Source organism: Rhineura floridana, chromosome 5, assembly GCF_030035675.1.
Source record: "Rhineura floridana isolate rRhiFlo1 chromosome 5, rRhiFlo1.hap2, whole genome shotgun sequence".
Lineage (NCBI taxonomy): Eukaryota > Metazoa > Chordata > Lepidosauria > Squamata > Rhineuridae > Rhineura > Rhineura floridana.
The window spans coordinates 183,827,509-183,962,172 of record NC_084484.1 but is presented as its reverse complement, the minus strand read 5'-3'; the positions used below and the strand labels follow the sequence as shown (position 1 = coordinate 183,962,172).

Genomic DNA, 134,664 nt, shown 5'->3' with positions numbered 1-134,664 from the left:
TCCTGCCCTTCCTCCCAGCAGGAGCCCAGGGCAGCAAACAGAAACACTAAAAACACTTTAAAACATCATAAAAACAGACCTTAAAATACATTAAAACAAAACAACGTTAAAAACATTAACAAAAGCTATTGTGTAACATTTCAGCTCCTTTGATGGTAAACCTGTCACTTTGAAAGGATCTCCATCAGACTTGAACCCAAGATTATTTTGGCAGTCTTTCTGCATTCCTTCTTCCTCAGGCAATACTTTATCTCCCTCTAATGGTTACGAATTCCAATGTGTGCCTGGCATACGTCCTGCTCCAGATTCCTGTGCCAACTGAGGGCCCATCCATACCTAATCTCAAAATCCACATTTTCCATATACGGTTAGTGGCCTCAAGATACCATGTACCTGTTTGTGGTCGGATGTATTTGTTAAAACCCACTTTTCAAGCATCCATACGTGGGGGCTTCTTTTTTTGTTGTTGTCTAATTCACTTTTGCATTTTGTCACGTCCCTAAGTCCACCCCTTTATGGTGATTAGTCCATAACGGTAGTTTGCTTTCTGCACGCTTTTCCGGAAGAGCACAAAAACATATGCCTTTTTTTTTAATTAACACGCACACACAGGTTTGTGTTTAAATGGAAATTCCTTCAACAGCAAAAGGTGCAAATTATTATTATTTATTGTTATTAACAAACTTTATTGACACTTTTTAAAAAATAAAGTAACCTTGTCTGGGCTGTTATATATAACATGGTACATACTACTTAAAATTTACTAACATAGAGGTGCAGTCTGTGTTTTCAATGAATTTTTTGTGTAATATCACAAGTTAGGTTTTAAGTGGAAATTTTGTTCATTAAACATTCAATTTTACATTTGATCGCAAAATAGAGTTTTTAAAAAAAGCTACAGAACCCAGAAGGAGGAAGTACCCTGGTTCAGTACCAGAAGCAGGAATGAACTGTAAGAAAGGAGGAGGAGGAACCCAGTTATCCTCCCATAATAAAAAAAAGGGAGGGGAGATGTCCTCACTACAGAGGTTAGATTGGGACAGAAATAATAATCATAGTTTATAGCAGGGTATGGAAGTGCGGGTTTCTCTAGAGAAAGTCCGAAGTGGTGGGGAATGTCATATGGACGCTGGCAAATTAATGGGCACACAAGGAGATTAGATCGCAGATTAAAAGGAGATATGGATGGGCCCTGTGGTGAGGCAGGTGGCCACTAAGAAGAGGCGTGTTTCACTGCTGGCATCCCAATTGTCCATTCTCCTCCTGACCAGAACGGGTCACTTGGTACTTACGCGGTGGTTTTTTTGGCTCCAGGTGAACACATTTTTACTCCCCCAACCCTTTTAGTTCTAATTAAATATTAGAATTAATATTTAGACAGGCACCATCTCTGTTATCTTTTTGGCACCTCCAGAATTCCTGCCTCTTTCAAGAAGCCTTTTAAGTAGAGACCTCATTCCAGTCTGTGTCTGTGTTGGAATTGCTTTTTAAGGTGTTTTAAAACTTTTTTTAAAAAGATGTTTTTAAATCTTTTTAAAAAATGTTTTTAAAGATGTTTTGTTTTAATATATGTTGAAGTCTATTTTTATGACGTTTTAAAGTATTTTTAGTGCTTTTGTTTGCCACCCTGGGCTCCTACTGGGAGGAAAGGCGGGATATAAATCAAATAATAAATAAATAAATCATAAGCCATTTCAAGCATGTTGGTTAGTAGGCAGCATATCAACACCCCAAATTAAAAAATTTGTTTTCCCCCTTTGTTGTTATTGCTGTGTTTTATACGGATTTTTATGCTGGTCAATTTTTATGCTGTGTGATTTGCTTTTATGCTGGGCTCTGAGTTTTTATGTAATTTGTATTGAGATTGTTTTATTTAATGGTATTTGTTCATTTTATTGTATTTTTGTTAAAAACTACCCAAGAGTCTCTGGTCAATGAAGACTCTGGAAATTTAATCAATCAATTAATGTATGATAACGGTGCCTTACACAACAAGCCAGACCAACAGGTCCATCTATCTTAGAATTGTCTACACTGACCGGCAGCAGCTCTCCAGGGTTTCAGGCCGGGGTACAAGTCTTTCTTGGACATGCCAGGATTGAACCTGGGGTCTTCTGCATGCGGTGAGTGCTCTGCCATTGAGCTATGAGCCTTGTGTATGGCGATGATAACGTGCCAAAATTTTCCAAGGCACCATGCAAAGATGAAAAAGTAACACAATCCCTGCCCATAGTCTTAAAATCCAATGGACACAACACTAAAGGAATAGGAAATACGGGAACAGAAAACAAATTCAGTCACTTTCTATAAAATGGGTTGTATTCAACTAAATCCTGCTCAGGGTAGACCCATTGAAATTCATGAACCGAAGTTAGTCATCTTTATTAACTTCAGTGGGTCTACTCCAAGTAGGATTAGCACTGAATATCTCCCAATGTAATTAGGATCAGGGCACAAGTTTAATTAGTAGATTAATCAACTAAAGTTTTAGTTGACTAACTACTAATAACCCATTTTAATTAGTGAGAGCTAATTTTAATCAGTAATGGGAAGTTTTAATCAGTCAGGGGTGATTCTAACTGATTTTTCACTTCTTTTGCTTTTCATAGAATCATAGAAGAGTTGGAAGGGGCCTATAAAGCCATCAAGTCCAACCCCCTGCTCAGTGTAGGAATCCGACTTAAAACATACCCGACAGGTGGCTGTCCAGCTGCCTCTTGAATGCCTCCAGTGTTGGAGAGCCCACCACCTCCCTAGGTCATTGGTTTCATTGTTGTACAGTTAGGAAGTCTTTCCTGATGTTCAGTCAAAATCTGGCTTCCTGTAACTTGACACTATTATTCTGTGTCCTACACTCTGGGACGATCGAGAAGAGATCCTGGCCCTCGTCTGTGTGGCAACCTTTCAAGTACTTGAAGAGTGCTATCATATCTCCCCTCAGTCTTCTCAAGGCTAAACGTGCCCATTTCTTTCAGTCTCTAATAAAAATATATAACTTCTCCCTAAGATCAGCCTCCATACGTGAGGACTGGAAACTGGCAAACATAACACCAATTTTTAAAACAGATCCAGAGGGAATCTAGGAAATTACAAGCTAGTTAACGTCTGTTCAAGGAAAACTGGTGGAAAGTATTATTATAAATACAGTTACCAAGTATATAGGAGAACAAGTCTGCTTGAAGCAGGACATCATGGCTTCTGAAAGGGTAAGTCCTGTCTCACTAACCTATTGTTGTTGTTGTTGTTGTTATGTGCCTTCAAGTCGATTACGACTTATGGCGACCCTATGAATCAGCGACCTCCAAGAGCATCTGTCCTGAACCACCCTGTTCAGATCTTGTAAGTTCGGGTCTGTGGCTTCCTTGATGGAATCAATCCATCTCTTGTTTGGTCTTCCTCTTTTTCTACTCCCTTCTGTTTTTCCCAGCATTATTATCTTTTCTAATGAATCAATGGGTCACTGTCCTCGTTGCCAACTGTAAAGTTACATAACTCTTCTGTTGTCATTACTTTAGTCTTCTTGACATTCAGCTGTAGTCCTGCTTTTGTGCTTTCCTCTTTAACTTTCATCAGCATTCGTTTCAAATCATTACTGGTACTAACCTATTAGAGTTCTACAATCAACAAGCCCATACACAGGGTGATCCAGTTCCGTTACAAATCAGTAACTAGTCAAGGAACAGGAAACAGAGAGTTGGAAAAAATGGACAGTTGTTCTAGTGAAGGGATGTAGAAAGTGGAATCCACCAAGGATTGGTATTGGGACTTGCTTTTAACTTGTTCATAAATAATCTAGACTTAAGGGTGTTAAAACAAAAAGAGATTACAAGGAATTCCAAAAGGATCTCTCCAAACTAGGTGAATGGGCAGTAAAATAGCAAACGCAATTCAATGTAAGCAAGTGGAAAGTAATGCACATTGGGGCAAAAAAATCCTAATTTCACATATATGCTAATTGGGTCTGAACTGGTGGTGACTGAGCAAGAATGAGACTTAATGGGTCTTAATGGGTAACTCAGTGAAGATGTTGACCCAGTGTGCAGCAGTTACGGATGGGGAGAAATTTGATTCAGTTCACATTTAAAGCCGAATCTATCAAATTTGCGCTTTCCAAAAGAAAAAGAGAACAGACACACAGCCGTCCTTCAAAATTCACACTTATCTGAATTTTTCAGTGCAGTTCTCCAGGCAAACAATGTTTACAAAAATGTATATGAACCCACCCGTACACTACGCTCTACATCGAAGACCCTCCTCCGGGTACCTACCCATAGGGAAGTTCGGAGGGTGACAACAAGGAAAAGGGCCTTCTCAGTGGTGGCCCCCGAATTATGGAACAATCTCCCTGATGAGGTACGCCTGGTGCCAACATTACTATCGTTTCGGCGCCAGGTTAAAACTTTCCTCTTTTCCCAGGCATTTTAGCTTTTTAGCTTTTTAGTATGTGTTGAAAAACTGTCTTGATTCTTTTGGGTATTTTATAATTTTAAAGTTTTTAAAAAGTTTTAAATTTGTTTATATATGACCTATTGTATTTTATTGTATTGTATTGACTGTTGTGCACCTCCCAGAGAGCTTCGGCTATGGGGCGGTATAGAAATGTAATAAAATAAGTAAAAATAAATAAATAAATAATAAAATAAATATACAGCAGGGGGGCCCATTACAGCCCTTCACTAATGCAGCTGTCTCGATTAGACGCAATTAGACTAAAGCTCCACTCATACTGTGCATGTTCCGCTTTTACGGCGGTTTTCAGGCGTTGCGTGCCATTTTGTTCAATGAGTTCCGCTTTTCAGCAGTTTTCACTTTTCAGCGGGGGTCCGGAACATAACCCGCCATATGAGTGGGGCGCTACTGTATGTTCAGGGACAATGCACATAAAATGCACATATTTGTGAAAGTAACATAAAAAGCGTTATATTAGCATAATTTGTTGCAAAAGTGTGTACATTAGTGAAAACTGCATAAAATGTGTTTCTTAGATGAAATCGGCACAAAAATACTGAAGAATTTTCGTTAGGATTTTTAAAAAATAGCAAATTGCAGGAGAAATAGGGATTTAAGAATAGAAGTATGAGAAACTGAGAGAACTGAAATTGACAGATGCTTCCATCAGCAGCTGTGAAAATGTGAATTCCATGTTAGAGATCAGTAGGAAACGGACTGAAAATACATCTGCCTAGGCAATAAGGCCATTGTGTAAATCTCAGAACACTGGTCACTTTGCCTCAAAAAAGATATTGTAGAGTTGGAAAAGGTTCAGAAAAGGGCAACCAGAAAGATGAAGGGGCTGCAAAGGTTACAACATTTGGGGCTTTTTAGCTTTTTAAAAAAAGGCAAATAAGGGGAGTCATGAGTGAATATGAGGTGTAAAAGATTTTGCACAGCATGGAGAAAGTGGATAGAGAGACATATTCCTCCCTCTCTCGTGGTGCATTTTTTCAAAGGTGTTTTGTTTTAATATGTTTTAAAGTCTTTTGTTTTTAAGATGTTGTAGAGTGCTTTTAGTGTTCTTGTTTGCCGCCCTGGGGTCCTTCTGGGAGGAAAGGCAGGATATAAATTTAATAAATAACATAAATAAAATAGTACTAGAACCCAGAAGGGCCATTCAATGAAGCTGAATGTCAGAAGATTCAGGACAGACAAAATAACGTGCTTCTCAAGCTGTGCATAGTTGGACTACGGGATTCGCTCTCACAAGAGGCACGTGATGGCCAACAACATGGGTGACTTTAAAAGAGGATGGCTTTAGAAGATGGCAAATTAATGGACGGTAGGACTATGAACGGCTAGAAGTGGCTATTTCCACGGTCAGCGACATTATGTCTCTGTATACTGGTTGCTGGGCATTACAAGTGGGGAGGGTGCTCTTGAGCTCAGGCCCTGCTTGTAGGCCTCCCCTTAAGGCATCTGGTTGGCCATTGTGAGAACAGGACGCTGGACTAGAAGGGCACCCTTTGATCTACAGTAATGCAGCCACAGGTCTCTTTTTGTGTTATTATGCAGAACATATCATACGGAAAGCGGGATTGGACCAAGGTGAAGGAGGTGTGAAAACTGGAAGGAGAAATATCAATCATTTAAGATATGCAGACGATACCATACTACTTGCAGAAACCAGTAATTATTTGAAACGAATGTTGATGAAAGTTAAAGAGGAAAGCACAAAAGCAGGATTACAGTCTGTATGTATGGATGTGAAAGTTGGACAGTGAAAAAAGCGGATAAGAGAAAAATCAACTCATTTGAAATGTGGTGCTGGAGGAGAGCTTTGCGCATACCATGGACTGTGAAAAAGACAAATAGTTGAGTGTTAGAACAAATTAAACCAGAACTGTCACTAGAAGCTAAAATGATGAAACTCGGAGCTTGGAAGATTACTTTTAAAAAGTAATAAATTACAGTTACAGTTACATGGCCCAAAAAAGTAGCAATTACCATTACAATTACAATTGCTCTGAAAGTAACTGATTACTTTATTTTTCCTCCAAAGTAATCACTACAATTACATTTCAGTTACTTTAAAAAATGCATACAAGGTGCTGGCCTTGGCTGCTGCACATCTAAGTAGCCTAAAACAACATTAAAAATAAACACACACATACAGAGGTAGTATAATAATTATTTTTATTCATAAGATAGCAATGGTGGTCTCTCCGCTGGTAAGGGTGGTGGGGAGGGAGGCTGAGGCCACCACTCAGATCTTTGCACGTCAAACCAAGTGCAACCCCCCCCCCTCAGCCAGCAAGCATAATCTCTCTCACTTAACCACCTCCCAGACCCTGCCCTGCCACCAGCTAAGGGACACTCACTCAAGCAAACATTTTCCCCTGAGATGCAAAAAAGGTAAAATACTGTAAATGCAGCACAGTAGCCAGAGAGGGTGGCGGAGGCCACTTTGTGTGCCAAGTGAAAACACAGTATTCTCTCTCTCTCACACACATACGTTGTCATCATTCACCTCCACAGTTCTTTATCTCCATTCTGCTGCTGCCTCCTTCTCCTCCTTTATCCATGTTCTTGACTTCTGGATCCTTTTTCCCTCCACTCCATTCTTCACCACCACTATCTGTTTTTTTAAATAATTGTTTTCTCCACTCCACCTCGTCTCACTCTCCACCTCCTCCCTCGTCACCTCCTGCCCACCCACAGAGCATGAGGAAAGAGCGACACTGCACAGAAGCCCAGTTTGAGGCACATGATTTTCATCCACAAATCAGAGGAGCAGACTTCCCCTGCTCCCCCCCCAAAGTAATGCCCAAAAGTAATTCTGGAAACGTTACAATTACTCCACAAAAGTAGTAAAATTACTCCTAGTTCTATTACAATCAGAATGTAAAGGAATTACCCACTCGTTACTCAAAAAAGTAATGAATTACAAGTAATTCGTTACTTGTAACTAGTTACTTCCAAGCTCTGATGAAACTGAGGTTATCATACTTTGGACACATCATGAGAAGACAGGATTCACTAGAAAAGACAATAATGCTTGGAAAAACAGAAGGGAGTAGAAAAAGAGGAAGACCAAACAAGTGATGGATTGATTCCATAAAGGAAGCCACAGACCTGAATTTACAAGATCTGAACAGGGTGGTTTATAACAGATGCTATTGGAGGTCACTGATTCATAGGGTCACCGTAAGTCATAATCGACATGAAGGCATATAACAACAAATGTTCACATTATGAAAGCCACACATTGTCAGCCAGTTAAAAGCCATATCTCATATCTCATCACCCCCATTCCCCATTGCAGTTGCACATTAAAAGTGATGTATTACTTCCCCTCTGTTTCCGCACTGGTTGGGCCTCATAATGAGTACTGTGTCCAGTTCTGGACACCACAGTTTAAGAAGGATGCAGACAGACTGGAACAGGTTCAGAGAAGGGCAACAAGGATGATCAGGGGACTAGAAACAAAGCCTTGTGAGGAGAGACTGAAAGAACTGGGCATGTTTATTTATTTTATTTATTTATTTATTTTATTACATTTTTAGACCGCCCTATAGCAATAAGCTCCCAGGGCGGTGTACAGCATAATAAAACAGGCTAAAATACAAGTGGATGTAAATACAATACACAATAAAACATAATTAAAATTTTTCAATTTTAAATTCAAATTTTAAAATTTTTAAAATGCCTGGGCGAAGAGGTAGGTCTTTACCTGGCGCCGAAAAGATAACAAAGAAGGCGCCAGGCGTATCTCATCAGGGAGGGCGTTCCATAGTTCGGGGGCCACCACTGAGAAGGCCCTAGCTCTAGTTATCGTTCTCCGTGCCTCCCTATGCGTTGGGACACGGAGAAGGGCCTTCGACGTTGAGCGCAGCGACCGGGTAGGTACATAGCGGGAGATGCCGTTAAGGGCTTTATAGGTAAGAACCAACACTTTGAATCTGGCCCGGAAACATATTGGTAGCCAGTGCAGCTGGGCCAGGACAGGTGTTATATGATCAAATTTTTTGTCCCAGTAAGAACTCTGGCCGCAGCATTCTGCACCAGCTGAAGTTTCCGAACCGTCTTCAGAGGTAACCCTATGTAGAGTGCATTACAGTAGTCCAATCTAGAGGTTACCAGAGCATGGATAACTGTGGCAAGGTTCTCCCTATCCAGATAGGGTCGTAGTTGGGCTACCAGCCGAAGCTGGTAGAACGCATTCCGTGCCACCGAGGCTACTTGAGCCTCCAGTGACAGGAGCGGATCTAATAAGACCCCCAAACTATGGACCTGCTCCTTTAGGGGGAGTGTAACCCCATCTAGGGCAGGTCGGACATCAACCATCTGGGCAGAGAGCCCCCCCACCAACAGCATCTCAGTCTTGTCAGGATTGAGTCTCAGTTTAGTCTGGAGAAGAGAAGACTGAGAGGAGATAGGATAGCACTCTTCAAGTACGTGGAAGGTTGTCACTCAGAGGAGGGCCGGGATCTCTGCCTGATCATCCCAGAGTGCAGGACACGGAATAATGGGCTCAAGATGCAGGAAGACAGATTATAGATGAACATCAGGAAAACCTTCCTAACTGTTAGAGCAGTACAAACATGGAACCCATAACCTTGGGAGGTAGTGGGCTGTCCAACCCTGGAGGCATTCAAGAGGCAGCTGCAGCCCTTGCTACATTTGAGCTACATTCATCTGGATGCAAATTTGGACATTTGTATTGATCTATATGTGTAAACTAAAATAGATGTACCACCTGTCGGATATGCTTTAAGTTGGATTCCTGTAATGAGCAGGGAGTCGGACTTGATCTTATAGGCCCTTTCCAACTCTAGTGTTCTATCATTCTATGATTCTATCAGAAGAGTAGCAATTTCACACTTGAATACTTTTAAGCTCCCTTGCATGGTTGTCATATGGACCTAGTGATTTGTCAGTTTTTAATTTGTCAGTAATGCCTAGAACTTGGTCTCTTGTCACCACTATTTGCCTCAGCTCCTCAGACTCCATTCCTGAGAAAGTTAATTCAGGCATAGGGATCTACCCTCTGAAGACACATATAAAGGAGTCACTGTATTGAGGCTCTCCCCTGAGACCAAGCACTTCTGTTTGCCCATCTTGGCTCAAAACCACTTCTGCACAAAAACACTCCTACACAGTGCGCAAAAACACTTCTACACAGCGTCTCTCTTCAAATGCCTTTGGCACATGAGTTTTACCCTAGAGTGTTTTGGCCTTTCTGAATGTGCCCCTGAACTCTCAATGCCTAGTTCTTTTTTTATTATTGTTATTGGTTTTTTAAAACTTGCCATTTAATTAAGAAAGAAAAGAAAAAAAGAGGGGGGAAATAAGGAAAAAACCCTTCCAGCTCTCATTAACAGAACATTTAAGTATCATAGAATCAAATAAATCATTGAATAGTAGAGTTGGAAGGGGCCTATAAGGCCATCGAGTCCAACCCCCTGCTCAATGCAGGAATCCCACTCAAAGCATACCCGACAGGTAGTACCTATACATCCATTTTGGTTTATACATACAGATCAATATATGTCTTCCAAATGTCCAAATATGCACCCAGACAAATGTAGCTCAAATGTAGCAAGGGCATTTAGGTCATCAAACCATTTCATAGTAGTTGGCCGGTATTTGTCCTTTGAGGCTCAAAGAATGAATGCCTAGTTCTACCCTCCCCCATTTGAATTGTCGTAAATATTTTTTCCCCTTCCCTGGGGAATGATTTGTCCCCTCCGCAATCAGTTTTAAACATTGCTCTGCCACCTTATTCATTTCAAGGGCCAACAATCTGTTTCTATTAGGGTTGCCAGGTTCAGGGCCTGAGACTGATCCTGTATCTTTAGTAGAAAAGAAAGTCAACCAAGTGCAGGTGTTCTTGCAACACTGTAATGGGAAAAACCACAAGGTGGAATTCTCCCTTCCCCCTGCACAACTTGTAAAGATACAGAAGACCTCTTGGTTGCCAGGCTCGGCCTCCAAGAGGATCTTTAAAAGTTATGCAGGGGAAGGGAGAATTCCACCTTGTGGTTTTTCCCATTATGGTGTTGCAAGAACACCTGCACTTGGCTGACTTTCTCATCTCCTAAAGATACAGGATCAGTCTCAGGCCCTGAGCCTGGCAACCCTAGTTTCTATCCTGGTTCAAGAGGAACCCGTCTCTTTTGTGCAGGTGCAGCATCTCCCAAAACATTCCCCAGGGCTTAACAAATCCAGACTTCTCCTCCCGACCCTGCAATCTGATCCAGGGACTGAGAGTATGCTGCTATGCACCTTTGCTTCTTCCCATAATTCGTTGATAGAACCTTAGACCTACACAGCACCTAACATAGCTTCTCTTGAATGTCTCATACCTCCTTCCACATTCCAGTCCTAACCCCACTTACCCCGGAATAAGCCCTATTGAATTCAGTAGAATTTACTTCTGAGTAGGTATGTTTCAGATGGCACTGTTAGTCTAGATCAGCCTTTCCCAACCAGTGTGCCTCCATATGTTGTTGGACCACAACTCCCATCAGCCTCAGCCAGCATTGCCAATGGTCAGGAAAGATGGGAGTTGTGGTCCAACAACATCTGGAGGCACACTGGTTGGGAAAGGCTGGTCTAGATCAACCTTTCCCAACCTTTCCCAACCTTTGGGTCCCGAAAAGTTGTTGGACTACAACTTCCATCAGCCCCAGCCAACATGACCAATAGTCAGGAATTATGGAAACTGTAGACCAGCAACATCTGGGGATCCAAAGGTTGAGAAAGGTTGACTCTAAATCTAACTTTCTATCTTTAAGTAAAAAAAACAAAGAACCAAAACCTACAAGTTCATATGAGGCCGTCTAGACACAACAAATTTGACTGTTTAAAATTGTAGTTTTAACTGAAGTTGAGATACCTGTTGTTTTAGGCTGCAATCCTAACACCACTTAACGGGGAGTAAGCACCATATCATTTAATAGGACTTACCTCAGAGTAGACATGGTTAGGATTATGCTGTTAATTGTTATATTGGGTGGTACTGAATCCCGTTTTACTCAGAGCAGATTCACTGAAATTAATGGATCTAACTTAATCACATTCATTAATTTTGGTGGGTCTACTTTGAAAAAAAAACCTAGTCAAATACCACCCATTCGTTCTGTGTGTAGCCTACCCTAAGACTGTATGGTGATAGGGCAGCTTATAAATATATATACAAATAATGGATAAATATTAATGTTTCATCAGGTTGCTTCATGTTTAACTCAGAACTTTCTCTTACCTCTTCGTTCTGGTTTCATATTCATCCTTTTGCTCTTCCTGCAGGTTCACCTCATTAGAGGAACAGTCTGAGGGATGGCTGTAAAGGAACAATGCTGTCAGCTGGTTCACTTAAGCATATTCTGCATCTTGTGAATTTAAGCATCAGTTAAGAGCAAAACTGCAAATCTGGTCTGATCCCCTGCTCTTGCCCTCAACAATTGCATTTACCAGTTTTGAGTAAGAGGAATTACTTGACAGTGGAGTTTATAGGGAACAGAAGGCTTATGTTCACTTGTGCTAATTGTGTTGTTTATTAATTGATGTAATAATGGCATGTTTTGAACAAAAATGAGTTTTTAAGAGAAAGTTAGAGAAAACCAAGTCCTATGAAGAAAAGTTGAAGGGACTGGTATTTTTAGACTGGAGACGACTGAAGGGGACATGGCAGAGGCACCTTTCAAATCCCTGAAGGACCGTCTCACACAGAAAAGGGCAAAGACTTGCTCTCTTTGCTCCAGAGGGCAGGACTGGATATAGGGAGCTTAAGGTACAGGAGGGGAGATTTTGGTTGAGTCAGTGGTGGCCATGGTGGCCATTGTGACCAGTAAGGTGTGAGGCAGGAGGCCAACAGTTGGTGGCGCCAGAGCTGATGACAGACACAACCACAGCCAGTGACATGCAGAACCATCTAATTCTAGCACCCGTTTCCCTGCTGAACTCTATAAGGGCAACAGTGAGAATAAGGAGGAAGAAGCTGATAGCCAGGGCTGCTCCTGTGGACTGGATGTAAGTGAGAAGGCAGGCAGGCAGGCGGGGAACGAAACTGACCTGGTGATCCATGTTTCTGCTCTGTCTGCTGTCCAGGTGCTCACTGCAGATGGACAACTTCAAAGCTCCTTCCCTCCTTTCTTATGGTTCTTTATCTTTAAATTGGACTGAGACTGGACTGCCCTTCGTTTAGAGGGCTCCTTCAAAATAGAGGACTGTCCCAGGACAGCCTTTCAAATAGAGAACTATCCTGTGTTAAGCAGAACCAAGATGGGAGAACTGGAGTGCTTGGTCTTAGAGGAGAGCATTGATATAGTGAGCATAACGGAGACCTGGTGGAATGGAGAAAACCAGTGGGATACGGTTATCCCTGGATATAAACTATATCGGAAGGACAGGGAAGGACGTATTGGTGGCGGAGTCGCTCTATACGTGAAAGAAGGCATTGAATCCAGCAAGCTCGAAACCCCAAAAGAGGCAGACTCCTCCACAGAATCGTTGTGGGTGGTGATACCATGCCCCAGGAGGGACTTAATACTGGGAACGATCTATCGTCCCCCTGATCAAAATGCTCAGGGAGACCTTGAGATGAGATATGAAATTGAGGAAGCATCCAAACTAGGAAATGTGGTAGTAATGGGTGACTTCAACTACCCAGACATAGACTGGCTGCATATGTGTTCCAGTCATGACAAAGAAGCAAAGTTTCTAGATATTCTAAATGACTATTCCCTAGACCAGTTGGTCATGGAACCGACCAGAGGGACGGCAACCCTGGACTTAATCCTCAGTGGGGACCGGGACCTGGTGCGAGATGTAAGTGTTGTTGAACCGATTGGGAGCAGTGACCACAGTGCTATTAAATTAAACATACATGTAACTGGCCAATTGCCAAGAAAATCCAACACGGTCACATTTGACTTCAAAAGAGGAAACTTCACAAAAATGAGGGGATTGGTAAAAAGAAAGCTGAAAAACAAAGTCCAGAGGGTCACATCACTCGAAAATGCTTGGAAGTTGTTTAAAAACACTATATTAGAAGCGCAACTGGAGTGCATACCGCAGATCAAAAAAGGTACCGCCAGGGCCAAGAAGATGCCACCATGGTTAACGAGCAAAGTCCAGGAAGATCTTAGAGGCAAAAAGTCTTCCTTCAGAAAATGGAAGTCTTGTCCAAATGAAGAAAATAAAAAAGAACACAAACTCTGGCAAAAGAAATGCAAGAAGACAATAAGGGATGCTAAAAAAGAATTGGAGGAGCACATTGCTAAGAACATAAAAACCAACAACAAAAAATTCTATAAATACATTCAAAGCAGGAGACCATCTAGGGAGACGATTGGACCCTTGGATGATAAGGGAGTCAAAGGTGTACTAAAGAACGATAAGGAGATTGCAGAGAAGCTAAATGAATTCTTTGCATCTGTCTTCACAGTGGCAGATATAGGGCAGATCCCTGAACCTGAACTAACATTTGCAGGAAGGGATTCTGAGGAACTGAGACAAATAGTGGTAACGAGAGAGGAAGTTCTAAGCTTAATGGACAATATAAAAACTGACAAATCACCGGGCCCAGATGGCATCCACCCGAGAGTTCTCAAAGAACTCAAAGGTGAAATTGCTGATCTGCTAACTAAAATATGTAACTTGTCCCTTGGGTCCTCCTCCGTACCTGAGGACTGGAAAGTGGCAAATGTAACGCCAATCTTCAAAAAGGGATCCAGAGGGGATCCCGGAAATTACAGGCCAGTTAGCTTAACTTCTGTCCCTGGAAAACTAGTAGAAATTATTATTAAAGCTAGATTAACTAAGCACATAGAAGAACAAGCCTTGCTGAAGCAGAGCCAGCATGGCTTCTGCAAGGGAAAGTCCTGTCTCAATAACCTATTAGAATTCTTTGAGAGTGTCAACAAGCATATAGATAGAGGTGATCCAGTGGACCTAGTGTACTTAGACTTTCAAAAAGCGTTTGACAAGGTACCTCACCAAAGGCTTCTGAGGAAGCTTAGCAGTCATGGAATAAGAGGAGAGGTCCTCTTGTGGATAAGGAATTGGTTAAGAAGCAGAAAGCAGAGAGTAGGAATAAACGGACAGTTCTCCCAATGGAGGGCTGTAGAAAGTGGAGTCCCTCAAGGATCGGTATTGGGACCTGTACTTTTCAACTTGTTCATTAATGACCTAGAATTAGGAGTGAGCAGTGAAGTGGCCAAGTTTGCTGACGACACTAAATTGTTCAGGGTTGTTAAAACAAAAAGGGATTGCGAAGAGCTCCAAAAAGACCTCTCCAAACTGAGTGAATGGGCGGAAAAATGGCAAATGCAATTCAATATAAACAAGTGTAAAATTATGCATATTGGAGCAAAAAAATCTGAATTTCACATATACGCTCATGGGGTCTGAACTGGCGGTGACCGACCAGGAGAGAGACCTCGGGGTTGTAGTGGACAGCACGATGAAAATGTCGACCCAGTGTGCGGCAGCTGTGAAAAAGGCAAATTCCATGCTAGGGATAATTAGGAAAGGTATTGAAAATAAAACAGCCGATATCATAATGCCGTTGTATAAATCTATGGTGCGGCCACATTTGGAATACTGTGTACAGTTCTGGTTGCCTCATCTCAAAAAGGATATTATAGAGTTGGAAAAGGTTCAGAAGAGGGCAACCAGAATGATCAAGGGGATGGAGTGACTCCCTTACGAGGAAAGGTTGCAGCATTTGGGGCTTTTTAGTTTAGAGAAAAGGCAGGTCAGAGGAGACATGATAGAAGTGTATAAAATTATGCATGGCATTGAGAAAGTGGATAGAGAAAAGTTCTTCTCCCTCTCTCATAATACTAGAACTCGTGGACATTCAAAGAAGCTGAATGTTGGAAGATTCAGGACAGACAAAAGGAAGTACTTCTTCACTCAGCGCATAGTCAAACTATGGAATTTGCTCCCACAAGATGCAGTAATGGCCACCAGCATGGATGGCTTTAAAAGAAGATTAGACAAATTCATGGAGGACAGGGCTATCAATGGCTACTAGCCGTGATGGCTGTGCTGTGCCACCCTAGTCAGAGGCAGCATGCTTCTGAAAACCAGTTGCCGGAAGCCTCAGGAGGGGAGAGTGTTCTTGCAGTCGGGTCCTGCTTGCGGGCTTCCCCCAGGCACCTGGTTGGCCACTGTGAGAATAGGATGCTGGACTAGATGGGCCACTGGCCTGATCCAGCAGGCTCTTCTTATGTTCTTATGTTCTTATGAACCCATGACCCCTTTCTGATTGTGAGCATACAAAGGTCCTAACAATGTAACTATTAAAGGATAAGTAATCCTTGTTATCCTGATCTCCATAAATCTATTTCTGGTTATTCAATATCAACCTACATTCCACCAGGAACAGATTATTCCTGTCCAACAGAGACATCTGCTGGGAATGATGGCGGAATGCATGTAGCTTAACGTGAATTTTTCCTTCACAGCACTGCAGCACTTCTACAAATTAAAATATGCATTTCACTATTTTAGAAGACCTTTCTGCTAGTTTATTGGTTTTGCTTGCATAAATTGGTAGCTCATTTTTTCCTCTCAAAGCAACTGGGAGTTCATGGGTGGGTGACAGCCCCAGGACCCCCGCAACCACCCATCCCCCTTTCAGGCCCTTATTTAGGAGAATGAAACTAACAATCTAAGATTTGTATTTTCTGTTTCTGTTTATACTGTTTTGGGGCTATTAAAATCATTGGTGCAAGAAAAGAAGGGATGTAATGTGGCCATCAGCATCCAAAATGGCAGCATTCATTCTGCAATGGTTTGATATTGGCATGTTGGCTCCAGTGCTGTTCACACTGCCAAATAAAATAAAAAACTGAACCACAGAACAGGAAGGCACCACCATTATGAATCCTGGATATTGTGTGCACATCAGCTTAGCTGGTAGGGTTTGTCCCAACCGAGATGCATCCGGATGAAAAAGTATGGGCAGTGAGATTTTCCAAGCAGCTGTGTCAGACTAAGGGATGGGAGAGAGATTTGATTCAGTTAGCATTTAAAGCCAAATCTATCAAATTCACACTTTCTGAAACAATATGAAACCCAAAACACAGCCTTCCTTCAAAAGTTGCACTTATCCAGATGTTGTTATGCAGTTTTCCAAGCAACCAATGTTCACAAAAAATGCACATATTAAGGGAAAGAGTGCATAAAAATGAATACATTCATGAACATAACATACAAAAATGCACTATATTAGTCAAAACTGCATACAAAAATGTTTTATTAGGAAAATTTCACACCAAAATGCTGAAGAATTTTCATGAGGATTTAAAAAAAAAAGCAAATTGTTGCAGAACTGAATTTCAGATTGGAAAAATGAGACAACCAAAACTGGCAGATCTTTCTATCCCTATAGTCAGACTGCATGCTCAAGAGAAGCAATGGTAGCCAGGCACGTGTGTGCGCGCATAAGAGACATGTTACACCCATGTACTGCAATATTTTACAAATGAAAACAGATACGAGCTTGCAACGCTCCTAGTCTCATACCAAAGTTTCTACCAAATCATCCACTCATCAGACATTGCTGAAGATGACACCACGCTGTCTGTTGTGTACGTTTACTCTGCAGTAATGTATTCTGCACTGGTTTAAAGTCACTAACATGTCTGTCCTTTTGGTTAAAGATATACTAGAAAGATATAATTGTCTTACATTTTGTTATCAAGCAGTTTAAAACATACCTCAGAAGCTGTCTGTGAAATGGCAGCTATTAGTGTTCCTGAGCATGCATGTAACTATATGTACACCACAGAAAATATGCATCCATTCACTGCTCATGAGAACATAAAAAGAGCCTTGGTATATCAGACCAAAGGGCTCTCCAGTTCAGCATCCTGTTCCCTGTAGTGCCTGACCAGATGCCTCTGGGGACTGCATAAACAAGACGTGAGGGAAATAGCCCTCCTCTGTTGTTGTCCCCAGTAAATCAGAGGTCACTGACGTCCTCCATAAATTTATTTAATCCAAGATGTTGTAAGACATCCAAGTTTGTGGCCATCACTTCATTTTGTGATATCAAATTCTATCGTTTGACTGTGCAGCAAATAGTTCCTATTTTGGGCCGTCATTCAGTGGTAGAGCATCTGCCTTGCATGCAGAAGGTTGCAGGTTCAATCCCTGGAGCCTCCAGGTAGGACTGGGAAATAAGATTCCTGCCTGAAAGCCTTGAGAGCTACTGCCAGTCACTGCAGACAATATTGAGCTACATAGACCAATGGTCTGACTTGATGCAAGACAGCTTCCTAGGTTCTATAACATTATGGCCAATATGTTTACTCAGTTTGGAGTCAAAGGAACCATCCATTGGGATATGTGTGGCAGATGAACTAACAATAGTTATGGGTCTGAGGCATCAGTTGACACGTTGGTGCACTGCTTAATGACAGCCTTTAAAAATATTTACAGAATGATTGGGTGGCAAAAGCCAACAACAACGTGATTAAGCTAAATCTGTCAATTCTAGTTTCTCTCAGTTTCTCATTTTTCCAATATTAAATTCAGTTCTCCACATTTCTACATTTCCTTCACCCACTCGGCCAGGCCCCCTCTGGCACTTTTAATAAGCCAGGAAGGGCAAGGGTCTAACAGACATGTGGTGGGCCTCACATCTCCAAGGATCCTGTCCACATCCTCGGGTTGTACAAGCTGAAAAGAATCCATTATTATTGGACAAGCAGGAGCCAAAGTTACATCCACTGAGCCTGTATCAACTATAGCATCCAAGTTGGAACGATCTGAACGATTTTGTCTGAGGGGAGGATAGGCTGAGAGATGGTGAGTAGCACATTTAAGGTCTCTTCACCTCCCCCCCTTTTTAATTTGTATTTATTTTATATTTTTCCAATATCTTCCCCTGGCTGTTTCTATGTATTTTAAATATTGTTAGATTAAATAAATAGGAAATCATAATTGTGAACCTCCCTAAAAGCAATTGACCTATCCTTATGTTTTGGCAAAGTGATGGTGTGAAGGCATGCTGGTAGAACAAGAGACCATGTTTGAGGCATGTTATAAGGTGTTTGAGGACTTTGTCACATGTTACTTTTTGAGACCTGTAGATTCATGTCGGAAAGAACATGTGCACGTATTGAATGGTGGCTTGGGTGCTGTTTTTTCAGTCTATGCTGCATGCGTAGGGAAGGTGATACATCATCTGGCAGCTAGCTTCATAACATGAGAATGAAAAACAGTTGGATCACCATTCATTTGTTTACTTTTCTCACTATTGAGACCACTTCATATATTACTTTTTCATACACAGAAATTTAATCTCTGTATAGGAAAATGTATTTTGTAAAATATGAAGGACAGTGGCTGCCCAGTCAGCATAACCACTGTACAAGATCTACTCAGCCACTGTAATTACCTTTTTGTTTTGAGTGCCCTTTTGTCTGGGTCTTGGTTCAGTTGTGTATCCAACTTTGATGTGCTTATGGAAGGGGTGTGCAAGTAGTGCCCCCCCCCAGGTGTGGAAGCTTGGTCGAACATTGTGTTATGGAAAACCAAAGTCTGTGTGAAAGTACACATTTTGGGAATGCCATCAGTGTAATCCTAAACACACTTAATAAATAATGTCATATCGAACTTGCACATCACAAAATATTTTACGGTCATGTCCATAAGCACCAGGAGGGTAGTTGCCCAGGGGGGTCTTAGTCCCTCTGCTTTTTTGGGAGCAGGGTCCCTATGTCTCCAAGCATCCTACAGTCAGCATGAAAAGGGAGTGTGTTAGTCAGTGAGAAGGGTCTTCTAATAGGCTTCCTTGCCTTTCCTGCTGATTAGAGCCAATCAGAGTGAAAGGAGGTGAGTCAGCCACTGAGAAGACTCTTCTCAGTTGCTAACGCTCTCCACTTACATGCTGATTGGCTCCTAGAGATGTTCGTTGTTGTGAGAGAATGCATTAACAAAGATCTCATTCTTAATCCAGGAGCAAAAAAGGGTGTACGTGGCTGCAACTATCATGAAGGGACTCTGCACTTCTGAATTTTCTACTAAACAACTGATAAATAGCTATGTAATTTTGTGTCTGGAGACTTATTATTAAGAATCACTTTCCATAACTGTAAGGAGGTATGTCCACATGCATGCATCCCAGGCACCTCAATGAGGGGTGAGAGCAGCATAGGGACATAAGCAGAAACGTTTCTTCTACATAGACCACTTGAAAATTGCTGAGGGTCCAAAAGTATCTGAAAATTTACTATGGGCATATGCAAGATAATTAACTCCCATTAGTGATAACAGCAAGAATTTATAATTATTATTTTAATTAAAACAAGAGGCTTATCAGTACTTTGAAGAGGTTGTTGTTGTTATGTGCCTTCAAGTCGACTATGACTTATGGCGACCCTATGAATCAGTGACCTCCAAGAGCATCTGTCATGTACCACCCTGTTCAGATCTTGTAAGTTCAGGTCTGTGGCTTCCTATATGGAATCAATCCATCTCTTGTCTGGACTTCCTCTTTTTCTACTCCCTTCAGTTTTTTCCAGCATTATTGTCTTTTCTAGTGAATCATGTCTTCTCATTATGTGTCCAAAGTATGATAACCTCAGTTTCATCATTTTAGCTTCTAGTGATAGTTCTGGTTTAATTTGTTCTAACACCCAATTATTGGTCATTTTCGCAGTATGCGCAAAGCTCTCCTCCAACACCACATTTCAAATGAGATGATTTTTCTCTTATCCGCTTTTTTCCCTGTCCAACTTTCACATCCAGGACTGAGTATTCCATGATGCCCGGGGGGGGGGGGAGCAGGAGAGTAGTCGATAAGACAGACATCCTGGCATTGGTAATCTAATTAGCAAGGTATGTATGGAGTTGTTGCACATCCAGGCCCAGTTTCATTTTGAGTAGGGAGGTGGAACCAGTGTAGATGTGGTTGACCAAAGGGAGAAGAAATTTTGAGTTAAGCAAAGCTCTGCTTTTATAAAACCTAAGAAACATACAGATACTTTGAATGTCTGAGTGCCTGCACCAGTGGAATACTGGAGGAACTTGCTGCTACAGTATTTAGAACTGAGCATGTGGTGTGAAAGACTCCTTTTTCTAACATTTTGGCTTCTTGTTTTTCTCCACCCACCAAATCTCTGAAATATATTGTATATGTAATGGTTAACTGGACTGGTGCCCTGACTTACTTTATGTTTGTTGCTATTTTGTGTTTTTATTGTGTTTTTATATTGATTGTGTATTTTTATTGTTTTTATTATATTTGTATGCTGTCCTGAGCTCTGTTTTTAACAGCAGAAGGGCAGGATATAAATCCTCTTAATCAATCAATAAATATTCGATAGTGTTGGAAACTAGAGTCTAGGCATTTAAAAAGCCATTCAAAACTTTCAAAAAGCGTTTGACAAGGTACCTCACCAAAGACTTCTGAAGAAGCTTAGCAGTCATGGAATAAGAGGAAAGGTCCAGCTGTGGATAAGGAATTGGTTAAGAAGCAGAAAGCAGAGAGTAGGAATAAACGGACAGTTCTCCCAATGGAGGGCTGTAGAAAGTGGAGTCCCTCAAGGATCGGTATTGGGACCTGTACTTTTCAACTTGTTCATTAATGACCTAGAATTAGGAGTGAGCAGTGAAGTGGCCAAGTTTGCTGACGACACTAAATTGTTCAGGGTTGTTAAAACAAAAAGAGATTGTGAAGAGCTCCAAAAAGACCTCTCCAAACTGAGTGAATGGGCGGAAAAATGGCAAATGCAATTCAATATAAACAAGTGTAAAATTATGCATATTGGAGCAAAAAATCTGAATTTCACATATACGCTCATGGGGACTGAACTGGCGGTGACCAACCAGGAGAGAGACCTCGGGGTTGTAGTGGACAGCATGATGAAAATGTCGACCCAGTGTGCGGCAGCTGTGAAAAAGGCAAATTCCATGCTAGCGATAATTAGGAAAGGTATTGAAAATAAAACAGCCGATATCATAATGCCGTCGTATAAATCTATGGTGAGGCCGCATTTGGAATACTGTGTACAGTTCTGGTCGCCTCATCTCAAAAAGGATATTCTAGAGTTGGAAAAGGTTCAGAAGAGGGCAACCAGAATGATCAAGGGGATGGAGCGACTCCCTTACGAGGAAAGGTTGCAGCATTTGGGGCTTTTTAGTTTAGAGAAAAGGCGGGTCAGAGGAGACATGATAGAAGTGTATAAAATTATGCATGGCATTGAGAAAGTGGATAGAGAAAAGTTCTTCTCCCTCTCTCATAATACTAGAACTCGGGGACATTCAAAGAAGCTGAATGTTGGAAGATTCAGGACAGACAAAAGGAAGTACTTCTTCACTCAGCGCATAGTCAAACTATGGAATTTGCTCCCACAAGATGCAGTAATGGCCACCAGCATGGATGGCTTTAAAAGAAGATTAGACAAATTCATGGAGGACAGGGCTATCAATGGCTACTAGCCGTGATGGGTGTGCTGTGCCACCCTAGTCAGTGGCAGCATGCTTCTGAAAACCAGTTGCCGGAAGCCTCAGGAGGGGAGAGTGTTCTTGCACTCGGGTCCTGCTTGCGGGCTTCCCCCAGGCACCTGGTTGGCCACTGTGAGAACAGGATGCTGGACTAGATGGGCCACTGGCCTGATCCAGCAGGCTCTTCTTATGTTCTTATGTAGAGTCTAGACATTTAAGGCTGAAAATGTAATTTTTTAAAAAAAAAATATTTCTCACATCTTTTCCCAGTTTTTGGTGGTAATTCCTAGGCACAAAAACAAAACAACTGGACAATCCAAATATTAATATGCAAATATTTGCATAATATGCAAATAATATGCAAATACTTGCATAATATGCAAATTAGCCTGCCCAGATTTGTGGAACTGGAATATGGCAACCCTAAGCTTAACTGACTATGTTGGAGCAGTCTGCACTGGTCCCAGTGCAGCTCTCATCCTGGTTGCGAGGAGAGACAAAGAGAAGATGTCTGCTCCCCTCTCGAGAGAAAGAGAACACAGAGAGAGGTGGGAAGGAACTGGGATCAACATTCCTTTGCTTATCAGTCTAGCAGGAAGGGAAGAGACGGCAGGATCAAAGGGAAAGGTATAGCCTCAACCAGCAAGAGGTCTAGCTCTCTAGCTACCCTTATTAACCCCCATGCAGCCTCAACCCACCAAGTTGGAGTTGAACCTCATACATTCCAACACAGAAGACCTCTTGGTTGCTAGGCCTAGCCTCTCTTAGGTAAAAGCTAAAATTCTGAGCCATCCTTTTACTCACCTCACTTCACCCTGGGAAGAGTGCGGAGCTGAGTCTGCATGAACCCGCTGCCAGAGACCCAGGAAATAAGACAACAAAGTACCTTTGGCAAAGGGGTCCCAAGCCTGTCCAGCACATGCCTTCCAGAAATGGGAACCCCGTTTATTGAACGGGGTCAGATTATATACCCTCACAGAGAGGTTACAGGTCAGGGGAATGAACACCATAAACATAAAGAACTACCTATCGACATATAGGTCAGGAAGGAGGGGAGGAAGAGGAGAAAGGAATTTGTTGGGGACGTGTTGCCACTTTTGCACATCAATCGTGCGTACTGTTACAGCCTTGAGATAAGGAATGGTGCCAAAGTGCTTAAAACTACTAAGAATATCAAAACAAAAGGACAGGAGACAGAGACCATACGGGGCACATTCTTGTGGAGCAAAGGCTTTCATCCTTTTGACACATTTCTGCTAAAGCTCAACCTGAGCCAGGTTCTTTCCAGGATGAGAGATCAGGTTAGGGGCAAATAAACCAACATCAACTTTATTTAATCTTTAATTCATTTTAACCCAACACCTCCAAGAGGATCTTTAAAAGTTGTGCAGGGGGAAGGGAGAATTCCACCTTGTGGTTTTTCCCATTACGGTGTTGCAAGAACACCTGCACTTGACTATCTCTTCTCCGTGGCACAGAGTGGTAAGCGGCGGTAACGCAGCCAAAGCTCTGCTCACGGCTGGAGTTCGATTCCAACGGAAGGAAGAAGTCGGATCTCCGGTAAAAGGGGTCGAGGTCCGCTCAGCCTTCCATCCATCCGTGGTCGGTAAAATGAGTACCCGGCATACGCTGGGGTCTGCCTAGTAACCCTCGCAAGATGTCACCCTAAGAGTCGGAAACGACTCGCACTACAAGTGCGGGGACACCTTTACCTTTTAAAGATACAGGATCAGTCTCAGGCCATGGACCTGACAACCCTAATACACACCCACCCACATATATATATACAAAATATTGTGTGTCTGTAACAGGATGTGGTATACAAATAAAAACACAGATATAAAGTCATTGCATACGTTTGTAAACATAGGCGTACGCTATTTACACACGCACACGTTTTCAGTCACATTTATTTATGTTTACCCACACTGTACAGAAACATATGAGGAAATCGAAACTTAAGGACTGGGCGTGGCCTCCCCCTCCTCGCGTAAAGGGGCGGGGCGCCCGAGGCGGGATGGAGAGGCTGGGGAAAGAAGCGGGCCTTTTTGTTCCGACCTAACGGCCGCGGCCCGCGCAAGCGTCCGTCAACAGCCAGAAAGGGGGTGTGCCTGCGGCGATGACGAGGATCGCCTTTATTAATAAGGATGAGGTGGGCGTGGCCGACGCTGGGCGCGGGAGGGGGGCTGTTTTCTTCCCCTCACGCCGTGACAAAATGGCGGCGGCGGCAACAGCAGCAGCTGCAGCAACGGCGACAGCGGTGGGCCTCGGCGTCCGGGCCGCGGCCTCGCCGCTGCTTCGACGCGGCCGCGGCAGGAGGAGGCGGAGGCCGCGCCAGGGCGGGCCCGAGGCCAAAGAGGCGGCGTCCGCCGGGCCCCGGTGCGCCTGCCAACCGCAGCGCTGCCCGCAGGGCCCCGGCCGCCCGCTCTGCCGCAGCCGCCTCGACACCTTCGACCCCGCCTCGCGCCACCAGCCAGCGCGACACGCTTCAGAAGGGGAGCCGCCGTCGGCCCAGGCAGAGCGAGGTGCGGCGGCGCCTGCGTGTGACGCGTGTCGTGTGAATGTGTGCGCGCGCGCGCGGCCCAACACGAGGCGCGCGCCCTCTTGAGCCCCCTTCGCTTCTTCCCCGGGCGGCGATCCTGTGTGTGTGTGTGTGGGGGGGTGCGCGCTGCTGTGCCCTGCCTGCGCGGGCCGCGTCTCGGAGCGTGTTTTTGACTGGCTCGAGCGAAGTACTTCGGGAGGCGCTCTCGTGTCGGGTAGCAGGCGTGACGTTCTACCGCGCGCGTGTAAATGTGCGGGGTGGGCGAGGGAGCATCCTCATTGGCTGCTTGGGGCCGGCGGGAGAGGGGTGTGGCGGTGGCGGCGACGACGACGAAGCACACGCGTGGATCCGCTGCGTGGACGCGTGTCTGTGTCTCAAGTGTGGAGCGTGGTTGTGCCCACACTGTTTTGTCTGGGGAGCAAACCCCGTTGAGCAAATTAATTAATTAATATTCTGCCCTTTCTCCCAGTAGGGGGAATGCGCGTAGGTTTGGGCAGGGTGTGTTTTGCAGTGCCTGAAGTGTGAGGGGGGGTAAGGTGATGTGTGTTGGCCCACCTCTGTAAGTGACCCCAAACAGGCGTGTTGGGGGCCATGTGATGAACTGTCTGTCTCTGCATGGGTTGCTGAGATTGATTGATTAAAAGATCCCCCGCAAAGGTGGCTCTCAAAAAAAAGAATCATGTTAAAAGTTACTCTTTCAACAAGCCTTTTAAGTAGAGACCTCATCCCAGCCTGTTTCTGTGCTGGAATTGCTTTTTAAGATGCTTTTCAAGATGTTTTACTTAAATATGTTTTAGTCTTGTTTTTGATACGTTTTAGAGTGCTTTTAGTGTTTTTTTTTGTCCCCCCTGGACTCCTTCTGGGAGGAAGGGCAGGATATAAATTTAATAAATAAATTTAAGAATACAAGAAAACTACTAAATACAACCTTGGTGCAAATTAGCCCTTTGTTGCACAACCATATTTCATGCACCTTTACTGCACTCTTTAAAGGGTAGCGGGAAGGTGACAAGCACAGGTATTATACAGGGGGCTGTGATGGGCTGTGACTTCTTTGTGTGTACATTCTGGTTGTATGTATTGGTCATGCTCTTCACCTGGTGGCCGTCTGCCTGAAAGGGGTGAAGGACCATATGTGTGTATGGTCTTCTCCAAAGGTCAGTCAGGGTATGTGGGTCTCATAGAAAAGTACAGTTGGAAGGGGCCAACCCCCATGGAAAGAGCTGTACACATGTACATCTGTGCCCCCTTCAGACTGATGTCTGATGGCTAGGGGTGTGGCCTGTGTGTGCATTGGCATCTAGGTGGCAAGGCTTGCTGGCATGCTCTTGTGAGACTTTTCAAGCATTTGTTAACCGTGTGTACTAAAAAATAGGGCTGCTGCCTTTGTGGGTCTCAGGTGTGGTGATGGAAGTGACCTTCATCTGACGTAAAGAGAAATGGGAGCCTGTGTTGTGTTTTGATGTGTGTGAGTTATTGAACCTGGGACCTTCTGCATGCAAACTACTACTGAGCTATGTCCCTGTGGTCAGTGTTTGGGCGGGATCATCATGTATAGGAAAGAAACGCATATATAGGATCAAAAATGGAAATGGGCTGCCTTCAAGTCAATCCTGACTTATGGCAACCCTCTGAATAGGGTTTTCATGGTAAGCGATATTCAGAGGGGGTTTGCCATTGCCTTCCTCTGAGGCTGAGAGGCAGTGACTGGCCCAGGGTCACCCAGGGAGCTTCCTGCCTGTGGGAATTTGAACCCAGGTCGTAGTCCAGCCCTTAACCACTACACCACACCGGCTCTATATATAGGATATAGGATAAACATATATATAGGAAGGAAACGCATCTGTTTCACTGTGGGAGAGTGCAGTGTGATTAGAACAGTCTGACACTTAGCTCTGAGTGGTGGTGTCCATAAGACAATAAGAGGTCCGTTGTGCAGTGACACATACACAAAATATTTTTCTAACTCTTATAACTTCCTGTTTTTAGCCACTTATGGAATGACTACTTACACCTTAAATCACTTCCGTGGATTGCAATTGTATGTAAGCATGAGGTTGATCATTTTTTAACCACCCTGCACTATGCTGAATGAGTCCCAAAATATGTTGCACGTGGTGTAAGGTGGGGCTTTGTGTATGTGACTGCATTGGAGAGTGTTGTCGCTGAGTGTAGATCTGTACCTTTTTAGGGTGCTAGGAGGTGTTTGAGCTCTTGTGAAATATGTGTGAGCAGTTCAGCTTTGCTGCTTGTGCTGGTCATGTATTTCTTGGTTTCCTTGGGCAGATGTTCTGAATGTTCTGGACAAACTCAATGTATGCTGGAAGATGTTGGATGGGGAACCTGGATCGCTCTTGAAAATCTAAAAAGCGAGGGTGTGAATGCAATTCGGAAGGGAGAAGCTTCTCATGTTTTGCTTAGGAACATAAGAAGAGCCTGCTGGATCAGGCCAGTGGCCCATCTAGTCCAGCATCCTGTTCTCAAAGTGGCCAACCAGGTGCCTGGGGGAAGCCCGCAAGCAGGACCCGAGTGCAAGAACACTCTCCCCTCCTGAGGCTTCCGGCAACTGGTTTTCAGAAGCATGCTGCCTCTGACTAGGGTGGCACAGCACAGCCATCATGGCTAGTAGCCATTGATAGCCCTGTCCTCCATGAATTTGTCTAATCTTCTTTTAAAGCCATCCAAGCTGGTGGCCATTACTGCATCTTGTGGGAGCAAATTCCATAGTTTAACTATGCGCTGAGTAAAGAAGTACTTCCTTTTGTCTGTCCTGAATCTTCCAACATTCAGCTTCTTTGAATGTCCACGAGTTCTAGTATTATGAGAGAGGGAGAAGAACTTTTCTCTATCCACTTTCTCAATGCCATGCATAATTTTATACACTTCTATCATGTCTCCTCTGACCCGCCTTTTCTCTAAACTAAAAAGCCCCAAATGCTGCAACCTTTCCTCATAAGGGAGTCGCTCCATCTCCTTGATCATTCTGGTTGCTGCCCTTCTCCTTCGCTCCCTTTTCTCAACCAGGGCTTCTAGACTTGTACATGCCATGACTGGGGAAAAGGCCGGGCCACGTGGGGGAGAAGGGTTAGAAGCAACTTTTATCCAGCTGCTGCTGCTGGCTCTCCTCTCCAGTCTTCCCCATGCCACTTCTTAGATGCATAGCAGAGACTGGCTTTCCAGACCTGCCAAATGCCTAGTTTGGCTCTTCATGCCTGGGCTGAAGCACACAGTGAGGTTAGAGCCACCGTATTTTGACTTGCTACACTTTATTTATACAGTTTGTAGGCTGGTTTGTTGCCACAGTTGTCTGGGCAGCTTAGTAAGGGTTCCGTTAGAGTCCTGGCCTTTCTCTGTGGTCACATATACAATGGCTGATTCCTGTGCTGGGAAGATGGAGAAAATTCCACCTTTTTTTGGAAGGGTGGCTGTTCTGCCTCAAATCAAGGGACTTGGTGGGTTCTAACAATCACCAGCACTTTGCAGGAGCTTTGTTGGATGTTATGAGTAAATGCTGCCTGATTTGGAGCTTAACCCTTTTTCTTATTATTGAGAGTGTTTCTTCTGCAATATGTCTAGATTCCACTGTGCCATTAAAACCTTTGCTTTATCTGCTCTGAAAAACTTTTCATCTATGAAAGCACTTTAATGCCACCTAATTTTTTGGCTTCCCCCTGTGAAATTGACAGTTTCTGGTTGTTTCAGTCTGCTGTACAACTTCAGGAAAGAATGAATACTTTTCACTTTGGATGGAAAGTCTGGGTTAGGTATAGTACCACGGGTTTTCTGGAAAAAGGCTTTTTGAAACTGACTGCACTGGGTTTCAGAGAATTCCTCAAATAAAGCTTTGGCCCACAAGTTGCATTTTTGCCAGTCCTTGACACCTGCTCAAAACTTGAACAGGCCGTGGAGTGAAGGAGGCCTGTTGCCAAAGTGGACCTTAAGAGCTCCATGTTGGCTTTCTTCATTTGAATAAAGCTGGGGTGGAAGTCATTGGCACACACACACAAAAGGTTGTGGACTGCAAGTAAAAAGTGTACCGCAACATTGTACTGGTGGTATTTTTGTTGTTGTTGCTGTACATGATAGAGGAAACCTGAATTAAAAAATAATTTCTGCTCCCACATACTTAGGTTGCATTACTTTGTAAACATTCAGCTCTTCTGACTTCTAAGTTGGATAATCAGAATTGACAAAAACTGTGTAAAACTGTCAAATGTTTTCAGTAGTGGTTTGCTCAATTGCATTTAAAGCCTACTTTTCTTCCCTTAATGATTTATTTTAGGCCCCAAATATCTCAGACTCTGCCTCTTTCCCCATAGAGACCCTCTTGGGTGTTACGATCAGCAGAGGGGGCCTCATAGCAGTTCTTCCACTCTCAGAAGTTGGGGGGTGGCCCAGGGGAGGGCATTCTCTGTGGCAGCCCCTAAGTTGTAGAATTCAATTCCCAGAGAGATATGTCTGGCACTTTAATTATGTGGGTTCTTTTGCCCATTGAAGATGCACCTCTTTACCTTGGCCTTTGACACTTTTGAGATATATAGGACCCATTTTAATTGTGACCCATTGTAACTTGTTTTAAACCGTTTTTAGTGTTGTATTTTAAAATGTTGTGAACTGCCCTAGAACCTTGCGGTAAAGTGTGGGAAATAAATCTAATAATAATGGAGAACGCATCTAGAGACTCCTACTGACTTTCTGAAAAATCTGTTGTCAAATGTTTAGTCAGGGAAGGAATTTGCATAGCTCAGCTAATCAACCTGGATTGCTCCCACTGACGGAGGGGCTTCCCCTTGCCTCAGATGCTTCTTGATTCCTATAGTGTGCGTCATGAGTGATAGAGATGTATTTTTATGGCAGTCTCTTAAGTTTCTAGTATCCCTTACAGATTCCAAGCCTTTTAGGCATATGGTGCAGAGCAGAAATGTAAAGGCCCAGGAAAAAACCTGGAAAAACTCCAGGGGAAAACATTTTTCTGTTGTTGTTTTTTCCTGAATTTTTCAGGGTTTTTTTCCCCAAAAAAATCTGGGGGAAAAACGGGAAGGTTTTAATTCTGGGCCTTCACATTTCAGAGGGTTTTGCAGATCCTGTCCTGTCATCATATTTGCCACTTGCTAAATTCTGAAGCTTTAGCAGCTATGCCCTTAATATACCCAGGTGAGTTGATAAAGGGTGTCTTTGCTGATGCCTAGAAGGGTGGGACAGTGACAGAGGCAAAGAGTACATTTTTTGCCTTTTCTTTCTTAGAGTCATGTCCACATGCTTATGTTTGAAAATAAACATGCCCACGTCATCTTGAAATGGGTCCAGTGTTTCATAACCTAAACACTATGTTGGGAAAGTTTTCTTAAAACGAGGGGGGGGGTTGCACAAATTTTGGATTGGCTATTTTGTCCCTTTTCAGCTCCTTATATGCAAGTTTTATTTATTTTGAGATTATTTTCTTTGCAAAATTGATGAGATATAGTTAGATGGCTTCTTGGACGACTTTTATCTTCAGTTCCTTTGTATGGATCCTCGGGTTCCAAAGAGTAACTTGCCCAGGCATGTGTTTTGCAGAAGTGGGTGTAGCTTTTAAAGCTGCTGTTAGGCATTTTACTAGAAATGGCACAGGAACTAAAGAGGTATCTTACTTTCCAGTAACAGGACATCTGTGTTTGCCCTATGTGCGAAGCATGCTTAGTGGTACTAAAGCCGTGCATGAAGCTGAAGGTCACCATTGTTACACTTCTGGTTTTTGTTCGGATTTGTGGTTTTTGTTTTGTTTTGAGAAGCTAAAGGGCTACTTTGTAGATCGTTGGACGCATCTCCCAGTGGTGAGTTCCAGTTTAAGAACATATATTCCTGTTAGTGTAAGAGTGGCAGTCATGCTTAACTGCATTTCTGTGAGTGTCCAAAGTGCTAAACAACTTTTCCCCACTTTTTGCCTGCAGATTTCATATTTAGAGCACCCATCACGTTAAGCAAGCCTGGAGAGCTTCACGAGGAATACAAAAGCCAGCTACGAAAGGTAATACTGTTACGTAATATGATAAATCACTACAGTCGTATCCTATAGATCTGGGTGGGCAACGTGTGGCCCTCCAGATGTGGTTGGACTCCATTTCCCATCATCCCTGACTGTTGACCATGCTGGCTGGGCTTGATGGGAGTTGGGAATCCTAACAGCATCTCAAGGGGTCCCCACAGGTTCCCCACCCGTTCTGGATTTATGGGTCTTAAAGTTTATAGCAGTTGCTACTACCAGTACTTACTATGTATTTGCCTCGAGTATGGAGCCAATGTTTGCTCTTCTTTTTTGTAGTAGTGGCTGACAGTCTTGGGAACGGATGGGATCCGTGTCCCTATTTTTAACACTCACTTTGCCTTCATAAGTGTTAAGGCATGCTATAGGCCCGTGCAATCCTGCTTTCTGTCTCCTTTTATTTCTGAAACCAGTTTGACACCAGGGTGCAAAAGCGTCCAAGCATTTAGGTCTCTAGGAATTCTTTTACTGCTTGGGGAGACTTAAAGCATGTCCATTGCTGTTCTCTTACTTGACTACGAAGGTTTGATCCGACAGCTTCTGTTGAAGAATAACAAAGAAACTTTTCTCAGCAGCGGCAGAGGACAGTGAAGAGAAAGAGGTTATGTGGAACAAAAGAGAGAACTATGCAATACTTCCCATGCCTGTGGAATTTTGAGAATGTGCCATAGCTGCACACCTTGGTGGTTCTTTTCCCCCTGCCACTCCCAGCGCACACAGACTTTGATCCAAGGCACATATATTCATGGATCTTGAATGATTTTTACGTGGGATACCAACAAAAGCAGAAGACACATCCGTGGTCACAGAGATGGCCTGTGATTTTCTTTTAGCTCTGGAGGGATCTCTTGCAAAAGTTATGCAAATTCAAGATGATCTGTTTTGATTGTACTTTTGCCAGGCCTGTGGAAAAGCAAGGCATGTCCACACATGCAGGGTGCTGTGTGTGTATGCGTTGTGTGAGTGCTTTGTCTTGGTGGCGGTGGGGGGGAGGGCACTGAGCAAACCAGGCTCAATCCCCACACTAATTCCTCTTGCCTCCTCGGGCATTCTTTCTCTCTCTTACCAGGCAGCAGGAAGAGGGTTCCTTCTCGAAACTATTTTTACTGGGTGGCTGGGCACCATTTTTGTTTTCTCCAGAAGGCCTTTAGGCCCTGTGTGCTTTGCTGGTAGGGCACCCAGTGGTCCAGAAGAAGTAGTTCTTTGTTTCTTTGTTTTTTAAAACATCTCGGAGGAAGGAGCAAAGAATGGAGACCTTGAGGACTTCAGGAGTATAGGATAGCACAGTTGCCTACTGGCCACCAGAAGGGGGCGGGAAATCAAAGTTTTGGGCATGCAGTATTGTAGATGTGAAGTAGAGAACGCCTCATACTGATCTTGTATTTTAAGGCCTGCAACAGTAAAAGCATGATGCCTTTAGGAAAGGGGAATTTGGAATTGCATTTCCTACACACCTTCTTTGTTAAAGCTGCAGTAAAATTTTCTTGATGCTGTTGAAATGTTCCTGACAGGAGTTCTAATTATTTCCTTTGCAGCAAATATGAGGAGAAAATGTTTTCTTAAGTGCTCAGTCTGGTGCTCTGACTGTGCCACGTGTACAGTTTGGAGATGGCCTTTTTTTTTTTTTTTTTGGTCCACTTCCTATTTGGCCTGCTGGCCCTTCTCTCTTCCTCTTTAAACTTGCTGGCAGTGCTTAGGCATGCTTCCTTTCAGAGTGTACACACCTCTTCTAAACTGCTGCTTTTTGGGAGTGGTGTGGGAGGGCTCCGGATAATTCCTAGCCCTATGCCCGAAGGGAGCAGATTTTAGACAGGTTTAGACCTGTCCTCAAATGGGACATAGATTGTCCACTGCCTAAATTCATGAGTTCCTGCCAAGCCTTGGGATTGAGACCTACAAAGTTACATAATGAGTTACACCTACTTTTTTCACTTTAATTTTTGCATAATAGATAACTTTAGAAAGACTTAAAGCATGGCAACACATAACAGTAAGAAATTATCTTTCCAAAATGGCTATCATGAGGCACCTCAGAGGTGCTCTTATGAGTCTCCCTTCTTCTTGAGGCAGGGTGAGTGGTGACTATGTTTGTTGTTATGTGCCTTCAAGTCAACTATGACTTATGGCGACCCTATGAATCAGCGACCTCCAAGAGCATCTGTCATGAACCACCCTGTTCAGATCTTGTAAGTTCAGGTCTGTGGCTTCCTTTATGGAATCAATCCATCTCTTGTTTGGCCTTCCTCTGTTTCTACTTCCTTCTGTTTTTCCCAACATTATTGTCTTTTCTAATGAATCATGTCTTCTCATGATGTGTCCAAAGTATGATAACCTCAGTTTCATACTTGTCCTTTGTTCTTCCCCAGTAGGTCAGTGAGTGCCTTCTGACCTGGGGGTCTCATCTTCCAGCACTATCTCGTGTTGCATTTTGGATACTCTGTTCATAGGGTTTTCATGGTAAGAGGTATTCAGAGGTGGTTTACCACTGCCTTCCTCTGAGTTCCTCTGAGTGGTGACTATAATAGGGCCTTTTTCGTTGTGGCATCCCAGCTCTGGAATGCTCTTCCCAGGGAGGCCCACCTGATGCTGAGTCTGATACCTTTTCAGTGCTAGGTGGAGACCTCTTTATTTGCCTGGACCTTTTAGTGTATTCTGTTTTTATTGATGGTTTTATCTGGCTTTTAATGTTGCTGTTCTGCTGTTTGTTCTATTTCAGTAGATTGCTTAAGTTATGTAAACTACTTTGGAGGGCTTTGCCTAAAAATCAGTATTAAAGGAATTTTTAACAAAGTCATTTCCCCCCTATATAATGAAGTAGATCATCTCCAAAGAAAATTTTGCAAAAGTGTAGTTTATGGCTTTTGGGGGTGGGTTGCAAAGGGGATTCAGAGCAGCCATCTGGGCGGGGGATGATGTGGAGGATTTTATAGTAAGCAGTTGTAGAGCACAGGTAATTCTCCAGAAAGTAACCCTAGTTTACCTCCACAGCAGTTTAACTTGCCCTCTCTTATCTCAGATTGGGATCTTATATGCAAACATTCAGGGAAACGTGCACCTGCAGTAAGGCTGGCAAGTAGCTTTCGAGTAATGTTGGCATACTGCAGTCTTTACAGGTTTTGATAAGCTAATACATTTGAACAAAATTGTTCATTGCCAGTTTTTGAGCAGTGTGTGGCTGTTTTTACCTTTTGATCTGTGTGTTCTGCATTTTATTTATTAGAAGAATTCATACCCCGCTCATCTGACAATGTGTCTCAGAGTGGCTAACATTTGAAAAAATAGAATCATAGATTTGGAAGAGACCTTGGAGGTCCCCTAGTGTGAACCCCCTGCTGAGTACAGGAGTTACGATGCAGGATGCCACTACAGCATTTTTGACAAATGGCCATCCAGCCTCTGCTTCAACATCTCCGTATTCATGGATAAGTCTATTAGAGGCTACCAGCCATGATGCCAATGCTGTTCCTCCACCGTTGGAGGCAGTATGCCTCTGAATAACCAGCTGTTGGAAGCCATGGGAGGGGGGAGTACTCCTTGCGCTCAGGTCCTGCTTGTGGGCTTCCCCTTCGGGCATCTGGTTGGCCACTGAGAACAGGATGGTGGACTAGATGGTTCCCCTTTGGCCTGATTCAGCAACAGGCTCTTTTTAGGCTCTTACATTCCCCAGCGAAGGAGAGCCCACCACCACAGTCTGTGTGGCTGTTGAAAAGGTCTTGCTGTTGGGAAGTGTCTCATAATGCTTAGCTGACATATGCTTTCCTGCCATTCAAGAGGCAGCTGGACAGCCATCTGTCAGGAATGCTTTGATCTGGATTCCTGCATTGAGCAGGGGGTTGGACTGGATGGCCTTATTAGGCCCCTTCCAGCTCTACTATTCTATGATTCTATGATCTCCACCTATTGATTCTAGTCATAAGAAAGATAAGAAGAGCCTGCTGGATCCAGCCAGTGGTCCATGTGGTCCAGTGTCCTGTTTTCACAGTGGCCAACCAGATGCCCTAGTGAGAAGCCCGCAAGCAGGACCTCAGCGCACGGGTGATCTCCTCTCCTGCGGCCCCAGCAACTGGTTTTCAGAAGCATAAGAGTCCTGCCGTCTGGAGCAGCAGAGAACGTGTCTGCTGCATCTTTTGCCTGGCAGCCTTCAGTCCTCCTCCCTGTTACTCACTTCTACAGCTAAAAACACCCAGTTCTTTCAACCATTCATCATCTGCCCGGGCCCTGAGGTCTTCAGGAGAGGCCCTTCTCTCAGTCCCAACACCTTCACAAGCTAGACTGGTGGGGACGCGAGATAGGGCCTTTTCGGTGGTGGCCCCTAGGTTGTGGAACTCCCTTCCCAGGGAGGTAAGAATGTACTCCTTTGTGCAGTCCTTCCGTCGGCAGGTAAATACTTTTCTCTTCCTACAGGCTTTGGGACCTGAAGGTCTTAAGGACAGGGCTTGAAGTGGGTGCTGTACTGTCATTGTTTTATCTGCATGGCTGTTTAAACTGAGTTTGCAGTATTTTAAATGTTGTTAAATGGTTTTAATATTTCAATAGTTTAATTATATTTTAATGCAGATTTTGGATGTTCTTAATTATGTGTACTTTTTATCTGGAAGCCGCCTTGAGTTCCAGTTTGGAAAAAGGGCGGGGTATAAATAAAGATGATAATGATAATGATAATAATAATAAGTCTGACTTGGTCTCCAGCCTCCTTGCTATCTGGGTCCCCCTCCTCGGGTGACACGCTCCAGCTGGCCAGTGTCTGTCTTGAAATATGGTGCCCAGATGTGGACACCATTCTAAAGCAGATGCATTTAAAAAAAGCAACACCAAGCAGCAGCAGCAGCAGAGAGCAAGATTCAAACAGTGCCTTAATTCTCATTTGTTTGTAGCTGAGGGGTGAAAAATTGCAGGAAGAGAGAGCCTCTGAGGATTTTATTCACAAGCTGATTGTTGAGGACGCTACTGATGCAGGCAGAAGAAAAACAGAAGATCAGAAGAAAGAGGAGTCCTTAATGGTTAAAATGACCCAAGAACACGTAAGTGGCTATTGATTGTACAGTCTGCTTTGCCAAATGTGTTTGTCCCCACCCTTCAGAATGCATACCTGCCTATAGCCATGATAACACAGGAAGCTGCTTTATACTGACACTGGCAGCAGCTCTCCAGGGTTTCAAACAAGAGTGTTTGCCAGCCTTACCTGGAGACACCTGAGGTTCAACCTGGAACCTTTTACACGTGAAGCGTGTGCTCTGCCGCTGTGCTGTGCCCCTTCCTCCTATACAAGATTTGCTTATAGCCCATATGGTGGATGTAGGATAAGAAACATTTATGGTTTTAAAGAAAAGGCTAGCGTCTTGGGTTTTCCTCCTAGAATTGCTATTGAAAATCCTAGACTGTGCGAAGTGATGATGATACTTTATCTTCTGTCTTAAGTGCCTGCCCAAGTGCTGTTCGGTGCAAAATTGTAGGGAGTCTTCTGGGGCAAGGTGGGGACCTTCTTTCCTCTGGAACAGCTTTCGCTGGAGGAAGCTACAGATGTTGTTGGTCAGCCATGTAAACAATCCAAGGACAAAGTTTCGCCTGAATTTGGACTGCAGGAATTGAAAGCACTGAACCTGGGCTTCTTCTCCTAGCTCAGACTTCATGAATGTGACTGATGGCAAAGAGCTGGGTAGGATCTGAGAGGAGGTTACAGGGGCAACGCAGCCACAACTAGCACAGCCACATTCCTTTAGTGCCTAGGAAGAACATGGCCTTCATTTATTCCTAGAAGAACTGAAGAAACAAGCTTGAGCCTAGATTAGAACCCTGATCTTAAAATACCCTTACTTGGAAGAAAGTCACGTTAATCCCTAGACTCTGAAACCAGATGTGTGCCTATTTAATGGTGTATTATTACTATTTTGCCCTGGGGCCTTGCAGTGAAGAGCATGTAAGAAATCAAACAAATGATGCTATTCTGCAAAGTTCTGTAAACTGCCTGCAGGATTAGAGACAGTTAGGTCTCTGCAAAACAGTCCCTGGGGAAGGACAACGGGAGAGGGCGTGTAGCCCTCCTGTCCTGCATGGGGGCTTCCTGTTGGGGCTTCTGATTGGCCACCACAGGAAACAGCATGCTTGACTAGGTGGGTCTTTGGTCTGATCCAGCAGCTGGGCTCTATTTTGTCCTAATATTCTTGTATCATATCTGGTTACAGCCAATAAAAACCCTACCTTGTTCCAAGTGTACCTCCAGTGTAACTGCTCTATGGCCTGGAGGCTCAGAACACTGCCGGAAGAAGTAGTGTATTGCCAGAGCGGGACTGTCTGTAAAAGGATTTTATAGTTACATAGTGTTTTGATGTTATTGTATGGTGACTTGATATTTTTTATGAGTTGATGCTTCAAAATATTCTTACAAATAAATGAAATGTCAGCTAAATTTTCCTTGATTAACTTCAGTTTCCTGAACGCCTCTCTGATTCCGAAAATGAGGAACCGTCCCAGGGCAAATCTGCACACCGGTCAGCTTTCGTTTCCAAGGGGAGCACCTACTCGATTGCATTGCTCGCAGGGTAAGTCTTCTGTCGGACTCTGGTGTGGTTGTAGAGGAAAGTGCCAGCCAAGGGAAAAGAGCTAGGTGGGGCAGGGCACAGGAGGAGAGTCATAAGCAGATGACTCTAGAATGTGCTAAAATGGCCCGGAATTTCTTCTTGGAATGAACTGCAGATTAGAAACATCTACAAATGGAGTGTGTGAATAGATGCAAGGGTGTTACATAGCTTGAGGCACAAGCTGTGGGGAGGAAGTCGCGACTCCCAGTCCATGTGGAGCTGGTGGGGTGATGGCACTGCTGCATGAAGGGGCAATTCTGCTACAGTAGGGCCCCACTCATGTGGCGGGTTACATTCCAGCCCCCCGCTGTAAAGCGAAAACCGCTGTAAAGCGGAACCCATTGAATAGAATGGTGCGCGATACCCGAAAACCACCATAAAAGCGGAACAAGCGCCGTATGAGTGGGGTTTTAGTCTAATTGCATCTAATTCAGACAGCTGTATTAGCGAATCACTGTAAAGCGGGGCCCTACTGTATTGGCCTGGTTTGAAACCTTTTTGTGGGCCCGAAATGCTGAACAGTAGGAACTTTGCTTTAGAGATTTCACAGCCCTTTCATGTTCTGGATTGGGGAGCGCTCCATATGTTATGAAAAGGGCTGTTACTTGTTTTTACTTTTATATTACAACACTAAAGTGAGGATTATTCAGACCATGGTATTCCTGATCTCTATGGATGTGAATGTTGGACAGTGAAAAAAGCAGATAAGAGAAAAATCAACTCATTTGAAATGTGGTGTTGGAGGAGAGCTTTGCGCATACCATGGACTGTGAAAAGACAAATAATTGGGTGTTAGAACAAATTAAACCAGAACTATCACTAGAAGCTAAAATGATGAAACTGAGGTTATCATACTTTGGACACATCATGAGAAGACAGGATTCACTAGAAAAGACAATAATGCTGGGGAAAACAGAAGGGAGTAGAAAAAGGCCAAACAAGAGATGGATTGAGTCCATAAAGGAAGCCACAGACTTGAACTTACAAGATCTGAACAGGGTGATTTATAACAGATGCTGTTGAAGGTCACTGATTCAGAGGATCGCCATAAGTCGTAGTCAACTTGAAGGCACATAACAACAACTTTAGTATCTCAATTATTAATGGGTTCACAACATTAAAAGTAAAGTTCAGTCTATTGAAAGCAATAAAATCAATGAAACTGAATTTTCTAGACAGAGGGCATAAGGATGACTGAACCACAACAGTACTTAGCATAGTACATGTCTACCTGCATGCATATATTGTGTGTCTGCACCTTAGTTATCCCCCAGACATTTATTTATTTGTTAAATTTGTATCCTGCCTTTCCTCCTAGAAGGATCCCAGAGCAGCAAACAAGACCACTAAAAGCACTCTAAAACATCTTAAAAAGAAAAGACTTTAAAACATATTAAAACAAAGCATCTTTAAAAACATATTTTCTTTAAAAAAGCTTTCAAAATCTTTAAAAATTCCAGCACAGATGCAGATTGGGATAAGGCCTCTACTTAAAAGGCTTGTTGAAAGAGGAAGGTCTTCAGTGGGCGCCGAAAAGAGAACAGAGATGGTGCCTGTCTGATATTTAAAGGGAGGGAATTCCACAGGGTCGGTGCCACAACACTGAAGGTCTGCTAGATGAGTATGTTGACGAAGAACAAACTGGTGTTATTAAGTAGGCATTTGGGGGCTTAAATAAACCTGTTAATACCTTGTGCTTTTCCCACTCAACTTTTGTGTTTTTTAAACATTTTTAGAAACTTGAGCTCCAAAGTAGAAAGGAGCCAGAGTTGCAATGACACCCTTCGAGAGAGATCCAAAAGCAGGCAAAGATCAGCTCCAGTCAGAACAAAGGTACCAGTTTGATGATTTTGAAAAATGGTAGAAACTGTATTGGGTTCCACTGCCTCAAAATGTCCTGAACCAACGTGCAAAGAGTCTTCGATATGCGTCTGGTGCGTATGTTGGCTTGTTGTGTTACTGAATATGTGTGTCAACAGATTCCTTTACTACTGCAAAGGGTCCAATGGGTGTTTCCACATGGCAGTTTATTGTCGACTCAGTGTCACTCATGGATGCAAGTTTTTTTTTTTTTTTTTGCAGTATCATGATGTCATCCTCATCAAAATGCAGTCCTGCATCCCCCCCCCTCAAATTTAATGCAAATTGACTCTTTTCCATGGAAAATTCCATAAGGGAAAAGAAACTATGGAAATGGCTTCCTGTCCATAAGATTGTAAGAAGAGCCCTGCTGGGTCAAGCCAGAGGACCATGTAGTCTAACATCCTCACAGTGGCCCACCAGATGCCTGTGGGAAGCCCCCCAAGCAAGATCTGAGTCCAATAGCTTTCTTTCCACTTGCAAATCCAGCAATTGGTATTCCAAGGCGTAGTGCCTCTGGTAGTGAGGGTAGAACATCATGGCTAGTAACCAGTGATAGCCTTAAAAGAAATTGCTCACTTAAAGCCACCCATGTTGTTGGACATCACTGCCTCATGTGGGAGTGAATCCCGTAGTTTAACTATGCGGAGTGTGAAGAAGTACTTTCTTTTGTCCGCCCTGAATCTTAGATCCATTGCATGGCCCTGGGTTCTAGTATTATAAGGGAGAGAGAAGAAACTCTCTCTATCCACTTTCTCCATACCTCTGTCATGTCCCCCATTTCCTTGCTGGGTTTTTTTCTAAACTAAAAATCCCCAAATGTTGTGTAACCTTTCCTCATAGGGGAGTCGCTCCTTCATCCTTTTGGTTGCCCTCTTCTGCACCTTTTCCAGCTCTGCAATATCCTTGTTGAGGTGAGGCGATCAGAACTGCACATAGAATTCCAAGTGCAGTCGCACCATAGATTTGTATAATGGCACTATGATATTGACAGTTTTATTTGCAATCCCTTTCCTAATTATCCGTAACATGGAATTCACATTTTTCACAATTGCCACATGCTGCTTTGCCATCTTCATCAAGTTATCAGCTCAAAGCTCAAATTCTCATTCCTGGTCAGACACCGCCAGTTCAGACCCCTTTAGTATATATGTGAAACTAGGAGTTTTTTGCCCTAGAGTGCATCACTTTACACTTGAATTGCATTTACCATTTTACTACACAGTTATTCAACTTAGAGAGTTCCTTCTGGAGCTTCTCCCTTTATGCTTTAATCATCTGGAACAGTTTGGTATCATCAGCAAATTTGGCTAACTTACTGCTCACCTCTAGTCGGGCGGTATAAAAATCAGATAGGTAGGTAGGTAGGTAGGTTAAAAAGCACAGGCCCCAATACAGACCCTGGGAGACTCTGCTTTGTGCATCCTTCCACTGGTAAAACTTGTCCGTTGATTCCTACTCTCTGCTTCCTGCTACTTAACCAATTCCTGATCCAGACGAGGACCTCTCCTCTTATTCCATGTCTGCTAAGCTTACTCAAGAGTCTTTGGTGAGGTACCTTGTCAAATGCTTTTTAAAGGTCCAAGTACACCATGTCAGTTGCTTATTGACACTCTCAAAAGAGCTCAAAAAGGTTAGACAGCCATACTGGCTTTTCTTCAACAAGACTTGTTCTTCTGTATGCCTGGTGATTCTGTTTTAATCATGCTTTCCATCAGTTTTCCTGAAAGCCAACTGGTTTTTAATTTCCACGATCTCCCAGATCCCTTTTAAAAAATTTGGTGTCGCATTGGCAACTTTCCAGTCCTTGGGTATGGAAGCTGATCTTAGGAGACAAGTACATACTTTTGTTAGAAGATGAGCAATTTCACATTTGAGTTCTTTTAAGACCTCTCAGTTGGATGTCATCTGAGTATGGTGATTGCTGTTTTTTTTTTCTTTGATACTAAGGCCAAGAATCTCATGTCACCACCATTTGCCTCACTTCTTCAGATTCCCTTCCTTTGAAAGTTAGTTCAGGCATAGAAATCTGCCCTATATCTTATGCTTGTTTATTTATTTATTTATTTATTTATTAAATTTATATACCGCCCGACTAGCAATAGCTCTCTGGGCGGTGAACATAGAAATACAAAGCATAAAAAATACAATAACACAATATGATACAAAATAACACAATCTAAATCAATGCAGTAACATTTTAAATTTAAATCAATTTACATTAAAATGCTTCGGAGAATAAAAAGGTTTTAACCTGGGGCCGAAAGGAAAGCGGTGTCGGCGCCAGGCGCACTTCCTCGGGGAGACCGTTCCACAGGTCGGGGGCCACCACTGAGAAGGCCCTAGATCTTGTCATCACCCTCCGGGCATCCCTATGGGTTGGAACCCGGAGGAGGGCCTTCGTAGCTGAACGTAGTGTACGGGCGGGTTCATATCGGAAGAGGCGTTCCGCAAGGTAACGTGGTCCCGCACCGTATAAGCTTTATAGGTTAATACCAACACTTTGAATCTAGCCCGGAAACATATTGGCAGCCAGTGCAGGCGGGCCAGAACAGGTGTTATATGCTCAGACCGCTTTGTTCTTGTTAGCAGTCTGGCTGCCGCGTTTTGCACTAGCTGTAGTTTCCGAACTGTCTTCAGAGGTAGCCCTACGTAGAGCGCATTGCAGTAATCCAAACGCGACGTTACCAGAGCATGTACCACTGATGTAAGGTCCTCTTTACTCAAATAGGGACGTAGCTGGGCTACCAACCGAAGTTGGTAGAACGCATTCCTTGCCACCGAGGCTACTTGAGCCTCAAGTGAAAGGGAAGAGTCTAGAAGGACTCCCAGACTACGAACCCGTTCCTTTAGGGGGAGTGCTGTGAAAATAGATGCAAAAAAAAAAATTGTTCAGCTTCTGCCCTTTAACATCCTTGTCATCCAAAGGTCCAACTCTCTCCCTAGCTTGTCCCCTGCTGCTGCTAGTGTATTTAAATATTTTTGTGGCGGTGGCGGCTATAGTTTTAGCAGTGTGCTCCTCAAATTGTGTTTTCATATCTGTTATTTTCTGCTTGCATTTCTTTTGCCAAAGTTTGTGTTCCTTTTTGTTCTCATTTGGACAAGGCTTGCATTTTCTGAAGGAAGCTTTCTTGCCTTTTGTAGCGTCTTTGACTGTGTTAACTACACTGCCATCCTCTTGGCCCTGGTGGTACCTTTCCTGAGCTGTGGTATACATTCTAGCTGAGCTTCCAATATGGTGGTTTTGACCAAGCTGCAAGAATACTGGAAGATCTGACCCTTCTCGCTTTCCCTTTCAACTTCCTTTTTATCATTTCCCTCATTTTTGGGAAGTTACTATTGCGAAGTCAGGTGTGACTTTGTTGTTGGCAATTGTCTATTTATGTGTATATTGAATTGGATAGCACTGTGGTCACTATTTCTAGTTTGTTCAACTCTTGCATCTCACACCATGTCTTGGGCCCTACTTAAGATTAAGTTGCCTTCCCTCTGTTCAGTTCCATGACCAGCTCTTCTAAGGCACAGCCATTTAGGGTATCTAGAAGTGTTACCTCTTTGCAGTGACAAGTACACACATGTGTCCCCCAGTTCACTCTATTCCACCAGGTTTCTGTTATGCCCACTGTGATTATGCTTCTCCTTTCAGACCAAGCGCTCCAGCTTGCCCATCTTAGCTCTGCAGCTTCTAGCATCAGCAGATGCAAGAAGCACCTGTACATGGGGTTTCTCTCCAAATGTATTTGGCGTAGGTGCTTTACTCTGCAGTGCTTTGTCCTCTTGAATTGCGATTGTGTTTCCCTCCACACTCAGTGCCTAGCGCTGGTCCTCATCTATGTTCGCTAACATTCACTCTCATTGCAGTGGAGGGTGACTTGTTCCAAGCCAGATACTCCTCACTACTACCAGCTCAATCTCTTTAAATGCACTCTTAGATCTGCAAATGGCTGCTGGAGTAGGCTGTTTGCTATAGGCAAGTGAATCTGATTGTTTTGCCACATGCCTAGATGTGGCTCTGTATGTCACAAGGTAATACTCACTTCTTGTGCCCATTAACACACATTTAACATACTTGGAGGGCTTTGTTATGACTATTTTATTATTATTGAATCTGTCTTTCGCGTTTTGCACAACAGCAACAGTTCTCAATGTAATCTGCGCAACTAGTTTTATACTTTATAAACCCCTTTGAAGCCTATTTTGGCATTAAGCTGCGTATAAATCAAAAAATAACAACAATAACTTGTTTTGCAGATAAACCTGTTGTCCAGCGCATCTGCCCCCCTTGTTGGAGTTCTCTCATCCACCCAAAACAATCGCTGCCTCTCTGCCCCAGACTTGACAGCAGACAAGCGCCTTGTTTTCAATGCCGCAGTTTCGTTTTCCGCCCTCCAAAAACCAGAGCGGTCCATCAGCCCTGAGAGTAATGACAGCATTTCAGAGGAGCTCAATCACTTCAAACCAATTGTCTGTTCACCTTGCACTCCCCCAAAGCGGCTTCCTGACGGTGGAGTTTTGAGTCCTCTAATTATCAAGTCTACTCCGAGGAATCTGACAAGGAGTCTACAGAAGCCAACCACTTACGAAGCAAGTCCCAGGATCCTGAAAAAATGGGAGCAAATATTCCAGGAGCGCCAGGTCAAGAGGACACTTTCTAAAGCTACGCTGACATCCCTAGCCCCAGAGATGGGGGAAGATTTTCTGGTTCCTAGTGTCAACTCGCTTGTCAAAGAGCCATTGCAAATATCAAATGACTTGCTGCCGCCAGAAACCATCACCCGTGCACAGGCAGAGCTGGATGCGTTTCCTTCCACCTGTGTTGCAAAGTTTGAAAGCTCTGGCAGTATCAAGAGGGACTTGGAGGCAGTGGCGCTAGATGAAGGTCCTAAAGTACCTGTGGCAAGACCCAGTGAGAACCCCCTAAATCCCAGGATTCCTGCGGCTTCCAGTACAAAGTCAGCCTTGCGACTGGCTGGAACTTGTCTTAACCTCGATGCCAAAATGGTGTCCCGGAAAGTAATCAGAGTCAACTCGGAGTTTCCAGAGAATGGTGTCCTAGGCCCATCAGTCAGGGCGGCCGGAAGGAAGCAGCTTAAATACCTGAACGAAAGTGAACTGAGCAACTTCCACAATGGCGCCTGCATTGAGAAAGTCATCGGCGACGAGGCCTCATCTTGGAGACGGGGCCGGAAGAGACAGTGCAAAATGAAGCACTTGGAGCAGGTTGGCTCCATCAAAAGACTGAGGCAGGCGGCCTGCCAGGGGGCGTTGGCTGCTCCCGAACCCCTGCGGAGGAGGAATGAGAAGAAGCAGAGGCTGAAGCAGGAGGAAGAGGACCGGAGGCTGGCCTTGCAGCTCCAGCGGAAGTTTGACGGTGAGAACCGGACGGTGGCAAGGCGGAAAGGAAGAGTGGATCAGTATTTCCTCCGGTCAAAGAGCACCACCGGTGCAAAGTAGCACTTACTGAACAATGTTGCCTTTTCTAGTTAATGCGAGATTGATCAAAATAATCTGGGAAAGAGGAAAAGCTGTTGTGTTGTTCTACCCCAACCCTGCAAAAAAAAAAAAAAAAAAAGATTGTAAGATGAGGTAAATCCAGTTCACACTACAGCCAGGGTCTTTGCACAAAGATCGGCCATACTTTATCCTTCTTCCTGAAGTTGCTTCTGAGGGTATAAATTTCATTCATAGGAGTGTATCTATATGTTGCTCTAGTCAGAAGGACATAGGCCTGCGTCTACTGCTGAGTTGCACTGGTATGCAAACTGCTTCCAGGATGTGAGTAGACAATACCTTTGCATTGGCATTTTTGCCATTGAAGTTGTTTGCTGTGAGTGGTCTTGTAAGCTCAGGAGCAGCCTTAAGTTGACAGGGAGGGAGGAAGCCCGCCCATTTGAACCATGGCTACATAGAAATGTATTTAAATATACATCGTATTATTGAGCACGGGAAATATGGATGACTATTTATACTGAACCCAAACAAATAACTGTTGGCCAGAGAACATCTGTGGCTGCTGTTTGTGCTCTCCACCTCTTAACACCAAGCACAATCACTTTGCCTCTCGGTTTCAGGATTGCATCACCATAGATGACCTCTTGACCCTAAGGCCCATGTTGATAGAGCCAGACCAGCAAGGCAACCCACTCTGTGGCGAGACAGAAAAAGGCACCTAGTTCTCTCTCGCCAGCGTGATGCTTTGTTGGCTATTCCAGTCCTCTTTGTTGTGTTCCTCATGCAGTCACCTGGACATCCTTGGGATATAAACCATGATAGGAGAGGAATGATTCTTGGAATGACTTCTGTGACTGGATATATGTGCAGACCTGTTGTATGAGTGACAGGGCTGTGGAGCATGGTGATTCCTTTGTCTGGTTTCTGAGATTGCTGAACTTAAAGCCCCAATACAGATTACTAAACTGCCCCATTTCAAGCAGTTTTTGAATTGGGGATAGGTGGCGTGTGTTGAACGACACCCCCATCCTTCAGTATTCATATGGTGAACAGGTTAAAGGTTCCTCGCATGGATATGTGCCATATTAATAATCTCTTGTGGAAAGCTTGTTTTCTAGTGTGCTGAGGAGATGGTTAGCTTTTTTTGGATTTATCAAACAGACTTTTCACAAACCTGCATTGTAAGAATTTGGAGAAAGAAAGTTGTCTCATAGTGATTCTTCCAAAGGAGATGCTTGAATCAGCCAGGTGTAGGTCCACACTAGGAGCAGGGCATCAGGGTGGGGGTGTGGTGGGGGGAGTTTAAGCCCCATTGAACTATGTGGCATGATAGATTGGCACTGTGGCCTCCATGTTTGCTTCTCTTAATTACAAAGGAGAAAAGTTGAAAGCCATAAAAGATGAAGAGCCTAAAGGCATGCCATCCTAGTGTGTTTAGAGCCAAAGAAGCTCTCCCTTCATGAATCTTGTAATCTTTAAACAGGTTGCAGTTTAAAAATAGGCTTAGCACTTCAAGAGTCACTGGTAGACCTAGGTATCCCTTTGGGGAAAGTGATTGACTAAAACTCAACAAGCATGTTTTCAAGGCTTGATTACTCCCCAGGAAGTCAGTCTCTCTGTCTCTCTCTGTGGTTCCTTGATGATCCCCTGCAATTTCCTACAGCTCTTTGCTTAAAAGGCGGAGCTCTTGCAGTCTGCACTATGTAGCATCAGCCCTGACCCTTGCTTGGACCAAAACAGATTTGGCACTTAGAGAGTTCTTTAAAATTGGCTGAACTACTATGTGGAGCAAAGTATTGCTCTTGCCCTGAGTTCAGGTGAACCTTGAAATAAGTCTAAATTGGTTTGCTTTCCTGGTAACCAGGACTGGAACTAGCTTCAGTTTCACTTTTGCTTCTGTTCTTTAGAACTGCAAGGACCTATTCTGTTTAGATGAAAGGAAGCCCCATTGATTTCAGTGGGACTCACTTCCTAGTAAGTATTCGTAGAATTGCAGCCTGAAGTATTTTATTGATTTGAAATGCATTTCTTAAAGGAACAGAAAATCTGTATCTAAAATGCAGTGTTTTCCTGCTGAGAACTTGAAGCAATTAGTGTTACTCTCAACATGCCTGCAACTACTGTTACAGTAAGTAAAGCATTATTGAGACCAGGCTATTGTGGCTGCCCTTTTGTCGCTGTTCATGAGCTGGAAGACTGTGTCCTCTTTATAAGAAAACGAAACTGGGCAGACATCTTAGATGTAGGCATAAAAGTCTTGACAGAACTCTATTATTTCCCTTCAATCCTTATTTCAGCATAAGGTTTGGTGAACGTGGAATGCCTTTTTGAAGCAATCTCATGTCAAGTTACGTAATTTGGATGAGCTGATCATGTCTCAGTGAGACATAGGGTTATCCTGCTTGCAAGATCATACCTGGAAAAATTGTGTGGACATCCAGTTCTGATATTGCACTTCTGTACATGTGCTCAGGGTATCACTTCAGTGTCATCCCCGTGAATGCTACAGGGACTACAGCTAGTTTATGTTTTTCCCAAATTGGCCATGGCAAGAAATGAATGCAAAATCCCTCTGCTTCAAGCTGGGTTGGATTAACAGAGAATATCAATTGACAGTACCTCACTACGGTTAAAAATGAGTCGGTGAAGAGTGAAGGCCTCTTCACACATACTTCCTAGACTTCTTGTCAGTACATGTGCTTAAGTGTGAGTGCAAGATACACAGGTTTTGGAAGTGGGCATCATGTCAGTATACCTATTGGCCAGCTGGGATGGCACAAGCAATGGCAAAGTCGGCTGTTGTTTGATATGGCCCTAGGTGAGTGTGGAAAGAATATGGTGTAATTCGTGGCAGTCTGTGTAAAGGCCCACTGAGGTATGGAAGCAGGGCTTTACCCCTGTGGTGTCTACACCCAGCTGTCTCTTTCCAGGATATGCTCTGAAAAGATCTAGTACAGTCCATGAGGTCTCAGGAGAGAGACGGCTTTTGGCTGCACTTGGTTTGGTGGAACATCAAGGTTCTATGAAATAGGTACGAAGGACAGTCCCACAAATGATATTAGAACCCTGTGTTTTTGACTGAGGAGATGCTTGGAAGGGAAAATTAAAGCCAGTCCTCACACTCCGAGGAATATATCTGCATGCTACGTACACTTATGTGTGTGTCACACACTTTTTTTTAGCTAGGTGTATATGTAACAAACGTGATGTGTGGATTGGCTCTAACTTTTTGCAGCAGCCAGGATCCAAATTAGCTTTAGGTGCTCCCACAGCCTTAGGGGTGCCCGGTGATACTTTGGTGTGTGTTATTTTTCCTTTTTGAAGGAAACGTTCCAGCTCCAGAAGAACTTGCCCTCTAGCATGAGGGGGCCTGCTATTTAAGTGGCACAGAATCACATGTTCCTGTAACCCAAGTCAATGTCTGGAAGCAAACATGAGGGATGCTATCATCCCTTGCAGTCTTCCGGATTGAGACGCAAACTGCAGTACATCCTGAAAGTGGATCAACTTAACGAGCGAGCACCTTCAGTCTGGTGTTTCACATGCAGGTAGAGGGGTGTGTGTGCAGAATGTGGGGTATGTGGGGGGAAATGGAGTGCTGGTGTGAATGCAGTCAGGGGGCCAAACTAAGACACTGTGTGTGTGAGAGAGAGAGAGAGAGACAGAGTGTGTCAACTCTGTGCCTCTGATATCCTCTGTGTTGGCCCATAGGTAGGGCAGTTCCAACATTACAAGTTGCTTTGCTTAAGGTTCTGGCTGACCAGTTCTGATAACAAATATGGTGACCTTTGGGCATATGAAATCTATATAAGCCAAGGGGCCAATGAATGTATTGAAGGGACCTTTTTGTCATTGTTTAGAAGTGGGGGCCTTAATATACCAAGGGTGGTTGCCCACCTCACAGCCTAAAAATGTGCCCAGTATTTTTGTTTTCCGGTCTATGTGAGGTCTGCCCTCAACCCTCTGCAGCTGGTTGATTAAATTGTCTTCTCAAAGACTAACCTGGGCTTCCCCACTCATCAAGGAGAGCACAGTTGTGCCTGTCCTGTTACCCAATGAGGTAAAAGAGAATCTTGCCACAAATATCAGTGGCTGCTACCTTTCTGCATGCTGGCTCTTGTCTTTATCAGGCTTAAAATTTTGTGACTTCTGATCAGGCTTAAAAATGGGGGTTCCGTTTATAGTTCAGTTGGCTGGTCCAAGTGGGCTGCACCACTTTATGGCACCTTCCTTGTGGCCCCAAGGTGGGAGATCTTGACAGTAACTGAATGATTATAACTGCCAAAGACGTAATCGGACCCTGAAAATCCACTGAACCTCTAGATATTTCTGTATGGCGAAAGATGTAATGGAAGTTCTTCAGTTGACTATGGATGTTGATGATAATGATAAATAATGAAGGAGAATGTGCCAAAAGATTGGATTTTGTATGATGATTGTACCACATTTTATTATATAACTGTCAGTATTCTTTCTCTTCAAATGTATTGTGGGGCATGTCAAGGAGTACAGGTCAAACAAGCACTTTGTTGAAGTTCTCTCAGTGAAAGCAAAGGAAGAGGAAAGAACAAGCCTTAAAAACCCTCTAATGAACCCTCCCCCCTCCCCTAAAAAACCTGGACTTGAAGCATGGCTTCAACAAGCACCTGCCAGACTTCCTTCCGGGCTTTGAGGATCATGCTGGCATCTTGGCTTTCATCTTTCCTGGTGGATTAGGAGCTTGTCCCTCCAGGAGAACGCCATCCAGACCCAGTTTCAGCTTTCAGAGAGGACTAGATGCAGTCTCTTAAAGTAGCATTCCTTGCCCAAGAACTGAGTGTGGATGTGCAAGTCCGTTAAGATGCGACGCTGCTCTGTGAGGTTTTGTGCCGTGACTCTCCACAGTAAGGTCACAACTGCACTGCTGAAGTCTACAGCTGGCGCTGCCATCTTTCTAACTGTTGTGTTACAGGAATCCGATGAAAAGCATTGTTCCTTCCCCCAACTATTTAAAAATATTGCAAGCTGGTATAGAGTTAGCTCTCCACTATGCAAACAAACAAAATCACCTTTTTGGTTACCATTGATGGGATTTCATGTATGCTAGGCTTCTCTGGTGTTTACTGTCAGATGCTTTCAAGAGAAAATGGATGTCGCTGCATATCTCTACTTCCCCTGTCCCAACACTCGCCCACCCTGGTATGCTTTAAACCATTTTGTGCTTTGATGTGTATCCTCAGCTTGGTACTTGAAAACCAGTGCAGTACAAGACAAAGCATCATTTTTGAGATTGCAACTGAATCACTGTGGCTTCATCAGATTTTTTTGATAAAACAATCTGTTTACTGAGAAACTAACTTGTGTGTGTCTTTGTCGGCCAAGGCTTTGTGGACATGAGTATCTCTCAGCGAGTTCTCAAAAAATTATTTTCGGGGTAGGGGGCAGAGATCTGCTATTAAACCGCTAAACAGTTAAAGACTTGTAGACCATGAAAGTGGACATCTTTTAACCCAGCCCGTATACAGATTCTACAAAATTGCTTTATTTCACAAGTCTTCCTGTTTGACAGGCCCCTGTACTAAAAATAATACAGTTGAGATGACCAAGAAATGGCTGTAAGAGTGGATCAGTTTCCTAACTAGCCATAACCCACTTTATCCTTGCCTCAGCTAAATTGCCATCCTGACAAGGATCAAAGCTTAATTTATTTATTATTTGATTTATATCCCACCCTTCCTCCCAGAAGGAACCCAGGGCAGCAAACAAGGCGGTAAAACAATTTACTGTAGGGATCATATCAATAGGAAGGGGAGGGTCTTAGCACAGTTCTTTAGAGATGCTTTTTTCCATCTACTTGTAATAAATATCTACTAATAATAATAATAATTGTAAGTTCCCTAGAATTTACCAGGAGCTATTCAGATGCATATTCAGTAGTCTGTGTATAAATACTTTGTCCCACTGTAGTGTACGAAGAAGGTACTTAGGGTAGACATTTACTGATGGGGGCCGACTTAGGTCTCAAAAAAATCTCAAAAGAGTTTTGTGGAACCAACGTTAAATAGATTTCAGTCTGTGATGGGATAACTTGCTTCACGCTCCAGAGAGGGGGAATCACAAAGGAGACCAGTTGGGGCGCATGTCCTTTGCTTCCAACTCGCTCCCAGAATGAATGGCAGGCATTCACATACAGGTGTGAAAGTCAAGCGTTGCAGCTGGAGAGAAAAAAATGGAGCGGACTATGCAAGGAAGCAAAGTGATTCTGCTGGAGCTAGTGAATTGGAGGGAGATTGGAAAGGAGTGGAACTTTCCTTCCAGCTATCAAGTATGGCTATGGTCCCAGGCTGTGGTCTGAAGGCACACGAGGCCAGCACCCTGCTGAAGCTAAGCAGGGTCAGGTCTGGTCAGTGCTTGGATGGGAAACCGCCTGGGAACCATATGTAAGCCGCCTTGGGTTTCTATGATGAAAAGAACGGTGGGGTATAAATGAAATAAATAAATAAATAATATGGCAAGTCTTCCCCAAGTCCTCAAATATATCCCAGCATGCGACGTCAGATGGCCTTTCTCCTCTCTGCAGTGCTGCTTTCATTATTATTTCTGTCCTGCCTCTCGATATAAATCCTTTGAAGGTAGCTTCAGTTGTCACCCAACACTGTCAGTGACAGAACATGGACGACAGCTCAAATTATAGAACTGCAACTGAAAAGACAGCTTGCCTCCCTTCTCTGATAGGAATTACGGAAAATTAAGTTTTATCTCTACCAAATTTTGTCTCCAAATGCACTATCCCTGTTTCACAGAAGAGCTGTTAAGTTTTACAGGAGGACCATAAATGCAGCCTGTTGCAGGAAAAGGGATAAAGGGGGAACCTGGTGCCCTCCGGAAATTGGACTCCAACTCCCATTATCTCTGAACATCAGCCAACCTAGCTGGGATTGATAGGAGATGGAGTCCAACAAGATTCCCAGCTTAGATACTTAAAAGGTATTATCTAAAGTTAAAACCATATCTGAGCTTTTCCATTAAAATAAACAATGAACACAGGTCAATTCATCTTGTTGGCGTTGAAATGGTGCACTTTTAATCTCCACCAAAATTGTGTCAGAACTTCCTCTTCAGTCCTCCTAGCACAGAGGGGCTCCTGAGAGATCATCTTACACAGCCTATTAGATTCACTGCACACTAGTAGTTATTTGGTTGCTTTCTCCTAGATGGGCAATGGAGTGAAAGAGAAGCCTTAACTAATCTTGAGCAACTTCCATCTTGGGGGATCTTAAGCCAGAATGTTGTGTTAACTTAGGTGAAACAAAAGCTAAGTCAACCTGCAAGGTTCAAACCCTGAATTGCTACCAAGTAACTTAGTTGATGGTGATCCGAAAAGCTACAAGTGCAAATGTTGTCTGGAGTTCAAAAAACGGATTATGAAGGAACATCAGGTACATAAACCAGAATATTAACTGCACAGCGATCTTAAGGATTAAATATTTAATTACTTTAGTTTTCTAGAGCTGCCACCTAAGGAAAAATGAAAGAAGGGGAGGAAGGTCTATGAATCATGAAATCGGGGGTGGGTGGGTAGTTTTAAACTGCAAAATGAAAGTTGTCTTTAAGGAAGAGTTGCTCTGAGACAACCTTTGTCTTACTTCCCTGATTTGAGGTTACCTGAAGGGAAGTGTGACAACATAGCGAACCATAAGGGCAATAGGGATCACCTTTATCCTACAATAAAGCATTGAAATATGATGACCTGCAAGAGTGAAACTCTGGTGTGCCTGTAGTTGCTTCTACGGAAGGCTTTCTGAAGGGCCCTGATAATTTCTCAGCATGGTTTTTTCCTCCAATAGAAGCTACTGAGGTTCTTGCATCTGAATGATTGTCAAACGGGCTTCCTTGGGCACTAATGGTTTGATAAAACTAGAGGCCCACCACTGGTACAGTTATTTATTTCACTGTTTTGCAGTTGTTGCATGGACTCAAGGCACATGATTTGAATTGCATCACGAAACTTCCTTTTGAAGGGCACTTACGGTTTTCATCAGTCCTCTGTGGCGCTTTTGAACTTCTGCCCTGAAGTGGAGCTAAACTACTCTTAACCTGTAACTCTGAGCAGGTCAACATCCTGTGCTTTGCAGAGGGTTTCGTAAGCAGGTAATTTCTGTTCCTATGGCTTCTAGTTACTCATGCAATAATAGTCTCCTAGAACAAGGGGCTCTTCAAAGACTACAGTTAAATAACTCTGTCTTGTTAAATAGGCAGTTCTTCAGCTCTCCTGTTTGAGGTGGAGTCTTTTTTGGATAGGATGGAAGAAAGTTTGTTCTCTTCGGTGACGGAAGATGCTTCTAGCTGCTTCCCACCCATCTTGACCTCAGGAGGATTCCTGAGCAACACGCTTTGGCTAATTTTCTCTGTGCTGACATGCTTCTTGCTCATTTGCTTGGCCTCGGTCTCCACATTGCAGGTGGCCACTGCGGCTCTGTACTCCTTTCGGAATTCCTGCAGCAGCGCTAAGGCCTCTCGATATTCACGCCAGTTGTCCTTCTTCTGCCGCAGGATGCACACTACAAAGAAGAGAATGGTCACCTTGCCTGTCCTTCCTCAGAAATACCCAAGTCAGATTAACATGGCTGTGTGAATTCTACACCATGCCATTCTGCACCCAGCAAAGCCAAACTCTGTGGCCTGGTTGTGCAACTTGCGCAAATCTATTTTCTATTGTAATTGCATAATCTATCCTGCTTCTCCCTCCTGTGGGAGAGGGGCAAGAGAGTTAGATGGAAGACGGACACTGTTTCAAAAGTAGCTGAGTGGACATAAGCCTTGTATCCACAAAAGAGGCCCAGAGACTTTTGAAACAGAACATTTGTGTTTATGAAGTATGATCCTGGGGCTTGTGGAATACACACAGTCCTGATTAGTGGTACAGCTAATGTTACTTCTAATTTTAAAAATTAAAAAAATTACAAGTTGTATTCTCTCAGTACGTAACATACCAGAAGCCTAGATTCTCAACTCTGTAAAATGACACTGATGGATTCTCAGATTCTAGAGTCTCAGTGCCATGCTACTTCTGGTGAGGAAGATTTTATGGTATAAATTCTTTTTCTTTCTGTAAATTATATAAAGCAGGGGTTGCCAACCCATTGCCCATGGGTGTCATGGCACCCACAGAAGCCTTTAGTGGCTCCCAGCAGGTAGCCCAGTATCTGAGGTTTCATTTTTTTCAAAAAATGAAGTCTGTAACCCTCCTAGAAAGAAAGTTATGGAGCAAAGTGTGCAGTATCCTTCTAAGCGATTTATGGGAAATGAGCCAGCCAGGCTGCTTCTGCCAGTCAGTGTATTTAGCCAGTGAGTGAAGTCAGAGCTGTGATTAAAAATTGAATTGACTGGACACCAAGCAGAAGGAATCCCTGGAATCCTAATGAGCTGCTGTTTTGCCCTCTCTTTTAGTGCATTTTTCCTGCTTCTATCATATTTTCTAGTCCTTGGAATCACCTACTTTGCCCTTTTTCCTAGCAACTAGGATGCATCTTTCCTGTGCTAGGTTTGCCTGAGATCAGGTAGTGCTTAGAAGTTATCTTCTGCAAATACTACTTCATAATAGCCGCCCTGGGCTTCTGCGGGGAGGAAGGGCGGGATATAAATAAAATAATAAGTGACAGTATTTCCCCTCCCCACAAAAGGCAAATGTGAAAGCTTTGCAAAGAGGTTTGCTGTGCAGGACCTGATGTCTAGGCTTTGCTTTAGGGTTGGCATTGGAGAAAAACAGGGACCTTGTTCTTTTATAGGGCAGGCAGAAATTCAACAGGCCAAGCCTTTTCTATAATGGAAATACAATTCTGAGAAAAGCTTCTCTAATTTTGTGTTAAGCCGCACACACGCAAACCCATGACAGCCATTTTGTGACTGGTGCCCCCAGCACTCAGAATTTGAAATGTGCCCTTTGGTTCAAAAAGGTTGGCAACCCCTGGGGTAATGGATATCGTCATGGCTGCCTTGTACAGCCAGAGAGCTTGGGCTCTTCCGAGTTGAGCCGCTTGGGTGGGGAAAGGCCCTCAGACAGCTTGGTTAAGGATGTTCCAGCCCCAGATTAAAGCCAGTGGACTTCCCTAGCGTACGTTACATTCAGGAGTCTAAGCACTTTGTTACATTTTCATGTTTGCAGGTAAGATAATACTATGATTTTCACACAATCATAGTACACCCTGGGTTGTATCCTATTAAGTCATACTCAGAGCAGATCTATTGGAATCAGTGGATTTAAGTTAGGCGTTTCAATGGGTCTACTCACAGTATGACTTAATAGGATACAATGTAGTACTGCCTTCAAGTCGATTCCGACTTATGGCGACCCTATGAATAGGGTTTTCATGAGGCTGAGAGGCAGTGACTGGCCCAAGGCCACCCAGTGAGCTTCATGGCTGTGTAGGGATTCGAACCGTGGTCTCCCAGGTCCTAGTCCAACACCTTAACCACTATACCACACTGCCCACCGTGAAAAGCAGGCCTTCCCAAGTAGCAATGGAAAGATCTGCCCACTTGGTTCTCTGTTTCTCGTTTTCCCAATCTTAAATTCACATTTTTGTATGCAGATTTGACTTACATACATACATATTTTTGCAAGCAATTTTCCCTAATATAATGCATTTTTCTATATTTTCTCTAATATATTTTAATGCACACTCTCCCCTAACATTTGCATTTTTGTAAACAATGGTTAGAGAGCTGCATCACAGAATTTGGGTAAGTGCAACTCTCAGGGGATAGCTGTGTTTCCCTCTCACCCCTCCCTATTCAAGAACTCTGGGAAGGGGCTATGTCTCTGAGTAAGACCATAGGGTTTGCATCCAGAAGGGCTCAGGTCTAGTCCCCAGCAGTTGCATTTAAAGGACCTCAGGCCAAACCAGATGTGATAAGGTGTTCCTTTTAGCTTTTTCATGTGGGAGATCATTCTTTAAAACAAATGTAAAAGTACCCATCAAAGGGACCATTTCAGATCAGGTCTCTGATATTTTTGAATTTGGTGGGGAGGGGGGGATTAACTTTTCCCAGTTAAATGCTCCACATCCAGACCTTTATTTGCCCCACTGTGGGGCAAGGAGGGGCCCAAATGCAATGGGGTAGCCGTGCCCAATAACTGGCTGCCTGCACGCTTCCCCCTCAGCCCAGGACAGCTCTTCTTTAAAAGACCTGAAGCTCATTCCATCTCACTGTCACCCAGGGCTGTGGAGTTGGAGTCGGAAGCAATTTTGGATGGAGTTGGAGTTGGTAGAAATGTTCCGACTCCGGCTTCAAAATAAATTTTGATTGACAATTTTTTTTAAATATAAATTCAAAATGTCAAAGAAGCTTCCCATGAAGTCAGCTGTAGTTGAGCATTTCACCATAACTCAAGATGGAAAACATTTTGTGCATTAGTGTATGACACAGGACCCAGATGAAGACAAATGCTGTGATGCCAAGATCAGCGCATATTCAGGCAGCGATAAAAATGCTCCTACGAGAGCTTCCAATTTAAAAGGACATTTACAGCCCTTTCCAGGGCTGTGGAGTCAGAAGCAATTTTGAGTGGAGTCGGAGTCGGACAGTAGAAAAATAGAGTCAGACAGTGGAAAAATAGAGGAGTCAGAGTTGGAGTCAGACAGAAAAATAGAGGAGTCGGAGTCAGACAGTAGAAAAATAGAGGAGTCGGAGTCGAAGCTTTGGCATACCGACTCCACAGCCCTGCTGTTGCCCTTGACTGACCTCGGGGGCCCTATACTCTGGAATTCTACCCAAGTGCATACCCAGTGGCAGCTCTACGGTGTTGGTGGGCTCCCTCATCTTCAGCAGGATTTCTTCCAGCTTCTCCCCTTTGCTCTTTTGAGCCGGCGGGACAGGGATCCTCAAGACCTACACAGAAAGCAGATGAAAAGGAGAAGACGGCTGGCCGTCGCCTTCATTCATTTGTCGTCCCTGCTATTAGGGATGTTTGGGGGTGAGTGCAGATCCATTCCCCATGCGCAAGAGGGAGGTAGCAGCAGGTTCAGGGAAACTGTTAAAAAAACTTTTTTAAAAAGTAGCCCAGTGAGGACTGAGCATGCTCAGTGGCAATGGAATGTCAGGGTCTGGGGGTGGGTGGGAAAAAAACCGGAGGGGCGGGGGAATGAATGTAAATGTGTATCCTGGAAGAGGTCAAGGCCTTACCTACACCATACATTTAAAGCAGTATCATACTGCTTTAAAACAGAGAACATAACAGGGTAGAAGTAACCTCTTCTAAACTATCCCTTATTATACAGCCAGCACAGATATTTGCAGTCCGCAATGTTAAACTGAAAATAACTCCCATGCCGTTCTGCGGCTTCTCATAAGCTCATTTCAAAAGAAGAATCTTACAAAACTTATAGTTCTGAACTCAAAAGCGCTTGCTTAACAACCCTCTAAATTTTCATGGTGATACACAAAACACTCAGAGAGAATCCACAGTTCAAAGTCTAAATCGAGTAAATTAATTCAGACCCCTGTTGGACTTTTTTCTTGTCAGTGGTCTCATAATTTGTTGAAATTTATTAAAAAATTGGCCATGTTCACAGAGTATCTGTAATCCTATTAACTGACCTTACCTCATATTCTGACCTTCATCTTCTGAAGTTTAAAAGTTTAAAAAATGCATGGCTGATTTTTAATTAATTTAAGAAAAATAACATTGGAGTCTCGATAGCGCAGGCATGCTCAGTAAGCACCAACTGTCAAGTGTTTTAAAAGCCAGACTAACAGCTGTTTGGCTTGGCTAATCAGGGCCACACCCACACCAGACAATTATTCCACTCTAAACAGTCATGGCTTCCCCCAAAGAATCCTGGGAAGTGTAGTTTGTAAAGGGTGCTAAGAGTTGTTTGGAGACCTCAATTCCTCTCACAGAGTTACAATTCTCAGTGTCCCCAGTGAATAGTTTTCCCAGCGAACTCTGGGAATCGCAACTCAGTGAGGGTAATGGGTCTCCTAACAACTCTCAGCACCCTTCACAAACAATAGTTCCATGGATTTGGGGGGGGGGAGAGCCATAACTGTTTAAAGCGGTATGATACTGCTTTAAATGAGCAACATTTTGCTGGTGACCACCTACTAAGTTTTAAATAAATGAGTTACAATTCTCGGAGTCCTCAGTGAATAGTCTTCCCAGAGTGGGAACCATTTATCCAAGCACCCCTCACCTGAGCAGGAGTTTGAACTCCAGCCTCTTAAGTCTAGAGGCAAGACTCTTCCCTGGGACCATTTACCTTCTTCTCTGCAGGCGCATAAGGCTTCTGAAAGCTGTCTAGTCTAGCCTTCGATTCACGGTACACACGAGGATACCGAAGAGCCTTCTCCAGAGCTCGGACGTTGTGCTGTATTCCTGGTTGAAATAAAAATGGAGGGGGCGGGATCACCTTCTCCAGACCAGGTTTTTAGAACCCTGTTTAGAGGTTGCTATCTCAAGGGCTTCACCATGCACAGCTCACTATAGTAGTCAAGCATGTATAACTTGGAATGAGCATCACAAATTCTTAAAACTTCTTGCGGCTGTGGCAAGTGGAGCAGCAGGAGCTCAAGCCTGCATGGCAGCCAGAGAGAGCACCTAGTCCAGGACCCCGCAGACCCAGCACTGGACCTGGCTGGCATGACCAGGTAAACCTGGGGAAAAAACCCTGCCAAGCTGCTGTCAATCATTACAGACCAGGAGTAGCTAATGGGATGCCCTCCAGGTATTGCTGGACTACAACTCCCATCATCCCTAACCATGGGCCAGCTGTCTGGGGACGATGAGAACATGTGGGGGACACCACTTCTAGCTAACCCCCGGCATAGACGAGGAGCATGCATTGGTTCTGTGTAAATGGGAATGAACTGCCTTCAAGTCGATCCCAACTTTTGGCGACCCTATAAAGAGGGTTTTCATGGTAAGCCATATTCAGAGGGGGTTTCCCATTGCCTCCCTCTGAGGCTGAGAGGCAATGACTGGCCCAAGGTCACCCAGTGAGCTTCATGGCTATGTGGGGATTTGAACCCTGGTCTCCCAGGTCATAGTCCAGCACTCTAACCACTACACCACACTGTGTATGAGCCAAATAATGAGGCCAAGCTGCATGATTCAGGAGTCTTTTCCCCACAGGGCAGCTCTGCTTCTACAACTGGAGGAGCATGCTGCTGAATACTATTTCCTGGAAACCACATGAGGGGAAAGTGATGTTGAGCTCAGGTTCTGCTTGCAGGCTTCCCACAGACATCTGGTTGGCCACTGTGAGAACAGGCTGCTGGACCAGATGGATCCCGCTGCAGGGCTCTTTTTATGTTCATTCCCGAGTTGAAGAGTGAGTCAGATTAAGGCCCCCACAAAGTCTTGTGTCGCTCTACCATTTCTGTAACGTTACATATCAACCCTTTTCTAAATCTCTCTTTTTCTGGGTTCACGGGCTTTGCAAGGAGTGAGGCTGTCCAACTGCTACTTGCAGAGCACTTATGAGCTCTGGATTGGTTTTTTATGTTTAAGCGCAGCAATGGAAGACGTTTTTTGAAAGCTAAAAGCGTCATTTTACGTTTTTTTAAAAAATTCTATGTTGCTCTCCTTTCACCAAAAAAAATCCAACCTAAGAGCTCTTCAAAACTCCCCAAGCAACATTTAGAAAAGCTTCATACTGAAAGGCCTATTGGAGGTCACAGACATCGGAAAGGAAATGCCCGTGTGAAACTGCAAAGTTTTAAAAACTGTCCAAGCATAAAGATACGCCACTTGACCATCTCATCGTTATTCTAAGTTGAGGAGGAGCAAGAGACAAATCTCCACTCCCCTCACATCCCGTTACCAGGGAATGAATCACTTTTACTTCCCCCACAAAAGCCCTGGACCTGTTTGTCTGCACTTTGGCAGATTTAACCGTGAGGGGGCCCTTGTGCCTGTAAACTCAATCCACTTTGTCCAAAAGGAGGAAAGGTTATAGCCATTTTTAGAATCCCCATTGTAGTAGGGAATGAGGACCACAGAGCTTCATTTTCTACGAAGCACCTCAGAACCCAAAACACAGAGGGATGTGGAAGAGAGCACAGAACTCAAACAGATTTCTAAAATGCACAGATACAAGGCAAAACGTAGGGCCTGTCCACACCCCTAGCACAGACAGTGTGGAGACAGAGGGGCCTCTGCAAAAGATAGATGGACTCTCCATAAAGCAGCTCCCTATATTCACATGAGAGAGACAAGGTCAATCCTGACCACACTCCAACCTCCTTGCAACAGCCTAAGCTGTTGCCAACTGGGCCAAGGAAGGTCAAAAGGCCACACGTGAAATTTACAAGCATCCTCACCCACTGGCTCAATGAAATCTGGGCCGGGGTCTCCACCAAGCAGCTCTTCATAACCCTTGTATTTCTCGGGGACTTGTTGGGATCCTTGCTTTTCTTTGCTGGACTGCTTATGTCGGGACGGCTCCTCTGCAGGCTTTACAAAGGAACTGGACTCCTCTTCATCCACCTTCAGACCCAAGAAAGAGACAGGGAAAGTGTTCACCGCAAACCAAGAAGCCCCAGATGATAGTCCTGGCACCTCCCATAACAAGCCCAACGGCCGGTACAACAGAAGTCCCCGACCCGGTGCCTTCCGGACTACAACTCCTCATCAGCCCCAGCTGGTTGTTTTGGGGGAAAAGTGGGGCTGCAAAGCTATGGTTTACCTCTGCTCCTGCATCAAGGCAAATGAACTGAAAACTCGAGCAACCGTTGCCTCTGTAATGCTAAGAGTTAATGTTAAAAATTCTCTTACTTAAGGAATGGAACCATCCAGCAGCTAGCATTGGCACCTCTGGAGCCAGTCACCCATTCAATTTGACAGCTAGTGTGGACAAGGACCGGAAAGACCAGACAAATTCATAGAAGGTAACGCTCTCCATGGCTACTAGCCACTGTGGCTATGTTCTCCCTCCGTGGTTAGGAGCAGTGTGCCTCTGAATGCCAGTGGCTGGGAATCACAGGAGGGGAGAGTGCTGCCACTGCACTCAGCTTGCGGGCTTCTCAGAAGAGGCATCTGGTTGGCCACTGTGAGAACAGGATGCTGGACTGGAGGGGCCCCCTTTGGCCTGACCAGCAGTCAGACTCCTCTTATGTTCTTCCGACCTGGGCTCAGATCCCCACCCTGCAGGTACCCTTGGGTAAGTCAATGGATCTCTAGCTTGAGTTATTGCACGTATAATGGAAGAGGAGTGATTGCTACTCTGTGCTGCTTTGAGCTCTTTGGAGGAACCCCAAATGGGCATTGTCACCATCATCATCCCTTTAAAAAGGGGTGCCTTCCACAGTAACCTCTTCCAGAGAGGCAGCTGTGACAAGTCTGTTGCAGCAAAAACAACAGAGTCTCGTGGCACCTTAAAGTAGTGGCAGCTGGTGGCTCCGTTTCAGTGGGACAGTAGAATTGGCATCTTGGACAGCTCCTTGAAAGTTCAAACTAAAACCTAGAGTGGATTACACTGCCCCACTGACATGCAGCTCCTTGGACAGCTCCTTGGACAGCTCCTTGGAAGTTCAGACTAAAACCCGGAGCTGATTCCACTGCCCCGCTGGCATGGAACCACCAGCTGCCATTGCATTAAAGACTCACAAAGTTATTGTGGCTGAAGCTTTTATGCACTAGGAGTCCACTACATTTAGTCCACAGAGGCTTACACCACACTGAATTTGCTAGTCTATAAGGTGCCACAAGTCTGTTTTAAAATAGACGTCAGCAACTGGCTGCCCTGGGGCCAAATCCCATCCTGGATTGGCTGGGACTCCAATTGCCAATCCAGAAGCAGTAGAGCTGTGTGGAGAGACTGATGGTGGTGGTGATGAGAGGACTTCCTGTTAGACCCCTTTAGGGACTGGAATAGACGGAAGGGAACCTGGCCCATTACCCTGTAGCCCAGCCTTTCCCAACCAGTGTGCCTCCAGATGTTGTTGGACCACAATCCCCATCTTTCCTGACCATTGGCAATGCTGGCTGAGGCTGATGGGAGTTGTGGTCCAACAACACCTGGAGGCACACTGGTTGGGAAAGGCTGCTAACCCCTTCTGTAAAACTGGTTGCTGGGCAATTTAAATCGCTGGTTGTGACTCTAGAGCGGCTTCACCAGTAAACACCTCTGGCCTGATGACACTTCATCAACTCACACACCTGTGTCATGAAAAAGGACTCGGATTCCTCTGCCTCCAAGAACTCCTCACTGCTGCTTAACATCTCGTACTCACTGGAAAATCCATGGAGCGCTCTTAGAGGCATGGCACCAGATTGGACTCGTGCAAATAACAGATAAAGCTCTCTGGAAGATGACTGGCTGGGTGGAAGGCGCTTCAGTGAACGCTGTTCCTCTGTAGAGGATCTGGAGAGTGGAAAAGCCTCTACCAGGTCACGGTCCTCAGGAGAGAAGCTGATTGGTGGAGACTTGAGAGGCTCCTCTTGCACTGGAGGCAATCCAAATTGTGGCTCAGGTTCTGACCAATTTGGTTCTCGAAATATCGGGGTACTGGCCACGACCTGCTCCCCTGCAGGAGGTCCGGTTGATGGAATACGCTCTGGCAGATTCTGTTCTTGCCCAGGTGAGCTGGGCAATGGAATAGGTTCCAGGTGATCTTCTGCCGGAGGGGATCTCATTGGCGGAAGAGGCTCAGATAGATCCGGTCCCTCTGTGGGTAACATAGATGGAGAGATGGGTTCTGACAGGCCCTCTGCTTGCACAGCTGAGGTTCGTGGTGGAGCTGGCTCTATCTGCTCTTGCCCTTCTGCAGGAGAAGCGGTTGGCAAAATAGTCCCAGAAAGGTGCGATGAAACAGGTCCTGACAAACCTTTGGAGGCTGAGCTGTATGGTGGAGTTGGTGCTACTTGATCTTGCCTTTGTTCAGGAGAAGTGGCTGGCAAAAGAGACCTAGGCACAACTCCTGTGGACGATCTAGTTGGTGAGACAGGTTCTGACAAATCCAGTCCTTGAGGAGCTGAGCTAGCAGGTGGAATGGGTTCCGACTGATCTTGCTCCTCTGTGGGTGATCCAATTGGTGGGGAGGCCTCAGACAGATCCTGTTCCACTGAAACTGATCTGACTGGCTGAAAAGACTTGGGCAAATCCTGTTCCCCTGCAAGAGATTCAGTTGGTGGAACTGGTTCTGAAACATTCCGTTCTGGCAAAGGCGAGTTGGGCAGTGGATACGGTTCAGTTGGAAGAGCCTCAGACAAATCCTGCTCTTGCAAAGGCGAGTTGGGAGGTGGAACAGGTTCAAACTGATCCTGTCCTGCCAAAGGCAGTGGGATGAACTGAACACTCTTGGATAGAAGCTGTTCTTCTGAAGGTGTTCTGATTGGAGGACTAGGTTCAGACGGATTCTCTTCTGGTAGAGAAGACAGCTCTTGCTGTGCAGAAAGCATTTCTGTTGGTCCTGCAAGGCCTGACTGACTCTGTTCCTCTAAAAACGATCCACGTGGTGGAAGGGATTCAGACACAATCTGTTCCAGTGAAGATGCGACTGAATTTCCACTCAGTAACTTGGTTAGTGAAGGCTGAACTACAGGAACGTTTTCAGGCTGGTCTAGTGAGGACTGGGTTGCAGAAGCATCAGTAACAAAACTGGCCAAAGAAATAGGTGCAGATATTTCCTCCTTTTTAAGAGTTGGTATGATGGGCAGTTTGGGATCATATGGTATTGAAAAGGATCTGATTGGTGGAAGAGGCTCATCTACACTTGTTTTTCTGTTCGGATCCAGGTCAGAACCGGTCCACAGTTGCCAGAAGGTAGTTTCAAGAGATGCTTCCAGCATCAGAGGCCGCTTCTGGACCTTGGGTAGCTGTGCTTTCACCTGCAAAAGACATAGAGAACCATTGTGCAATCCAGGCTGGACTCTGTGGCCCACAGTGCACCAATCTCCCGCCTTTTCAAACCTAGGATCCACCTCCTACCCCCAACCCACAGCATCAGACCCTCTTAAAACCCTAATGCTTCTCTCTTTCTTTCTGCCCCTGCCCCCATCTCTGTCCTACTTTTCAGAAACTAAACCCAAACAGCAAGAGAAAAGGGCTCTCTTGGTGTAGATCAGGATATGACCCAACTGTGTGTCACACAGCCCTGTGGAAGACCAAGGCTGGGCGGAATGTCAGCCTGGAAAGTGGAAGCAGACCTGAATGTCAAGCTGTGTCTGTCCTGCTGAAACTGAAGATGCTTTAACAACTCTTTAGTTGTGTCCGGCCAACACTGTGGAAATGAGGGATGCGCAAACCATCCCCCCCACTGCCACCCCGAGAAATGTCACTAGGCTTATTGCACCCTCCTTGTTGAGTTTTTCTTCCCTTGAAATTCTTCAAATGCTACTTCCATGTAGGAACCGTGAGATTCGCCTGCAAATTCCACAGACCTCAGATGCTCCATGCCAGCCTTCATCAACCCAGTGCCCTCCAGATATTTTGGGCTGCAGTTCCCATCATCCCTGACGAGAGCTTGGAAAAGTTACTTTTTTTGAACTACAACTCCCATCAGCCCCAGCCAGCATGGCCACTGGATTGGGCTGATAGGAGTTGTAGTTCAAAAAGTAACTTTTCCAAGTTCTGTCCCTGACCATTGACTATGCTGGCTGGGGGCTGATGGGTGTCGCTGTCCAAAACAACTGAAGGCCATCAGGGTGGAGAGGGCTGCTCTAGGTAAAGGAGACTATCACAGGGGTCAGTCCCTATTGTGCCTACCAATACTAGGCCTACAAACATCAGTCAATTCAACAGTGCCATTTGTTCATTCGTTCATTCACTCCATATAAGAAAATAATTAGATAGAAACTAAATTCACACATTAAATTGAACTCCCCATGCCAGCCAAATATTTGGTTCTTGATCTCCAGTGACTACACGGTTCATCTGCAAGGGTTCCCCCCACCCTTCCGATCTTCTGTTAAGTTTGAAGTGCAACAAGGCCCGCCCGGTTGCCCCCAATGCATTCAATAAATAATCCTGGTGCTGACTTCTTCAGGCTCTACCTAGGTTCATACCTTCCGGTTAGCCTTGTTGGGTATCAAGATACGCGGCTTTTCCAGTTTTGAAATTTTCTTCCTAACCATTTTAATCCCCAGTTTGTTCTGAAGGAAACTGGTGAGTAAAGGTGGATCGCCTGGAAGGGAGGGGAAGAAAGGGGGATCCTTTTCAAGCAATCAGCTAATTTATTTTGCACACATTAGCTTAATTTACATAATGCGTAATTTAATTTACATAAGACTGCACTCTGCAGGTGAGGGCCTCCTGCAGACACCATCTTATCAGGAGGTCCGTTCCGCACAACATAGGAAGTGGACCTTTAGTGTAGTGGCACCTACTCTTTGGAATTCCCTCCCTTTAAATATTAGACAAGTGCCATCTCTGTTACCTTTTGAGCACCTACTGAAAAACTTCCTCTTTCAACAAGCCTTTTAAGCAGAGACCTTATCCCAGTCTATGTCTGTGCTGGGATTGCTTTTTAAGATGTTTTTAAAAGTCTTTTTTAAAAAATGTTTTAGACTGTTTTTAGTGTTTTGTTTGCCGCCCTGAGCTCCTTCTGAGAGGAAGCGCAAGATATAAATTTAATAAATAAATAAATAAAATAAAATAATGCATTTCTGCTAGCAATGAAGAGGAACAATGAGTCTTGGGGTAGGTGCCTACAGCAGCTCTGGGTTTGGAACTAAAAATGTTATTAATTCTGTATCTTGGGGGGCCAAATTCCACACCAAGGAAAGGTAAATTCTGCAATCTGTATAAAATATGAAAACTGATATAAAAATAACTTTATTCTTAAGAGTTTATTTTTGTTACTTTGCACACTTTATTCTGGCTTTTCCAGTCATGGGAAGAGCTGCGGAGATATACAGAGCACGGGAGCCCCATCTCCTCACAGCTGCTGGAAATCTAATCTAGCCACTTTCTGGCTTCTGTACCTATTGTTGTAACCATAAGGACTAGAAACTTGCTGTTTTTTTAAAGCAAATATCAAAGCTGAGATTACTGGATGTAGAAGCTGATTTCTACACCTTCTACCACACTTTCCTTCAGATGCAGCCAAGTGGAGCAGCCACTAAGGAAGTTTGTTCTTTTGCATTTGACTTGTAACGAGTTATGCAAGGCAAGCCACAGTGACAGTAATGGCAGCCGCGGCCCTTCTCTGTGTTGTTGCTGCTCCCTCCAGCTTGCATTAGTGGCTCAGGTAAGATCCTTAGCATTCTGTTATTTTATTTATTTATTTAAGAAATATTATTCTCTTAAGATTTGGGGAAGGGTCATAGCTCAGTGGCAGAGCTCCTGCTTTGTAACTAGAAGGCCCCAGGTTCATTCCCCAGGAAGGACCTGAGAAAAGACTCCTGCCTGAAACCCTGGAAAGCCGCTGCCAGTCAGTGTAGACAACACTGAGCCACATAGACAGTCTGACTCAGCGTTGAGGCAACGTCTATGGCTTCTACGTTTCCACTGTTTCCCACGGCAGTCTCGAGTCAGTGTTCAACATTCAAAAAAGGACACATCAATAAAAAACCCGATACAATCTAGGATAACCACAACTGAAATGGGCAGGGATGAAATAAGCTACATATTGGGACTGGGCACCAGGAAAGGTCTGGGCACATTGTTAGCAGGTGGGAGACTTACCGCTCCGTGAAGTGGTGAAAGGGTTGCCATGGAACGTCAGCTCCGTCAGAGATGGGAAGAGAGCCACAGCCAACAAATCCTCCTCATGTTCGATCTGCAAATCAGAATAGAGCAGTGCTTTCAGGCTTGTAGGTGACCACGAATGGCAGCTGGGAAAGGGAGCCAATGTTCAAAGGACCATTGTAAGATTTAGGTTTACTTCTCATTCAGTTAGCAAGGCTGTGCCTGGGATCTGCCACTTCAAAACAGCTCCATACAATCAAATGTTCCTCCATACAATAACTTAATAAATCCCTGTGTGTCGAAAGTTAGTATGTCAGGGAAAAGGGCTCTAGAGCCTTCCCTCCTCCCTGATGTGCTACATTTCAGTCTGGAGGGATTGTTCTTATGAAGGAGCATTATGAGTCCCTGCTTGCAAGTCTGAAGTGGTATGGATTTACCACCTCTGTGAGAACAATGCCTTAGTAGTGGCATCTGGGTGCTGTCAGTATTTTTTTAATGATTTAGGTTTGACATAACCCTATACACAGTTGCACACAGGTCCATCTTGCGGACTTCCCATTGGGGCATCTGGTTGGTCACTGTGAGAACAAGAACCTGGACTAGATGGGCCGCTGGCCTGATCCAGCAGCCGAATTCTTCTTATTCTCCATCTTGTATGCAGGTATACAATATGCCCCAATTATCCTATTTATTTATTTATTATTTGATTTATATCCTGCCCTTCCTCCTGGCAGGAGCCCAGGGCGCTACACAGCCTGGTCAAATAATCCAAAACAGTGCTGTTAAGATATTTCGGGTGTGGGGACCAAATCCATTCCCCTGTGCCCCCTTCTGAACAGCTGGTTGGTGCTATGGGCCATATGGCCAATTACGTGACCAAGGTTATGTCACCTTTGTGCACAGATTTGGTTGATGGAGAGGCTAAGAACCACGCATGTAGAAACCATTTATGCACATAGTTCCTCATGTAGTGAGGGGCGTGCCCACAAAAGCCTGCCCTTGTGTTGTGTGTACTGGCCTAGGTGGGGCAGGGGCGCAACAAATGATATCGTGGCTTGCCAACGTGGCGCCCATGTACCAGCAGAGGCCATCCCCACTCCCACCCTCTGTTGTGTGTGTGTAGGGGGAGGGTTGATCTTCCTGGAGACGTCAGTTGGGGAGGGAAGGTTGATTCGTGCCTCCTCGACTGCGCTCTCCAGGACAGTCATTTCCCCTCTCCAGTTAGACATGAGGGAGAAAAGGGGAAACACTTTTTGCAAGCCTAACTGCTGGCAGGAAGGGAAGAGTGAGTTCTGGTGTGTGCATACAGTGCCCATGACATTTTCTCCATTTTGCAAAGTTGCCCATTGGCCCAAAAAAGTTGCCAACCCCTGAATTATATCAAGTTGTCATGTTTCGTTACCAAAGGTGGGAGCGCAGTTAAGTGGGTGTGGTTTAAGGAGATGGGGCGGGGCTACAACATGGATCTGCCTTACACTGAAATAGGCTGTTGGCCCATTTAGCCCAATACCGTCCAATCAGTCTTCTCTGAGATCTCAGGCAAGGAGGGGTGTTTTCCTGTCAATCTTCTTACAGCTGGAGATGCCAGGTATTGAAGCTGGGATCTCTGAATGCACCGCAGGTGAATGCACACCGAGCATGGTCTCCTCCCCAAGTACCAGGGAAGATTTTTGAAGCCTAAGACACTCAAGACACCAATATTTAGAAGGAGCAGCCAGATTTGCCAATGTGGCGATAAAAGATTGTAGCCATTTCTAGACAACCCGCCTCTACAGCCTGGTTGCGAAAAAGAGCAGCCTGGCTTAACAATGGAGAAGGAAGGATCCAGTCACCTGGTTGTTGGCCAGGCTGAGAAACCTCAGCTCCGGTAAGGGAAGAGTGAACTCTGAGCTGAAACTGGCACAGGAGGCCTTGGAAGGAACGCGTGGTGAAGGAGAATTTTCCTGAAAGGAAGAGAGAGGAGAGGTGAAAAAAGGAAAACACGCCGCCAAACAAGAAGTCCAAACCTCTGGTGATTTGACCCTATTAGAATTCAGAGCTTGGAAAAGTTACTTTTTTGAACTACAACTCCCATCAGCCCCATCCAGTGCCCATGCTGGCTGGGGCTGATGGGGGTTGTAGTTCAAAAAAGTAACTTTTCCAAGCTCTGGAATCTCTACATATGCATGAGTCAGAGTCTGTCTGGGACTGACCCACTCCAGAAGGCAAGTGGTAGTTCTGTGACCCTGCAACACACATGGAAAGTTAACATCTCAGGAAGAGAAGGCTAGAACCTTTCTCCCTGAAAAACTAGCTTTCTACCTATAGGTAGTTTCTGGCATGGAAATGGGGTGCATTTGAACATGGGGGAGTGGGTCAGTCCCAGACCCAGAGAGCTACTGCCAACACAGGCAGCAATGCAACCCTTCCCTTCCTGCCCAGAGGTTGCTGGCTTGACACCTTTTCTGACCAGCTCCTTGTCTCTAGACCAGGGGTTCCTAAACTTTTCCCCCCACAGACCGCTTGAATATTGCTGAGTGTCTTGGTGGACCCCTTAATGATTTTTCTGCCTGCTGTAGCAATTGTAAAGTGCTGTGTGATTATTACTTATATTTTTTGCTTTTCTAATTTCTTATATATCTTATTTTCTTGTATCCAAGCTGCATTCCATAGAATTCAAACTGTAATGCAATAAAATACAATATAGGAAATAAAAGAAACAATTAAAACACAATTAAAAACCAATATGGGACATCTCCCAACTTCAACCATAAATCCGCAGACACACTGTGGACCACTTGAATGAAGCTCAATCCACAGACACAGTTTGGGAAGCCCTGCTCTAGACTACAGCTCAGGCCTACCAGGCGGGACAACTCCCGTGCTGTGTCAGCAACCTCGGACTGCTGGAAAGGGACACAAAAGCCTAAGGCAGAGATTTTGCCCAGTACCGCTATCCAAAAACTTCCTTTTCACTGGAGATGCCAGGGACTGGAGCTGACACCTTCTGCAATGTAAGGCGGGAGCTCTATCGTTAAGCAACGGACCTTCCTCTGAGACTGAAGATCGGAAGATAAAAGATGAATGTCAGGCCTGCACAACTTGTGCCCTTCATGTGCAGCCCATCAGCCACATATGCTGGCCAGGAAAGGCTAAAAAACCTGCTTTTGCCACCTGCTTGGGATTGCAAAAAGTGTGTGTGTGTGTGTGTGTGTAAGAGAGAGAGAGCGCATCTTGCAAGCCACAAGGGCCATTGTGCTCAACCTGGTGGGCTGCAAGGTGTGTAGAGCTATCTTCTATCAAAATCTATTGGTTAAAACAGAGTCGAGGAACCTTCTTTATCCCAAGGGCCGCATTCCCTCCTGGGCAACCTCCTGGGGACCACATGCCAGGCGTGCGCGAGGCCTGGGGCAAAAGCGGATACAGCCATTCATGTAAATTTTACCTTGTACAGTTAGGCTTGTTTCTACACAAACACACATCCCTCTCTGGCCTCCATCCAGGCAAGCGAGAGGCAATTACCAGAGTTCAAAGAGACATTCCAGCCAGGCAAAAACACTCTGAAAAATGGAATGGACTGCCTTCAAGTCGATCCCGACTTATGGCTACACTATGAATAAGGATTTCATGGTAAGCGGTATTCAAAGGGGGTTTACTATTGCCTCCCTCTGAGGCTAGTCCTCCCCAGCTGGCTACGGCCTGCTCATCTTGCCACAGCTGCACAAGCCAGCCCCTTCCTTGTCCGCAACTGCCAGCTGGGGGGCAACTGGGCTCCTTGGGACTATGCCGCTTGCCCACGGCTGCACAGGTGGCAGGGCACGTCACCCCTGAGCCACTCCCTGTGGGGTGATCTTTAGCTGGCCCTTGACGCCCGGGAAACACGAGCGGGGATTGGAACTCACAGACTCTGGACTCCCAGCCAAGCTCTCCTCCCAGCTGTGCTATACCAGCTAAATCAGGGCCTGTGAGGGGGTGGCCTCAGTAGTCTCAAGGGCCAATTACAGAGGTTCCTCATCCCAGCATTAAAATGGGACTGATATCCAAATCTCGAGTTTCATTCACGACCCAAAGGACTTGAAGTTTGTTTATTTCTTACATTTATATTCCTCCTTTCCTTCATCACAGAAGCCAAGGTGGCATACATGTGGTTCCCAAGCAGTGTCCCACCCAGGCACTGACCAGACCCAGCCCTGCTTAGCTTCAGCAAAGTAATGGCCTCATGTGCCTTCAGACCACAGCCTGGGTCTGGTTAAAGTCTGTTTCCTCTCATTCAAGCCAGTAGGACTGAATCAGCTAAGGCCCTACTAGATTTAAATGTGTCGCATCCTGCAAAAGCTTTGCCAGGAGAAAACCCAGCACCTAAAAAAAGGGTCAAAGGTAGGGTTGCCAGGTTCAGGGCCTGAGACTGATCCTGTATCTTTAGGAGAAGAGAAAGTCACCCAAGTGCAGGTGTTCTTGGTTGCCATCCTGTGGTTTTTCCCATTATAGTGTTGCAAGAACACCTGCACTTGGCTGACTTTCTCTTCTCCTAAAAATACAGGATCAGTCTCAGGCCCTGAGCTTGACAACCCTAGTCAAAGGCCCATCATCCATGCCCCACTGACATGGGGCTTGTGCAGGAGAGCTCCCTGCAGGATTGTGCCCTAACACAGCCAATGAGGATAGCCTGAAAGAAAAGAAAGCTTACCTCTGTTGGTGGATCTGGGGACCAGGATGGAAATGCAATCTCTGTGTTTTGAAAATATATACAGAGAGAGAAGGAAATATTAAGACCAAAGTGTTGGATATAGATGAAGACAGACCACCAATGCTGAAAGGCCAACTGGACTAAGTCTGCGATCCTAACCATGCCTACTCAGAAGGAAGTCCTGTTGAACTCAATGGGGCTTACCCCTAGGTACTTCCAAACAAACCACGAGCTGCAACCAAGGTTTGCTCTTGGCCAGAGCTTGGCAAAGCTACTTTTTTGAACTACAACTCCCATCAGCCCAATCCAGTGGCCATGCTGGCTGGGGCTGATGGGAGTTGTAGTTCAAAAAAGTAACTTTCCCAAGCTGTGCTCTTGGCTTACTGCTCATAGCTTGGGGAAAGCAAACCTTGTACCCAGGTTCCAATAGGACCACAGGAAGCTGTCTTAGACTATGCCAGACCATTGGTCCAGCTCTACTTGGAAATGCCACTGGGGACTGAACCAGAGCCATCTTGCGTGAAAAGCAGGTCCTCTACCACTGAACCGCCACCCTTCCCCAAATGTAACATTAAGCCAAACCATAGTTTAGCTCCCACCAGCACAATGGGAGTTGTGCCACGATTTTAACCCCAAACACCAGAGGGAACAGTAGTTATGTTTAACCATGGTTTAAAGTGACATGAGAACCAGCCCAGCGTGTATTCTCTTTGTGGCTCTTTCGGTGGTTGTAGTTTAATGCTGCTTTCAGTGTTGATGTATCTGTTTGTTTCGTTTTCAGCACACAGGGATCTTTTATTGTCAATTTAAAGGGGAAAGAGAGAGCTGGTATTTCTGCAGGGCCCAAATCCACTCTTTGCTGCCTTTTTAATGTATTATCATCATCAACATTATAATAATATATACAGTGATCAAATACAACACCACTATCATGGTTATGCTGTCTATTGGTTAAATAATAAGGGCTGTATTCAACTAAGTCCTACTCAGAGTAGACCCACTGAAATTAATGAAACTGTTAATCATGTCTATTAACTTCAGTGGGTCAACTCTGAGTAGAACATTGAATATCACCCTGTTATTAAAAACTGCAGGAGCAATAATAATAAAAAGATACACAGGAACAATATTCAATAAACTATAGCTAATACTTAAAGAGTTTATTACAATGCTGACATATCCTTATAAAGACCCTGATAAGGTTATGGTTTGCATCATCTTGTATGTTATTGCACCAATACATAATAAAGAAGCTCAATTTTTCAACAAACTGATCATTAGTTTATCATCCTTCTCTAATCCTAACTAGTGCATCAGTTTTATCATGTAAACTGCCTCCCATACCTTGGCCATTCATCTCATGTTGGAGAGCTGGATTCCCCTCCCCCACATTATTGCTAATAACCACACAAGCCATCAATAAATGGATTGACAACTCTCTGTCTTCTAGTCAAACCAGATCCTTCACACAAAGGTTTTTATGTCTTTAATGACTGGATTACTGTTATTCTCTTTCATTTGTTAGCTACTTTCAGCATCGTCCATTGGAGAAGGAAAAGCAGGTTATAAATGTTACTATAAATAATAAATAATGTATACTTATGGCGCACCAGTCCTGTCTGGATCCTTGCTGTTTGGGAAAATGATATACTCTGGTTGCCCGCCAAGACTAGGGGAGCTATCCTGGTGGAGGTGTTTCCCCGCACTCTTACGGCTGCGCAGTCCTTCCCTAATGCCCGACTTGGCGGATAAAGGATGGATGGAGAAGCGAGAGTTGTCCATGTGGTGGAGGTACGGTACCTCTTTAATTCCGTTTTTGTCCAGGTTTAACTGCTTCAGGCTAAAAAGGAAACAAGGATGCCATGATAAAACTGGAGTTCGTATAACTCTTGCAGGGACCAGGACAGGACACCAGACGGTTTCCAATTGCGTGCCAACATTGACAAGCAGAAGCACACTGTCAGGATGCACCTAGGGCCCCCCGGAAGTCATTTTCACTGAGCATTCATGCTGATTTGTGATCATGATGGTATCGGGATGGTTAGATGCTTTCAAAACTGTTTGCACCTGCAAATGATTTGGGGTGGACATACTCCTTGGTTTCCAATCAGTGCATGTCCGATTACTTCCTGCAGAAATACTATTGCCTTCCAGCCTACCAGCCACCCCTGACTTGACCTCTCCCTTCCTTCCCCCTCCTGCCGTATCTTTCCCCACTCCAGTCAAAATCTACACTGCAAACACCTTGGGGCAGGGACAGGGAATCTGTGCTTGGACTGAAGGGCTCCAGGCCTGAGCAGAGCAGACTTGGCTTGTTAATTGACATCAGTGTATCTATTTCACTGTGCTGAAAAGTGAATTAAAAACATTTTATGCCAAGCAGTAAGGAAGTAGCATAATCTAGATGACCAGAGCACGATGCACCTTTCCCCAAGCTGGTGCCCTCCAGATGTCATTGGACTACAACTCTCATAGTCCCCGACCACTGAGGTGGTTGGGAACGGACGTCCAAAATATTTGGAGGGTGCCAGCTTGGGGAATGCTGGTAACAGTACATTGTTCTGCCTTCAGTTCTGACCTGCACCACCCATGATCCAGGAAGCAAAACACAATCAGCTGGTCTCATATGGTGGCCCAATAGTGGTTTGAAACACCTTCTGCCAGGCACTCCAAAAACAAGGAGGATCTTGCCAAGCACCTGGCAGGCCCCAATATATGGCTGGTGGGCTGCAGTGGTGGCTGGTGGCCCCATGTCAGTGGGGCGGTGGAATCCGCTTTCATAACCTTGGACAGCTCCTTGAAAGTTAAGACTAAAACCTGGAACAGATTCCACTGCCCTACTGACATGGAGTCGGCAGCCACCACTGGCTTGGTCAAGCTTGTCAGCATGGCCAGTCTTCCTTACCTTTGGAGGTTGGCTAGACTGACAAAGACGTCTGGGTGGGAAAGGTGGTTGTCGTCCAAGAGCAAGACTTCCAGAGCTGGGAACCTCGGGCAATTCTCACTGCTGATGGAAATATAAAATGACTTTTGCTGTCTCACATCACTCAGGAAATGGCAATGGGGGAGGGGTGCAATATAAGCCTTTGTCAAAGAAAAAAACATCGGCAGCAGGGGTTGTCAACAGAGAGCCCTCCAGATCTTGTCAGAGTACAACCTCCATCAGCCCCAGCTAGCAGGGCCAAAGGTAAGGGATGATGGGGGCTGTAATCCCACAGCATCCGGAGGGTACCACATTGGCTGGCCTGATCTACAGGTTCCAGCAAGACAATCAATCTGGGGTTTCCACAAACCCTGTGGAGCCCAAACTGTTGCACATCTACTTTGAAATGGGTAAGCCCCCTGTGTTTAAAGCAATTCTGCCCAGGGTCGCAGCCTTAAACCGGCATGCAGTAAATATAACAACAGTAATCAGTTTGGTACATAGGAGCTCTTATTTCCATTACTATGCATATGGAATGTTTTGCAAGGAAAACTTCACATTCCATATTGAGAATAAAGTCTGCAAATCAAGGGTTTTGTTTGGTCGTTCAGAATTTCTCCTTCCACAGCTTTCACTGGAAGGGTGACATATAGAAATGGAAGGAAGGAAAATGGATGGAGGTATACCAAAGTCTTTCTTCAAAACAGTCAGGACTAGAAGGTCTCAAGGTACAATTATCTCAGTCCAAATCAGTCCCAGAAAATCTCCTGGCAAATGCCACTGGAAGAGGGATTCCTGCCACATTAGAGATGCAACAGTTCTAAATTATAAGGAGATTGCAGAGAAGCTAAATGAATTCTTTGCATCTGTTTTCACAGTGGAAGATATAGGGCAGATCCCTGAAGCTGAACTAACATTTGCAGGAAGGGATTCTGAGGAACTGAGACAAATAGTGGTAATGAGAGAGGAAGTTCTAGGCTTAATGGACAATATAAAAACTGACAAATCACCAGGCCTGTGGCATCCCCCCGAGAGTTCTCAAAGAACTCAAATGTGAAATTGCTGATCTGCTAACTAAAATATGTAACTTGTCCCTCAGGGTCCTCCTCCGTGCCTGAGGACTGGAAAGTGGCAAATGTAATGGCAATATTCAAAAAGGGATCCAGAGGGAATCCCGGAAATTACAGGCCAGTTAGCTTAACTTCTGTCCCTGGAAAACTGGTAGAAAGTATGATTAAAGCTAGATTAACTAAGCACATAGAAGAACAAGCCTTGCTGAAGCAGAGCCAGCACGGCTTCTGCAAGGGAAAGTCCTGTCTCAGTAACCTATTAGAATTCTTTGAGTGTCAACAAGCATATAGATAGAGGTGATCCAGTGGACCTAGTGTACTTAGACTTTCAAAAAGCGTTTGACAAAGTACCTCACCAAAGACTTCTGAGGAAGCTTAGCCGTCATGGAATAAAAGGAGAGGTCCTCTTGTGGATAAGGAATTGGTTAAGAAGCAGAAAGCAGAGAGTAGGAATAAACGGGCAGTTCTCCCAATGGAGGGCTGTAGAAAGTGGAGTCCCTCGAGGATCAGTATTGGGACCTGCACTGTTCAGCTTGTTCATTAATGACCTAGAATTAGGAGTGAGCAGTGAAGTGGCCAAGTTTGCTGACGACTGTTCAGGGCTGTTAAAACAAAAAGGGATTGCGAAGAGCTCCAAAAAGACCTCTCCAAACTGAGTGAATGGGTGGGAAAATGGCAAATGCAATTCAATATCAACAAGTGTAAAATTATGCATATTGGAGAAAAAATCTCAATTTCACATATACGCTCATGGGGTCTGAACTGGCGGTGCCTGACCAGGAGAGAGACCTCGGGGTTGTAGTGAACAGCACGATGAAAATGTCGACCTAGTGTGCGGCAGCTGTGAAAAAGGCAATTTTCATGCTAGGGATAATTAGGAAAGGTACTGAAAAAAAAAAGCCAGTATCATAATGCCATTGTATAAATCTATGGTGCGGCCGCATTTGGAATACTGTGTACAGTTCTGGTCGCCTCATCTCAAAAAGGATATTATAGAGTTGGAAAAGGTTCAGAGGAGGGCAACCAGAATGATCAGTGGGATGGAGCAACTCCCTTACGAGGAAAGGTTGCAGCATTTGGGGCTTTTTAGTTTAGAGAAAAGGCGGGTCAGAGGAGACATGATAGAAGTGTATAAAATTATGCATGGCATTGAGAAAGTGGATAGAGAAAAGTTCTTCTCCCTCATAATACTAGAACTCGTGGACATTCAAAAAAGCTGAATGTTGGAAGATTCAGGACAGACAAAAGGAAGTACTTCTTTACTCAGCGCATAGTTAAACTATGGAATTTGCTCCCACAAGATGCAGTGATGGCCACCAGCTTGGACGGCTTTAAAAGAAGATTAGACAAATTCATGGAGGACAGGGCTATCAATGGCTACTAGCCATGATGGCTGTGCTCTGCCACCCTAGTCAGAGGCAGCATGCTTCTGAAAATCAGTTGCCGGAAGCCTCAGGAGGGGAGAGTGTTCTTGCACTCAGGTCCTGCTTGCGGGCTTCCCTTTGGGGCATCTGGTTGGCCACTGTGAGAACAGGATGCTGGACTAGATGGGCCACTGGCCTGATCCAGCAGGCTCTTCTTATGTTCTTATATTGCTGTGATGTGGGGACTAACAGATAGACAATGAACATGGGTCCTGTGAGCCCTTAATGGTTGAAAAAAGACTTGTGTGTACACAACATAAATTTCAAGCACATTTGAAGCACACTCTTCTGCAAACAACCTGGGAACTGTAGTTTGTTAAGGGTGCTGGAGATTGCGGCTCTGTGAGCAGTAAACTACAGTTCCCATGATTCATTGCGGGTGGCGGGGATGTGCTTTCAATGTAAGGTGTATACGCAGCTATACTTCAAGGTTAGAAAGATAAACACCCACCATCCGTTACTCAATGGTCTGACGATCTTACTGCCCTTTCTACATTTGAACATGTATCTTATAATCGTCAATCTCATTTGGATATCCATTTGGATAATTGGACTGCCTATGTTAATATTCTACAACAAAGGCTCTTACCATATATGGAGCGAGAAATGCCAGATGTCCAAGCTGGATTTGGCAAGGGAAAGAGGCACCAGAGATCATATCGCAAACATACGTTGGATAATGGAACGGAGCAAGGAATTTCAGAAGAAAATCACCCTGTGCTTTATAGACTATAGCAAAGCCTTTGACTGTGTAGATCATGAAAAACTATGGAATGCTTTAAAAGAAATGGGGGTGCCACAGCATCTTATTGTCCTGATGAGCAACCTATACTCTGCACAAGAGGCTACTGTAAGGACAGAATATGGAGAAACCGATTGGTTCCCTATTGGAAAGGGTGTGAGACAGGGGTGTATTTTATCACCCTATTTGTTTAATCTGTACGCAGAACATATCATACGGAAAGCGGGATTGGACCAAGATGAAGGAGGTGTGAAAACTGAAGGGAGAAATATCAATAATTTAAGATATGCAGACGACACCATACTATTAGCAGAAACCAGTAATGATGTGAAACGAATGCTGATGAAAGTTAAAGAGGAAAGCACAAAAGCAGGACTACAGCTGAACATCAAGAAGACTAAAGTAATGACAACAGAAGATTTATGTAACTTTATAGTTGACAATGAGGACATTGAACTTGTCAAGGATTATCAATACCTCAGCACAGTTATTAAACAAAATGGAGACAATAATCAAGAAATCAGAAGAAGGCTAGGACTGGGGAGGGCAGCTGTGAGAGAACTAGAAAAGGTCCTCAAATGCAAAGATGTATCACTGAACACCAAAGTCAGGATCATTCAGACCATGATATTCCCGATCTCTGTGTATGGATGTGAAAGTTGGACAGTGAAAAAGGCGGATAAGAGAAAAATCAACTCATTTGAAATGTGGTGCTCTCTTTGACTTTTTGTGGAAAGAATAAAGTAATGTTTATGAGATTTGATGATTAAGTAAGATAACTACTGGAGGAAAGTGATTTTATAATATGACTTAAGAGACAGGATTGTTATATATTATAGACTTATAACTGATTTGATCTTTGACAAATGGGAAGTCAATATTTTACTCTTTATTTTTTATTTTTGTTTTTTTTTTCTTTTTTTCTTTTTGTTTAACTATTTTTGATTTTGTTTTTTGTTTTTGAATGTTTTATGATTTTGTCTTGTATGTTTTATGAAAATCTGAATAAAAATTATTGAAAAAAAAAAAAAAAAAAGAAATGTGGTGCTGGAGGAGAGCTTTGCGCATACCATGGACTGCAAAAAAGACCAAGAATTGGGTGTTAGAACAAATTAAACCAGAACTGTCACTAGAAGCCAAAATGATGAAACTGAGGTTATCATAATTTGGACACATAATGAGAAGACATGATTCACTAGAAAAGACAATAATGCTGGGAAAAACAGAAGGGAGTAGAAAAAGAGGAAGGCCAAACAAGAGATGGATTGATTCCATAAACGAAGCCACAGACCTGAACTTACAAGGTCTGAACAGGGTGGTTCACGCCAGATGCTATTGGAGGTCGCTGATTCATGGGGTCGCCATAAGTCGTAATCAACTTGAAGGCACATAACAACAACAACATGTTAATATATATGTTTAAGGATTACGGATTATTCCTATTGAGCCGATGTCATTTCTTTCTTTTTTCTTTGTCATATTTGCATTTTTTTTAAAAGGGGGGGAGATAAAGGGGCTTGTGTCCACCATGCTAAATCAGTATCTTATCAGCAAAAGGATTAGCACTAGGGCAATGGGTCTTCCCCCTCAAAAAAGGGCACCCCCACCCCTCTGGCACAGTTCTGTTGGCGTGTGCGTGTATAGATCATACAAGGATGGAATCCAAGAGTCGCATAGAACAGGAATAAGCCAGGCCAGGCAAGTTTCTTGTAAGAGTCTTTACTAGGCAAAGACATTAGACACAGTTCTCTTCACAGACAGCTTTTCCCCCACACTGAGTTTTTCCAAGCATCCCACCTTATCAGGCTTCCCAGCCAGCTACTGACCTTGGCAAACCTGGCGCTCTGTTCTCACAGCTTAACCCTTCTGCTTCAGGTTTCACTCTCTTTGCAAAAAACCCTGTCTGTGAGTCTCACAGCCTGCTTCACTGACCAACAAGTTCTAGGGAGGGCACAGGTTGCATGCAAGGGGAGGAGAGTGGGGGAAAGTCCCATTCCGCTAGCGGTAACCCATGTATTGACAAGAGGAATTAGCTGACTGCTGCCTCTGACACTGATGTAAAGGTCAAACCCTGCCTTCTTTCTCTTCCTCTCAATCTGCAGGCAGGATTCCAGTTTGGATTTCATTCCTCCCCCCTCCCAAATAACACTGCTTGCTACCTTGATCTCCCCACGGGGCTTACCTCTCGGGAACAGCAAGGTCAAGGGGAAGTGAAGAGAGTCCATTGGCGGTAAGATGGAGAACTTTTAGGTGGGACAAAACTCCCAGGACTTGGACATCCTCAGGAGACAGGTTGTTGTATGAGAGGTCCAAGATCTGGAGTGGAGGCAAAGGAGGCAGTTCCGTGGTAGCAAAAGAACCCCCATCGCCCTGCCCTGGCACAGCCTGACTTTGACCCCAGCCAGCTGCAACAGGCACCTACTTTAGCATGGGTGAGATGTTTTCATTCCCACTGGCTTTGGGGATCTGGATTAGGATGGTGAATTTCACCATGGGTTAGGCTTTTTGAGTCATTTCACTGGATGTGCATGAAGTCTTCATGGGATTTGTTTACACCTGTTTTCTCATTTTATATTTTCCCATCATGAGGCCATGAAAGAGGGCTGACTACAGATTCACAGGTGACCAGTGAGTTGGGGGTGGGGAGGGGAAGAGGAATTAAACCACTATATCACAATCTCCACCCTGGGATCCGTGCGATCCAAAAGATTTTATTTATTTAAAGTATTTCCATCCCACCCTTCTACCCTATAATAGGGCACTCAGGGCAGCGTACAAAAATAAAATCAAACATGTACATAATAAAATTGTAAGCAGTAAAATCACAAGATTAGGCCTTGTCAGCAAAATCCAGGCTAAGTCCATGTCACTCGCAATGTCCGTAACTGAGTTCTGAGATGCTTTTTAAATGGGAAACTCATTTAGGAAAGAAGGAGTTTGGAGCAGAGAAGCAGTTGAGGAGGAAGAGGGTGGCTCAACCTTTCCCTCCCAGTGTTTTATTCACCACCCATTCCTGATGAAGTTCCAAAGCCATATTTGCACGAATACAGTAAGCTGTCTTATACTGAATAAGACCATCAGTCCATCTCACTCAACACTGTCTGCACTGACTGGCAGCAGAATTCAGGCAGGAGACAGTCCCAGCCCTGCTTGGAGATGCAGAGGATTCAACCAGGGACCTTCTGAATGCAGAACAGTTCTGCCACTAAGCTATAGCCTCTCCCCCAAATTATGCATCATTTGGAGAACATAGGAAGCTGCCTCTGACCAAGTCAGCATCTAGCTCAGTATTTGTAACACTGACTGGCAGCAGGTCTCCAAGATTTCAGTTAGGGGCCTGGAGTCAATGGGGATTGAACCTGGGACCTCCTGCGTGCAACGCATATCATAGAATCATAGAATAGTAGAGTTGGAAGGGGCCTCTAAGGCCATCAAGTCCAACCCCCTGTGCAATGCAGGAATCCAAATCAAAGCATTCCCAACAGATGGCTGTCCAGCTGCCTCTTGAAGGCCTCCAGTGTTGGAGAGCCCACCATCTCCCTAGGTCATTGGTTCCATTGTTGTATGGTTCTAACAGTTAGGAAGTTTTTCCTGATGTCCAGTCGAAATCTGGCTTCCTGCAACTTGAGCCCATTATTCCGTGTCCTGCACTCTGGGACGATCGAGAAGAGATCCCGGCCCGATATGATTTGCCACTGAGCTATGGGCCCTTTCCCCACATGCCATGTAGTTAGCCCCTTTAGCTGTCATCAGCGTCCTTACTTCCAAGTGTGGAAAGTCCCCAGCATTGACTTTTAGGTTCCTGAGGCCATTCAAGGAAAGCTCCAGTTCCCGTAGCCCAGGAAATTTACGGAACACTTCTAAATGGATGTTAAAAAGGTGAAAAGACAACATTAGTTGCACGGATTGGTACAGTGGTGGCCCCTCATTTGAGGCTACTGCGCCAGAGGCACAGAGCATGTGATGGTATCATCCCCCCCCGTTTACGACTCCCCAGCTGTGTACCCCTGTTTCCCCCTCCTCAAGAAAATCTTTATAAACTTTGTAAGTGGTTGGAGGATCAGCCAAATATATTTTGCTGCCTGAGGCAAAAGACAAGGTGGCACCCCCTCAGCTGAATCTCCCTTCAACACTGGCAACGGGATAGTGTCCTCCGGTGCCCCTGAGAGCAGCAGTCCAGCTTAGAGGATGCACAACAGGCCTCTGACACTCCCTGCTCTGATCACCAACACAGGGGAATGGACAGGGCAGAAGTGGCCTGCCACGGATGCCCCGAGAATCTCCCCTCTCCCTCTGTCTAATGGTGGGGCTGGTCCTGAGAGGTTGGGGCAGGACCTGGGTTTAAAGAAAGCAGAGCTGCTGCTGCTGCTGCCACCACTTCTGAGGGTCCACTTCTAAAGCCAGCTCTCAGCTCCATAGAGTCCCACAGTCAAAGCCCACGTAGTGCCACGTATCTCTTACCTAAGGTCAACAAGTTTTCTGTGGCGTTGATATAGGCAACAGAATTAAACTGCTCAAACTCGTCTTCTTTTGCCTGTAGAAATAGGGAAGAAAAAAGCAAGTTCAGTCCACATATTGGGGAACTTGCGGGCATCCTAATTTTTCCCCAGACCATGCCCCACGCCTGCAATCCTATGTGACATCAGGTGTGAGGCAGGTAAAGACACGGCTGCAAGGGAACAGTCGAGTCCCTTGCCAAGGAGGGCTCCATCTCAGCATTTCTGAAAGCCCCGCTCCCTACAAACTGCAGCACTCTTTGCAAACTCTGCTTCTGTGTTGGAATTGCTTTTTAATATGCTTTGAAACCTTTTTTTAAAAACAGTGTTTTTTAACCTTTTTTAAAAAAAAGTCTTCAAACCTTTTTAAAAAAATGTTTTTAAAGTTGCTTTGTTTTAATGTATTTTAATGTCTGTTTTTATGACGTTTTAGAGTGTTTTTGGTGCTTTTGTAGTGATAGTTCTGGTTTAATTTGTTCTAACACCCAATTATTTGTCTTTTTTGCAGTCCATGGTATGCGCAAAGCTCTCCCCCAACACCACATTTCAAATGAGTTGATTTTTCTCTTATCTGCTTTTTTCACTGTCCAACTTTCACTTGCATATGCTAATATCATCATCCCCATTTATTTGCATGCTGCCTTTCCATAGTCAAACAAAATGGTTTACAACATTAAAAGATGTATAATTCATACTGGCAGTTACAGAAATATAACAAGATGTAAGTGGTCATAATAAATGAAAACATCTCAATAAATATGCAATACAATTAAACAATCCCCACATAATTCATAATAAGTCTAACAATAAAAACAGAAAAAACAGAAAACCAGTAACAGCAAAAGTGAAGCATCTCTAACATTAAACCTTGACCCCCAAGAAAACTCCTCAACACCCCATGCCAACAGTCCCTGAACATCCTCAGCAGCAGGTTCAAAATTGGATTGGATTAAAAGCGGATGAAAACAGCAGATAATTTTTTCCCAGAAGCTGACAAAAAGGGAGTCTGATGAAAGGAAAAGGAAAAAGAGTTCCAGAGGCAGAGACTACGTTTTTGCAAGTAGTGGTAGCTGGGGATGGGGGAGAAATTTGATTCAGCTGGCATATAAAAGGCGAATTTACCTAATTCACACGTGTCAAAACAATGCACAAACCTAAAAAGCAGCCATCCTTCAAAATTTGCACTTTTCCAGATTTTGCAACCCAGTTCTCCAGCCAAGTAATTTGTAGAAAAACATATACTGGGATGAAGTGTGCACAGGAACACATACATAGTAAAAATAACATAAAAGCATCCAATACTTTAGGGAGAACTGCTGGGCAAGATGTGTATATTAGGCAAAAATGGAATACAAAATTGTTTATATGAGGAAAAAATTGCACTGAAATGCTGATTAATTTTCATGAGGACTTTAAAAGAAAAATCACAAACTGCTACAGAAATGTGGAGAACTGAGTTTCAGAAACAGAGAAAATGAAATTGACAGATTTACCCTTCCCCAGCGATAGGTAAGGAATAGGGATGTCAAAGAATCATGACAGACAAGGAAGAAGCAATTGCTACCATTTGCATGTTCATTTGCGGTGAGGAACAGAAATCAGTCAGGCAAATGCGATTGATATTCATTCACGTTGTTTCAGTCTGTGCAGTCACTTCCTGGAGAATTGTACAGAGAAAAATTAAGCTGCCCCATATACCTATAGGGGCAGCCATCTTCTTTTTTTCATGCAACGTCCTAATACTCATGCAGGTATCCGTTCATAGATTATGTGAGCTAATACTCGTATCTACATTCTGATCCTCACATTGGTCCAGAGGGGCCAAAGTGGTAAAGTTAGCTCCCTGCTGGGCAAACAGGAATCTTCTGACATCCCTAACCATGGACAGACCCCAATTAGTTGCACACCAGTAGCCTTACAGTTACATAGGAACAAGCATTTGCAGGATTGGGCCCCATCCCCATCCAGAGCACTGTTGGGACAGTTAAGGGGGTTCTCGTTTCAGCAGAGCCGCTGCTATCCCAAGTCAAAGCACAATGCAGTAAATTCAGGTGGGCAAAATTCCTACTCACCAAGACAAAATTTTGGTTGCTGATGTCCACAGAGCACAGATGCGAAGGGCTTTTCACGTGGTGGAGCTTAATCTGGGAATAACAAGACAGAGAACAAGGCTGTGGACACACACCAAGGGAGCCAGTGTGGTATAGTGGTTAAGGTGTCGGATTAGGACTTTGGAGGTCAGGGTTCAAGTTCCCACTGAGCTCAACAGGTGACCTTGGGCCAGTCACCAACTCAACCTAAACTACCTCACAGAGTTGTTGTGAGAATAACAGGGAGAGGGGGAGAGCCACATATATCACCTTGAGCTCCTTGGTGGAAAGGTGGAAGGTAAATGCAGTAATATGAAAAACACAAAATCCTTCACCGAGAAAAGAGAAACTTTGGTGATGCCCAACGCATTCATCCTTCCACCTGCCATAGTACTAGAACTCAAGTCAATTCACTGAAGAAGATTAGAAGCAGATTAAAGACTGGCCAAAACAGAGGTGGTTCTTCACTTAATGCAGAATTAAAGCATGGAACTCACAGCTACAAGGTGTAGTGATGGCAGGCTCATCTGTGCCCTTCACCCCAGATGTTGTTAGACCCCAGCTTGGATCAGCCCCAGCCAACAGGCCCTATGATCAGGGAAGAGGGGAGTTAACTTATAGGCCAAAGCATCTGAAGGGCAGCAGGCTGGGGAAGGTTGCTTTAGAGAGCTACTGCCAGTCAGAGTGGTCAATGTTGGACCAGATAGAGATGGAGAAATGGCCTGCAAGTGCTGGCTGGGGCTGATGGGAGTTGTAGTCCCAAACAGCTGGAGGGCACCAGGTGGGCAAAGGATGCCTTACAGTTCACACTCACCAGATGTGCGCCATCCAGGGTTTTGTCATCCAGAAGCCCGTGAGCCCCACTCGGCGTTCCTGCTCCTCTCAATTTGAACTGGGTGGGTTTTGTGCCAAACAGCAATTCGATCTTGGTTTTCTCAGCCGACCGGCGGGCCACTTGCCAGTGACCAGCCCCTGATGTTCCACACACAAAAACAACACAGTCGGCATCAAATTGGGAAAAACTCGCTATGGATTTGCATGGTCTCGCTTACACAACCAGTTACCCTGGGATAACAGCCTCACAGCCCGGCCTAAGAGGATAAGGCTTCCAAGGATGGGCACCACAGCACAAACTCCCAAAGCTGTTTGCACCTCCTGATATAAAGCTATAAGGACAGGGCCACATGATACATTAAAAGCATATCCAGCCCACATTTTAAGCACAACTTACCCCGACAATCATGGGAACTGAAGTTTGTTAAGGGTACTGGGAAGCTGGGAGGCTGGCAACAAGGGAGAGGGCCTTCTCAGTGGTGGCCCCCAAATTATGGAATGATCTACTTGACGAGGTGCACCTGGCGCCAACACTGTTATCTTTCCGGTGCCACGTCAAGACTTCCCTCTTCTCCCAGGCATTTTACCATGTGTTTTCAAATTGTTTTTAATTTCTTTAAAGTGTGTTTTTAAATTGCTTTTTGTGTTTTAAATTTGTATATTTGTTTTTATTGTTTTTAATTGCTGTAAACCACCCAGAGAGCTTCGGCTATGGGGCAGTATATAAATGTAATAAATATTTAAATCTGTAGCTCTCTGAGGGGATAACCACAGTTCACGGAATTCTTTGGGGAAAGGCATGCACTTTAACTGTGCACTGGATGTGCTTTAAATATACAGTGTGAATTAGGGTTGCCAGGTTCATGGCCTGAGACTGATCCTGTATCTTTAGGAGAAGAGAAAGTCAGCCAAGTGCAGGTGTTCTTGCAACACTGTAATGGGAAAAACCACAAGATGGAATACTCCCTTCCCCCTGCACAACTTTTAAAGATACAGAAGACCTCTTGGTTGCCAGGCCCGGCCTCCAAGAGGATCTTTCAAAGTGTGCTGTATGACAGGGTGGGGAGCCTTGGGCCTGGGGGCTGAATGTGGCCTTCCAGGGTTCCCTACCTGGCCCTTGGGAATCTCCCCAGATCACGCCTCTGTTCTTCCAGGCCACACTCCTTACTGCACCCTTCATGACTGCTTTTGTCTGGCTGTAATGTGTCCATTAATTGGTACATTTCTTAATGGAATGCTTCCTATATCTAGATTTGCAGATTCAATACTTTGAGCCCTTAATTGTAGAAAATGGAAATGGACTGCCTTCAAGTTGACTTATGGTTACCCTATGAATAGGGTTTTCATGGTAGGAGGTATTCAGAGGGGGTTTCCCATTGCCTCTCTCTGAGGCTAGTCCTCCCCAGCTGGCTAGAGCCTGCCCTTCCTTGTCCACAACTGCCAGCCGGTGGCAACTGGGCTCCTTGGGACTATGCCGCTTGCCCATGGCTGAACAGGTGGCAGGGCACGTCACCCCGAGCCACTCCCTGTGGGGTGATCTTTAGCTAGCCCTTTACACCCAGGAGACACGAGCAGGGATTCGAACTCACAGACTCTGAACTCCCAGCCAGGCTCTCCATCCCACTGCGATATACCAGCTGATCAATAATAATTCCCCTCCACTTATAATTCTATTCCTGCTGGCTGGTACAGGTTATAGGACAGCCAAATTTGTCAAACTAGCTCTGGGGAAGCGGGAACCATTTAGTGACACCAGGGATGGAAAGATCAAAATGCGAACTGAATCCAATTTCTCGCCCATCCCTAATTGACACCCATCACTGAGATTTTGCTATGGAATATTTTACAGTCAGATCTTATTACGGTAATGTATTCTGTATGTACCAATTGTGCTGTTGTTTTACAGGTTTTATTATGTGTATATGTGTATGTTGTTTTAAGTATGCTGCCAAACCTTCCTGTGGCTGTGCGGGGGTGCTATTGCTAATGTTTTGTTCTTATTTGTTGTTATGTTTTTATAAATGTTTATGTTTTAAATTTAAATTTTAAGCTTTAAAAAAAACTGTTTTAAATATGTGTTTCATTGTATTTTATTATTATTATTATTGTTGTTGTTGTTGTTGTTGTTTATTTATTTCATTTCTAAACCGCCCATAGCTAATAGCTCTCTGGGCGGTGTACAAAACAAGATTAAAATACAATATTAGAATAAAATCAGTAATAAAAAGCAACAAAATTAAACTAAAACATTAAACATAAAAACACTGAAGATTAAAATGCCTGGGAGTATAACCAGGTCTTAACCTGGCGCCTAAAAGAAAGAACCGTAGGCGCCAGGCGTATCCCCTCTGGGAAGCTGTTCCACAACATTTTATGCTGATTGTTGTGAACCGCCCAGGGAGCTTCGGCTATGGGCAGTATATAAATTTAATAAAATGAAATGAAAATGAAATAGTTGTTTTATTTGTTTTGTTTTAACATTGTGTACATCATTTGGGGACCTTGGGATACCAAGCAACTAATTATTATTATTATTATTATTATATGGCCTGATTGGTCAACAAGCAATAAATTGACTCAAGCAGAATTGCGATAATGCCTTTTGCGTGACCAGACAGACAGGTGTGCGTGTATAGAAACCTCTGACCTGAGTGGCAGGAATATAGCTGAGTGTACTAAGGAAGTGTAAAGTGCTATACACAGTAACTCCTATTGCTCCACCCACTTTTGCCTCTGGCCCCGCCCACTACTGGCATGTGGCTTCCAGAAGGGAATGCGGGAATGTAGCCCTCCAGCTGAAAAGCTTCCCTCCTCCCCTGCTCTAAGAGCAAGCCCTACTGATTTCCATGAAATGCATTTCTACAAAATGTCACCAAAAGGTAGGATATGGTACCTTCTTCATATCTGGGCCGCAAAAGACTTCTGACAGGAAAGCAGTTGGTTGGGCAACAGTTTCCATCATCCAGTTTATACATTCCCTTTGTAGCCATGTTGTCATTCTGGCCCTAAAGGCAGCAAAGAAAGCAATTAAATTATTTCCTATAACAGCAATACTATTTTGGCTGAATCAATGGCTTCCTTATCCTTACGACTGCCTTATCCTGAGTCGTGACATCTACTCCATCTAAGCTCATTATTGTCTGCAATGACTTGCAGTTGCAGCAGCTCTCCAGGGCTTCAGACAGGGGTCCTTCCTAGCCCCACCTAGAGATCCCAGGGACTGAAGTAAACACCTTCTGAATGCAAAGCTCGACCCCTGAGCTAAGGCCTTTCCCCTTAATGTTCTATGCACCAATAACGGACTATAGGTTGTATTCAGCGAAGTCCTACTCAGCGAAGGCCCACAGGAATTAATGAAGTTAGACATGTCAGTTAACTTCAGTGGGCCTACTCTGAGTAGGACTAGTGCTGAATACAACCCTATGAGCTAGAGGCAGGCTGGGTGACTTTTGCCCAATGGATGTTGTTGGACTACAATCCCCATCATTCCTGAGCATTGGCCATCGTGGCTGGGGCTGATGGGAGTTGTAGCCCAACAACGTCTGAGGATCCAAAGGCTGGAAAAGGCTGGTCTAATCTAACCACAACAGTAAATCTGGACCCAGCCCAGCATGTTATGGCCATTATGTAACAGCACCATTGACTGACTGATGCTGCATTTCTTTCTTTATAAGTGATGCTGTTACACTTCTTTCAGTACCTCAAAAAAGTATTTAGGTTTGCTCATAAGAACATTGAAATGAAAAGGTAGAAGATTAACCCACAAGCTTTATTTAATTGGTTGGCTACTCTGATAATAACCAGTTTTTCCAAATCATGACAGAGGATCAAGAGGGTCACAGCCTGCAATCAGTGCGCAGGCAGCACAATATTCTTGCTCTGGACTTGTTTTCTTCCTTCAAAGACAGTTGTTGCTTGCTCACTAGTTTTGCTTCTTCTGTAGGTGCCCCATATATCAATCCAGTGGAGGCTGATCCATTACAGCGATTGGGGCACTGCCCCACCAGCCAAAATCTGCCTTCAGCCAGCCCCACCTGCCCGACTTCTTACTTGCAACCCAACTATGGGGTGGCACTGCCTGTCAACTTCCTCCTCCATAGCCCTTGTGGAATGCAACAGGGAGGAGGAGGGAGACAGAACTAGAATTCATTGGCCCCACCTATCAGTGGCTTCAGCTCAAACTACTGGTGGCCTCCTAGCTTTCTACCCTACCCATCCCAATGGGCATAATAATCCAGCTGAATGTTAGAGGTGGAACTATTTTAGCAAAGTTGCCAGATCCCATTATTACACAACCTTAATCATAGCTTGGAAAAGTTACTTTTTTGAACTACAACTCCCATCAGCCCAGTCCAGTGGCCATGCTGGCTAGGGCTGATGGGAGTTGTAGTTTAAAAAAAGTAACTTTTCCAAGCTCTGACCTTAATAAATTACATTTTTTGACAATATGGACAAGTGTTAGGAAGGAGCAGAGCTTGGAAAAATTACTTTTTTTGAACTACAACTCCCATCAGCCCAATCCAGTGGCCATGCCGGCTGGGGCTGATGGGAGTTGTAGTTTTAAAAAGTAACTTTTCCAAGCTCTGGGAAGGAGAAGATCTAAATGGAGAAGGGCTGTAAATCAGTGTAGAGAAAATGCTTCATATGCAAAAAGTCCCCAACATCTGGTAGGGCTGGGAAAGACTCCTGCCTGAAACCCTGGAGAGCCGCTGCCAGACAGTGTTGACAGTATTGAGCTAGATGGACCAAGTGTCTAAGGTAGCTTCTTATATTACGAGAAAGCCTGAATCAGATCATTGGTACAACTAACCTAGAGCTGTGTGCTGTGACTGGCAGCGGTCTTTCACAGCCCTGGTGCCCAAAACCCTTTTTTTAAACTGGAGATGCCGCAGACCCTCTCACTCCTACAAGTGCGAGAAAATTGTATGTATGGCACCAACTGAATAGTGATGGGCCTGGCAGAGAACACACATACCCGAGGTTATCACATTTCTTTCCCTTCCCCAAAAAGCTCGAGGTAGCAACAGGGGTCTTATCCCATTTTATCCTTTCAAAGGGTCAAGCTGAGAGAGAATTACTTGCCCCCGGCCAACCAGAGGTCTTATGTCTGAGCAGGAATTTGAATCCAGGTCTTCCTGGTTCAAGTCCAGCGCTCCATCCACATCCCGCAAAGGGTCTGGTTTACTGCCAGTTATTCCAAAAATGTCATAAGAACATAAAATAAGCCTGGCTGCTGGAGCAGGCCAATAGCCCATCTAGTTCAGCATCCTGTTCTCACAGTGATGAACCAGATCCTCTTTTGGGAAGCCTACAAGCAGGACCGGAGCGCTACAGCACTCTCCCATCTTGTGATTCCCAGCAATTGATATTCCAAGGCATACAGCCTCCCATACCGGAGGTAGACGATAGGCATTGTGGCTAGTAGATGGATGTTAAGCTTTTATTGCCCTCTCCACACACACATACACCCAACATAAGAGCTTGTCGGTTCTATGTACTGCTGCTGCTCTAAGGAAACTCAAATGATGCCTTTGCTCAGCTAAGCAGCACTGCTTCTGTGACACAACACAAAGGCCACTTTCCCATGGTGCCCTGTGCTGAGGGGCAGAACACAAAGCACCATGGGATCGTAGTAGCAGGAACAATCAGCAATGCGGGTAACACATGGCAATATGAGGGTCAACATCAAACTGCAGCCATGCCGCAACATTCCCAAGCAACACCAGCGACAAAAGACCTTGTATTCACCCTCACCTAACACCAGCAACAAAGTAAGCATTGTGCAATGGCAGGGCATGTGAGGAATGGGCCAGGCGCATTGCAATGTTCAGACTCATTATTTGGGAACAACAAGCTGCCAGGCCTTAGGTTTATTTATTTATTATTTGATTTATATCCCGCCCTTCCTCCCAGCAGGAGCCCAGGGAAATGAACCTTCTGTTAATGGTTTAGATGTCTTTACTGTAGAGTTTCCCTTTAAGTCTTCTTCTGAGACAACTGGAGGTATTTAGCCCATAAATAAGAGGTGGGAAGTAACAGCGAGAGATTACTAGGCCTATGCACGTTTGTTATCCTTTTCACAGTTGTTAATAGCTTATAGTTTTATATAATTAATTATAAGTATCCCACCTTTCCCTGAAGGTGCTCAGATGGGTGTACCAAAGGATTGTTCCCTCCTATACGTTCCTCCATGTGGTTTATGGAAGGGACAGGCAGAGGGTTGATCCAGATCTTGTACCCCAAGAAACACTGTCGGAATCTGTATATAAAATCCTATTCCTAAAACTTCCATCGCAGCCTAGTGTGACAGACAGAATCCTGGAGGTGGAGGCTGCACAGTTAGGAGCAGCAGAGCTGATACTTAATTCCTGGGATCAAGATGGGCAAGGAGTAGCGCTTTCGCAGGTCACTCTTTTACTTCCTCCCGCTGTACATTAATAGTTGCCATTCTTTCCTTGAAAGAAAAATAAAGGTCCGCTCTTGGGGACAGAGTTGCATCCTCCACACTGGAACCTGGGTGGTCCTCACTGGCAAGGAGCTTGCAGCTCGTGTGTATGCTGCTGTAGCTCCTATGGGGAACGAAATAGATGATGTGTTTGTTCCATATCTGTGCCCTTAATAGGGTTGCCAGGTTCAGGGCCTGAGACTGATCCTGTATCTTTAGAAGAGAAAGTCAGCCAAGTGCAGGTGTTCTTGCAACCCTGTAATGGGAAAAACCACAAGGTGGAATTCTCCCTTCCCCCTGGCTGGGCCTGGCAACCAAGAGGTCTTCTGTATCTTTCAAAGTTGTGCAAGGGGAAGGGAGAATTCCACCTTGTGGTTTTTCTTATTACAGGGTTGCCAGAACACCAGCACTTGACTGACTTTCTCTTCTCCTAAAGATACAGGATCAGTCTCAGGCCCTCAGCCTGGCCACCCTAGCGCTTAACTGTACGGCTTTATTTTTGACATGAATTGCTAGAATCAGGAGAGGGGGAAGAGTCCTTCAAGGGGAAGGGGTGTAGCTCAGTGTATACCTGCTTTGCATACAGAAGGTCCCACGTTCAAATTCCTTTCCTCCAGGGAAAGTCCACTGTCTGAAGTGCCAGTCAGGGTAGGCAATACTAAGCTAGATGGACCCACACTCTGGTTCAGTATAAGGGAGCTTTGTGTGTATACTCCTAGGTATGTATGATCTGGATCGGGATGTGGATCTGGTGCGAGAAACTTTAACCCTTTGTCCTCTTGGTCCTGATTCAGATTGGGGAGCCCGTGCCAGCTCCTTGCATAAGAAGAAAACAACACCTCCCATTTCCTTCTGCGGTAATCAGCCATGCACCTCTCTCTCATAAGAACATAAGAAGAGCCTGCTGGATCAGGCCAGTGGCCCATCTAGTCCAGCATCCTGTTCTCACAGTGGCCAACCAGGTGCCTGGGGGAAGCCCACAAGCAGGACCCGAGTGCAAGAACACTCTCCCCTCCTGAGGCTTCCGGCAACTGGTTTTCAGAAGCATGCTGCCTCTGACTAGGGTGGCACAGCACAGCCATCACGGCTAGTAGCCATTGATAGCCCTGTCCTCCATGAATTTGTCTAATCTTCTTTTAAAGCCGTCCAAGCTGGTGGCCATTACTGCATCTTGTGGGAGCAAATTCCATAGTTTAACTATGCGCTGAGTAAAGAAGTACTTCCTTTTGTCTGTCCTGAATCTTCCAACATTCAGTTTCTTTGAATGTCCACGAGTTCTAGTATTATGAGAGAGGGAGAAGAACTTTTCTCTATCCACTTTCTCAATGCCATGCATAATTTTATACACTTCTATCATGTCTCCTCTGACCCGCCTTTTCTTTAAACTAAAAAGCCCCAAATGCTGCAACCTTTCCTCGTAAGGGAGTCGCTCCATCGCCCTGATCATTCTGGTTGCCCTCTTCTGAACCTTTTCCAACTCTATAATATCCTTTTTGAGATGAGGCGACCAGAACTGTACACAGTATTCCAAATGCGGCCGCACCATAGATTTATACAACGGCATTATGATATCGGCTGTTTTATTTTCAATACCTTTCCTAATTATCACTAGCATGGAATTTGCCTTTTTCACAGCTGCCGCACACTGGGTCGACATTTTCATCATGCTGTCCACTACAACCCCGAGGTCTCTCTCCTGGTCGGTCACCGCCAGTTCAGACCCCATGAGCGTATATGTGAAATTGAGATTTTTTGCTCCAGTATGCATAATTTTACACTTGTTTATGTTGAATTGCATTTGCCATTTTTCCGCCCATTCACTCCGTTTGGAGAGGTCTCTCTCTCTCTCTCTCTCTCTCTCTCACACACACACACACACACACACAGGGACTCCTCTCAGGCTCCCCACAGCTGCCATCATGACTTACCCTCGCTCCCACTCACCCACGAGCTAAGGGTAGAACGCATTGCTCCGCCCGCTCTTCTCCCATGTTATCTACACAACAACCCTATGAGGTAGTACGTTGGGCTGCTGAGAGACAGAGAGAGAGAGAGAGACTGGCCCAAAGTCCAGGGGGTGATTAGGGAGTCTCCTACAGCCTTAGCCCGACCCTCTCACCACAAACCAGACAAGGTAGTTAGCTAAGGCGGGTTTAGGAGCGTGGAGAGTAACCTATTAAGGTCTGAGGCAGAACTGTAGTAATGATAAAAATGTTGGTTACGCGACCCTTCACCATAAAGTCCCAGGGAGGATTACACAACAATATAAAATTCAGTATATAAAAACAGCCACAAATTTGGGGATTTACTGAGGTGGGGGAAGGAGAGGAAACCATAGAGCTCTAAGTCCTCCAGTGGCTATAAAGGTGGCTTGTTGGGAGGCGGGGGGAGGCGGCTTGCTATAATTCTCTACCACATTTTACCTGGGCTTTGCCCTGCAGCAGTCAGGCTTCTCAGCGCCTTGGGAAGGGAGCAAGCTCTCCTTTCCTTCCTCCTCCTACCCCACTTTGCAAGCAGGCCTCGATCCCCGTGTGTTTGCCCCCTCGGTTGCCACAGCAACGAGGATGCTGGACGCGCCATAGGGAACTACATCTCCCAGGATGCCGCGGGCGGCGGGAGGAAGAAGAATCCGGGCTATTGTCTAGGAGGGCCGCCGGGTTCTTCCCAGAATTCCAGAGTCCTAGCCAACTCAGGGATTCTTTTGCCCACCGTGACCGCCGAGCCGGCGCACGCTCGAAACTACCAATCCCGCCGTCCTTTGCGCGCTCCGCTCCCCTCTCAGCCAATCAGCAGCGAACAGGTCGCTCAGAGGGGAGGAGGAGGCAAAATGGCGGCGAAAGGTGGCAGCGCGGGAGGAGGAGGCGGCGGCGGTGCCGGCGCTGCTGGCGCTAACAAGAACGGGATATTGGACAAGGTAGCCCCGGCTGAGCGGGGAGCGGGGTGCAGGGTGGGGGGCGGCCGAAGGACTCGCACGCGTCCAGGCGCAGGGAGGGCCCCAGCAAATGCGGAGGGAGGGGGAAGGAAGGAAGGAGCCAGCTCCCTTGGGACGTGGGGAGCCCCCTTCGTCGAAGGCAAGGCGGGGAGGGGGCAGGTCGGTAGGGTACGTCTCTTTCCCCCACCCCGTTCACCTCGCCACCCCTGGAGGAGCCCAGCCCGCCACAGGGGATCTTTCCTTCCCGCAGCGCGCGGAACTCCCTGCCACAAGGTCCCACCTGAAGCAGTGACGGACCCCTATTGGCTTGGCTTTGAAACTCTCCCCACCAGTTGCCGGAAGCCTCAGGAGGGGAGAGTGTTCTTGCACTCGGGTCCTGCTTGCGGGCTTCCCCCAGGCACCTGGTTGGCCACTGTGAGAACAGGATGCTGGACTAGATGGGCCACTGGCCTGATCCAGCAGGCTCTTCTTATGTTCTTATGATCAGAGGTAAACTCCATTGGGTTTAATGGGACTTGCTTTCAGGTAAGTGTGTCTTGGACTGCAGCCTAAGGCGGGTCGCCGCAGTGGCTGCGGTCTCCCTCCTCAGTCAGAGGCAGGGTGACCCTGAATGCTAGTTATTGGGAAAGGCAGCGCTGCAGCTGCACTCAGGTCCTGCTTGTGGGGTCCCGTGAGGGCATCTGTCGGATTCTGGCCCTGCTCGTGGGCTTCCCTTTGGGGCATCGGGTTGGCCACTGTGAGAACAGGATGGCGGGCTACTGGCCTGGTGACCACTGTGCTTTCTTGTGGGTTTCCTGGAAGCAATTGATTGGTTGCTGTTAAGAGAAAAAAATATGCTGGACTAGGCAGGCCCTAGCAGTAGGGCCTTTGGTGTCCGTTGCTGCTTCCAAGTGATGTTACCTTCCCTGCTGTGACCCTGTTTTCAAAGCATAGGAAATCCTAAGAAAGTGCCAGTATTATGCATGCAGGCGTATAATTTTCAGTATCTGCCTTTTGTCTCTGTGATTTAGGGTGGGATGCCACAAATGAAATCGGTGCACATTGTGCAAACGAGCGCAGATGCTGATAAGGATGCGAGCATGTGCATGGCTGTCACGTGCACTCCTGTGGGAGTTCTGCAGCAACTTGAGCCCAGTAATGGAGCACATATTGAGGGCCTCTGAGGAAGGGAGGATAACAGCAGAGGGTTTGAGGATGCCAGGGGATTCTGTTGAGGAGGTGGTGGGCTGCCCAAACCCCGGAGGCATTCAAGAGGCAGCTGGACAGCCACCAGTTTGATGTGCCTTAACTTGGATTCCTGCATTGAGCAGGGGGTTGAACTCAATGGCCTTATGGGTCCCTTCCAACTTTATAATGCTATGATATTTCAAATCCTTAAGCATTGGCATCAAGAGTCCCTGAAACCATGCACCTGGGCTGCTTTTATGGAGAGCAGTTCATAGGAACATTGGAAGGTGCCTCGTATAGCGAGCCTGTGTGTCGGTCCATCCAGCTCAGTATCATCTGCAGTGATTGGCAGCCACTCCAAGATTTTAGACAGGGATTCTGGAGATATGGAGCATGAAACTTGGGACTTTTCTGCATGAATACCAGATGCTCTACCACTGAGCTACTGCCCTTCCCCTTCTTTCTCTCTCTTCCCTCACACATCCCAATATCCTGGAAAAGGGATATGAGAGCCAGAGCTTTCCCTCTCTATGTCCTTCTAGCAGCTAGAATCTAGCCTAACTGGAAGCTCTTTTTGAGAAACCTGTCTCTCACCGGAACATTAGTTGTAACCTTTTGTCCGTATGTGCAGCTTTTTGTCCCCTCTGGGTGTTGCATGGTGGTTTTTGAGAACTGAAATTGGGGATTTCTTGTTTTGAGTTCCCCTGCTTTTGTAATTGTTGAAGGGGCGGGCTGCTGCTGTTCCAAGTCTCTCAAAGTTTTCATTCAGTGACTGCTTCCTTCTGTGTAGACATCCTGAATCTCTGACAAAACCAAATTGCCCTCTGAATCAGGACACCGTTATCCCCAGGAATGCTTGCTGTCTGTCTCCATGTTGGAGAGGAATGGATCCAGAATTCTCTTTGAGTCATGGGCGACTGAAATCCTCCAACTATCTCAAGAGGGATGGTGTGTCTTTTAACAGGGATGATGTCTCTCTGTTGTAGGCATGTAGCAAGTAACCGGAAGCAAGCTGCAGAACTGGTAGGAGGAAGGAAGTGCCCAGCAGAGCTCAGACTCCTAACCGCCGTGCTACATTAGCTGTCAGCATTTTTGTTCTTGAGTCAGGGCCAAATTAGATGTGGCAGGGGCAGGCCTATGCGTTCTTCTTGTGCCTGCTTGCCTCCCTCATGTATAGGGAATATGGGAGGGTCTGATTTTTCAAATGAAAGGTGCGCACAGGTGAAGGGAGTTTGATGTCCCCAATCCACCCTGCCTTGCCACCATCCTTTGAAGCACGTTTATTCACGCTGAGCTTCAGGACTGGAAGTATCAGACCGGCAAGAAAAGTGCCCAAAATGACAGAGCGCAAGGAGATAAAGTGACAAAGGGGCTTTGTCCAACACTTCAGACCTGAACAGGGCGGTCACATTGACAAACTAACATGGCTGCCTCCATCAGAGCTTAGTTTGAATCTTGGCAAAAGCTGTAATGGAATCACAATGGTTTGTGTCCAAAGTTAGTCAGCTTTGGAATAGATTTGTTGAAATGGATGGACATGACTAACTTGGGTCCATTCATTTCAATGGGTCTACTCTGAGCAAAACTTAGTAGGATACAACCCATGGTAATTGTGGTAACTTACACTAATTTTTCAAATTACAGCCATCCTTTCAAAAGGCTGCATTAATTCTTGGAGAATGCTAATAAGTTGTCTTGCTACAAGCAGATGTGTCTTAACAACTATTTGTGACTAAAGGTTGGGGACATTACTTTGTTTGAAGAGAGAGAATGGGATTATTTAACCTGGTATTGTCTTCTCTAATGTTGGGGGAGGAGGGGCATTTACCCTTTGCCCCACCAGAATCCTGATCCAAACTGGGAGTGGGGAGGGTAGTCCTGATCTGGCTGTACACGTGGACACCCCATGTCAGCCTTTAAAAAACAAATCAACCATGCCAAGGCTCAAGTAGTGAATAACGTCAACGTCTTGCTAAGCCTTGAGATGTCAGAACCTGGGATCTTGGCGCACCTGGTGTGCTGCTGATCTGTGGGCTCTTCTGTTCTAATGGTCAGTTTCATAGAGGTCCTGCTGGCTTGTGAGGTCCGTAGATACCCCAGACTGCAGCGAGGATGCTGTAGGCTTTTCACGCTGGCTTGTGTCAGACTTAGATGGGCCAAAGGCCTGTATAAAGCGGCTTCACATGTTTATGTGTGCCACCTTTCCAGAGAGAAACTTACAAGAGCCACCTTTTGTGCTTTATTGGACCTGGGTGTTACAAGTGGAGAAAGGAGGCAGCTCAGTGGTAGAGCATCTGGTTTTTTATGCTTGTCCAGGCTAAGTTCAAGGTTCTGGTTTTGGTGTACAGAGCCCTATACAGCATGGAACCAGGATACCTGAAAGACCATCTTACCCCTTATATACCCAGTCAATCACTAAGCTCTGCAGGTGAGGGCCTCTGGACCTCACAACATAGGAAGTGGACCTTTCGTGTTGTGGCACTGACTCTTTGGAATTCCCTCCCCTTAAATATTAGACAGGCACCATCTCTGTTATCTTTTTGACGCCTACTTTCAACAAGCCTTTTAAGTAGAGAACTCATCCCAGTCTGCGTCTGTGTTGGAACTGAGTTTTAAGATATATTGCCCAAGTCAAATCAGAGTAGACGCATTGAAATCAACAGGCTGAAGATAGTGACCTGTCTTTCAGAACACGACTAGTGTAGCATAAGTGCCTAAGGCTGCAGTCTTATATTCAGTTACCTTGGAGAAAGCTCCACCGAACACAATGGATTTATTTCCATGTAGACACGCGGTAGGATTGTGCTGTAAGAGCTGGGAAGTTCCTGGTTCAAACCTCAGCCCAATTATAAGCTCGGCTGTTACCTTGGGCAACCCACACTCTCTGAGCCTCAGTCCTCCATCTGCAGTATGGGAGTAATGATGGTTGTGTTGGCTGCGGCCGATGAGAGTTATAGTCCAAAACATCTGGAGGGTATCAAGTTGGAGAAGGCTAACTTAGACTGCTTATGTAAAGGGGGGGAAACTTTGATCGCTTAGGAAAAGTGCTCTGTAAATGCCAAAGTATTTCTTTAAATGTACTTTTCTGTGTGCATCTTGGCAGAGGCCCACATTCTGCTTCTGGATGTGGGAGACTGCCTGGGAACCAAGTGGACCCTGCTGTAGTCATATAAAAGCTGCCTAGAAGAGCTGGGTACAAATGTAACAGACAGGCAAGATGACCAACTATCTCATCTGTGGGAGTTGATGCGCAAGGAGAGGATGCTCCTTGATACAGCTCTGTTTATGGTTGTTGTTTTTAACCTTACAGTGGAAAATTGACGACAAACCTGTAAAAGTGGACAAGTGGGATGGGTCAGCTGTGAAGAATTCATTGGATGATTCCGCCAAAAAGGTAGTGTTTCCCCTTTCTTGTGGAATAGTTGGGCATTTTGTTCATGTTCTGGCTCCCTCTTACCTGGGCTCCATCTACTTCTCCTTGCAGGCCTCCTCAACAGTCACTTCAGGAGCCCTTTGCTAAATTCCTGTCTCTCTCCATTGCTATGATCCTATCACTCTTCTCCTCAAGCCATTAGGTTCCTCCCCCCCACCTCCCAACAGGGGCCACCAGCTTCAGATCATTTTGTTTGCAGGCACTCTGCCCTGGCATGGGCCCTAGCAATTCATGCAGTCAGGGCCCTTCCCATTTGCTCGCCATGCTGAATATGACAAACTCCACCCCTCCTTTCAGTTGTAGAGCTTGGAAGGGGAGCAGAAGAACCATCCTTGAACCTGTAGTGTACTCCCAAAGCACTCTGAGGCAAGACCCTAAGGATCATGATCTGGGGAGGACCGAAAGGTTAGCATCCCAACTCTTACTGCAGAAAAGGTTCCCAGTGCAGAATCCAGCAATGTGCATTATCCAGACCATTGCGTGCCTCAAATCAAGTGCAATTGCAGGAGCAAATGCGATGTCTTCAGAGCAGGTCTGGGTCAGTTTTCCTCTTCCCTTTGTGAAATGCGTACATTTCTTTCTCTTCCAGGTTCTCTTGGAAAAGTATAAGTATGTGGAGAATTTCTGCCTGATCGATGGCCGCCTTGTTATTTGCACGATCTCTTGCCTCTTCGCCATTGTGGCTTTAATATGGGATTACCTTCATCCTTTTCCTGAATCCAAGCCGGTTCTTGCTGTCTGTGTTGTCTCATATCCTTTTTCTGGGGGATCCATTCTTCCACAAGCCTTCATTTCACCTTCACTCCTTTTACAGCATGGTTGCCAGAATCTCATCCAGCCTGCACTGTCAAAGCGACCCCTGAAGCACAAGAGGGAAAGTGCAACTGAGGAAAAAGCATGTGCAGAGTGCTTTCCCCGCAGAGTGTCAGTTTCATGCACTTGAACAGGGGGGCATGGAGAATAATTGTTTTCAGGTAGCAGGGCTGGTCTGAGGCATTTTGCATTCTGAAATAGAGAATCAAGCCAGGAAAGAGGGCTTGTGGTTGTGGTGGATAGAGCACTGAAAATGTCAACTCATTGTGCCGCAGCATTGAAAGGCAAATTCCATGCCGAAGATGATTGTGCAAGGGATTGAAAATAAAAGATCCAATATCATAATGTCATTATAAATCTGCAGTGTAGCTGCATTCAGAATCCTATGTATGATTCCGGTTGCTCTGTCTCCGAAAGAGCAACATAAAGTTGGAAAAGATTGTAGAAAAAGGCCATCAATTGATCAGGGATCACCTTCCCTACAAGACAGGCCGAAGTGTTTTGAGCTGCTTATCTTACCGGGGTGGTGGTCAGGAATGGCTAAACTGTGCAGGGTGTGTGGAGAAAGATTTCCCCCCCTCCTACTAGAATCTGAAGTGACATAGTGAAATGGGGTAGCAAAGGGTTTTGGACAGACAAAAGTACAAATTAAGACAATGTCCCTTTTGCACATAGCTCTTAGCCAAACCATGGTTTCTTGTGAATGAGGAAATGCACAGGTTTCCAGAGAGAAGATTGTGATCACTTTATTCCTCCAGTCCTGCTGCCAGTGCACTGCTATAAACTAAGCTATGGTTTGGCTTAGTGCTCCATCCAAATCTGGGCTCATGGTTTATCTTGCTCCAGACAAGCCACAAGCTATAGTCAAGGGTTGTTACTGCTCAGGGTTTGTCCTGGGGAGATAAACCACAAACAGGGTCCAGACATAACACTAAGCCAAACCACAGCTTAGCCAATAACAGTGTGGCAACAGCAGCACCGGACGAAGAGTTAAAAGGCTGTGATCTCTCTGGGAACCCATACATGTGCTCATTCGCACTAAATCATGGTTTGGTTTAGCAATGTGTACAGACTGGGCCAGTGTGTCACATTGCCCCCCATCACCTTAACAAATCATTATAATAATCCTGGTTTTAATGTATTTTACAGAATATACCAGCCTTTCCCAGCCTGGTGCTGCTGGCTGAGGCTAATGGGAGTTGTAGTCCAAAACAATCTGGAAGTTACCAGGTTGGGGAAGGTTGGGATATTTTTTTTATTATTAGAATTAATTTTACCCACCCTTCATCCAAAGGTCCCAGGGCGGGTTAGAACAATTTTAAAACATGTAATAAATAGTTAAAAACAACCCAAGCAACATCACAGGAAAAATGGTGGGTTCTAAAAATACACGTCTCAGGTGTTGAAGGCCAGGGTACAGAGGCATGTCTTCAGCATTCGCTGAAAGTTGTACAACGAAGTTGCCAGATGTACCTTGGTGGGGAGGGAGTTCCACAGCTTAGGGGCTACCCTTTCCCAGGCCACCCCCCCCAGAACTTCCGAGGGGGCAGAACTACCAAAAGGGTCCCCTATGCTGATCTCAGTACCCGAGAGGGTCTGCAGATCTTATATAGCATAAATTTTAACTTGAACACCTTTTGAAGTTTGTATATACACATGTATGTGAGGTACAAATGACTTAATAGTCCACCCTCTAGTGGACGCCTCACAGACTCCCAAATCTACTTCATGGTAGAGCTTCATGGCATTCCTCATTTCAGAAATTGCGCACCTATGGATTTGGGCGCGTGGATTTTACATGGAGCTTTGGATCCTGTGCTTCTAGCGTTGGGCCACGATATTGTTTTTAGATAATCAACTGACTCATGTGCAACTCTTCCTGGATGCTCCAGGCGGCTGTATCCAATACTTAGTTTCTTTAACGATGCCCAACGTATTTTGTTATGATGGGGATTCTGACCATCTATACCTCATATAAGGAGAAGAGCATCTTCCTGGTAGCACATAGAAAAGATCCAGCAGGGATGGATCCTGATGACATCTGGCAGCTCTCCTCAAGTCTGAAAAGGTACCTGGCTGCTCCAAGAGCCTCCATTGTGACTCTTCCTCCACAGTCCTTTCCCCCCCCATCTCCCCCGGGTCTCTACTGATTTTCAGGATTGTGTGTATTTGCATTTCTTCAATTTTACCCCACAGCTGCCTTTTGTTTTAAAGTAACTGTAAGTATCTATCCCTGAATACGGAGCACACAGGGTTGAAAATGAGTGCTTTAGCTCAGTGGTAGAGCAGCTGCTTGGCATGTAGAAGGTCCCAGGTTCAGGCCCCAGCATCTCCACATAGGACTGGGAATAACCCCTGTCTGAATCCCCAGAAAGCCACTGCCAGTCAGTGTAGGCAGACTGAGTCTGACTCGGTATAAAGCACCTTCCTATGTTCCTGTGTTGCTGAAAGCCACAGGTGAGGTGCTGAGTGGCGTTTGCAAAGGCCAGGAGGCGGGTCTCCTGAGACTTGCATATTTCCTTGGTTCAGAATAAATCGGGCCAAGCAACCAAATGTGTGCAGAGCTATGTGAATGTTCCACCAATGCAAGGATTTCTGCTTGCATAACAGAATGTGCTCCCCCTCTCGCCTCCTTGCAAGCCCCCTTGTTGTACAGGTTCCTCCAACTTCAGTTGGTAAGCTTACCAGCTTCGGCTAGTAAGACAGCTGTGGCCGTTTCTGGACCGGGATAGCCTGACCACTGTTGTCCACGCACTGGTAACCTCCAGGTTGGATTACTGTCATGTGCTCTGTGTGGGACTACTCTTGAGGTTGGCCCAGAGGCTGCAGCTGGTGCAAAATGCGGCGGCAAGACTGCTCACTGGGGCAGGGTATCACCAACATGTCACCCCGCTGTGGAAAGAATTGAACTGGCTGCCCATTTGTTACCGGGCCAAGTTCAGGGTTCTAGTTTTGGTGCACAAAGCCCTGTACAGCTTGGGACCAGGATACCTGAAAGACCGTCTTACTCCTTATATACCCAGGCGATCACTGCGCTCTGCAGGTGAGGGCCTCCTGCAGATACCATCTCATCAGGAGGTTCATTCTGCACAACATAGGAATTGGGCCTTTAGTGTAGTGGCACCGACCCTTTGGAATTCCCTCCCCTTAAACATTAGGCAGGCACCATCTCTGTTATATTTTAGGCGCCTTTTGAAGACTTTCCTCTTTCAACAAGCCTTTTAAGTTGAGACCTATCCCAGTCTGCGTCTATGTTGGAATTGCTTTTAATATGTTTTTTTTAACCACATGTTTTTAACCCTTTTTTTAAAGATGTTTTTAAAGCTTTTTAAAAAATGTTTTTTTAACATTTTGTTTTAATGTATTTTAAGGTCTGTTTTTATGATGTTTTAAAGTGTTTTTAGCGTTTTTGTTTGCCGCTGGGCTCCTGCTGGGAGGAAGGGTGGGATATAAATCAAATTATAAATAAATAAACACTCTGGAGCTGATTTGGGGAGGACAGAGGGCGAGGTTCCGTTGTGCGAGGATAAAACCTTGCACTAACAGAATGAGTGAATTAGATACCACCCAAAGTTAACTTGCATACTTTATTGAGGTCAGAGACATCACCTCTTGGTGCAGAGTTAATGTCTTATGGTGCAGAGCATGCACAGCTATGCCTTGTGATCTCCCCATGTCCCATTTCCACTCCCTGTTTCCCAGCAATACCACCCCAGAAAGACCTTAACAAGACCCTCAACCCACCCGTTACAAAGTTTAACAGCTGAATGTCTCAGCAGTGCAAACTGCATTGCTACAAGTTATTCAGATTGTGTTCAAAGCCTATTCATGCTACGGTCCATTAGTCCAAACAAATGTAGTGACTATTTGTTTGAAATGGATAATTTGTAGCTGGTGAGCTGGATTTGCTGCTAAAATCTTCTCGCTGCTGTGGTAAGCTGGAGCCGGCAGGCTCACTCTGTGGAAAGCTCCATAAAAAGAGAACTCCTTCCATGTAGGAAAGGAGGGTTTATTCCCATGCGCTGACTTCCTTTTTTTAATAATTTTTATTCAAATTTTTCAAAAGACAAACAAAAAAAGTCAAAAAAACATAACAATACATCAACAAAAAATGAAAATAAAATAGTTGACTTCCGATTTGTCGCAGATCAGCTATAAGTATATAATATACATCAAACCTGTCCCTTAATGTATACATACAGAGTCCCTTTTCTCCGTAGGCTGTCTTAATTAATCGTCAAATCCCAGTATCATCATTTTATTTTGATCTTTCAACAAAAAGTCTAAGAGAGGCTTCCATTCCTTAAGAAATGTATCTGTCGATTTTTCTCTAAGTAAACATGTCAATTTGTCCATTTCTACTAAATCCATTAATTTCAATAGCCATTCTTCCATTGTTGGTATTGATTCCATTTTCCACTTTTGTGCATATAATAATCTTGCTGCCGTAATCATATATAATATTATTCTTCCATATTTCTTTTCTATTTGTTTATCCATAAAACCCAATAAAAAAAATTCTGGCTTTGACTGAATATTTATCTTTAGAATTTTTTGCATCTTCCTACCTATCTGTGCCCAAAATGATTTTGCCTTTTTACATAACCACCACATACGATAAAATGATCCTTCTTGTTGTTTACATTTCCAACAAACATTAGAAACATTACTATACATTTTTGACAACTTTTCTGGAGTCATGTACCAACGATACATCATTTTATAAAAATTTTCTTTAAGATTATAGCATAGTGTAAATTTCAAACCTTTTTTCCACATATTTTCCCATTGATCCATTTGTATGTTATGACCAAAATTTTTTGCCCACTTTACCATACACTCTTTTACTTGTTCTTCCTCCATATCCATTTTCAATAAGAGTTTATACATTTTCGCAATTATATTTTCATCATTTGTACACAATCCTATTTCAAAATCAGATTTACTTATTTCAAACCCATACATTTTCTTGTCCATTTTATATCTTTCTAACAATTGTAAATAGGCAAACCATTGAAAACTATATCCTTCCTTTGTCAGTTGTTCTCTCTCTTTCATTGTATATTCTCCATGTACATTTTCTAATAGTTCTTGATAAGTTAACCATTTCTCTTTTCCAGTCATTTCTCTTCTATAAAACGCTTCTTGACTTGAGACACATAATGGTATTTTCGAATAAAACCTTGGTTTGTATCTATTCCATATTTTCAACAGAGGACGTCTTATAAAATGATTGTTAAAGTCTACATTTACTTTTACTTTGTCATACCATAGATATCCATGCCATCCCCACTTCAAATTATGGCCCTCCAAATCCAATAGTCTTTTATTCCTCAATAATAACCATTCCTTTATCCAGACTAAACAGCAGGCAGCAAAATAAAGTCTCAGATTTGGTAATCCCAGTCCTCCTCTTTCTTTGGCGTCTTGTAGTAGTTTATCAATCAATCAATCAATCTTTATTGATACGGTCATAGACCAAAAGACATTTATAAATAAAACTACATACGTTTATAATAAAAGGTTACAAAGTTGCAGTCATGTTAAAACAGTAAAACAATAAAACAACAAGGAAAACAGTTACAGTTGGGTGGCGGAAGCTTCTGAAAGGATAGATGCCTTCCGAATTGATTGAGCCACAAAAATAAATTTAGCAACTGACAGGATAGTATCCTTATTAGCTGCTGACAAAAGATGTAAAAGTAAACAGTTAAGCGGTTTGTAGGCGTATTTATTTATGATGGGGGTTATGAATTTGGAGCGAATATCGTCATATAGGGTGCACTCAAAGATGACATGAGAGAGAGTTTCTATGGCGCTGACACCACAAAGGCATAATCGGTTTGCATACGGGATACGTTTAAATCTCCCTTCAAGTAAGGCAGAGATAAGACAGTTAAATCTAGCCTTTGTAAAGGCTAGACGATATTTGGGGATCGTAAGAGTTTCCAGATAAGGGGCACTGAGCATAGGCACAAAGCTCAGACCAAAGTGAATAGGAGAGCAGGTCGAGGTGGCTGCAGTTATGGAGCGTTGGAAGTCCATATCGTTGATACGAGTCCGGATAGAATGTTTAACTGTCTCTGGAGCGAGGGACATCAGATGTTCAATTGAGAGGCCAATACTTGCAAGGTAATTTGTAAACGTACGGGCCCATTTCGAGGTAAAAGAGTCTTCCCAGAGTAAAGGGAGATAGCCAGTAGATTTTTCATAAGACATTTTAAACCAGAAATTTAGGGCGGCCAACCACGCTTGAGACTCAAGTGAGACTAGACCAGATTCTAACCTAAGGACCGCCGCAGGAACGCACCTGGGAACGCCAAAAATTTGTCTGAGAAACAAGGAGAGAACTGCCTCCGCAGAAGAGTTGAAGGCGCCAATCCATAAAGGTACCCCGTAGAGAAGTTGAGAAATAGTTTTGGATCTAAAAACCTTTAGGGCTGCCGGAATGTATTGTCCTCCTTTAGTGAAGAAGAACCTTCGAATACCACTGGCTGAGTTGCGAGCAGTAGAAATAGCCCCTCGGATATGGGGATTCCAGGACAGAGAGGAATGAAAAAGTATACCAAGGTATTTGAAATGAGAAACCTGTTCTATTTTATGGGTATTAATTGTCCATGCGTGAGCAGGAGAGTGCTTGGCAAAAGCTAAGATCTTAGTTTTGGAAAAGTTTATAGATAGTTTGTTATCATGACAGAAACTCATAAAAGCTTTAGTTAGGCGTTTGAGTCCTACTTTAGAAACAGAAAGGAGAACAGCGTCATCTGCATACAATAACAAGGGACAATGCAGGTTTGCTAACTTAGGGGGGTGGAAGTCCGGGGATTGACAATAAAGGGACAGATCATTCATGAAAAAATTAAATAAAAGTGGGGCTAGTATGCAGCCTTGTCTAACTCCTTTTGTTGTAGTAATGGGGTTTGTGAGATGACCTTCACGACTACATCTAACACGAAAGGATGTGTGGTGGTGCAGACGGCTAATTAAGAAGAGGAGTCTCTTGTCGATCGTAGATTTTGCGAGTTTCGCCCATAGTATCTCCCTAGGGATGGAATCAAAAGCCGATTTCAAGTCGACAAAGGCAACAAACAGGCCGTTACCCCAGCGGTTCTTGTATTTTTCAGCTAAGTGATTTAAAATCACACAGTGTTCTATCCCAGACCTACCTTTCTGGAAAGCTGCCTGCTCCCTCCCAAGGATATTATCCTCCTCCAACCAAGATGAGAGTCTCTCTTTTAAGTAGCAGGCATATAGTTTGCCAATAATGGAAAGGAGGCTAATTGGGCGGTAATTTGCTGGGTCCTCTTTGTTCCCTTTTTTAAATATAGGGATAACTATGGATTCAAGCCAAGACTCAGGGAAGCATCCGGAATTATTGATCAGAGTAAAGAAATTTGCTAGAAGAGGGGCCCACCAAGCTTGGTGCGCCTTCAACATTTCAGAAAGTATGTTATCAGGTCCAGGAGCTTTGCCGGATTTCAAGCTAGCAATCAAATCAATAATTTCTTTTTGGATTACAGGTGGCCAAGTGGGAAGATTTGTTAAATTATCAATAAAGGAAACAGCATTTACAGTCTCGTTGTTTGCAGAAAAATATTTCTCCCAGAGGTATGGGGAAATGTGGCAAGGGGCCGGATTTAGTGGGCTCATAGAACCAGAAATCAGCTCCCAAAAACACTTCGAATTATTTGATCTGGAGGCTTGAATTAAGGCTTCCCAATCTTCGTGCATCACCTGCCTTTTTTTGATGACTATCATATGCTTGTAGTATTTTTTGATAATAAAATACTCAGGGGGGAGGGTGGTTAAATTTTGGTGTCGATATTGAAGGTATAGCCGTCTCAGCTGTTTCTTAGCATCAAGACAGTCCTTATCAAACCATCTGGGAAAACCAGTGGTAGGAGGAGCCCTGAAGGAAGAAGATGGTGGGATAATAGAGGCTTTAAGTTTGGTAATTAAGGAGTTATACGCTATTGACGCTAAATATGAATCAGAAGCATGCATGATCTCCCTCTGTAAGGACAGGGCAGAGGGGGAAGTGAGAAATAAGGCCACATTAGAGGCTACTGTGGGAGTCCAAAATGTCCTTTTATGGGTAGGGTGGATTAGATTTGCCATTGGTTTATGGGTAAGGAGCAAGTGACCGCGTTCTGGTAGATAAAAGGAAAAGGTAAGGGGAAGGTGATCACTATCCTGTCTGGAGCCGACAGAAAAGTCCAAAATAAACCTGAACAGGGAATGCGAGATCAAGGCGTAATCGATGACACTGCACCTGAGGCCAGAGATGTAGGTAAATTCCGCACATGAATCTATCTGCTTATGACCGTTCAACATTATTAGGCTGTGTCTAGCAAGGAATCGGTATAAACATATTCCACCATAATTTATCTTGGGGTCCTTGGAAGTCCTAGCATAGCCTGGGAGGTATGGGGCGGTGTCCTCGCCCCCCCAGAGGTTTGAAGCAAATAGTTCATCATTGTGGGGGCCAGACCTGGCGTTGAAATCACCCATAACAATGAGAGGCGCTTTGGGGAATTTAGCCTCGAGTGATGTTAGATAATTGGTAAGAACGTCCCAGTCACAGTCAATTTGTGCCCGAGAGGCATGAGGGGGAATATAAACATTTACTAACAGAAGAGAAAATGTGCTAAAAGATAATAAAACAGCCTGTGCAATGTTTTTACAAGGGGTTAAACTTATAGAGCGAGCTGTTACAGAAGCAGAGATGAGTATGGCTAGGCCTCCTTTGGGTCTGCCTTTGGAACTGGGTTGGGAATAGGTCGCTGGTAAACATGAACAAGAGAAACCATCCACTATTAATTTAAGGGTACACCACGTCTCCTGTAAGAAAATTAAGTCAAATTTGTTCAGAAAAGTAATAAAGTCAGGAATTTTTTGTTTGGCATTCCACCCTGCAATGTTCCAGGAGAGAAGGTGGAATGTAAAATTAGGTGAGAGAACAGAAACCTGGCATGCATTAATAATTGGATTCGTAGGATGAGAAATTTCCTTTGCTGTATAAGATTTGCATAGTGAGTGCTGTGATGTCCTGAAATGAGGGTTTACCATTTTTTCAGGAGATTCACAGGATAGAATCAGGTTTTTAGAATTTAATAAGGGTTGTCAAGTCAGTTCAGGAACCTCATGTACAATCACATCACATATTGTGCTAGGTCTACAAACATTTGAGTAACAATGTGGCAGTACCTTTAAGGGAACTTTCAGAGGAGAAACTTGAATGCTGGATGGTGAGTTCAGTTCATAGTCCTCCAAGTATCTGGAACATGTCCTTTTTGCCCTTAGATTGTTTAACAGATTCTGCATTTTGTTTATGACCTCACTTTTTTCATTCTCAGTGAATGTATGGAAACTATTTAATAGTTCCTCCTCTCCCTCACAAGCAAAGTCAAATGCAAGATCTTGATTTTCCTTACTGTTTACCAGAGAAGGAGGTGACTGTAACGGAACGAAAATGGGAGCTGGTGGTGGGGAGGAGCTTACTTCATCCAAAATAATAAGATCAGAGTTTATGGAGTTAAGTGTTTCAAGGTTTAATGTTTCTTGTGCTGGGGGAGTCAAAGGGGATAAATTCTTTTCCAGCATAGTTGGTCCTAATGATAGAGAAGAGCAGTTCATGTTTAGTGTGCTTTTAAGAGGAAGCTGTTCCAGGAATGGATCCAAGTTTCCAGAGTTTGATATATTTTTGCTGCTGTTCAAGGAAAACTTCCTCCTCTCATGTGAAGAGATAAGGTTTGTTGTTGGAGTTCTCTTTGTGAACAAGGAAATTGGACTGGCCAGGTTTGTGAAATGTCTCTGAACGGATATTCCATGGTAGCTGAGAAGGGATTTATTTGCAATTATCCGTGCTGTTGTCTCAGCCGATTTAAAGGTAAGTAAAGCAGACGTTTTTGTTGAGGGGTTGTAAAGGAATTCCACATACGAGATATCGTCAGGCCGTAAATCCATTACACCTAACGACTGGAGGGCGTAACACACTCTTTGCTTCCTGATGTTTACTTTTTCTTTGATGTTAAGAAGAGGAAGATTCAGCAGTGCAAGTTTGTTTGAATTATATTTGAGAAGCCAATTCCCATTTGTATTCTCTCGTCGTGAAATCTTGTTATTGGTAGAGCATATTCCGCTATAGGACCTCGGGTTGGGGTGAGTAAGTAGCTCTGGGAGATTTGGACTTTTTTTGCTTTCTGGTAAGGCTTTGCAATAAGATCTAGGGGGTGTTCTCGCTGTAGATGAAGCAGATAAATTCTTTGTTTGCGAAGCTGTTTGCTGTTGAGCTTTAAGTACTTTAAAAAGTTTCTGAAAGTTCATCTTCTTACTCCTTGGCGGTTTGTAATTTTTTATGTTTTTGGATTTTTTCTCCTTAGGTGCAATACGAGGTTTCTTTATGTTTGCACACTTCAGTGTTGTTGTTGTTTTGTGGGGGGGAAGAGTGTAGTTTAGGCTCAAATATAGTTTGGATAGTTCTTCCATAAATGATTTTAGAAGGTTGTTTGTTTCTTCCAAAAAAGCTTTGATGTTTTCAGTCTCTTTTGCCACAATGGCTAATTGTAACTGCAGACATTTTTGGCCAGTTAGAAGTAGTTTTTGGCCAATTTGTGCCAGTGCCGTGGTTTCAGTAACTTCTGTAGAGCAGGCAGAAGAAGGCTGTGATTGAGTAAAAACGGGAGTCTGGCTGTCGATGTCTGTAGCATGCACAGTAGACAGAATGTCTAAGGGGGAATGTAAGTCAGTGTCCTTGTACAGAGAGGAAGATGGCGTCTCCTTGCTTTCAGGTACCTGCGGCAGAGAGTTGATCAGACTAGGTGTATGCGTCTGCCCAAAAAGGGGATCTGTGGATGTTCCATACACCAGGCTTTGTATAATTTCTGGGTCATCCCTTGCCTGGAATTCCTCACTCAAGCAGGTACAGAATTGTTCTGTTTCGATTTGGGAAGGGGTTTTCTCAATAGATCGTGACGCATTTCTCTTTGTCTTATCCGCTTTGGTTGGTAAAAAGAAGTTTGTAATTTTAAGCTGTTGATCCCCATTCCCAGATTCTTCCAAAACCTGGTCTGATTTATGGTCATGTTCATAACATCTTTTCCTTGTTTGAACCATTTTAAAAACTATAAGGTTTGCCTTTTAAACTCTAAGATGAACGGAGGTATAATTATAAATTGTCGACTCCAAGGCTAAGTAGTTTTATCTTAGGAATCCTTAGATTTTGTTATGGTAAATTATATTCCTTGAGTTAGTAATGCGAAGCAGAGTTGTGACTCACCGGCTGATAAAGAGTCTGTTTTCTTGCTGATAAAATGGTTCCATAGCCTTCAAAAAATAGGTGTTGTTGATGCTGTTAGGTTCCAGAATAAAAATTTCCAAAGAATATCTCTAAAGATAGCAAAAAAGAGGCGAGGTGGGTATGAGCTCCAGAGCTCGCTAGTGGACCAGCCTGCCAGCAGCCATCTTCCCCCCATCCTCTTTAACTCTTGGTTTTTTTCCTTGCCATACAAATTTAGAGATATCTTTTTGCCATTGTTTAAAAGGTAAATCAGAGGATATTACAGGTATTGTTTGAAACAAAAACATCATTCTCGGTAATACATTCATTTTTATCACAGATATTCTACCCATTAATGACAGTTGTAGTTTATCCCATCTTAGCAAGTCTTTCTTAATCTCTGTCCATAATTTTTCATAATTATTATGAAACAACTTTGAGTTTTTATTTGTCATAATGATACCTAGATATTTCAACTTTTTTTCTATTGTAAAATCTGTCTTGTCCATTAACTCTTTCTGTTCCCTTAAAGTTAAATTTTTCACCAACATCTTTGTTTTTTGATTGTTGATCTTAAATCCTGCTAACGGTCCAAATTCTTTTAATTTGTCCATCAATATATGAATTCCTTCCAAAGGGTTTTCTAGTACAATTATCAAATCATCAGCAAATGCTCTCAATTTATATTCTTCTTTTTTTATCTTTAATCCCGAAATCCTTTTATCTTGCCTTATATCTCTAAGCAGCACTTCTAAGACCAGAATAAATAAAAGGGGAGATAATGGACATCCCTGTCTTGTACCCTTTTGTATTTCACATGAATCCGTTAAATCTCCGTTAACAATTATCTGGGCCTTCTGAGATGTATAAATCGATCTAATCCATTTTATAAAATTGTCTCCAAAATCCATTTGCTCCAAAACCTGAAACATAAATTTCCAATTCAAATTATCAAATGCTTTTTCAGCATCTAAAAAAATCAAAGCTGCTTGTTTATCATTTCGTTGTTCTAAATATTCCAAGACATTCAAGACATTCCTGACGTTGTCACGTAATTGTCTTTTAGGTAAAAACCCTGATTGATCTTCCTGAATAAATTGTTGCAATATTATTTTCAATCTTTCTGCCAAGATCATTGTAAAAATTTTATAGTCATTATTCAATAGAGATATTGGCCGATAATTTTTTGTTTCAGTTAAATCTTGCTCCTCTTTAGGTATTAATGTTATATTAGCATTTTTCCAACTATCCGGTATCTTTCCCTCTTGCAGAATAAAATTCATTGTAGACTGTAAAGGTAGCAAGAGTTCTTCCTCCAAACATTTATAATACATTGCAGATAACCCATCTGGTCCTGGCGCCTTTCCTAATTTAATTTTGTTTATAGCTTCAGATATCTCTCTTGACGTAATAGGGCCATTAATAGCTTGTCTCTGAAAATCTGTAATTTTAGGCAAATTCTGTTTAGATATATACTCTTCTATTTTTTCAGATGGAATTTCCTGACACTTGTACAATGTTGAATAATATTGATGAAAAATCTTTTTGATTTTTACATTATCTGTCAGCGTCTCATCTCCTTCTTGTATCTTTAAAATAATATTTTTTTGACGTTCTTTTCTTAATTTATATGCTAACCATTTCCCAGGTTTATTTGCAAATTCAAAAGTCCTTTGTTTAGCAAAATTTAGTTTCCTTTCCATTTCTCTAACTGTCAACATTGACACTTGTTTCTGTAACATTTTAATTTGATTTACAATAGAAACTTTAGTTGGATTCTTTTTCAATTCTTCCTCTTTTTGTTTTATTTCTTCCAAAATTAATTGCATTTTCTGTTGTTTCTTTTTTTTTAATTCAGAGTTACATTTAATAAAATATCCCCTCATAAATGCCTTACTTGTATCCCAAACGATATTTTCACTTGTTCCTTTATGTAAATTATGTTCAAAAACTCTTTTAATTTCTTCTTACATTCTTGTACTACTTTGTCATTCTGTAGTAAAGATTCATTTAGTCTCCATCTAAATCCAAGATTTTTTTTTTTTAAAGTTAATATCACAGGATTGTGGTCCGAAAAAGTTTTTGGTAATATATCCATTTTAAAAATATCCTTCGCTAGAATTTTAGACATCCAAATCATATCAATCCTCGAGAATGTTTTGTGTCTTTCTGAAAAATAAGTAAATTCCTTTGCGTTATCATTTATATATCTCCAGGTATCCACCAATTCTAAATGTTCCATCAGTTCAAAGCAAATCTTCGGTAATTTACCCTGTGTCTCTTTGATATTTTTTTCAGAAAGCCTATCAATTTTTGGTGAGATTACCCCATTCCAATCACCCATGACGCACCAATGATCATATGAAAACTCTGACAATTTTTCCATAAGTCCTGTGTAAAACCTTGTTTTATCTTCATTGGGAGCATAAATACCCACTATCAAAATGTTTGTACCCTGTAAAGTAATTTCAACCCCCACAAATCTACCACTATCATCCAGTAATACCAATTTAGGAAGCAATTGTGGGTTAATGTAAAGAACAACTCCATTTTTTTTTTTTGGTCCAGCTGAAATAAATTCTTCACCCAAATTTTTACAAATCAAATATTTGGAATCTTTCTTCTTAATATGAGTTTCTTGTAAACAAATTATATCCAATTTTAATTTTTTCAAATAATGAAACACTTTCTTTCTCTTCTGCGCCGTGTTGGCTCCATTTATATTCCAAGTTAGATATTTGTAATCCATCTTTAAGCGTGTATTTTAAAATGTGCCTGATGCTCCTTTTAATCCATCATCTTCCTTCCCCTCCTCTGCATATCCTTGTTGACTTTGTTTCCCAGGAATTATATCCATATCTTTGAGTTTATCTTCTTCCATATCTTTTGAAGCTTTTCTCAAGAAGTCCCTTGCTTTTTGAACAGTATTCAATCTATATTTCTGTTGTCTGAATGTAAAGATCACTCCTTCTGGAACATCCCATCTAAATTGAATTTTGCATTGCTTAAGTTTTTCTGTAAGGAAAGCATATTTTTTTCTCTTACGTAGAAGTCTAATAGGAATTTCTTTCATCACCAATATTTCCTTACCATCAATTTTAAAGGTATTTTTAAAGTGTTGCTGTAATACCATATCTCTGGTCGTCTTCTTTATAAAATGAACAAGCACATCTCTTGGAATTTTTTTCATTGTTGCATATCTGGAATTAATTCTATAAACTTTGTCTATTTCAAATTCCATCCGATCTTCATTCAAATCCAGAAATTTTACTAAAGCATTAACAATTTTATCTCTGATGTCTTCACCTGTTTCCTCAGGGATTGCACGGAATCTCAAACAATGCTCTTTATTTCTCATTTCAGTCACAGCCAAATAGTCCAAGTTTTTTTCTAATTCCAGATTTAATATATCTGTTCTATTCTCCAAGATTTGTACCTTTTCTTTAGTATTTTTTGCATCCTCCTTTATTTGCCCAATTGTCCCTTTAATCTCATCCACTTGTGTTTTAATATAGTCTTTTATATCTATCAATTCAGTTTTCATTTCCTGTTTTATATCATTAATCCCTTCCATTATTTTTTGAAACATATCTGGGGGTATAGCCCCTTCCTGTGGGTCAATAGAACCTCTTCGCTCCTGGGCCCTAGTTGCTTTTTTAGTTGTCATTTTCAAAAGAAGCCTTTAATTTCTGATATTAACCACTGTTCCAAAACCTAGAGGCAGTCTATTTCTTTTTTTTTTTCCTCCACCAACAAAAGAGTTAATATTCCAGGCCTGTTATTATAGTCCAGCCAGCACAACACAGTTCTTATCTACGTCCAAGAATGCAAAACAATCCTGGTTCCCAGTACAGCCAACACCAAGCGATTAGTAACATATACGAACAGCAGATTCGTCCAAAAAAAAATAGTCCAAGGAGAAAAATAGTCCAAAATATATTTCCATCAAATAATAATTACCTCTCATCCGTTTTTAAACTTTAAAGCTCCAAATTCAGGCCAGCTTTTTGTCGTAAAAAAAATATATAAGTTGTTTACATTTTCTTTCTTCCTTAATTATATTTAAAAGAGAAAAAGTATGACTCACCCAGGTTTCTCAGTTGCTGATTCGTAAACAAATCCCTTTTATTGTAGTAATTTAAGCCAAATGATAAGATTTAGACAGAAGTAGGCTGCTGGTTAAGGACGTTAACTGACTTTCTATGTGGTGGTTGGGGTTGCACGTGCAAGATTATGTTGGCCTCCCCTTACCTCTGCAGTCTGTACAGTGACCCCTCACCTCAATAAGAAATGGGCCAAAGCCATTGTAAGTTGGATGGAAATGGAAGCGGCTCAATGGCTGAGCAGCCGCTTTGCATGCAGAAGGTTCCAGGTTCAGTCTCCAGTGGCATTGCCAGGTAAGGCTGGGGGAGAACCCTGCCTGGAACCTTGGAGAGCTGCTACCACCCAGTGCAGACAGCACTGACCTGAATGGAAAAACGGTCTGACGCAGTGTAAGGCAGGTGGTTGTTTCTCTGATATCGTAGACGGCATTTGCTTTGTTTCATTGATTATTGTACACTGCCTGGAGGTTCCTGTTTGACAGGCAGTGTATAAATATTTTTATTTAAAAAATAAGCTGCCCCTCCACCTTGCCCTCCAGACGTAGCTTTGGGGTCAGGCTCCCAAGCAGTCTGAGGCATGCTGTTAAGACCTGCTGCAGATCAAGTCCGGGGGGGACAGAAAAGTTCAGAAAAAAAGGTTGTTTTCTTTCCCCAAAGCTTTTTAGTTTTTTCCAAAAACTTGAAAAAGTTTGAATTACAAAATATTTTCTTTCAGAATGATTAATAAAATGTTTTAAGACAAGGGGTTCATATATTTCCTCCCACCACCCCCCCAAAAAAATTCAAAAACCAAGTAACAGGAAGACCATGTATAGCATCAGGTCGTTACAATTCCTGTACACAGAGGACAAGGAAATCCTGAGTTGTACACTGAGAGTACAACTCTCAAACGCAAGAGGAAGATGCATGACTCTAGGAGAGACTGCCACTGACACGAGAGAAGGCAGAAGGATCCAGGCCCTTCTGTGCTTGTGGGCTTCCTCTTGTTGGCATCAGGGCTGTGGAGTCGGTATGGCAAACCTTCGACTCCAACTCCTATTTTTCTACTGTCCGACTCCCGAGTCCTTCATAAATGGCAAATGTATATTAATTTTTCTACTGTCTGGCTCTGATTCCTTCATAAATGGCAAATGTATATTAATGTATTAATATTGATATTAAAATATTAATTTTATTTTGAAGTCGGAGTCAGTACATTTCTTCCGACTCCACCCAAAATTGCTTCCGACTCCACAACTCCGACTCCACAGCCCTGGTTGGCATAGTCGGTGGATCTGTTTTTGTCCTCTTGGCTAGGCCTCAAAGGGCTGGGGAAGGGAGAAAGCAGAGAGCGACCCACGCAAAAAGCAGAAAGTAGCGATGGAGAAAATGAGACTGATTAGATTTCATACCGTATTCGTTGAGTCTCCATTCCCCCATCCCCTCTTCTTCTCAGCTCTGTCCATGGAAATGAGTGATTTTGACTTAATAATTTTCAGGAAGCATAATAATTCTCTTTGTTTTACATTTTTAAAGAAGTTTTTAAATGTTTTATTGCTTCTGCCACCTTGGGCTCCTTTGGGAGGAAAGACAGGATATAAATTTAATACATAAGTAAATAAATATGTTGATGGTTTCTTCTGTTTTTATCCGGGGAGGTTGGCTGCTCCTAATAAACTGGCAAAACTCTAATGATGCTAGGTTCTGTGCATTTCTGTACATTTCAGCAGTTTGTAGCTCAATTTGTAACAAAAATTAAAAAAGTAAATTCAATTTGTGAATCAATTGCACTTTTAATAAACCAAATGTGATAATCTTATGGCAAAGGAAGTTATCCATAATACATTATGTTCCTGAGGTAATATAGTGACTTTTGATCTGTAAAAGTACTTTAAAAAGTTATATTTTTCATTTTTTCCATAAAATCCCGCCACCCGCCATGAAAATGTTTTTTTTCCCATAGCTTTAAAATTTCTAGAAATTTTCCATGTCTAGTGCTTGTTAGGAGGAGATGCAGCAAAGGGTCCTTCCCTATGGCTGCCCCACAACTGTGAAATACCCACAGAGTCCAAATCTGAGAATTTTGGAAAGCGATGCTGGGCCTGCGTGTTGCAAGCTATTGCTGGCTGCCTAACCCTGATGTGTCGCTGTCTTTCTGCTTCTGGAACCGCCTCTCTAGGTTTGATGACAAATACACCCTGAAAATGATGTTCATCAGTGGCAGAACCAAGCAGCAGAGGGAGGCTGAGTTCACAAAATCCATCGCCAAATTCTTTGACTGTAACGGCACCTTAGCCATGGAAGCCTTCGAGCCAGACGTTTCCAAGCTTCATGACAGCCTGCTGACAGAGAGGAAAATGAAGTAGGCCCCATCTGGTGTCCACCTTCCTGCTGGGCTCATGCTGAGTTTAAGCCAATAAAGCAAAATAGCAATGAATGTTAGCCTCGTTTTTGTCCTGAGATTCCCCCCCTTTCCGTTTCTTTCTTTCTCTTTCTCGCAAGAGAAAAAAAGATTTTAAATTTAGGACACACAAAACAGACACAACGGTCTAGGATTTGCTTTGCCTTGCTTTGTGAATGTCTTTACCTGGTTCCTCTGTTCCCATTAAGGCAGACTTGCCAAGGACTCTCAGAAGGGGAGGGACTGCTTAACCCTGTATAGGCTTTTTTTTTAGCTCTGCATCATGCAGCGTTCAGCACAAAAGCAATGCTGAATTAATTTTTGTCTCAGCTTCTGGCAGGGAAGGAATTTTTAGCTATTTTTAATGTTAGGGATTCAAGGCAATACTTGGCATTGTTGAACTAATTTTGTCCAACAGCAAACAAGTTTTTGTTATTTTTTTATATTTATCAAGCAGGGGAAAGCAAAATAATTTTTTACTGAAAACCTCTTATTGGATGGAAGAGAGACCATGGGGTGGGGGAGCCAAGCTGACAAGGAAATTGAGTAAATCTGTCAGGGTGTATTACAGGACAAAGGCAATTGCAGAGTTTTTAAAAAGAAAATGCGAAGAGAGTTATAAAATCCATTTATCTGTTGTTTTGTCCCATCTGGTGCATTTTATTCATGCTGAAAAATCTCTTCCCTCTATCCCTTATATGAACAACCATTTTCTAAAATGACTTTTTTCTCCAATAAAAAGAACAAATTTATGTGAAAACAGTGTGAAAGTGTTAATCGGGGCGTGGCTCAAAGCACCACTATCACTTTTCTGCAGATAGACATTTCTTAGACAGCAATGTTAAGAATGGATTGTGTGACCTCAGCACACAAATAAAGTGTGTGGATGGTTTGTATGGGAGGGATTCCATTCTAAGACCATTTTATTTCATTGCAGGGAGTGGCATGCACACCTTGCAAATGTTTATCATAGGCATGACATGGATGATAACGATGCAAGGAGAGGTTAAAAATGAGCCAACACGAGATGAAATAATTATTTGTAGGGACTTAACCAATTGAGGTTTCTGTTCAAGCCCAGAGAGAATTGTGTCAAATTTGTCAGTGAACTTGGTTATCTAAGGATGAACTCTATTTATGAGGTGAAATATAAATTGTTGAGTAGACCAAGTCAGCAACTTGCACTAATGGATAATTCCTTCATGTCTGTTAGACTTCTTAAAACAACAATAGGGAAATATCTGCATAATACCTGCTAGTCCACTTTAAAATTACTAAAATCTGCAGACGGGTTTTTTTTCATCATAGCAGCATCAGACTTTCTCTTCCCCCTACTTCCCCAAAACCTCCTTTTAAAATTATGTATACTTAATATCCACCCTGATGATGACGTTTCATTAGCTATGAGTTGCGCTGAGACCACAAGATGTAGTGATAGTCACCATCTGGACAGGTGTTTGGAGGCAGTAATGGGCTGGATGTGGGCCAAAAAAATAAAACAATCTTGAAAAGACAGATGTGTCCTGTGCTTCAAGTTCTCGAGGTGCGAAGATTGCCTGTTCTGGATGGGATTGCACCCCCTGGAAGGGACAGGTTTGTAGCTTGGGGAATACTCCTGAATCTAACATTGTCAATGGTGGCTCAGGTGGTCTCAGTGGCTAGGAGTGTCTTCTCAGCTCTGGCTGGTTTGCCAGCTATGGCCCCTTTTGGACAGATATGACTTGGTCACAATACTCCATGCTCATAACTTCCAGATTGCATTGTTGCAATGCACTCTACATGTGGTTGCCCTTGAAGAAGACTTGGAAACTTCAACTGGTCAAAAATGCAACAGCCAGATGACTGGTTGGGTTTTTCTTTAGAACTAATATAACACCTGTTTTAAAACAGCTGCATTGGTTGCCAGTTCATGTCTGGACCCAATTCAAGATTATCACAGTAGTGTTTAAAGCACTAAATGACTTGAAAATGAAATGCAAATGGAGGGCCTTCAAGTTGATTCTGACATACGGTGACCCTATGAATAGGGTTTTCATGGTAAGCAGTATTCAGAGGTGGTTTACCATTGACTTCCTCTGAGGCTGAGAAGCGGTGACTGGCCCAAGGTCACCCAGTGAGCTTCATGGCTGTGTGGGGATTCGAACCCTGATCTCCCAGGTCATAGTCCAACACCTTAACCACTACACCACACTGGCTCAGGCCCCAAATATCTGAGAGACTGCCTCCTTCCCTACAGGCCCTCTTTGGTGGTAAGCCCAGCAGAGGGGGCTGTCTTCATAGTTCCATTGTCCTCAGAAGCTCGGGGGGGGGATGGCCTGGGAGAGGACATTCTCTGTGGCAGCCCCTAAGTTCTGGAACTCTCTCCCCACCAAAGTGTGTCTGGCACCTTCATTGTACAGCTTTTGTCATAGGCTGAAGATCTTTGACATGGCCTTTGACATCTGAGATAGTTGTTTGCAGGACTTAATACTATTCCTGCGATTGTAATTGTAACTGGTTTTGCATTTAAGGTTGTCGTAGCTCGCCTTGGGACCGGCTAGTGAAGGATAGGTAATATATTGAATAACAACATCACCCACAACAACTTAGATGGGTTTAAAAGGGGTTCAGAGAGGTACATGGAGCATGAGGCTGTCAGTGACTGATGGTGGTGTACTTCCTACCCACGTTGCAGGCACTCTGAATCCCAGGTGCTGGAAATCACAAATGGGGAGAGTGCTTTTGTGCGCAGGTCCAACAGGCTTGCAGGCTTCCCATAGCCATCATTGTGTGAACAAGGTGCTGGCCTTTGCTCTAATCCAGCAGAACTCGTCTTATGTTCTTACTTGTTGGAGGGTGCCCTATAGATACTGTTAAGACATGATGTGAGGATACTCCAGATAAAATGCATCATCTCTACCAGGAATTTTTTGTAAAATCAGGGTAATGAGAGAGAATTGAAGGTCACAATAAAATAGAACATGGCCCACTGTCTCTACTTCCCCTGCATCACAAGGTATTAACACTGTATTTTAAGGTAACTCACTCTGGGATGCCCAGGTGATGGGCAGGTGATAAATGCTGCTGCCCTAGATGACCTTTGAGGCCCCTTCCAACTGTACGTATACTGAAGCCCTGCTGGGTCAGGCTAGTGGCCCATCTAGTCCAGCATCATGTTCTCACAGTGACCAACCATGCCCATTATAAAAAGCTGCAAACAAAACCTGAGTGCAAGAAGCCCACAAGCATGACCTGCGTATTTAAGTAGAGCATGGGTGTGCTGTCTTGGGATGATGGGAAATGTAGTCCAAAACATTTGGAGGACGCCAGGTTGGATGCGAGGCAGGCTGGAAATGTCTTACTCTTTCCCTGTTGATTGCTTTTCCATTTTCATCTTCCCACAGCTGCAGTATAACATAGTAAACCCACCACAAGTGTCCTTTTTAAAAGCAAAAAGAGAAAACTAGAGTAGGGTTCTCAAATGTGAATTCTTTCCAGAGCTTGGAAGATTACTATCAGCCCCAGCCAGCATGTTCAATGGTCAGGGATGACGGGAGCTGCAGTCCAACAACATCTGAAAGGCCCCAGATGTGCCCCACCCTTGTTCCAAATGAACAGCCACTCTGTTTCTTTCAGGACTATACTCAGAAGCACACATCTGTACACACCATGCGTTTAAAGCACACGGCTTCCCCCAGAGAATCCTGGGAATTGTAGTTTACTCCTCACAAAGCTAGCATGCCCAGCACCCATAACAAACTGCAGTTCCCAGGATCCTTTGTGGGAAGCCATGTGCTTTAAATGTGCTTGCCTACGCAGCCAGAGGTTGGACTTGACAGCAGCTCTCCCTGGGATCTTTTCCAGTTAGGCTCTGCTTGTTTTATTTATAAATGGAACAAATCTAACCCTCACCCCACTCTCAAAGTTTCTAGTCCTCTCTGATCCAGACGAAACTAAATCCAGTAGCACCTAAACTTTTCCGAGCCCTGAACTCTCTTGGGAGGAAGAGTGGAATATGCATCTGATGATGATGATGTTCAGCAGGTAAGAAGTTGTCTCAGCACAGCCCCGCCTCCGTTTGGGCGCTATAAAGGAGGCTTGAAGGGGGTGAAGGTGGGAGGGGCTGTGGGGCGTATGGGCGGGGTTATTTATTATTTATTTATTTATTATTTCAATTTATATACCGCCCTTAGCAGAATAGCTCTCAGGGTGGTGAACAAACAGATAAAATACAATATATCATAATAAAAATCATAAAAACATATACAAACAAACAACAAAAAACACTACAAAAACACAATACGACAAAAATTAAAAAATACGGATTAAAAGATTAAAATGGTTAAGAAAATTAAAATGCCTGGGAGCATAAAAAGGTCTTTACCTGGCGCCGAAAAGATAGAAGTGTAGGCGCCAGGCGTACCTCTTCGGGGAGGCTGTTCCACAACTCAGGGGCCACCACAGAAAAGGCCCTAGATCTAGTAACCACCCTCCGGGCTTCCCGATGGGTTGGTACCCGGAGGAGGGCCTTAGATTCTGAACGAAGTGAACGGGTAGGTTCATAGCGAGAGAGGCGTTCCACAAGGTATTGAGGTCCCACGCCGTGTAAGGAGGGGAGGGGCTTCAGACGCAGAGGATTGAGCAAGGGGCATCCCTCACCCCCCCCCACCTCGGTCAGCGCGCCTGCTTTAAAACTGAGCTTTCAGGAGGCCCAAATCGTTGGAAGGGCGGGATATACACACATCAAATAATAAAATAAATAAATACTGTAAAATCCTGGCGCAGCGAGCGAGGCTCCGAAAGGGCTGCAGGGAGAGGGAGAGGGAGAGGGAGGGGGAAATGCTCTTTTTCTTCCGCGCTGGCTTCGGGGGGCGGGGAGCGCCTGAGCCACGTCCACCCCCTCCCTGCGCCTCTTTCCTTTTTTCCTCCTTGCCCACGACCCCCCGTTCCCAGGTGCTGGATCCTCTCTCCCAGGGCTGGAGGAATCCTCTGCAGGTGAGGGATGGAGGTGGATGGATGAGGGGGAGGGAAAGCGAAGGGGGGTGCCTCAAATTATTCCCACCTTCTCTTTCAGTCAAGGAAATGTTCCTCCCCCCAAAGGGTGGAGGCGAAAGGGATCGTAAATGCAGGTGGTGCTTTTGGAACTGCATGGGGGGGGGAGAGATGGGAATACGCAGAGAAAGCGTTATAGGGAGGAACTTCGCCATTCTTCCTCTCCAGAATAAACGAGGGCGCCTCGAGAAGTGCAGTGCCTGCTATTTCTTTTCTTTCTTTGGTTAAGGGGGGGGGTTGTGTGCAGGCTTGTGTCCAGATCATGATCTTGCTTGCAGAGAGAAACGGCACGTGCATGTATGTCCAGTCCATGAAACCCACGGGATGAAACCGCCAGTCGAAATCCGATTTGCAGAATCCATCCTTCCTCCCAAAACGAGCATCTTCCTCAAATCTGATGGCCTTTGTAGTCACTCTCTAGCGGTTTTGGAACTGCAGGTACTAGAGCCCCCTTTCTCCCAGCCCCATAGAGCCTTCTTTGCAGCCTATCCTATGCAGCCCTATTATACTGGGGTAGATTCTCCCTCCCCCCTTTCTACTTGTGCTGCAGTCTCCTCTCTTACTCCCCCCCCCCAATGCAGGCTGCTAGCTGTGTTAAATATGCAGTTGCAGTCCCATAGAATCCCCACTTCGAGGTTTCATAAACATCATTGGAGCCCCCATCTCACCCCCAGGACCAGACTGCACATTGCCACTATTTTAAATTTATTTATTTGCATTAAGTATTTTTATACCCATTCTGGAGCAGAGGGCTGGTAACCCCATGAGATCAATCAAGCAGCCATAAAATGGGATAGCAGTTAAAATGGCAATAGCCCTGTAAAAAGGCTATTGGGTGCCTAGAAAGTAATGATTTATTACTCCATCTGTCGTCCACCCACAGGTTCTTAAGAAGCAGAGTGGTAGAACTAGGCAAACCCTGCAAACGGCAGAAGGAGCAAGCTTTTAAACAACACAGAACTCTTAGAGTGCAGCTGGGAGATCCACCAGGACCATTTGGATTGGGCTGGCAGCGCTATCCACTTCAGAGCAGAACTGCAGTGCTGGGTTGACTCTCCCCCACTTCCCTGCACTGTTTTCCTGATTAAAATCATGCCCCGATCTAATTGTTTACTCCACGGGAGAAGTGTACCAATATCATGCATGGGAACATGAGAAGAACCTGGCTGCTGGATTGTGGTAAAGGCTCCTCTAGTCCAGCATCCTGTTCTCACAGTGGCCAACCAGGTGCCCCAGGGGAAGCCCGAAAACAGGACCTGAGTGCAAGAGCTGCGCTCTCTCCACTTGCAATTCCCAGCAACCAGTACTCAGAGGCAGACTGCCTCCATCCCGACAGAGGAGGTAGAAGAAAGCCATTGTGGCTAGTAGCCACTGCTTGCCTCTTCCATGAATTTGCCTAATCTTCCTGAATGCAGCAGCACTCTCCCTTGTTCCTCTTCAAGGACAAACAGCTTAGGATAGTTATTTGGATGAGTGGGGAAGAGGAGCATTATTTGTTTATTTAGCAAATCAATAAACAACTTGATCAAAACAAAAAATCTCCATGCGGTGTACAAATAAAATTATATTTAGCAGGGGGTCCCAAACTGTGTTTCGTTGACCACCAGTGGTCCGTGAGCTTCATTCAGGTGGTCTGCAGCATGTCCACATTATATATTCCTATTGGTTTTCAGTTGTCTTTGTATCTCGGCTTTTATTTTCTGTATTTTATTGTATTACAATTTGGCTTCTATGGAATGCAAATTGTAATGCAAGAAAATAAGATTAAACATCACACAGCATCTAGCGTGAAGTATTACTATTGCTACAACATCAGTAATTTTCAAGTGGTCCACTGGGGTGGGTGAGAGTTTGGAAACCACTGATATCTAAAACATGACTAAAAAAAACCCAGTTAAAAACCGTTACATTGCACAAATACAAACAAATATACATAAAACTGTATCCTTGAAAAGAAAGATAAAAATTTAAAAACAAATGTAATGAAATCATGTGCCTAGATTGGCTTGCCAGCAGGTGTCTAAAATAGGGAAGTGAGATTGCTTGACTAATGTCGAAAGACAGGGAGTTCCAGGGCACAGGTGCGGCTACACTAAAGGAATGACTTCAGCAAATGTATGTTAGTTACCAGCAAAGCTGGTGTTCATTACTCACCTGCTTTCTGGATTCCTGTGAGCTCCTTTTTCTACCATCTCAGGAAACATGACCGAGGTTGGATCTGAGAAGTTGGCTCTCTTCCGCCAGGAAACTCCTGGAGGCCTCACCTACCGCATCCCAGCGTTGTTGTACCTGCCGTCCGAGTCCACTTTCCTGGCATTTGCAGAGGAGCGCTCATCGCCCAGGGACGAAGATGCGAAGTTCCTGGTGATGAGACGAGGGCGGAAGAAAGGGACGTCTGTCCAGGTAACACCAGGGGCAGGAAGTGTTAACTGTTTCATTTTATTCTGTGCAGTTTTGAGTTGGATTCCAGCAACAAAAATATTGTTAGGAAAAAGAGGTTCAGCTTGGGAGGGGTTCACCAAGGAAGAGATATTGGGATCATGGTGGAAAGCAATTTTGATCCCTTTCAAGCTTAGTAACGGAATGGGGACTGCTAGCTGACTTTTTTGGGGATGGGAGAGGTCGAAACAGATTTTCCAACTGTACAAATTCTCCATCAGCCACCCCAGACTTTTTTTTTAAAAAAGAGCTGAACACAGTGCATGCTTTGCTCCTTGCTTACACCCTGGAAAAGTGGCAGTTCCTCAGTAAGAGCCAGGAGTTCTTATGTGTTATACACTGACAATACATTTATGAATCTGCCTTATGAATCTACCATAGTTCAGGAACTAAAAGGAGCCAAAGTGGGATTAATGATTTGCTAGAAAAGACAATAATGCTTGGAGGGAGTAGAAAAAGAGGAAGGCCAAAGAAGAGATGGATTGATTGCATAAAGGAAGCCACAGATCTGGACTTAACAAGTTATGAACAGGGTGGTTCACGACAGATGCTATTGGAGGTTGCTGATTCATAGAGTCGCCATAAGTCGTAATCGACTTGAAGGCACATAACAACAACAAAAAAGGATGATATAATGCATTACTTGCCTGAAGGTGAAGAGGAGGAGGTTCTGGCCAAAAAGAAGGTGTTTTAATATGCTTTGAGCAGTTTGCTGTAAGTGTTGAAATTGAGAACATTCTACCCTTATATAATTCGGGTACATGCTGTCCCTGAAATTCTAGCGCTTAACAAACACACACACCTAATATGTCTAATTTTTCAAACTGCACATTGTCGGCTTTCCAACTGCACAAACCATTTTCCAGCCCCACAATTTTGTGTCCAACAGCATATTTAAAAAAAACCTTGATCTTTGTCTTAAGCTTGATGGGGGCATTGCAACTGTGTAGAGTTTCACATCTTCACACTGGTTTTTGGCACTGTGGCTCCCACTCTTCTTCTACATCCAATGGTCGTTGAGCGTGATGGCGGTTCCAATTCTTTCTGTCTGATCAGATGAAGAAGGTGGTCCTTGGGGACACTCCCTTCACCCTCTGGGAACTGGATTGTCCAGTTCTGCAGGGCTTGGCACCCATCTTAATTTAACATCTACATGAAGCTGCTGGGAGGTATTATGATAATTTTGGAGTGACTATAATAATGATGCCCCAATCAGTGTTGCAGCTATGCAACTCCAGCTACAGCTATCTCTCTTGTAAATTGCTGTTGGAAAGAGGCCAGGTAGATTAACAGATAGAAGCTGAATCCAGGCAAGAATCCAGGCCTGGAAAGGTGTTATTACCCTGTAATAATTAGGGTTGTACTTTCAAAACAGGTTCAGAGTCTGGGTGGCGTTGTTGCTGTTGCTGCTGTGGCCAACGGTAGTTTTTAATAACTTCAGTTGATGCTCAGGCTGGGCTGAGCAGACCTTGAAATGCTGTTCTAAGTTTGCATCACTTCCAGACTTGACTATAAGTGGCAGGGGGTGCCTATTTAATCTGGTGGCATACCTAGCCATACTTAACACAGGTACACAGATTTGATAGACACCTAACTCTGCTGTCATACATTCCTGTCCCGACTCTCTCATCCACGCTCTCACACTCTTCTTTCTCTCCCCTAACACTAGCAGACACTCTTGACACACTCTCACATTTCTTTAACTCTCTCTGTCTCTGTGTCACATAGAGAGAGGAGGGAAGAAGCTAGGGGCTGGGAGGGGGAATATAATAAAGCTTGGGAAGGAGTTGTGTCCCAGCTATTGTCAGCTGCTAGTGCCACAGCCGATGTGGCTGAACAACTTTGATAAGGGCAATGTGGCATTCAGTCAAAAGGACTGACCATATATGGTACTAGTTGCCCTTCTTGCCATAGCTCATCACAGGAAAATGGCCCAAGACCTAACCCTTGTCTCATGGAGCGGGAAGAAGTTCCGTTGTGCAAATGGAAATCCCTGGGCTGTCTGAATGACTTTGCTGGATACTGACCTCGGAAGCTGGCCTACATGGATAAGTTAACTAACATTGCAAGTGTGAGAGTGGGCAAAACTAACAGAGGACTTATTTATTGGAAACTGGAACAACTTCATCATGTATTGGTACGACAAAACACAAGAAAATGTTTATCCGTGTATTGTACTGGAAACAATTTAGCAATTCAAAGATTAATTTAACTCTTTGATTTTGCCCACTCAGTTGTGTATTTATGGGTGGTATTCCGCGTTAGTCCTATTCAGAGCAAACCTAGTAAAGTTAATAGACCTGACTAATTTAGGTTCATTAATTTAAGTAGGTCTACTCTAACTAAGAGTTAAATACAGCCCTGTGTATTTATTTCCTTCCTCCAGGTTTTATCTTTGTACACTTACTATACCAATAAAAACCTTTAAAAACAACAACAAATATTATATATAGGCAGAGCAAAACAGAGAACACTACTGGTTAACTACCACATAATCCTTCTTTCATTCTAGTGGGGCCCTCAGCAGTCTCTGATGACAGCCACTCTGCCCAACCATCGCACCATGAACCCTTGCCCAGTGTACGAGAGAAAGCATCGCATAGTTTTCCTGTTCTTCATCTGCGTGGAAACCCACGTCACTGAACGGCATCAGATCACCTCGGGCAGGAACGCTGCCAGGCTCTGCTATGTCTTAAGCCAAGATGGCGGCCGCACATGGAGCCAGACGACTGACCTGACTGAGCAGGTGATTGGGAACAACGTGAGAAACTGGGCCACCTTTGCTGTTGGGCCAGGCCACGGACTGCAGTTGAGTTCTGGGCGCCTGGTGATTCCGGCATACACCTATTACATTCACAAGCGATGCTTTGGGCATGCCCTCATGTGCTGGACCAAACCTCATTGCTTCACTTTCTACAGCGATGACAGTGGGCGTACCTGGTCCCTAGGACAGCTTCTTGACAACTTGAGGACAACAGAGTGCCAGGTTGCTGAGCTGACCCGCCAGGATAATAGCCAAGTGTTGTACTGCAACGCCCGCTCTCCCGACAGGTTCCGGGCCGAGGCCTTCAGCATGGACAGTGGAGACCGATTTGAGGAATCCTTCTTGTGTAAGGAGTTGCATGAGCCACCGAATGGTTGCCAGGGTAGTGTGGTGAGTTTCTTCCCGCAGCTGGAGCCAGGTGTTCATTCCTCATCAGCCTCCCTCAAGAGCACCAAGTCGTGGCTGATTTTCTCTCATCCCACAAACAGGCACAAGCGCATCGATCTGGGCATCTACCTGAATACCTCCCCGTTGGAGAGAGACTCTTGGCGCTCCCCCTGGGTGCTGTACAAAGGTCCCAGCAGCTACTCAGACCTGGCTGTGTGCCAAGAGGGGAACCTGCTGCTGTTTGGCTGCTTATTTGAGTCTGGGGTGTTTGACCCATCTGAAGAAATCGCCTTCCAACTCTTCACCAACGCAGAGCTTAGGAGGAATGTGAGGGACAGCTGATCCCATGCTCTTCTCTCGAGAGAGTTTCAGCTGCCCGAAAGCCCAAGAAAAAATTGGGCAGCTTCCAATGCACTTGTTTCATTAGCACAAGTGTGGGGAACCTTCACACACACACAGTTGCTGAATTACAAGTCCCATCATCCTTGGCCATTGGCCATGCTTGCTGGGGCTAATGGGAGTTGCAGTTCAGCAACATCTGGAGAGCCAAAGTTTTCCCATTGCCGTGTTAGCACAAGGACTGTTGGCTATGGAACAGGAGTTCCCCTCCCTCTCCTCTCCCCACCCCACCCCGCACGCCTTCTGAATCTGGTCTGGGGTTCCCCTAACACTGCGGAGCAAATTTGGGGAAGGTACGTGGTGTGCATGGGGGGAGGAGGTGAGAAGTTCCATTGTGCAAATGGGAATCCTTGTGCTAACCGAGCGAGTGCGTTTCATATAATCCTTAGCATCCAAGGACAGGAGAACCTGTTCGCTCTCCCCTTCCACACATCTCGGTCAAGTCATGGGTGGGGTACCCTGAGGTGGGGAGATGGCTTCTGCTTCCAGGTGACGATAAACAGGCCCTCCAACCTACTTTATTAGAAAGAGCACAGAAAAACGGCTGCTACATTCTGACACCAATAACCTAGAGTGGCCGTTCATTCGGCCAGATAGGCGACTCATAAATAAAATTTTATTATATTATTTATTATTAACTGCACAGGGAGGTCTCCAGGGGCTTCCACATTCGGTGTTGAGGGTGGAATTGCCATGCTTCCTTCGCTTATCTTTCTGTGGGGCATCCACATGACATCCGCCCCATCATCCAGCCATTTTCATCCTGTATTTTCCCTGTGGCTCTTCCATCTTTCTTCAGGCCAAAGTTTGACTTTCTTCAGAAAAAATGGAAGAGTAGCACATCCTATGTGGATGTCTTTTGCACCACACTTTTATCTTTGCAAAAGGATTTTTTTTCCCTGATACAAAGAGCTGGAAACCACCTGGGTACCGGACAATTTTCATACTGGGACCATTTTCCCCCAAATCCAAACCCCTCCCTTCTTCAAGGCCTTAGGAAAAGTTCCAAGAGTCTTGAGCAGCCTGGAGGAAGGAGAGAATGCATCTTTGTGTCCACATCAGATTTTTAAGCAAGTAGCCATCTGGGGACCAACTGTGAACCCTAAGCCGTCCATTCTTGTGCCAAAACCTTTATACTAGAACTCTTGAGATCTGCTGGTGTTTGGGTGCTTCTGCTATGCTGGCTTCAGTCAGCCTGGCTGCAAACATATGTATATCGAACACTACAAGAGCATATCAGTTTTATACCAGTTTTAACTGTCACAGCTTCCCTCAAAGAATCCTGGGGATTATGGCTTGCTGAGGGTGCTGAGATTTTATTTTATTTTCAAGTTAGCAATGTCAGCATGGCCTGTTTTCCTTGGATGTCTGTGTTCATTTTGCAGTAAGGTCTTGTTCGGACAAAGCACTGAAAAGTAGAGATGTGAAGGCCCAGGGGAAAAAATCAGGGGGGAAAACCCTCTCTTTTTTCATTTTTCCCCATTCCCCCCCCCAGGCCTTCACATCTCTATGAAAAACTATGGTTTAGCTGTACATAATAATCCTTGGGCTTGTCAGCTCCCCTCTTCCCTCCCTGGCACAACCACAAGGAAGAGATCCATTTTGCTTCCTGCTGAACACGGTTTCGTGTTATATCTGTAGAATATGTCTGAAGAAACTGGTTAGCATTAACTATTGTCTACTGAAACAACCAAATTTCAAAATGTGGTTTGTGAAGTTGGCTTGTTTCCCTAAAGCAGTAGTGAGGGTACTTTTTCAGCCCCCACACACCATGCAGACAAGCAAAAACCATCATATTCAAGGACACATTTCACCTGGTGAGGAGTGTGTCCAGGGAGAGGAGGCACAGCCTGAAGAGAGTCCTGATAGAGGACCACAGTTTAGGATTTGCTCATCACCCTAAACTGTGGTTAATTGAAAGCAAAAGTGAGAACTTCTTATCACTTCCTCGTGGCTGCATAGAGGCTTAAACCATAGCTTGCTGTTGAATTCAACCCAGGCCTAAAGGTTGACAGTTTCTTTTAAGATACAAGGCAAAATTGCAGCCAACCAGCAAAAAGTTGGGTTTAGATGCCCAGTATATAGTAGCATGTTCCAAATGTGGCTCCCTCTCCTGCTACCTTTCTGTCTTTTTTTTACACAGAAGCAGCAACTGAAGAAGGCTTGGAGCCTTCTTTCTCTTGACTTCTAAAAACAATGAGCTGCATTTGAAACATGCCTGTCTTGTTTCCAGTAGCTGCAATGTAGACATGCACACTGTTATCTGAGCACAAAAAAGAAGCCGGCCCCTTTGAGCTAGGAAGCCCATGGCCCATTCAGGGTGGCCCATATGCCTTTCACCCAGCAATATAAGCAGAGCCCAGCTGCTGGACTGGGCCAAAGGAGCCCATCTACCCCAGTCCTCTATTCTCACAGTGGCCAGCCAGATGCTCTAATGGGAAGCCCACAAGTAGGACTTGAGCACAACAGCACTCTCCCCACGAAGCATGCTGCCTCCAACCGCAGACTTGTCTTGATTTGTGCTGCTATGCATTTGTGCTGTTGGTTTATTTTTAAATATCTTTTGCATCAATTTGTTGCCTAATACAGAAATAGTCTCTAGGTGGCTTACAAACAGAATATAAGCACAGAGTTAAAAACATGGCAATCGCTAACTGGGAGGGCCGTTGCTCAGTGGGAGAGTATCTGCCTTGAGTGCAGAAGGCCTCCAGGTAGAGCTAGGAAAGACTCCTGCTTGAAACCTTGGAGAGCTGTTGCCAGTCAGTGTAGACACTATTGAGCTAGATAGACAAAGCATAAGGAGCTTCCAAATAGGTTTTATCCAAGCAAGTCATTGCGCAAGTGGAAAGACTTCTGCTTGCGCAACTGAACTTCCCCTCCCTCTCCCACATCTGTTTTGGAGGGTCAGAGGAGCTCCCAGAGCAGATCTGAAGAGATGTGAGGAAAGGGAGGAGGCGTTCTGTTCTGCAAGCGGCAACAACCTCTAGAATCACATCAACAGCAAAAACAGCAATATAGGTTACAATAACCCGTCACAGCTCATCAAATGCTTCGGAGGAAATGATGGCCTTTCTTCTACTCAGATGCACTAACTGACACAGGTTAGCTGCTGTCCTGTGATCAACCACACACACCCCTCTGGGAAGCCCTCACATCTTCGGCCCCAGTGCAGAGGAGGAGCGTAGGGAGGACATCTTGGTCCTGTTGGCATGTGCGCAGTGGTGCCACGCACCATCTCTGCTTTCGCTTGGTGCAGTTGCATTGTCTGAAGTGGCTGCACCAGCACTAGCAGAGTCCTAGCATGCTGCACTGAGCATGCGTCCCATGCCTCGTAGCATTACACCACTCCAGGGCTGCACTGTGGGAAGGGCCTGTGTGTGTGTCATATTTTTGAATATTTCTTCATGTAAAAAAAAAAATCCAGTAAGCCTTCCTACAGCCAAGAAATGGCTGTGCTAAAACCTCTCTCTTGCTGATGTTTCATGGGAAGCATTCAAAAATACGAAACGCCCTACACCAAGTTCACTATTTATTTATTTGATTTATTATTTGATTTATATCCCACCCTTCCTCTCAGCAGGAGCCCAGGACAGCAAACAAAAGCACTATAAAACATCATAAAAACAAACTTTAAAACACATTAAAACAAAACATCTTTAAAAATGTTTATTTAAAAAATGCTTTCAAAACATGTAAGATTAAAAACATTTAAAAAAAGGTTTAAGAACATATTAAAAAGCAATTCCAACACAGACGCAGACTCTACTTAAAAGGCTTGTTGAAAGAGGAAGGTCTTCAATAGGCACCGAAAAGATAGCAGAGATGGCGCCTGTCTAATATTTAAGGGGAAGGAGTTCCACAGGGTAGGTGCCGCCACACTAAAGGTCCATTTCCTATGTTGTACAGAACGGACCTCTATAGTCGGAAAGTGGTACAGGTCAAACCGTACTGCCTCATTCCATATAATGTGTAGACTGGACCCCTGCAATTTGCCTCTGAATGTTTTATAGTGTAATCCTAACCATGTCCTACTGACTTCCATGGGGCTTACTCCCAGGTAAGTGAGGTTAAGACTGCAGTCTTGCCCTGTAAGGAAACCTGTGACCCTCCAGATGATGTTGGAGTCCTTATGCCATCAGCCCCACCCAAAATGGCTGACAGTCGGGGACAATGGGGGTTGGAGTCCAACAACAGCAGGGATGGTCACAGGGTCCCATATCTAATTCCTCCTGTAGCCACACAGAGAGGTATTCATTGCTAGTCCTACTAAGAGTAAACTCATTGAAGTTAATAGACATGACTAGGTTAGGTTCATTAATTTTTATGGATCTGCTCTAGGTAGGACTTAACTGAAAACAACCCTTAATATCTATATGAACAGATGCAGGGCACTCCCATTGAATTTGCTGCATATTATTATTGTTGTTTATTTGATCTGATGTCTTACTCGTCCTTCAACACGAGGTCCCAGGGCAGGTTACAACAATTTAAAAACACAGGATTAAAATCAGATAAACAGATGCACAACTATGCATGCCTTCTTTGAAGAAGCTGGGCTGCTCCAGTTGTCCTTCTCCTTCTGAGTCCAGCAGCTGGGGCAGGATGCGGTGCTCGTCTTGACACACTCCAAGGTTCAATGTGTGGGTCTTGCTCAGAATTTAAATAGTGCCGGCGGTCTGGGTGGATTTGTGTTGTGTACACAGGGCAGGCCTAAGGCCTCTTTTCTTCTTCCAGGATCACTTGTTTGCTTGCTCACCACGTAAGTTTTCTAGATGGTGCACACAAAAGAGTTGCAAAAATTTCATCTAATAAAGGAGACACAGCACAATGCTCACTTTTTCTCTCTGTTTCCCTGCCTGTCATCTATGTTAATGACTGATATCCTTAAAAACAGTTGCCACTCTAAGCAACTGCTTAGATAATTTGGGCATTTGTTCTGGCCCTCTCTGAGCCACTGACTGCTTAATGAGGTGGGGAAATTGATGGCCAGGCCCAAAGCAAGCTGAGGTGGGAGCATTTGCATTGGAATGGAGGTCCCTATGTCCTCACTGTGGGAGGCTGTGTGGATCCAGAATTGGCCTGCACAGTCACTTACGGACCCACCGATAAAGACCTTACCCTGGAAGACAATCCAGTCACTTACGGACCCACTGTTAAAGACCCTGGATGACAAACTATTTCTAGGCTGAAGCAGCTTCTGCAGAGAATAAACAGAATATCGGTGGACAGCAAAAGAGGTTTAAAGATGTTCTCAAAGCTAATCTAAAAAAATGTAGCATGAGTGAGAACTGGGAAGCCTTGGCCCATGAGCGTCCCATTTGGAGGTTGGCCATTATCAAAGGTGCTGTGGACTTTGAAGAAGCACGAGTACAGCACGAAAGGGACAAACGAGCTAAGCGGAAGGCACATCAAGCAAATCCTCATTGCGACCATCTTCCATCTGGAAACCGACGTCCTCACTGTGAAAGCCTGTGTGGATCCAGAATTGGCCTCCACAGTCACTTACGGACCCACCGTTAAAGACCTTATCTTGGAAGACAATCTGACTCGGCCACGAGTGATGGCCAGTGAATGACTTGGGACAAGATTAGTTTCTATCCCCAAGTGCTCTGGCTGGCGGATAGTAGCCTGCCTGTATGCACAGGACAAAAATAATGTGGAACCTATTAACCTGCAGGGAAATGTGTTAAAATAAAATCCTCTGTCGTCATCAGTTCCATTCTCTGCTTTCTTCCTAATTGCCAGATAGGCGGCAAACAAATTAAATATTGTTATTTATTATTATTCCTTGTCCTAAGGGGTTTGTCTGCATCACGAAACTTGCTTTGCTGCATTTTATATTCAGCAGCCCAGCCTCCAGGTTTGGGGGGTGGTTGGCAAGACTTCAGCATCAGATTGAAGATATAATGATGCTGAGAGGCAGTGTGGCATAGTGGTTAGAGTGTTGGGCTGGGACCTGGGAGACCAGGGTTCAAATCCCCACCCAGCCACGAAGCTTTCTAGGTGACCTTGGGCCAGACGCTGCCTCTCAGCTTAACCTACCTCACAAGGTTGTTGTGAGGATAAAATGAGGAGAGGGAGGAGAATCATGTGCGCCACCTTGAGCTCCTCGGAGGAAAAGTGGGATAAAAATCTAATAAATAAATAAATCATAGGAAAACACTGACGTTACGTAGCTGTCGAAATACAAAATAAAACAACCTGTACCAAATCAAATCTGGCTTGCAAAAGTCAGACCTAACTTGGTGGTTTTGCCTCACCTAAAGGTGAGCTAGAAACCCATTAAATAATAATTTTAAGCATTGCTTTGGGGGGGAGGAATACACAGATGCAAATCTAGTGGACCTCCAGAAGTGGGACAATTTTTTGTTAGAAACATAGGAATCTGCCTTCTGTTGGTCAGACCTTTGGGCCATCTAACTCAGTAGTGTCTTCACTGACTGGCAGCAGTTCTTCCAGCCCTACCTGGAGGCGCTGACAGGGATTGACCCTGAGACCCACTGCATGCAAACCAGATGCTTTTTTTTAAAATGACAGCTTTGTTTACCCATGAATAGAATCTCCAAAATACCTATGGCAGCGAGTCTGAACTGGACTTACAAAAGGCCATTGCAGCAGCAGAATTCTTCTGCACTGAACTGTACTTTGCATTGGGATTTCTGCAGAGCATCTGCTATCACAGAGTTTCCCTTGGGAAACTGCACTGAGTAGGGATAAGACAGAATTCCAGTCAGTCTGTATTTTTAAGTGAATTGACCTCAGTTGCATCTTCCGGATTTATCTGTGGTTGGTAACACAATTATCTTTGGATTTTGCGCTCCAAAATTGTGATAGTTTTACATAAATATGTGTATTTTGATATGGATTAAAATATGGATTTT

General features: G+C 44.2%; 4 protein-coding genes across 6 annotated transcripts; 3 read left to right on the top strand and 1 right to left on the bottom strand.

Moving 5' to 3' along the window:
• The first annotated feature begins 24,068 nt into the window (after positions 1-24,068).
• Positions 24,069-49,688, top strand: RNF169 (ring finger protein 169). Its single transcript, XM_061629119.1, has 6 exons — positions 24,069-24,428; positions 30,376-30,452; positions 35,342-35,488; positions 36,894-37,006; positions 38,782-38,878; positions 43,157-49,688. Exons 1-6 carry the CDS (start codon positions 24,119-24,121, stop codon positions 44,357-44,359), a joined length of 1,947 nt encoding a protein of 648 aa, XP_061485103.1. The 5' UTR covers positions 24,069-24,118; the 3' UTR covers positions 44,360-49,688.
• A 1,718-nt stretch (positions 49,689-51,406) lies between these two features.
• XRRA1 (X-ray radiation resistance associated 1) lies at positions 51,407-93,352 on the bottom strand. 3 transcript variants are annotated; one of them, XM_061629114.1, is made up of 18 exons: positions 93,081-93,352; positions 87,106-87,217; positions 84,193-84,350; positions 83,361-83,432; positions 81,254-81,326; positions 80,555-80,652; positions 78,975-79,108; positions 73,539-73,640; positions 72,244-72,473; positions 70,634-70,674; positions 67,800-67,910; positions 65,965-66,058; positions 64,344-64,462; positions 61,497-63,167; positions 59,660-59,825; positions 57,598-57,713; positions 56,122-56,227; positions 51,407-52,896 (listed from the first exon to the last, which is right to left on the bottom strand). In XM_061629114.1, exons 2-18 carry the CDS (start codon positions 87,200-87,202, stop codon positions 52,583-52,585), a joined length of 3,702 nt encoding a protein of 1,233 aa, XP_061485098.1. In that variant the 5' UTR covers positions 87,203-87,217; positions 93,081-93,352; the 3' UTR covers positions 51,407-52,582. The 3 variants fall into 3 exon arrangements, with proteins under 3 accessions (XP_061485098.1, XP_061485099.1, XP_061485100.1); XM_061629115.1 differs by having other exon boundaries at positions 73,539-73,637; XM_061629116.1 differs by lacking the exons at positions 78,975-79,108; positions 80,555-80,652; positions 81,254-81,326; ... (2 more) ...; positions 87,106-87,217; positions 93,081-93,352 and adding an exon at positions 78,094-78,166.
• SPCS2 (signal peptidase complex subunit 2) lies at positions 93,142-116,799 on the top strand. The gene is made up of 5 exons (XM_061629117.1): positions 93,142-93,571; positions 98,067-98,150; positions 98,779-98,939; positions 100,936-101,070; positions 116,542-116,799. The coding sequence occupies exons 1-5, from the start codon at positions 93,485-93,487 to the stop codon at positions 116,726-116,728; spliced, it is 654 nt and encodes a 217-aa protein (XP_061485101.1). The 5' UTR covers positions 93,142-93,484; the 3' UTR covers positions 116,729-116,799.
• Positions 116,800-123,918: 7,119 nt separating this feature from the next.
• Positions 123,919-133,466, top strand: LOC133385654 (sialidase-3-like). Its single transcript, XM_061629113.1, has 2 exons — positions 123,919-124,197; positions 126,746-133,466. The coding sequence occupies exons 1-2, from the start codon at positions 123,997-123,999 to the stop codon at positions 127,724-127,726; spliced, it is 1,182 nt and encodes a 393-aa protein (XP_061485097.1). The 5' UTR covers positions 123,919-123,996; the 3' UTR covers positions 127,727-133,466.
• Positions 133,467-134,664: the final 1,198 nt, after the last annotated feature.

Excerpts from the sequence above, each read along its gene's own strand:
- SPCS2 (XM_061629117.1), top strand. The coding sequence starts at position 93,485 with ATGGCGGCGAAAGGTGGCAGCGCGGGAGGAGGAGGCGGCGGCGGTGCC. Across the intron at positions 93,572-98,066 it reads AGAACGGGATATTGGACAAG|TGGAAAATTGACGACAAACC; the intron begins GTAGCCCCGGCT and ends TTAACCTTACAG. Across the intron at positions 101,071-116,541 it reads CTCTCCTCAAGTCTGAAAAG|GTTTGATGACAAATACACCC; the intron begins GTACCTGGCTGC and ends CCGCCTCTCTAG.
- LOC133385654 (XM_061629113.1), top strand. The coding sequence starts at position 123,997 with ATGACCGAGGTTGGATCTGAGAAGTTGGCTCTCTTCCGCCAGGAAACT. Across the intron at positions 124,198-126,745 it reads AGAAAGGGACGTCTGTCCAG|TGGGGCCCTCAGCAGTCTCT; the intron begins GTAACACCAGGG and ends CTTTCATTCTAG.
- XRRA1 (XM_061629114.1), bottom strand. The coding sequence starts at position 87,202 with ATGGCTACAAAGGGAATGTATAAACTGGATGATGGAAACTGTTGCCCA. Across the intron at positions 64,463-65,964 it reads TTTCACCACTTCACGGAGCG|GCGATCCACCTTTACTCACC; the intron begins GTAAGTCTCCCA and ends CCTCCCTTCCAG. Across the intron at positions 59,826-61,496 it reads AGTCCTTTTTCATGACACAG|GTGGATGAAGAGGAGTCCAG; the intron begins GTGTGTGAGTTG and ends TTGGGTCTGAAG.
- RNF169 (XM_061629119.1), top strand. The coding sequence starts at position 24,119 with ATGGCGGCGGCGGCAACAGCAGCAGCTGCAGCAACGGCGACAGCGGTG. Across the intron at positions 24,429-30,375 it reads GTCGGCCCAGGCAGAGCGAG|ATTTCATATTTAGAGCACCC; the intron begins GTGCGGCGGCGC and ends TTTTGCCTGCAG. Across the intron at positions 37,007-38,781 it reads TCGATTGCATTGCTCGCAGG|AAACTTGAGCTCCAAAGTAG; the intron begins GTAAGTCTTCTG and ends AAACATTTTTAG.